At 46.8% G+C, this 142,747-nt stretch overlaps 7 protein-coding genes, 1 long non-coding RNA gene and 3 pseudogenes across 10 annotated transcripts in view; 3 read left to right on the plus strand and 8 right to left on the minus strand.

The window, feature by feature from the left end:
• Positions 1 to 14,963: 14,963 nt before the first annotated feature.
• LOC136469279 (cytochrome P450 89A9-like) lies at positions 14,964 to 15,870 on the minus strand (annotated as a pseudogene).
• Positions 15,871 to 33,724: 17,854 nt separating this feature from the next.
• LOC136469280 (cytochrome P450 89A2-like) lies at positions 33,725 to 35,603 on the minus strand (annotated as a pseudogene).
• Positions 35,604 to 37,562: 1,959 nt separating this feature from the next.
• LOC136469281 (lysine-specific demethylase JMJ29-like) lies at positions 37,563 to 46,498 on the plus strand (annotated as a pseudogene).
• LOC136472418 (probable methyltransferase At1g29790) lies at positions 46,228 to 48,485 on the minus strand. Its single transcript, XM_066470128.1, has 2 exons — positions 47,026 to 48,485; positions 46,228 to 46,326 (listed from the first exon to the last, which is right to left on the minus strand). The coding sequence occupies exon 1, from the start codon at positions 48,483 to 48,485 to the stop codon at positions 47,082 to 47,084; it is 1,404 nt and encodes a 467-aa protein (XP_066326225.1). The 3' UTR covers positions 46,228 to 46,326; positions 47,026 to 47,081.
• A 1,001-nt stretch (positions 48,486 to 49,486) lies between these two features.
• LOC136476588 (E3 ubiquitin-protein ligase CHIP-like) lies at positions 49,487 to 53,389 on the minus strand. Its single transcript, XM_066474484.1, has 8 exons — positions 53,112 to 53,389; positions 52,018 to 52,085; positions 51,855 to 51,918; positions 50,871 to 50,942; positions 50,316 to 50,449; positions 50,112 to 50,241; positions 49,926 to 50,036; positions 49,487 to 49,840 (listed from the first exon to the last, which is right to left on the minus strand). The coding sequence occupies exons 1-8, from the start codon at positions 53,232 to 53,234 to the stop codon at positions 49,715 to 49,717; spliced, it is 828 nt and encodes a 275-aa protein (XP_066330581.1). The 5' UTR covers positions 53,235 to 53,389; the 3' UTR covers positions 49,487 to 49,714.
• Positions 53,390 to 54,721: 1,332 nt separating this feature from the next.
• On the plus strand, positions 54,722 to 63,374 carry LOC136476587 (uncharacterized). 3 transcript variants are annotated; one of them, XR_010763655.1, is made up of 17 exons: positions 54,722 to 55,008; positions 55,419 to 55,552; positions 55,695 to 55,752; positions 55,845 to 56,333; positions 57,896 to 58,030; positions 58,122 to 58,247; positions 58,415 to 58,459; positions 58,735 to 58,824; positions 58,902 to 59,041; positions 59,116 to 59,239; positions 59,445 to 59,519; positions 60,045 to 60,446; positions 60,521 to 60,613; positions 61,770 to 61,920; positions 62,423 to 62,662; positions 62,982 to 63,025; positions 63,070 to 63,374. XR_010763655.1 is itself a non-coding variant. In XM_066474482.1 (16 exons), the coding sequence occupies exons 1-15, from the start codon at positions 54,769 to 54,771 to the stop codon at positions 62,647 to 62,649; spliced, it is 2,529 nt and encodes an 842-aa protein (XP_066330579.1). In that variant the 5' UTR covers positions 54,722 to 54,768; the 3' UTR covers positions 62,650 to 62,662; positions 62,982 to 63,374. The 3 variants fall into 3 exon arrangements, 2 of the variants coding, with proteins under 2 accessions (XP_066330579.1, XP_066330580.1); XM_066474482.1 differs by having other exon boundaries at positions 62,982 to 63,374; XM_066474483.1 differs by lacking the exon at positions 57,896 to 58,030 and having other exon boundaries at positions 62,982 to 63,374.
• A 380-nt stretch (positions 63,375 to 63,754) lies between these two features.
• On the minus strand, positions 63,755 to 66,655 carry LOC136472419 (fructokinase-2-like). Its single transcript, XM_066470129.1, has 4 exons — positions 66,326 to 66,655; positions 64,479 to 65,024; positions 64,233 to 64,349; positions 63,755 to 64,111 (listed from the first exon to the last, which is right to left on the minus strand). The coding sequence occupies exons 1-4, from the start codon at positions 66,530 to 66,532 to the stop codon at positions 63,980 to 63,982; spliced, it is 1,002 nt and encodes a 333-aa protein (XP_066326226.1). The 5' UTR covers positions 66,533 to 66,655; the 3' UTR covers positions 63,755 to 63,979.
• Positions 66,656 to 90,374: 23,719 nt separating this feature from the next.
• Positions 90,375 to 113,367, minus strand: LOC136469282 (putative disease resistance protein At1g50180). The gene is made up of 3 exons (XM_066467534.1): positions 112,983 to 113,367; positions 111,729 to 111,946; positions 90,375 to 92,499 (listed from the first exon to the last, which is right to left on the minus strand). The coding sequence occupies exons 1-3, from the start codon at positions 113,232 to 113,234 to the stop codon at positions 90,375 to 90,377; spliced, it is 2,595 nt and encodes an 864-aa protein (XP_066323631.1). The 5' UTR covers positions 113,235 to 113,367.
• LOC136472420 (uncharacterized) lies at positions 95,078 to 96,600 on the plus strand. The gene is made up of 2 exons (XR_010762339.1): positions 95,078 to 95,753; positions 96,298 to 96,600. It is a non-coding gene; the product is annotated as an uncharacterized lncRNA (long non-coding RNA).
• A 19,084-nt stretch (positions 113,368 to 132,451) lies between the features above and the next one.
• On the minus strand, positions 132,452 to 133,700 carry LOC136472421 (peroxidase 47-like). Its single transcript, XM_066470130.1, has one exon. The coding sequence runs from the start codon at positions 133,639 to 133,641 to the stop codon at positions 132,667 to 132,669; it is 975 nt and encodes a 324-aa protein (XP_066326227.1). The 5' UTR covers positions 133,642 to 133,700; the 3' UTR covers positions 132,452 to 132,666.
• A 5,786-nt stretch (positions 133,701 to 139,486) lies between these two features.
• Positions 139,487 to 142,747, minus strand: part of LOC136472422 (GDSL esterase/lipase At1g71691-like) — a 6,474-nt gene continuing 3,213 nt past the window's right edge. Inside the window, exons 2-3 of the mRNA XM_066470131.1 lie at positions 140,448 to 140,572; positions 139,487 to 140,365 (exon numbers count right to left, since the gene is read on the minus strand). Coding sequence (XP_066326228.1) covers positions 139,634 to 140,365; positions 140,448 to 140,572 — 857 coding nt within the window. The 3' untranslated portion in view covers positions 139,487 to 139,633. The remainder of the gene's footprint in view (positions 140,366 to 140,447; positions 140,573 to 142,747) is intronic.

Below are 142,747 nucleotides of genomic sequence, written 5' to 3' on the forward strand. Positions count from 1 at the left end.
CTCTTGAACATATGTGAATGAAGTTTGCTCCAAAAGATCTTAGGCATTCATAGGAGCTACCTAGAGCTAGTTTTAACAAGTGTGCACCACACCTAACTCACTAGACTCAACTAGGTCAAGATACCCCTTCATACCCCCCTTAATAGTACGGCCAAAGGAAAAACAAAGTTCTAAACTACTCTGAGTGTCACTCCAACTCCAATCGACACTTAGAACTAGTCATCCTTAACCTTGTCGTCTATCCTTTGAAAACCAAAATGATTTCCATCATAGGGGCATGACCAACTCGATTGCCCAATCGATCTCCATTACCATGACCTAACTTAATTGCCTCTGCAAAACACACGTTAGTCATAGTAATTTTGTATTGACATTAATTACCAAAATCCAACCATGGGCCTAGATACTTTCAATCTCTCCATTTTTGGTGATTGATGACAATACCACCTCGAGTATGTGAAAGAGTGAGGTTTTTGACGGGCTTGGTTCATATAAGCTTTTGTCAATAAGAACAAAAGTGTTAGTAAAGCTTATATGACCCAAGCCAACACAATGTACTCAAAGGATATGAATTAAGCAAGAGTACAAATAACAAAACTCATTTGCTTCGAAGTATAAACACGAAAGTAAGGGCAAATGAGCATAACACACGTGATATGACATTTAAATAATGCAAAGTAGAAAGCACACATGTCACAAAGTAGAAAGCACACATGTAATATATCACAATCACGTAGATAACACTATCACATAGATATAATAATATGCATAAAAGTAACACATGAATGCATAATAGTAATAGTGTATCACACAAATAAAACTCCAAATGTATGTAATAAGCTAATACAAGATAACTAGCTCCCCCTAAATCTCGCTCCCCCTAAGTCTACATACTCAAACCCTCTCCCCCATTGGCGTCAAACACCAAAACCTAAGGGTCGGTCAGCGGGGCTGCAGCGGATGAGTCGGGCGTTGAAGTACGTGGAGCAAGATGGAACTGGGTGCCATCATCATCTGACCCTGAGCTCTAAACTGACTGACCCTCTGAAGCAGGAAGTGTCACTGAAGCGGTCTGGGTCTGAGCTAGGGCTGGTGCTGCCTGTGAAGCTGCTAGTATGTCTGTCGTAGGATCTAACGAGGCGACAGACGAGGGGAGCCTCTGAGTAGTCACTGCGACTGGAGCTACTGTAGAAGGACCGGCGGTATGCATATGAGGAGGTGTAGGCATACCAGTCAGCTCGCTGAAAGATGCTCCAAGACTCCTGGAGACTGACGCGTTAGGTACAAATAGCGAGAAAGACTGCTCTGGTGTGAAGCCCATCTAAAGTGGCGTGAACTACGGGGCTACCACTGGTGAGGACAACCACTTGGACACCTGAACTATACTTGAAGCAAATGGAGCTAGGGGCTGTCCCTGACTCTGAAGCCTGCTAGACTGTACTGCTGGAGTCATCGAAGTGGTGGTAGGTGGAGCAAACTGGGGTGAAAGCTGTGGTTGTGGGGCCCCAAGTGCTGTGACGACATGCTACATAAATCCCATGAGCTGCTGCTGCATAAGTAACTGTTGGTGCTGAAGGTGCTGCTGCTGCCGCTGGAACTCGTCCTGACGAGCCTAAAACTATGCGAAGTTGGCAGCTGTCTCCTGAGCCTGTCGTGCCTGCTCCTGCTGCATCTGCTCAAGAATGGCAATCAATGCGGGGTCCGTCTATGGTGCAGGTGGTGCTAAGCTAGAACTATCGGCCTCTACATCATGTCTATGTGGAGGCATCTGAGGTATCGACTGATAGTCATCATCCGAGCTATCACTAGACTCGGTCATCCCCTGCTGTGCCTCAAGCTGCTCCTCCTCTGTAGCGGCTATGCCTCTGATGATCTCGTCCTGCTGAGCTACTGACTCTAGAACATCTAGACGACGGCTAGGCTGAGCAGGTGCCTGTGGAGTGTTGTGCCTGATCCTCTGTGCCATGTTGTATGCTGGAAACTCTGTGGTGGTAGCCCTGTACTCGGCAACTAACTTAGGAGTCCTGACCTACACACACTTGAGCATCAAGAATGTGACCCAATGTGCATAAGGAAGCTGTCGGCGACCCTTGAAGCTCTTAGCAATAGTATCCTCCATCTTTGATAGAAGGAGGTCCCAAATGTCGAACATGGTCTGCTGCATCAGGGCATTAAGGAGCCAGAGCTGTAAGCGAGTCAGACCCTCCCTATATCCCAACCTAGGAAGCAGTGTCCTCCTGATGATGGCCTCTAACACACGAGCTGTAGGAGTCAGATCACTAGGGTTCCTGCTCGACCCCTCACCAAAGGGCTCCTTGAAGCAATGTCTCACCAGATCTGTAGGGGGCACCAACCCTCCATGAGGACGCCTAGGAGGCTCCTGCTGTCCATAACATACCTCATGCAATTTTACAGGCTGCTCCTGTAACCTCAGTATCTCCCAGGTCCTAAAGCTCATCACCCTGTAATCTCTGCCGTTGAATGCAAAATGAATGAAGTTGTGATGCGGATCAACATAGAGTGAAGCATAAAACTGCTGGACCCAAGAAGGTACATATACTCTTATCTGGCCAATCAGATCTGCAAGCCCCGGCAAATATGACAAGTAGGGGTGGATGTGCTCTCCAGCTGCTGCCATAATAGACTCCAAATTGTAGACTCTCTAAGATCTGAACACTGTCCCACTGTTGAGATAGGCCTTATAGAAATCCTCCTGGAGTGGCGTGTAGAACCCCTCAGCTACTCTCTCATCCCTCCTCAGAGGAAACCATACATTGAACTCAACAAATATCAACTAGCGAACCTGTCTGGCTATAGCAGCCCTCAAGTCGAGGTGAACCACTGGAGGCGGACCCTGTGGTCTGGGCGGTGGGCGTGAACCCCTGCGCTGTGTAGCTGGCCTCGGTGGAACTATAGCACTAGTACGACCAGAGCGGCGTAGCTGGGGTGCCGGCTTGCTCTCCTTGGCCTGCTGGCCCTCCTGAGTCTCCTGAGCTAGCTGAGGCTCTGCTAGTGGGGGCTGCTGCTGTGCCTCTTGCTGGGACTCCCCCTGAGGTCGAGCCTCCTCAATAGCCAGTCGACGTCCTACCATCATGACAGTCCTAGGTGGACCACCATGATGATGCTTAGCCTCCTCAAGTGCTGCCCTCTATACTGGTGTGAGCTGTGGATCTGCTATGACAACACCACTGTGAGCGCCTCCTCTCTCGGCACGCTCTGCGGCCTCTGTAACAGCTGTTGCTCTCGCTGTCTCTGCGTCGGGGTACTTGTGCTTCTTGGATGTCACTTGCTTCGTTGCCTTGCCTTTCGATCCTGTAGGCTGGCGAGGTGGGGGCCTCTGATCGTCATCTCCTGGACCACCACCAACGTTCTTGGTGTGAGCCATCTGATCTGACAAGAGGATGAACTACCACTAATGAAGATCAACTGTCAAACTGACACTCCCAAGGCTTGGCCTCGATCCTTACTCGCGAGCTTGGCTCCAAGTTGACTGCCAACTGCCACAAGAACCACAACGGCACTGACTCACTGCACGATAGAATAGATGGATATATGAATAAATACAATATATCTAATAGACGCGAAAACCTAGGAAGCAAGCAATGTAGGTGTGAAATTGAGACAATTGGCAAGCTACCTAACGATCAGCGATCCGGAGAAAGAAAAGACGTTGCGTGGGGAACCTTGGAACCGACTAGGGTTAGGGTTACGAAGAACAGCGATGAATTGATGGCCCTAGATTATTTGAAATCAGTGCATTGTATTGCAATTTGATCTAAGCAAATCAAAATTGGAACAAGGATCTAGCCTTACCAAAGAGGAGGTAGGCCTAGGGCACTAGAATCGGCCTTGAGTGATGCTAGCCAACGACGGTGCTGGCACGGAGAGCCGCACGGTGGCTTGTGCGCACGGCGAGGCCCGATAGCGGGCTCCTCAGCGGCGGCATGGTGGTGAGCGAGGCAGGGGCAAGCACAGGCAGGGGAGACATGGTGGCATGCGTGGCTGGTGTGAGGAGCTTGGCACGGGGCTATGACGGCACGGTGGCTTGGGCGCGGGAGAGCCAGAGGTGACGGCTAGGGCGATTAGGGTAAAGAAAAAAATGAGATTGACCTTCGGTTAAATGAGGTCCCCAAGCGTAATAGATAAGGAAACGGAAAAGAGTCCTGAAGCCGCGCGGGATCCACTGACCGGATGCTTTGGTGGTAGCGATCGGACGCAGGTAGGGTCCAATTCCTCTAGAATCGAGACCGGACGCGTCTGGTGGTCCATGACCGGACGCAGGCAGGGTCCGGTCAGTACAGCCTGTTCTTCCTTCAATCGACCGGACGCTGAATCCCTTCCTGACCGGATGCACAAACGCAGCGTCCGGTCACTCCTTCATCAGCAGTTCACCTCCTGTGAACTGACCAGACGCTGGACAGCAGCGTCCGGTGCAGCGTCCGGTGCACCTTTTCCAGCAAATCTTCAAAGTTCCTCCACACTGCCTGTTCCCAATCAAGTCCCAACTTAAATAAGATCCAAATAAACACTAATTATGACTGATATGAGTGACCTCTCTCAAACCCTCATATTTTACAAGATATTTTGCCTTAGGCTATAATTCTTTTTAAGAAAATAGGCAACAAGAGGGCAAATGGAACAAAACGACAAAACAACATACATGCATATGCAATACTTGTAAGTAAATCTAGTTGCTTGTCAAGTTTGATCCAAGGTTAAGCTTCTTCACACGCTTTTCAGCGGTTATCTTAACCATGTTAGACAAGCCCTATATGCATTGCCAAACATTAAACATGTTGTATATTACAATGAATGCAAGGGACAACACAAGCTCAATTTTTAGTGAAGTTGCTAAAGTCAAGTACATTGAGCTCATTCCACAATCTACAAAATATAGCCTCATCTAGCGGTTTAGTGAAGATATCCGCTAATTGATCTTCGGTTCTTACACCTTCTAGTGATATATCATTTTTAGCAACATGATCTCTTAGAAAGTGATGGCGGATATCTATGTGCTTGGTGCGAGAGTGTTGAACCAGATTATTTGCAAGTTTTACCGCACTTTCATTATCGCACAAAAGAGGTACCTTTTCTAGAACTACACCATAGTCTAGCAAAGTTTGTTTTATGTATAATATTTGTGCACAACAAGCACCCGCGGCAATGTATTCCGCTTCGGTGGTGGACAAAGCCACACTATTTTGTTTCTTGGAGGACCAAGACACAAGTGATCTACCAAGCAAATGGCACCCTCCGGATGTGCTCTTTCTATCAACTTTGCATCCGGCGTAATCCAAATCAGAATAGCCAATTAATTCAAATAAAACTCCTTTGGGATACCAAAGGCCAATGCTTGGTGTGTGCTTAAGATACCTAAGAATTCTTTTTACAGTAATTAAATGTGTTTCCTTAGGACTAGCTTGAAATCTAGCACACATACACACACTAAACATGATGTCGGGCCTGGATGCGGTTAAATATAACAAGCTACCAATCATAGAACGATAGGGAGTTTGATCAATCGGGTTACCTCCCTCGTCTAGGTCGAGATGTCCATTTGTAGGCATTGGTGTCTTGATTGGCTTACATTCATCCATCTTGAATCTTTTGAGAAGATCTTTTGTGTATTTCTCTTGAGAGATGAAGATGCCTTCGTTTATTTGCTTGACTTGAAAACCAAGAAAGAATGTAAGCTCACCAATCATTGACATCTCGAACTCCTTCGACATCAATTCACCAAATTCTTTGCATGAGTCTTCATTTGATGATCCAAAGATGATATCATCAACATATACTTGACAAATAAAGATATGCCCATCAAGCTTCTTAGTGAATAGTGTGGTGTCGACCTTCGCAATAGTGAAGCCCTTCTCAATGAGGAAGTCCCGAAGGCGCTCATACCAAGCTCTTGGGGCTTGCTTAAGCCCATATAGTGCCTTGGACAACCTATAAACATGATTAGGATATCTAGGGTCTTCAAACCCGGGAGGTTGATCAACATAGACTAGTTCATTAAAAAAGCCATTTAAAAATGCACTTTTCACATCCATTTGATATAGTTTCATTTCATGATGTGATGCATATGCAAGAAGGATACAGATGGCTTTTAATCTTGCAACCAGTGCAAAGGTCTCTCCAAAATCCAAACCTTCAACTTGAGAGAACCCCTTTGCAACTAGTCTTGCCTTGTTCCTCACAACAACACCTTGATCATCTTGCTTGTTGTGGAACACCCACTTTGTTCTAATGACTCTTGCACCTTTTGGTCGCTCTTCAAGAGTCCAAACTTCATTATGAGTGAAGTTGTTCAACTCTTCATGCATGACATTGATCCAATCTAGATCTTTAAGAGCTTCTTCTACCTTGGTAGGCTCATAGCAAGAGACAAAAGAGTGATGAGCAATAAATGAAGTAAGTTTTTGAGATCGAGTCATTACACCCTTTGATGGACTCCCTATGATGAGATCTTGTGGATGATCTTGTAGGAGAGGTGTATTTCTTCTATTGACCACTTGAGGAGGAGGTTGTGGAGCATCAACATCTTATGCTTGTACCACCATTTGCTCATGGGAGATATGAGTATCTTCATTTTCTACTCTCCCATCTTTTTCACCATCTTGTGGTACACTTGATGAAGAAGGTTGGTTAATGACTTGTACATCATCTTCATCATCTTTTGGCTTGATGTCTCCCACCAGAATATTCTTCATAGCCTCCCTCAATGGTTCATCACCTACATCATCAAGATTCTCATGTGCTCCTTGGGAGCCGTTAGATTTATCAAATTCCACATCATATGTTTCTTCAACCAAGCCGGTGGCATGATTAAATACTCTATATGCTTTGGACTTTGATGAGTAACCAACAAGAAAACCAATATCACAATGTCTTTGGAACTTTCCTAGGTGTTGCCGCTTCTTGTAGATATAGCATTTGCAACCAAACACCCTAAAGAATGAGATGTCCGGCTTCTTTCCATTGAGCAACTCATAAGGTGTCTTGCCAAGGAACTTTTGAAGGAATAGGCGGTTGGATGCATAACATGCGGTGTTGATTGCTTCCGCCCATAGAGCTTCGGGAGTGTTATACTCATCTAGCATTGTCCTTGCAAGAGTGATCAAAGTCCGGTTCTTCCTCTCAACTACACCATTTTGTTGAGGAGTATAAGTTGCAGAGACTTCATGTTTGATTCCAACTTCATCACAATAGGCTTCAATATTTGTGTTGTCAAATTCTTTGCCATTGTCACTTCTAATCTTTTTGAGCTTCACTTCAAATTCATTTTGAGCTCTCTTGGCAAACTTCTTGAAACAAGATGCAACTTCGGATTTGTCATGAAGGAAGAACACCCATGTATATCTTGAATAGTCATCCGCAATCACAAGACAATAGAGATTCTCTCCCAAACTCTTGTATGTTGTTGGTCCAAATAAATCCATGTGTAGGAGTTCTAGCACTCTTATGGTTGACATAAAAGCTTTGGTTGGATGAGTGTTTGCAACTTGCTTGCCGGCTTGACATGCACTATAAAGCTTGTCCTTCTCAAACTTCACATCCTTCAATGCTCTCACCAAATCATTATTCATAAGCTTCTTGAGTGAGCTCATCCCAACATGAGCAAGTCTTCTATGCCATAGCCATCCAAGTGTTGTTTTGGTGAATAGACAAGTCTTTAAATTTGCATCTTTGGGGGTGAAGTCAACTAGATATAGGTTATTGTATCTAAATCCATTGAATATCACTTGATTGTCATCTACCTTGGATACAACAACCTCCTTCTCGGTGAACAAGCATTGGAAGCCAAGATCACATAATTGCCCAACAGATAGCAAGTTGAAGCTCAATGAAGCAACATAGAGCACATTGGAGATGGAATGATCATTTGATATTGCCACTTTGCCCAATCCTTTAACCTTGCCCTTTGAATTATCTCCAAATGTTATTTTCTCTTGTCCATCTACCTCTTTATCTAGTGAGGTGAACATACGAGGATCACCGATCATATATTGAGTGCAACCACTATCAATAACCCAATGACTTCCACCGGTCTTGTAGTTCACCTACACACATGAGATTCAAACTTTAGGAATCCAAACTTGTTGAGGGCCCTTCACCTTCTCAACAAGTGACTTAGCCACCCAAATCTTCTTAGGCCTACTCTTGTTGGGGGGTCCTAAGAACATGACTTTCATCTTTCCACTAGAATTTTTTCTAAGCATGTAGTGAGCATTGAAAGCAAAGGGTCTAGCATGCTTGGGCAAGGGTTGTGGTGGTGGAGTTTGAGCAAAGTGGCCTTCTTGTCCACACTCAAAACATCTCTTTGGCTTTGGCTTTGGCTTTGATTGTTGTTGTTGAATTTGAGCCTTCTTCTTCTCTATACTTGCCACATATCCAATGCCACTTCTATCCATCTTCATGACGGTGTTCATGAGTAGCTCACTTTGGAGATGCTTGCCTCTAGCAAATTTTCTCAATCCCACCTTGAGATGCTCTTTCTCCATCTTGAGCTTCTTGTTCTCTTCTTTGAGAACATCATTGTTCTTCTCTTCCTTGAGCTTCTTGTTTTCTTCTTTGAGCTTCTCATTCTCAAGGATCAACTCTTTGTCATGATCAAGAGTTTCTAGCACAATGGTGTTGTGGCTTTTTATCTCTTCAAGATCTTTCATGAGCTTCTCATTATCACTCTTGAGCTTAACATACTCATTATAGTCATTGCACTCAACCACTTGCTTGCCTTTGCTACTAGATCCATCCTCAATGCTTTCATCAATTAAGTCATCACATGAAGTAGCTATATCAATCTTGACAACATGGTTAGTAGCATTATGTGGCTCATTTGGTAATAATTCTTGAGCAATAACAAGAGTATCATAATTGATCTTTAGAGTTGTATATTCAGCTTTTAGCTTGTTGTGACTAGTGATGAGCTCATTGTGCACCCATTCAAGTTTATCATGTTTATCTTTAAGCTCTTTCTTAGAAGATTTGAGCTCCTTGAGTTTGGATGATATAGCATCATTAGTTTCTCTAATCTCATCATTAGCCTTTTCCAAAGTATCACACTTAGCTATGAGTGAATCATTTTTAGCATCAAGCTTTTCATTTGTAGCTCTACTCTTTCTAATGATCTTAGTGTATTTTCTTAGTATTTTAACAAGGTCATCATATGTAGGTGAATCATCATCATCGCTATTGCTATCATCATCACTAGCATGCTCATCATCACTACTATCATCACTCTTAGTTACCTTGCGTTCACCCTTGGCCATAAGGCATAGATGTGTAGAGGATGATGGCGATGGTGGCGGTGAAGATGCAAGATCAATAGCAAGGGCGGCCACCTTCTCATTGTCACTATCATCATCGGATGATCCACTTGACGAATCAATGTCCGTGAGCCAATCACCGACAATGTAGGCCTTTCCACCTTTCTTCTTCTTGTAGAAGTCCCTCTTTTTGCCATCTCTCTTCTTGTATGGCTTGTTCTTTTTCTTCTCATCTTCATCTTCATTGCTTGAGTCATCTTTCTTGCCCTTGTTCTTGTTCTTAAACTTATCTTTCTTGGGCTTTGTACATTGATGAGCTAGATGGCCAAGTTCGCTACAATTGTAGCAATCCATCTCGGAGATTGGCTTTCTTCTTGAGCTAGTGAAGAACTTCTTCTTGCCGTCAAACTTGATGCCACTCTTGTTTAGCTTCTTTAGCATCTTGGCGGTCTTCTTCACCATGAGAGCAAGACTTTCTTCATCATCTTCATCACTTGAGCTCTCATACTGAAGTCTTGCCTTGCCCTTATCTTGGCTAGCTTTGAATGCTAAGTCCTTCTCTTTCTTCTTTGTAGAGGATGAGCCATCTTGTGCGCGTAATGTGCATGTACATCTCATGAGCATTGATCTTTCCCAAGATTTGTGTCAGTGTAGCGATGGAAAGATCACCTTGATGTAGCACGGTCACAATGTGCCCATATTTGTCAATGGGGAGGACACTCAAGATCTTTCTCACAACATCGGATGGTGACATTTGAGTAAGTCCAAGCCCATTGACTTCCTCTACAAGAACATTTAAACGAGAATACATTTCATTAGCACTTTCTTTGGAAAGCATCTCAAAAGAATTTAGCTTTTTAATCATAAGATGATAGCGTTCCTCACGCTCACTCTTGGTTCCCTCATGGAGCGCACAAACGTCCGACCATAGTGCATGGGCGTCTTTGTGGTTCCTTACAAGTGCTCTCTACGGGCGTCTTTGGAGCACCTGCGCAAGGGTATAGCTCCCCCTTGATCCGCGCAAGGATCAAGTGCTCTCTACGGGTTGATTCTTTGACACTCCGTCACGGCGAATCATCCAAAGCCGCTCACAACTTGAGTTGGGTCACCCACAAGCTCTGTTGGGTGATCACCAAGCTCCCAACCACCACCAAGCCATCTAGGTGATGGCGATCACCAAGAGTAACAAGCACAAACTCTTACTTGACCATGCGAAGCCTAATGAGAAGATGGATGCACACTTTGCTACTCTTGATTTACTAATGAGGCTACTCTCTTGGATTCTCAAATCTCAATCACCTCACTAGGACCTTGCTCTTCTTAGCACTCACAAACATGTTTCTTAGCTATTGGAATGAGCAAAAGTAACTCCACACACAAGTGGAGCTTCTATTTATAAGGTAGCCTAAAAAACGAACCGTTATGAGCTTCTGCGGGGTGACCGAATGCTCCGGTCGTGTTGACCGGATGCTCCGGTCAATTCAACCCGTGAACCAGTGGAAATGTGTTGACTAGACGCTGGCAGGGTCTGGTCAGCACTGACCGGACGCGTCCGGTCGCATGAAACCCTCACTGGATGCTTACTGGATTCGACCGGACGCTGAACCCTCAGGGTCCGGTCAGTACTGACCGGACATGTCCGGTCACAGATTCCCTTCTCTAGAACCTTACTGGAGTCGACCGGACGCTGCCTCTTAGCGTCCGGTCACTTAACCGATCCAGCGTCCGGTCACACCGAACGCTGTCTGCTGATCAAATGAACTGACCAGACCCTACGGCCAGCGTCCGGTCACACCGGAGCCAGCGTCCGGTCAGCATTTGACCCTCCATTTACTTCCAACTCTTGAACATATGTGAATGAAGTTTGCTCCAAAAGATCTTAGGCATTCATAGGAGCTACCTAGAGCTAGTTTTAACAAGTGTGCACCACACCTAACTCACTAGACTCAACTAGGTCAAGCTACCCGTTCATACCCCCCTTAATAGTACGGCCAAAGGAAAAACAAAGTCCTAAACTACTCTGAGTGTCACTCCAACTCCAATCGACACTTAGAACTAGTCATCCTTAACCTTGTCGTCTATCCTTTGAAAACCAAAACGATTTCCATCGTAGGGGCATGACCAACTCAATTGCCCAATCGATCTCCATTACCATGGCCTAACTTAATTGCCTCTACAAAACACACGTTAGTCATAGTAATTTTGTATTGACATTAATCACCAAAATCCAACTAGGGGCCTAGATGCTTTCACACACCATTGTAAGACTTTGTCTAAATTCTCCAAACAATCATCAAAGGTTTTGGCATAGACAGTAAAGTCATCCATGAACACCTCCATGATTTTCTTGATCATGTTAGAGAAAATAGACATCATGCATTGTTGGAAAGAAGCTAGAGCATTGCACAACACGAACGACATTCGTCGGTATGCATAAGTTCCATATGGGCATGTGAAAGTAGTCTTACTTTGGTCATTCGGGTGGATTGGGATTTGATGATACCTTAAATACCCATCAAGGAAACAAAAGAAGGAATGATTTGCAAGACATTCTAGCATCTCATCGATGAATGGCAATGGGAAGTGGTCCTTCTTAGTGGCCTTGTTTAGCTTCCGGTAGTCAATGCATATCCACCACCTAGTGATAGTTCGTTGAGAAATGAGTTCATTCTTCTCATTCCTAACAATTGTCATTCCTCTCTTCTTTGGCACAACTTGGACAGGGCTAACCCACTCACTATTGAGGCACGGGATAAATAATCCCAGTGTGCAGGAGTTTAAGGACCTCTTTCTTAACAACTTCTCATATAGCATTGTTAAGTCTCTGCTGTGGCTCCCTTGAAGGTGTGCAATTGGGCTCGATAGGGATGCAATGAGTATAGAGAGTACATCTAATGCCCTTGAGGTCATGGAGTGAGTATCCTATAGCAGATCTATGTCTTTCAAGAATGTTGACAAGCTTTTGTGTTTCATCATCGGAGAGCTTGTCACTGATGATCACTGGGGTTTCCTGATTATTATGAAGAAAGACATATTTTAGGCCAAGAGGAAGAGGTTTTATCTTGATCAAAGGAGCTGATAACTCCTCATTTTTGTTGAGCTCAATGGGCTTTGCCAGCTCTTCCTCTTCTTGAACAAAGTGTTCATCATCGAGGGCAGGTTGAACCATCTCTTCAAGAGACGCTATTAAAACTTCCTTAATGGTGTCTTGTTCAGGTTTTGGTTCCACCATCGTGTTAATTGAACGAGCTAGAGGAATGGTAGTAGTGGAACTCCCAACCTTGAAGTTTAAATGACCTCGTAGTGGTTTTTCCTATAGAAGTTTCATGATTGGTCTGCTAATCAAGAGAGGAATCTCTGAGATGTCAAAGATATGAAGATCTAAACATATCCTAGAGTTATTAATTGTGATAGGAACAACCCTTAAGACCCCATGGCTTTCAAGAATGAATCCTACTAGGCTTTGTAGAAGTTTTGAGATGGGGTTAAGGATGTGTCGGGGTAAAGAGTATCGGCTAATGCCTTTGAAATGAAGTTTATCCCGATGGAAGGATTATAGTGGATTTTCATAGTGGCCCCCCTAACTTGGCACAAAAGAATGGTTGAAGGGGAGACGATTCAAGCTACCTCAGGAGATAACTCTCCTTCCCTTAGCCATTCATAACTTATGGCTAATGAGAGGCTTTTGATGTGTTCTATATGGACCGATTCTTTGTGCGGGTCAGATGAAGTGGTATGTGCCACAGGTCTCGCTTCAACAGGCAAATTCAAGGTATTTCCATAATCTTCAAAGAGATCTTCCTCGAATTCAAAGGGAAGCTCTAAAAGAGATATTTCATCATCCTCTATTTGGTTTTGTGTTCTCTTATCGGAAGGTTTTTCAGCAACCAAATCATGAGAAGAATCAATTGGAATTTCCAATTTAGTTGTGTGTTCCTCCTCTTTTGGCTTAGGGCTTAGCTCGACTTCTTCTTTGGGGAATTCATCATAAACGCTAGTGTAAGGGGTGTTTTAAGCATTTTATTAAGGATTGTTTTCCCCTCATTAACGGTTTTATGAGAGAACGATCCTCCTGAAGAGATCGAGAAAAAGGGCACTTTCTTTGCTAAGGCCATAATGGAAGTGTTGTAGAAGAACATGGTCAGACATAGACAAATCTAGGCCAGATGTAATTAAATTTGAAAATATTGCCCAAGCTGCTCCTAAAGTTTCCTTCTCCTTTTGTTGAAAAGTAAGAATTTCTAGACGAAGAGTGATAATCCAAGAAATTGGAAAGAAAGCAAGACAAAATTTGTCTCGACGTTTATCCCAATCTCCATTTAAACTTCTTACGGTATGAGCATACCATTGTTTTGTCCTCTCAGAAAGGGAGAACGGAAACAATTTCCACTTAAGGTCTCATGTGTCATGGAATATTTAGGAACGAACACAGTTTCTCAAATTCCCAAAGGTGAACATACGGATTTTCAGCTTCTTCTCCAGAGAAGGTTTGCTCCTGAACCATGGCTATGAAAGCAGGGCGAAGCTCATAGCCATCTATAAGTATATATGATGTGATGATGGTGGAGGCTCCAACAATTCGCCCTTTGGAGCGGAGAGTTTATAAATAGGAGTGGAATCCATGTGGTAAGATGAATATGGTGGTAAAAGAAAAAGAAAGATACATGGACGAACTTGGTTTGAAGCTAGCACATCTACCGTTCTCCAGCAACGGTGCCAGAAAGCTTATTGGTATTTATTAACGTAAACAGGATAAATCCACAAGCGCATGGATACCGCTATAGCTTTCACCTGGGAGTATTCTAAGGTATCGATTTTCATGGGGAACGCGAAGTGTACTAATTAAGGATCAAGGTCATCCAAGGATAAAGATATGTGTTTTTGTGGGGAGAGAGGAATTTCCTAAAGTTTCTCTAGTTGATCTAGGAATCAAAGTTACTATAAGTTTACTTACTTCGGGACACCAAAACACTAGCCTCAGACTGAGATGAGAAAGGGGCTAGGAAGTTTTGACTACGGTCCTACAAACACCAACCCGAACGTGGTGGACTACGTCGGCCGTCAGGGCTATCACCACCTAGGGCTACCATAACTATCCGTAGGGATGGGTGAAATTCCAGGTAATCGCAAGACTAAGCACCACGCCTAATCTATTGATTACTACTCTAGTTTTGCAAAGACTAGAGCACTTGATACAAACGGGAATCCAATAAATAACTTAAAGTAAATACTGAAATTAAGTAAACAGAGAACTTAAGAATAGTAATTGAAGAACCTGGAGATTACTCAAGGATGAATCCAATCTATAGAAGTACAAATTCGAGGAAGATTCGATAGATCCGGCTCCCCCTTAGCTCTCTCCTCTTCTCTCTCCCTATTTTCTATTTTACAACTAGATAGAAATCATCTAGAGGGACACTACTACAAAGGATATGAAATTATGAAGCTCTGAAGCGTAGGGTATATAGAGGTGTGTCTCATGGAGCGGGTCTGGGGTGCCTTATATAGGGGGAGCTAGAGTAGCGGCCAATGAATCGAGGTGGAGTAGAGGGTAAGGACTCTAGGTGGAGTAAGGGGCAAGGAATCATCACGCCATCGATCCACATTAACTCTTCCGATCACCATTGGATAAACCGACCTAAAACCATTTTAAAATCAACGGTGCAGTAGGTGGAGTAAGTTTTTGCACGATCCGCGTCAACTCTTCCGGATGGCCTGCTGTATGTCTGGGTGCTTGATTAGGTTCGCCATGATCCACTGCAGCGCCGCGGCTGTGGATTCAGTTACTTGACCAAGAAACTCCGAGCAGAGTCCCACGAGTTCACCGTCCTCGAGCCTCCGCTGCTGCCTTTGCTTGCCTCCGCTGTTGTGGTCGTCAGCTTCGAATTCTACCGGGACATGGAGGTCCTGGAGCGTGTGTACATAACTCGGCGTCTCGTCAGAGTCCCGGTGATGTCTGCGGCAGCCGTCGATGAGCGGGAGGTACAGCTCCTCCTGCTTCTGCCGTATCCCGGCCAGCTTGCTCCACCGCTTGCGGTAGATTAGCCTAGACACCGCCGGTAACGTTAACGGCCCGGCCGCGAACGTGCGCAGCGCAGGCAAGGATAGGATGAGCTTGGTCTGGACGTCGGCCATGGCTCGAACCACACCGGCGTCAACGCCGTAGCCGAAGCACATGGTGGAGGCGAGGAAAAATACCACGTCGCGGATGCTCTCCGCGGCGAGCGCCACGCCGTCGGTGAGCTGCTGCTCCCTGAGGTCCGCGACGAGGCCACGTAGCGGTGCAGGTGCGTCGGGTGGACGACTCCTGAGGTGAGGTTGTGGCGGAGGGTGCGCCACAGCTGGCCGCCGGAGGGTGCCGAAATGATGTTGTGGTAGCGGCGGCCGGTGATGATGGCGCTGGGTGACGCGGAAGGCATGCGGCTGCCCCGGAAGAGCAGGTGGTGCGCCGTAGCGAAGTCCTTGATGATAACTGGCTTACGTGCACGTGCTATGCCAGACTTGAGGCCTTGAGGGTGGACAGGCGTGCTTTGATCGGCGGCGTTGCACGCCGGACGATTAGGAGAACCAACGGGAGCAAAAACAACAGGAGGAGGACTTGCATGGTTGCTTGATGCATATATATGGCCTCAGCTGCATGCAGCTATGCTATGTAGTAGTATATAGTACTATACGTGCCTTCCACTTCGCGCTAGCTACCTTGTGTATGCCACTATATATATTTATAAACATAGATATCTATATCTGGTAGGCAGAGAGGATAGTAGTTTAATTTAGTTCAGTTGTCATTGTCGATGACGTCTGGAGGATATGATTTTGAGATACTAGCACCAAACTTTGCCTCAAGTGACTTGACATTATATTTCTTTTGATGCTTGGCTGCTTTTAGTGATTGTGTAGTGAAATTTTGGTGCAGTTTTGCTTCAACCTTCACCACTAGAGAACATGCATTCACTGTTGGCTCATTAACCGGCAATGATAATATATATGTTCATTCATGACTTCAACCGGTAGTGATAGCTAGGTTTTCATTGCCGGATAATATCACCAAACCTACAATTTTATTCAAGCATAGTTAAATCCATACGGATTCACAACTCAAACTTTCTCTCTGCCTCTCCCTTATCCTTTTCCTCTGTCCCTCCCTCCTCCCTCTCACACTCACACAATCTCTTCTCCTGTCTCTCCCTAGATCTCCTCCCCTATCTACGCTGTCCTCTCGGCCTCTGGCCTCTCCCCGGTGTGGGCGGGGGTGGGAGGCCCCGGTGTGGGCCGTGGTTGTGGCCGCAATAGGCGAGGCTGGGCGGCCCCAGCACAGGCGTAGTAGGGTGAGCCTGGTGCGGGCGTGGCTGGGGGCCGCCATGGGCGCAAGCAACGCATGGGCCAGGAACCAGGGGTTTCGGCAGAGAGGCACACAGGAACCAAGAGGTATCTTCCCACTTTCTTCTTCCGGTTCTTGCAAGTTTTTGCATGATGTCTTTGAACCGTAAATTGATTTATGCTTTGGATTCTTGTCGCACTTGTGTTGTGTTTTCTTTGTATTGTATGTAAATTGGGTTGTTCATTGATTGTTATATTTCATCAAGAAAAAAAACGTATAGGAAAAAGTTTCCTATACTCACGTTTACGATTCAAGCTACGGAAAATTTTTCTTGAAAAAAAATAGGGGCCATTAATTTCGAAAGACTCCATCTCCACAATTATATATAGATAAAAAACAGCCTAAAATATCATTGTATAGGGTACAAAAGCAACTTCAACGTACGGGGAAAATATTCATCAAGAAAAAAACGTACAGGAAAAGTTTCATATATATACAGGGAAAAAACGTACACAACTTCAACGTATGGAAAATTTCTTTAAAAAACGTACGGCCTTAATTTAATATGGATTTGGAAAATAAATATGTTCAAAAATACGTGCATGATGGGGGGTGGTTGAGAGAGGTGTACCATTAAGATGTTAAGATACAGTACGGTTTGGGAAAGTCCAATCGCCGTGGATAAAAAACAACATTACGATGCAGCCCATCTGCGACATGTGCTACAAATTTATGAGACATGCTCGGGGCAGAAAATTAATAAAGAGAAGTCCTCCATTGTTTTCAGCAAAAATACAAAGGCTCGCAATAGAAGGTATTTTATGCAAAATCTTGATCTCACGCAGGAATCTATGAATGCAAAATACCTGGTGTCGGGTTCATAAACCCGGGGTCCCTAATGGGCCCGCTTTCCAGGAAAAGCTCGGCCCAGCAGACATCATTACAGACGACGCGCAACTCCTGGGCCGGCCCAGATACCTAATGACAGGCCGGAAGAGTGATCCAGTCTCCGACCGGAAGGCCTCCGACTCCGACTGGCTTCTCCGGGCAGAAGGCCTGGCCAAGGAGGGGACAACGCTCGCTTCCGACTTCGACCCGCTTCTTCGACCGGAAGGCCTGGCCAAGGAGGGGACGACGCTCGCTTCCGACTCCGACCCGCTTCTCCGACCGGAAGTACAACGAACCTCTGCTTACAGCTCTTTCTCCGACCGGCGCGGTCGAAGCCGACTGGGAACGACCGAACGGGGATGCCCGCTCGGTAAGGACCCAAGAATCAGGCGGAGCAGATAAGGCAAGGCGCTCAAGTCAACCGCAATACCGAGGACCATACCCTGCACACCTGTCGGACAGTACTGTCAGGCCATGTCAGAATGGAGCTTTGCAACATTCCAGATATGTCAGAACACGAACAGTGTTATGGGCGTCGGTCCTACAGAATGGTAGGCGCTGACATTTGCCATACCAGAAGAACACGATGGAGCCTACCACATGCATCTGGGCATCAACAGTATTGTGGGCGCCGACAAACCGTCTTGTACCCGACGGCATGGGCAACAAGACTAGGTAGCACACACACTCTCTTTCTGACTTGTAAGGCCGTCCCCTTCATCTATAGAAGGGGATGCGCTCTCTCCTAAAAAAAGGGACTAACAACGAACGATCACTCCGACTCCCTCTCTGCTAGCTTTAGATATTCTGAGCACTCGAACAGCTTCACAGCTCTAGAACTCTAAAGCTACACAGAGCACACATTCCAATACTTAGCGCACGTAGGGGCTCCCGTCACTCTCGGCCCTTCAATCCAGAGTCCGACCGGACCTCTAACACCCCCATCTTACTCCCACTCATTTGTAACCCCACAGCAAACTTCGAGCACCTGGGCTCAGGAATAAAGTCACCGACCAACTCAAACTGGACGTAGGGCACGTTGCCTGAACCAGTATAAACCCTGTGTCATTGAGTGCTAGACCACATCCGATCACAACGTACAGCAAAATGACAAATATTTACTTGTTGGTCACTTTTTGCACCGACAGTCGGCGCCGTCCGTGGGGAAAACGTTGTACGTTCACACTTTTGGTCATTGGATGGCCCACCTTTCCACCATCTTTGGCATGGCGGGCTTAAGCGATACGATTCGCTTCGGCTCGCTGGAGTTTCCCACGCTCCCACCTGTTGGGATGATGGTACCTCCCATCTTCAAGCCATCCCAAACCTTCCTCTTTGGAAGCCTGGACTTCATCGCCGACTAGCTCGGTGTGCTTCGCCTTCGCGAGGAGGCACTTGTCCTAGCGCCCGTTGGAGGAGGAGCGCCCTCCGTCGGCTCCGGGCCACCTGGCGACCTCAACGACGAGACGCCTGTGCTTCGCTCCGAGCCCACGCTAGGCTCAAACCCCACTGTGAGTAATGTACATATTGTTCTTTACTCGCTATTTAATGTCTTTCGCCGACTCTCCGGGGCGACCCCGTTATCCCCACCACGACCGCCATGCAACCGGTTCCCCTCTAGCCTGGCGTCCCCCATGGACGCATATGCATAGGGGCTCCAAAGGATGCTGATGCCGCCCCTCTCACATCCGAATTCGTGGGGATGGTGGGCTACACTCCCGCCTCTTTCCATGACCTCATGGATGATGAGGTTGAAAGCAATGGCTCTAGCATCGGTGATGTCATGGCACCTAGCCACCCTCTATCCCAGGAGTGCGCTATGGCGGACGCTCCAGGACAGCCACCGGTGGTAGCAGAGTCCCTATAGACTCACACCACTCCGGACCCTCGTGCGGAGGCCCTCGCTCGTGTGTAGGAGCATGGCAAGGAGCTACGACAAAGATGGCAGATTCAGCCGCCACCTACGTCGGCGTGCTCGACGCAGCATGCTGTGCCCCATGCGCGTAACCCAGCGAGCGACGCCCGGGGTCGTGCCCACTAGGTCCAGCGCAACATCATGGACAGGGGGAACGATCCCCCACAGTTCGCTCGGGCTGCCTGGAACATCGCCGATGCGGTGATGCTTCTGCGCGGCCTTCTAGAGCTTGTCGACCCTAGGACCAGGTGATCCACTAGATCCTCCGAGCGCTGGTGGAAACCACTGCCATTCAACGGGTGAAGAGCTCTACGTCGCGACACCAACTCATGGCCTCTTTCCCCACTGGAGGCATGGGGGCACACTAGTCCAACCGCTCCATCCGCTCACCACTATAGTCGCCGGGCATGGAATAGGAGGATGCAGCTGCACCATGGTCAGACCCGGTGCCCACTCCACACCGACTGCTTGTACGTGAATGGCTTGGGCCAAACTGAGACACTCGCAGCAGCATCAACAATCGATGTCAGGCCCGGCGTGATGATGACATCTATCAAAGGGCGGTGAGAGCAAGCGGCATGGGCCCCGACCGGACCATTGAGGGCAGTGGGGAAACGCACCCCAGGCATGGTCGCCGACTAGACGACCGGAGTCCTAGCTTGGATGGCCTAGGACCATGGGCCTTTGGCCGTCGCATCCAGAGAGCATCGTTCCGACAGCGCTTCCGACCACCTACCAATATTGCCAAATACACTAGGGAAACGAATCCTGGTATATGGCTCAAAGACTTCTGGCTCACCTACCGAGCCAGAGGAGTGGATGATGACCATTTCATCATTCAATACCTCCCCATCTATGTGGGGAGCATGTTCGAGCATGGCTCGAATTCTTCCCGCCTGGCAGCATTTGCAACTAGGTGGATCTCAAGAGATCTTCATCAGGAATTTCTAGAGGATGTATGTCTATCCTAGGAATTCCTAGGACCTCAAGAGCTGCCAGCAGGAGCCCAACGAGTCCCTATGGGATTACATCCAAAGGTTCTCGAAGCGATGCAACTCCCTTCCTGATGTCATTGACGCGGACGTCATCAGTGCGTTCCTCTCTAGGACAACCTGTGAGTCCCTGATCCACAAGCTCGACTATCTGAAGCCCCAAACCACCCGCAACCTACTCAATGTTGCCACGAACCACGCCTCCAGCGAGGAGGCAGTCGGAGCGGTCATTAGTAGAGGCCGGGACAAGGGCAAGGCCAAGCGTGAGGACCAAGATGAGGGCCCCTCCACACAAAGGGGCAAAAAGAACAAGAAGGATCGATGCTGACCAGCCAACTCCGCTTTAGTCATTATGGCTGATCATGTGGGCAAGCAGCCCTAGCAGGGCCTGCCCGACCACTTCAACAAGCTCATGGAGAGCCCATGCACCAACCACACCTACCCCGTCAAGCACCTCTACAAGGACTGTGAACTCCTCAAGCGCTTTCTACGATAGGCCGACAGATCGAAAGAAGGAAAGGGCAAGGAAGCAACGGCCAAGAAAGGAGGTGTGGCGGGCAATGATGGGGACGGCTTTCCCGATCCCGAGGAATGCCTCATGATCTTTGGGGGATCTGATGCCATCTACTCCAAGTACCAGCACAAAGTGCGCTATAGAGAGGCATGCGTCACCAAAATGGTCGTCCCCTTCTTCCTTAGCTAGTTAGAATCTCCGATCACTTTTGATCAGAGGGTCCATCCTTCCCACGTCGCCAGACCAGGTCACTACCCGCTCATCATTGACCCCGTTGTCCGCAAGAAGCACCTCACCAAGGTGCTAATGAACGGAGACAGCGGCCTCAACATCCTCTACGTCGACACCCTCGACGCCATGCGCATCCCCCGGTCAGAGCTCCGCCCAGTGAGCTCTCCCTTCCACGGCGTGATCCTAGGAACATAGGCATACCCGCTCAGGTAGATCGACCTACCCATCACGTTTGGCGACTGAGCCAACTTCCGCTCAGAGATCCTCACCTTCGAGGTGGTGAACTTCCTAGGATCCTACCATGCCATCTTGGGACAGCCATGCTATGCCAAGTTCATGGCGATCCCCAACTACACCTACATCAAGTTGAAGATACCAGGACCGAACGACGTCATCACTGTGGGTAGCACCTTTTCGCATGCCTACACGTGCGACCACGAGCATTACGAGCTTGCCACTGCCATCATCAACTCAGCCGAGCTCCCTCGGCTTGGAGAGTCATCGACCCCAGCAGTCCTGGACTACAACAAGCCAACCTCCTTGACTGCCTTCCACCCACTCGAGGAAACTAAGGCGGTGGGGATCGACCCCATCGACCCAACCAAGATGGTGCGGATCAGGACCCAGCTCCTAGGCAAATAGGAATGTGAGCTCGCCAGCTTTCTATATGCCAATCGTGATGTCTTTGCATGGAAACCTTCTGACATGCCAGGCATACCATAGGAGGTCATCGAGCATGCATTATGCCTCATCCCGGGCTCAAAGCCCACCAAGCAACGCCTACGTCGCTTTGATGACAAGAGGCATAGGGCCATAGGCGATGAGGTCACCAAACTCTTGGCAGCCAGATTCATCAAGGAGGTATACCACTTCGACTAGCCAGCCAACCATGTTCTTGTTAAAAAGAATGAGAAATGGAGAATGTGCATTGATTATACTAGCCTCAACAAGGCATGTCTGAAGGATCATTTCCCTTTGCCACGCATAGACCAGATAGTCGACTCCACCTCAGGATGCGAAATCCTCTCCTTTCTAGATGCCTACTCAGGCTATCACCAGATCACAATGAAAGAGTCCGACCAGCTCGCAACCTCATTCATCACCCCATATGGTTCATACTATTATGTAACCATGCCTTTTGGTCTGAAGAACACTGGCGCCACCTATCAACGGTGCATGCAGCAATGCTTCACCGATCAAATCGACCCGCTCGACTAGCCTGATCAAGTTGAGCAGCCAACACCAATAATCACCATCAATGTTGATGACATAGTGGTCAAAACGGCTCAAGCTTGTGACCTAATCGTGAACTTGGCTGCAACGTTCACGAACCTCAAAAGGTTCAACATCAAATTGAATCTCGAAAAATGTGTTTTCAGGGTTCTAAAGGGGAAACTGCTTGGATACATTATGACTAAACACGGTATCGAGGCCAACCTCAAAAAAATCATGGCCATCTCCAACATGGGCCCTATACGCAACATCAAAGGCGTACAAATGCTCACCGACTATTTGGTCGCCCTAAGCTAGTTCATCTCCTGGCTAGGCGAGCGGGGGATGCCTCTCTATAAGCTTCTCAAAAAGACAGATGCATTTGTCTGGACTGAAGAAGCACAATAGGCTTTGGAGAGCCTAAAAGCATCACTGATGTTGGCCCCAATCCTCGTCGCTCCTGAATGGGGACAACCCCTCCTCCTCTAGGTCGTGGCAAGCAACCACGTGGTAAGCGCCGCCCTAGTCATCAAAAGGGAGGAGCCAAGACACCACCTTAAGGTCCAACGACCCACATACTTCGTTGGGGAGGTACTCACCAACACCAAGGTTCGGTACCCCCAGGTGCAGAAACTTCTATACGCCGTGCTGATGACGACCCGGAAGCTCCAACACTACTTCACCGACCACGAAGTCCTAGTCGTCACTTCATACCTGCTGGGAGACATCATCCACAACCGTGATGTCATGGGACAAATCTCCAAGTGGGCACTCATGCTAATGGGCCACAACATCAGGTATATCTCCTGCATCGCTATCAAGTCTCAGGCTCTCACAGACTTTGTCGCCGAATGGATGGAGGTCCAGCTCCCGACCACAGACGTCACCCATGAGTACTGGACGATATACTTCGATGTGTCCGTAATGGGGCCCGGCTCAGGGGCTGAAGTGGTTCTGATCTCCCTAGACAGGAGCAGGCTCCATTACGCGATTTGCCTCCACTTTTTGGCCTCAAACAACATCGTGGAATATGAGGCCCTCATCAACGGACTGCGCATCACCATTGAGCTCGGCGCTACATGGCTCTACGTCCACGGTGACTCGGAGTTGGTCATTGACCAAGTTATGAAGGAGTCCTCTTGCAAAAGCCCCCTTATGGCAGCATACTGCCAGGAGGTGCGCAAGCTCGAGGACAAATTTTAGGGGATCGAACTACATCATGTCCCCCAAAAGGACAATGATGCCATTGATTTTCTTGCAAAATTGGCTGTTAGGCGGATTTCGTCTCTAGATGGGGTCTTCATCAATGACCTTCATGAGCCATCCGCCTGCATCCTAGAAGGTTCGATCTAGACACACCCTGATGCCAACCTGGCGCTCAGGGGCTCTGACATTGGTGCCTCCATGACGACGTCGCCCGCCGACATTGCCGTGGTAGCACTTGATCAAACCGACTAGTGAGTGTCGCTACTCGTCTACCTCCTCGAGGAGGTTCTCTCACCCGAAAGGACTAAAGCGTGATGGATTGCTCGATGCACCAAGACATTCGTCACATTCAGTAATGAACTTTACAAGTGAAGTCTGTCAAGAATACTCATGAAGTGCATCCCTACCGACCAAGGGAAACAGCTCCTCCTCGAGGTCCATGCCAGATTCTGTGGACATCACATGGCCCCAAGGTTGCTGGTCGGAAAAACCTTTCAACAAGGTTTTTACTAGCCCACTGCGCTGTGAGAGGCAGAGGAGGTCGTTCGCAGGTGTGAGGCATGCCAGTTCTATGCTCGACAAACTCATTTGCTGGCACAGGAGCTCCAAACCATCCCCATCACCTGGCCATTCATGGTCTAGGTCCTCAATATGGTAGGACCACTCAAAAAAGGCCTAGGCGGCTTCACTCACCTACTCGTAGTGGTGGACAAATTCACCAAGTGAATAGAGGCAAAGCCCATCACCAACATTCGATCGGAAGAGGTGGTCAAGTTCTTCCTTGACATCATCTACCATTTTGGTGTTCCTAACTGTATCATCACTGACCATGGAACTAACTTCACCGGGAAGAAGTTCCTAGACTTCTGTGATGGATACAACATTAGGATCAACTAGGCCTTGGTCGGACATCCACGTACTAATGGTCAGGTCGAGCGGACCAATGGCATGGTCCTCCAAGGACTCAAGCCACGCATCTTTGACCGACTCAATAAATATGCCAGGTGATGGGTCGTAGAGGTCCCCGCAATCCTCTAGAGCCTGAGAACGACCCGAACCGATCCATAGGGTTCACACCCTTATTCCTAGCCTACGGAGCTGAAGCAGTGTTGCCCTCTGACCTCAATCATGGTGCCCCAAGAGTTAAGGCCTTCGACCGAGACTAAGCCATGGAGGCTAAGTAGGACGCGGTCGACCTGCTCAAGGAGGCCCACGAGATGACCGTCATCCACTTCACTCGCTACCAGCAAACTCTCTACTGGTACTACGAAAGAAAAATCAAAGGGAGGATCCTCGAGGTCGGTGATCTCATGCTGTAGAGAACCCAATCAACCAAGGAGAAACATAAACTCTCTCCACCATGGGAAGGACCCTATACGGTGACCGAGGTGATCTGACCAGGCGCCTACTGACTGAAGAATGACAACGACAATGTTCTCACCAACACTTGGAACATCGAACAGTTACGTCGTTTCTTCCCCTAAAAATTCAGTCTTATCGCTTTCTTTCATTCAACGTTTGCTCCTACAAGCACCCTAGCCCGAACACTCTCTTTTTTACTATCATATAGAAAATACTTTTTACCCGAACGAAAGGGTAGTCCATTCCTTTAATTACCCTACGTAACTTTGTTTTAAACTCCCGACCGATCACACCCCGCCACGACCTACGGTTACGAGCAGCTGTGCCTCACAGGCCACGCTAGGGTTCTTAAGGTTGTAGCCTATGGGTCAAATGGGTAGGTGCGAAAAAGAAAGGATAAAATAAAGCTATGCCAGGATAAAAACAAAGAACGGATGGGACATGATTTCCCTTATAAGTGATTCCATCACAAAAAGAAACTAATGTATTCTTGAATACAAACAATTGTTCACACGGGGGCTCCTCCATGAACTTATCCTTTACATTTGCTGACTGTTTCTGCCCTAAATTCTATTATGGCCGCCTGACGGCATCGGCTGACGGCGCAACCGATGAAGATAAGGGCTGCTCGCTCTACGATGGGGTGACATTCGGTTCGGTCAGAGGTAGGATGACGCTCGCTTTTGACCCAGCCTCCACTCCATCCGCAGGTTGGATGACATCTTCTTGACGCACGCCTTTAGCCATGCTCTCACGGCGAGCCTCCATCACCCACTGCTCGGAGACTTGCTCGGCAACCATCTATGCGCATGGCACCAAGCTCTCCCCGAGCGCATGGATGGCATCTGCGCTCCAACTGTTGGTGTACCCTCTGCAGATGGTGGCAAAGTCTAGGCCCGGGTGGTGCATCACCACTGAGGTCAGCACCCCCGACATCCCATAGAACATCACATCAGAGATGAGTGCCCGAACCTCGTTCGGGACCTTCGCCAGCTAGATGGCGGGCATGTTGGTGCTCGGCACCGACCCGAACACCTCTGAAACAATGACTTGGGCGATGTTGTGGATCTGGTCAAGCTCCCCCTCGAGAGCACATCGCTCTTCAAGGGACTTAGCTAGCATCTCCGCGCTCCAACCAATCGCCGCCTTGGTTGTCTCTAGCTCCCGCTCCAGAGATCCAATCCTTCCGCCTAGTTCTAGAAAAAGGACGACAAGCTCAGAAGCAAAGGAAAGGAAAAAACAAGGCATCAACTAAAGGCATAACAGGTATATACCGAGGTGGGTGTTCTTGAGGATGGAGAGTCCTTCCTTCTACCGAGTCACCTTCTCGAGTAGCCGAGCGTTCGACTCCTCCGCCCCAAGCACTTGCTCCTGGAGCGTGAGCACTTCTTGATCAACCTCAGACCGGGCCTTTCGCTCTGTCTCCAAGAGCATCCAAGGACTTCTGGAGCATCACCTCAGTCTCCGCCAGGTGGACCTTTGCCACATTGAGTCCCCGCTCGGCGACAATCACCCGTTCGACCGCGAGCAGTTCCGCCAGCCATGCTCCTGTCGCCTCGGCTGCCTGGTCTTGGGACTCACGGCAGGCGAACTCTAGCTAGCACTTGAGCTCATCAACCCATAGCGACATCATGGCTTCCTGCTCCATCCGACCGTGCTCCTCTCGGAGGAAACGGGACTTGCGGATCGACATCGCCTCTAACTCCTGTAAAGCGAGAAGCAAGCACGCTGACACAACCAGTGGAAGACCAAGGAGTTGAGGACAAACACTAAAAACATAGAAGGCTTACCTCAGTGACACATGGTAGGTCGACTGAGACCTCCTAATGGACGAGCTCAACCCGCTCCAAGGCCTCATTGAGCTTCGCCTTAGTTTGGGCGAGATCGGACCCCATCAACAGTCCGCTCTCCTCCAAGAAGTGCCAGAGTGCCACCTCCTCCCCGTTGCACAGGACGAATCAAGCCTTCCTCGGGTCGCTGGGGTAGGGCCACACCAGCTTGCAAGTCGCCCCTAATCTGCTGGAAGATCTAGCCGCCGTAACATCGTGTGACGACCGGACCACCACCAGCTCCTGCGATGGCGGGATGGCTGGCGGCTCCACCCTAGTGCTTGCCTCGCCAGAGCAGGGGATCTCCACTACCTCGACTATGTGGCCCGTCGATGGATGTTCTGCCTCTGGCCTGGCCACGTCACCTCTCGACACCTCTAGCTTCGACCAGGAGGGCGAGCCGTGCGTCCCTCCACCGGGTGAGCAAGGGAGCCCGGTCTCCCTCCTCTCTTCCATCATAGCTGGTGCGGGAGGGATCATGAGGGTCACCTCTGACCCAACCTCCGCTGTCGCCATGGGGATCGCTGCCATCACCACTACTACCGTTGCCCCTAGAAGGGAAGGTCGCCCCACCGCTAGCCTGCTTTCCCTGCTGCTCGTCGCAACTCGCTGCAAGCTGGGTCTCCACTCCTCCCACATGAGAGGTGGGGTGATGCTCAATCCCATCAATCCTTGGCCTCTATCAAAAAAGTATAGGTTAGTCGCGCTCAAAGAACTCAACTGTGAGATCAAAAGAAACATAGGTACATACCTAGACGAAAGGGGTAGGGCCCTGAAGCCCCAACCCGCTGGCAACGAGTCCACCGGACAAGGACTGCTCACGGGTCGCGACCCATGCCCCCTTACATCAACCGAGGGAGGAGCAGACCTAGCTGATTCTCGATTGGCCCACGAGTCGCAGCGATCGCCGGCTCATGGGGCACTCACCGAGGCAAATGACGGGGCATCTCCCCATTGTGGGTCGCACGCACGCACCGACCCCGAAGATGCGGGGGTGCGAGCACGCTCCTCCGACCGCCCGGTGTGCCCCACCATGCTCGGGGCAGCGGGGGGCAAAGCCAACGATGCCTTTGAAGGGCGCGGCGACAGCGCCTGCTTCACCTCTCACTCAACAGCGGTGTCCGAGCTCACGGCGCGCTTCCTTGATGTAGGAACATCATCGCACCTCTCTGCATCCCGCCCACCGCTGGCGGATACGGCCACAGGCGCACTACGCTCCACCAAGGTCACAATGATGCCCTGGTCTTCGTCATCCTCGGAGGTGCTCGCGTCACCACCCACCTCCATGGGCTCCTCCAACTTGAGCTCGGCCTCCATGTCGCTCTGGTTTTTGCTGGCCCATGCCCGCCGAGCGATCTCCTCCTTCTCATGCCTCCTCTGAGCCTTCTCAGCTCTCTTCTTCTTCTTGGTGTCCGTCGCCTCCTTCGGGGCAGCTTGCCGAGCTGCGCCCTCCGGCCCCTCGGAAGATGCGGCCGGGATTTGTAACCGGCGAGTCCCTATGAAATGGACGACTCAAAGTCAAAATACAGGAGAGCAAAAGGGGAAAAGACACAGAATAAGGAGAGGGGAGCGTACCAGAGTGGATAGCTTCACGGCGTGAAGGGGTCTGGGCTTTCCTTTGAGGGACTCTTGGGACCTCAGTTGCAGCACCCGGTCGAGTCGACTCCAGACCTCATCCTTCTCCAACTCCTCCGGTGACGCACGATCGGGATCTGTTGGGCCCAAGTAGTTCCACATCGGCCACCTCCACTCCACCAGTGGGGCGACTTGATGGTGGAAGAAGGTGTGGAACACCCATAGCCCATCGAGGCCATGCTGCACCAGCTTTTGGAGCTCCGCCTCAATGACCTCCAGCTTGTTCTGCTGACTGGAGGGCCCCCACGACTAGCTCTCCCGCCTCTTTTCGGTGAACAGCGGGAACGACATGGTCCTGAGTGGCTTCCCCTTTGACAAGGCTCGCCCGATGAAGATCCACCGAAAGAAGTCCACGTGCGGCTCCATCCTGAGGAAGGCCTCGCAGACAGTCACGAAACCAACAACGTGCAGCACCCCAGTCGGATTGAGGTGTTGCAACTCTAGGCCCCACTCATTGAGGAGCCCACGCAAGAACCAATGCACGAGGTATCCTAGCCCACACTCATGGAAGGCGAGGAAGGAGACAACCTCATTGGCCTGAGGTCATGGAATAGCCTCCCCCGACGCAGGAGCCCTCTAGTGCGCCACCTCCTTTGGTGGAAGCAGCCCCTTCTCGGTAAAGGCAGTCAGCATCGCCTTATCTATGTTGGATGGCCTCCGGTTCGACATTGTGCTCCGGATTTACGAATGGATTTGTGAGTTCTCCTCTCCCTCGCTTTACCCTCTTTCTCCTAGGAACCGTCGTGGCACACGAACACGCTTAGCGAGAAGAAAGAAGGAGGAGAGGCGGCAGTTGGAGAATAGGTGAAGGAATGGGACAAAAATTCTCTCCCTTCCCCTATTTAAGGAGGAGAGGCAACAGTTGGAGAAAGGCAAAAGGATTGGGGCAAAAAACCCTCTCCCTTCCCCTATTCAATACGGATAGGCATGCGGTGGGATGCGTCCTAATTGATGGGATGCGCCCTACCCAACGAAATGACGCCTGGTTAAACGGGACGTGGCCTAGGCATGGCCCACCACTACCGCACGCCAAGCGTAGGAAACAAGGCGCAACCGCACGCAAACAGCCCTCTGCCTTCCCAGGCAGGGCTTGGAAGGGCCCACCGATAGGATCTCCGTCGAGGAGAGACCAACGGGCTACCTAAGTTGATCAGACGGCTCAAGCGACTACCGAGAGACAGGTAAGGGGCAGTGGGATGCCCCATGCGGGCTACGCCAACTCCATCACGAACGACGAACACGGATCCCATTCGGACATATCCGATAAGAGCTCCTCAAACCCGTCACTTGAGTCATCAAGGTAATTTTACCAAACCTTCTTACTTTATTTTCTTATGCATAATCATTCATTCATCCATTCTCATACACGCCTTCACACATTCATTCATACAATCATTCATTCATCCCATACATCCAAAGCATCGCATATGCAATTAATGCATCACAACGCTTCGTGTTGCATCACGAAGCAGTAGTTGCCTCATTCAACATGAGCAACGACCGACCGGGGTTCGAAGGCCGGCCCGTGGAGGGCTCGAGGCCGCCTCGCGTCAAACAGAGCCAGGGGAGAAAACATAGATGAGCCCCAGCAGCCCTCGCCCGGTATGCTCAGAAGCAGATAGGGTCATCTCGACCTTCTCGTTCGATCCTAACCTCGAGCCATGCCCACAGAATCTCCATCGATGGGAGGCCAGCGGGCCACCTGAGTCGGTCTCTGGAACGACCCGGGCATCTGCCGAGAGGTGGGTTAAGGAGCAGTGGAATGCCACATGAGGGCTATGCCGACCCCGTTACGAACAACGGACCCGGATTCCGCTCGAACGTGCCTGTTAGTGAGCTCACCGAGCGTGTCACTCGAGCCATGATAATATATATGTTCATTCATGACTTCAACCGGTAGTGATAGCTAGGTTTTCATTGCCGGATAATGCCACCAAACCTACAATTTTATTCAAGCATTGTTCAATCCACGCGGACACACAACTCAAACTTTCTCTCGTGCCTCTCCCTTATCCTTTTCCTCTGTCCCTCCCACATCCTCCCTCTCACACTCACACAATCTCCTCTCTTGTCTCCCCCCAGATCTCCTCCCCTAGCTACGCTGTCCTCTCGGCCTCTGGCCTCACCCCGGTGTGGGCGCGGGTGGGAGGCCCCGGTGTGGGCCGTGGTTGTGGCCGCCATAGGCGAGGCTGGGTGGCCCCAGAACATGCGTAGTAGGGTGAGCCTGGTGCGGGCGCAGCTGGGGGCCGCCATGGGCGCGAGCAGCGCATGGGACAGGAGCCAGGGGTTTCGGACAGGAACCAGGGGTTTCAGCAGAGAGGCACACAGGAACCAAGAGTATCTTCCCACTTTCTTCTTCCTGTTCTTGCAAGTTTTTGCACGATGTCTTTGAACCGTAAATTGATTTATGCTTTGGATTCTTGTTGCACTTGTGTTGTGTTTTCTTTGTATTGTATGTAAATTGGCTTGTTCATCGATTGTTATATTTCATCAAGAAAAAAAACGTATAGGAAAAAGTTTCCTGTACTCACGTTTACAATTCAACCTACTGAAAAAGTTTCTTGAAAAAAATACGGGCCATTAATTTTGAAAGACTCCATCTCCACAATTATATATAGATAAAAAACAGCCTAAAATCTCATTGTATAGGGTACAAAAGCAACTTCAACGTACGGGGAAAATATTCATCAAGAAAAAAACGTACAGGAAAAAGTTTCCTATATATACAGGGAAAAAACGTACACAACTTCAACGTATGGAAAATTTCTTTAAAAAGCGTACGGCCTTAATTTAATATGGATTTGGAAAATAAATATGTTCAAAAATACTTGCACGATGGGGGGTGGTGGAGAGAGGTGTACCATTAAGATGTTAAGATACAGTACGGTTTGGGAAAGTCCAAGCGCCGTGGATTAAAAAACAACATTACGATGCAGCCCATCTGCGACATGTGCTACAAATTTATGAGACATGCTCGGGGCAGAAAATTAATAAAGAGAAGTCCTCCATTGTTTTCAGCAAAAATACGAAGGCTCGGAATAGAAGGAATTTTATGCAAAATCTTGATCTCACGCAGGAATCTATGAATGCAAAATACCTGGTGTCGGGTTCATAAACCCGGGGTCTCTAATGGGCCCGCTTTCCAGCAAAAGCTTGGCCCAGCAGACGGCATTACAGACGACGCGCAACTCCAGGCCGGCCCAGATACCTAACGATAGGTCGGAAGAGTGATCCGGTCTCCGACTTCGACCGGCTTCTGGTAATCCACTTCTAATTTAAGTAAGTAATATGTTTATATTGTTCTTCTGGTTTGTGAGTCTCTTTTGAGTGCTTTAATCTATTGGCCTTAGGTTAAAGTATTATTCGTAGTGTAAACGTGGTGCTTAGACTCGGATAACTCGTGGATGTACCCTACATTCCGGATCGGTGGCAGCTCGCGAGGGTGACTCTTATAGCCTCGTTGAATCCTCTGTAGTCCACCTCCGTTTGTAGGACTAGCAGGATTTAGTTATTATAGGAAGCATACTCTGTCTGTGTTTCCCTTAGTAATATCTCCAGTCGAAAAATAGAAGACATAGCTTATCGAGATTAGAACTAGAAGACCTTAGCGATCTCCTCTACACTCCCGACTTTCTTAAGTCTTATTGCTACTCCGGGTTAAGTTAGACCGCAGCTAACCTCACACATTTCCCTGTGGATACGATACTTGGAATACCTCCGGATGAAAGCTACAGCGGTATCCGTGTGCTTACGAATTTATCTGTGTACATTAAAATATACCAACAGTCTAGCAGCCATTGCTTCGGCTACCAGCGCCATAGTGCCTCTGTGCGTGGGTAAGGGATGGAGAAGCTGCTTAATTAGCAAGCAGAAGGGAGGGAGGATGAGCAAGAGCGTTTGCGGCGAATTTGGAAGAGGAAGGATGACTAGGGGAGCTAGAATATATAGGGCTCCTCTTCAGCTTCGGCTCTGACTCCTCCAAACGTTTTCGTGGATGAGCCATTTTTCAATAAAAAAGTAGAGGAGCCAGAGCCGTTTTGAAGAAGCCACAAATTGTGGCTTCTCCAAAACGGCTCTGGCTCCTCCAGAAGAGCCCCTCAAGAGGAGCCATGCCAAACACCCTCATAATGTGGGGAGCAGATAAAGAAGGGAAAAGATGAGTGGTTGGGTCCCACACACAATGAAATATATTTGGAACATAAGAGGAGGCTAGATAATAGATTGTTATATGATTTTTCTGACTTGTCTTGACTTAGTGTCGGAGGGAAGGGGAGCTGAGGGGGGCCCTGGCACCCCAACCTTCCCATACCTCCCATAATACACCCCCTAAGTTAGGTGTTTAATTATGTAATTAGCTAGTTGATGATACTATTTGTACTATATTTTTGTTCTTACTCCATATTAATCTCTAATATATATAAATAAAATCAGATCTTCTTAATATTTTCTCCATATCTTTAATTTTTATTATTACCTACCAAACATTAGTTTGTCCCCATAGCACACACTCTAATTAGCTAGTTAATTGAAAATCAGTGCTTTCCTTGTTTAATCCTTCTGAATTGATGTCCAATGGGATCTATATTATTTAGCATTAGTCTTCCTATTATGTTCCTTATCTCCTATGTTTCTGCCACTGTTCGTGTAAATGATCGTTTAGCCGGTCTAATCGACATGTAAACACTACATAGTGGTACAATGTTTCTGTTTAATCGTCTATTTAAACAACCAATTTACCTTTTGTTTCTGTTTAATCATCTATTTAGGCTAAACAACAAGTGACCAATTGTTTGACATTTAACGTTTAGGATCTAATGCTAATTAATTTTGCTCCTATTTAACTACTTGTTATTACCGTGATTCTTTTTCTGGCCAAAGAATTAGATTGATTGGGTGAAGGTTAGAGGCACGAAACTAATTAATTTCTCTTCATTTTTTAGTTTTGTTGCTTTCTTTTGTATTGCAATACAAATATTTATTTGGGTGTTATGTATACCTTTGCCGTGTATATATATAATTGGACACGCATTATTGTTACCTCGCTCCGTCCCCGGCTTGACTTATAGCCAAATCGATTAAACTTACTCGATCTTAGACTAAGCAAAGCAGATACAAGGCAACTGATGGTGGTTTAAATATAGAAAGCACATCCGTATGTAATGGAAACACAAATCTTTATTACAAATTCACTTATTTGGCTACAGATATGAGATATTCGAGGTAGTCCGTAGTCCTATAACCATCGAGATAGTAGAAATATCAAAGGTCCACATATGAACACGTGCAAAGAAGCATCACTATGATCATATATATCAATCGTCTGTGTTCCAAATGGGCCAGGACACGTGTCCAATTAATGACAAATCTTTTTGGCCTCCGGCCGGCGAGGCACAAGGTGAGCACGCAGTGGACGCGCCATGCGGTTGAGAAACATGATGCTGGTGTCCGTCTGGAATTGCACGGCATGCTCTCCCTCCATTTCCTCCCACACAAACTCCCTCACAAGGTTTGCCACGAAATAGCTGATGTGGAGCAGCGAGACGCTTATAGCAGGGCACATCCTCCTGCCGACCCCAAAAGGCATCATCTTCATCTCCGCGGCCATGGACAGCAGGTTCTTGGTAGTGCTCTCTCCACCTCCACATCCATGGAAACGTTCGGGCTTGAACTCATCAGGGTCATCCCACACTGCCTTGTCTCGTCCCAGTGCCTCTAATAAGAACATTATGTCGGTGCCCGTAGGAATACGTTGGCCATCATGAACCACTTGGTCTTCTTCCATCACCTTTTTTTTTCATATTCATGAGATTGGTTGGATAGTGTTATATAATTAATGAATTATTTGGTACTCCCTCAATCCTAAATTATAAGTCATTCCAAGAATCTTGGAGAGTCAAAGTATCTCAAGTTTGATCAAACTTATATGATAAGATAATAACATTTATGATATCAACTAAGTATCATTAGGTTCCTCGTTAATTATATTTTCATAGTATATCTATTTGATTTCATAATTTTTTTGTAATTCTTTCTATAATTTTGGTTAAAATTGAGATGCTTTGACTCTACGAGATTCTTGGAATGACTTATAATTTGGGATGGAGGGGGTACTTATTAGGGCTACTTGGCTTACCTGCCTAAATACCCACATGATTGTGGGATGCAGCCTCAGTGTCTCCAAGATGACAGCGTTGAGGTGGTCTAGCTTCCCAAGAACCTCCTCCTCGACCTCCTCGGCGTCGGCGTCCACAGCAGCGTTGATCTCCTTCCGGATGGCCTGCTGTATGTCTGGGTGCTTGATTAGGTTCGCCATGATCCACTGCAGCGCCGCGGCTGTGGATTCAGTTACTTGACCAAGAAACTCCGAGCAGAGTCCCACGACCACGAGTTCACACCGTCCTCGAGCCTCCACTTCTGCCTTTGCTTGCCTCCGCTGTTGTGGTCGTCTGCTTCGAATTCTACCGGGACATGGAGGTCCAGGAGCGTGTGTACATAACTCGGCGTCTCGTCAGAGTCCCGGCGATGTCTGCGGCAGCCGTCGATGAGCGGGAGGTACAGCTCCTCCTGCTTCTGCCGTATCCCGGCCAGCTTGATCCACCGCTTGCGGTAGATTAGCCTAGACACCGCCGGGAACGTTAACGGCCCGGCCGCGAACGCGTGCGCAGCGCAGGCAAGGATAGGATGAGCTTGGTCTGGACGTCGGCCATGGCTCGAACCACACCGGCGTCAACGCCGTAGCCGAAGCACATGGTAGAGGCGAGGCCAAATACCGCGTCGCTGATGCTCTCCGCGGCGAGCGCCACGCCGTCGGTGAGCTGCTGCTCCCTGAGGTCCGCGACGAGGCCGCGTAGCGCCTGGCGCCGCGCGGCCGCGTAGCGGTGTAGGTGCGTCGGGTGGACGACTCCTGAGGTGAGGTTGTGGCGGAGGGTGCGCCAGAGCTGGCCGCCGGAGGGTGCCGAAATGATGTTGTGGTAGCGGCGGCCGGTGATGATGGCGCTGGGTGACGCGGACGGCATGCGGCTGCCCCGGACGAGCAGGTGGTGCGCCGTGGCGAAGTCCTTGATGATAACTGGCTTACGTGCACGTGCTATGCCAGACTTGAGGGTGGACAGGCGTGCTTTGATCGGCGGCGTTGCACGCCGGACGATTAGGAGAACCAACGGGAGCAACAAGGAGGAGGACTTGCATGGTTGCTTGATGCATATATATGGCCTCAGCTGCATGCAGCTATGCTATGTAGATGTAGTAGTATAGTACTATACGTGCCTTCCACTTGGCGCTAGCTACCTTGTGTATGCCACTATATATATTTATAAACATAGATATCTATATCTGGTAGGCGGAGAGGATAGTAGTTTAATTTAGTTCAGTTGTCGTTGTCGATGACGGCTGGAGGATATGATTTTGAGATACTAGCACCAAACTTTGCCTCCTGTACAGTTGAAAGTGACTTGACATTATATTTCTTTTGATGCTTGGGTGCTTTTAGTGATTGTGTAGTGAAATTTTGGTTCAGTTTTGCTGCAACCTTCACCGCTAGAGAACATGCATTCACTGTTGGCTCATTAACCGGCAATGGTAATATATATGTTCATTCATGACTTCAACCGGTAGTAATAGCTACGTTTTCATTGCCGGATAATGCCACCAAATCTACAATTTTATTTAAGCATACTTAAATCCACGTGGACTCACAACTCAAACTTTCTCTCGTGCCTCTCTCTTATCCTTTCAGAAATGTTATACAACATACATATGTTTTAGCACAAAAAAAAACACATGGATTTTTTTATCCCTCTCTCTTTTCAACTGTCTTCTCGGCCTTGTGCTTGTCGCGGGATAGCATTCAAAGGAGCAGGTTGTCGACGTGACGGAGGCCATGCCGCTCACGCGTTCAGGTCCGACGGACGATGCGCGCTCCTCCCTGGTGCTTGCAGTTACCTCTACTGCTGACTGGAAACTTTTTTTTTTGTCCTTGCATAGAAAAAAATGTTTCTTGTGATTTGTGATTATCTGGAGGTAGAAGAAGGCTGGAGGTAAAAGGAGGCTGCAGGCTGTTGGATCTTAATTCTATGGTGTAAAAAAAATTCATGTGTTGAAACTGCATAAAACACATGGTTGTTGGGTAGACAGACTCAAGAAAAAACCTTTACCTTTTTAACGGTGGCAGGAAAATGGTAATAGAAAAATAGAAAATTGGTAATAAGAAAATGACAACATTTGGGATGGTTTTGTATATTAAAGTTTAGGCCCTTTTCTAATTTTGATTTTTTCCTAAAGATCCAAACACCCTCCAGGGACCTGACCTGAGAAAAGGCAAGCAGAGAAAGGAGATAGTGAGGTGCAATTATCCATGGGCAAAAGCTATGGTTGTAACGCTCTGTGCATGGAAATGGAAATGGAATAAAATAAAACCGATTACAGAAAGTAGGAAGCAAACATGTGTAAAGGTAATGAATGCCCTCTGTAATGGGGTAACGTTACATTTTAGAGAACCAAACAGCAAGGTAGTTCTTGTAGACTTGCAGGCACCTTTTCGTTAGTATGTTGTAACGCATTGCCACTCAGCCATCTCGTTGCAGCTTATAAATTTCACTTCCTTACAAGATCTAATTCGTTTAGCATTTTTTTTAGTTTCTTACCAAGGCAATGGGGTTTTGTGTGTGTTTGTTTGTAGTGGCTCTTATCCCTTTTCGTTCTTCTTAATATAATGATACATAGCTCTCCCGTGTTGGAGAAAAAATAATGTGGTTTAGCATCACAAACCTAGTGGACTTCTTATTTGGATTTTGCTAATCAATTTCCTGGATATAACATAAATGAAACATCAATAAGAAAAACAGTAGCTGGCATTAAATCCTGCATCATTAAATTTGGAAATTTTAGAACGTGCAGTGCTCATCTTTCCGCTTATTATTGGGGGGCCTGTAGGCCTTTAGGAGTAGTTACCATCCTGCAGCTTTTCTAGAAACTATTTATTATTTTATAATGTAATCCTAGGCAATGCTATCGCGAGAATTAGGCTACTAGCAATGGAAGTTTATACCTGCTCTCAATTTAAAGAAGAATGTTGCACACTAAGTTTCTTCCCCGGCAGGATGATGTTGTGACAGCAAGGGACAATGAATCAAGGGAATATGAGGTCATACATACGGCAAAGAAACAGAAGCAAAAATATGCTAACCGAGTGGATGAAGAACAGAAGGTCTCATCCTCTGAGGTTAAAAGTTGCAACGAAAAAGGTACTCATTTTCTTGTATAAGATGTTTATGGGATTTTTCTTTTTAAGTGTTGATGATTGTAAGTGAAGGGCGGGCCTGGTGCAAGCGGTAGAGTCTTATCGCATGTGACTGGAAGGTCCTGGGTTCGAGTCGCGGTCTTCTCGCATTGTACAGGCGAGGGTAAGGCTTGCCACTGACACCCTTTCCCAGACCCCGCACAGAGCGGGAGCTCTCTGCACTGGGTACGTCCTTTATGATTGTAAGTGTTGTTTGATTGTTTCAATTATCTAGGAATGCAAGAAGTTAACTGGGGAAAATGCCCTAATGTGCCACCAGTGCCAAAGGAATGATAGAGGGAGAGTGATCTGGTGTCAGTTATGCACAAATAAGCGCTTCTGTGTGCCATGCATGCAACGATGGTGTGTCAAGTTCTCTCAACCTTTGTTCTTACTAATGTGATTGCTCACCATCCAGCATTCCTTTTAATGGGCATTTATGTGTACAAACGATATACACCTTGTTTAGTCACCGACACTACGTAAAAAAGGTTTTATAGGGGCGGGTGAAGACCATTTCTGGGGGCGGTTTATCTAGCCGCCCCTACGTAAGGGTCTCTACAAATTATATATTTGTAGGGGCGGTTGGATATTGAGCCGCCCCTATAAATCAATTTCCAGAAATCACGAAAAAGAGTAAAAAAATAACAATTTTTTTTTAATTCAAGGAGGACCCCACCGTTGGTCGGCATTCGAACACACGACCTCTCCCTCGCGTGTCATCTCCTCTACCACTACACCTCACGTTCACTTGTGTCTACAATCCATTTTGGTTCCCCACATATTATACAAAACGGAGCATAAATTAATTGTTTGGGGCTCTAAACTAATTCAAATGAAAAAAGTTGTCAACTACAAAGTTTTATAACTTTTCGAGATCTACAACTTTCATTTTGGTAGTTTCTTCATCCGAGGTCACTTATAAAATTTGAATTTTAAATTTGAGAAATTTGAACGTAGTTTTCCATGACAAGATGATTTTCAAATGAGAAAGTTATCAACTACAAAGTTTCATAACTTTTCATGATCTACAACTTTTATTTTTACTGTTTGTCCATCCGAGGTCATTTAAAAAATTAAAATTTTAAATTTTTGGAAATTCAAACGTAGTTTTCCTTGACAAAATAATTTTAAATCAAAAAGTTGTCAACTACAAAGTTTCATAACTTTTCGAGATCTACAATTCATTTTGATTGTTTCTCTATCCAAAGTCATTTACAAAATTTGAATTTTAGTGCTTAATTTTTAATGGATTTGTCTGCTTCATACTCGAGTATTTTAGAAGCGCGTGACAACCAGTATGCATATATGGGTATAGGGGCTAGCTGATGTGACAGGGGTGCATGCTCTGTCTGTCTGATGCTCCTGCTGGTGTCAGAGTCAACCTTGCCTGGCTCCTTGAGCTACCTGCCCTCGCTGCACTGTCCAATCCTGCTCGACTCGTGTCGTGTCGTCACTACGGAGTACGTACGTCATTTCCTCCTCCAGTCCTGCACTGTGATTGCTGCAGGGTCCAGCAATGAGGATGATTCGGTGTCTACAACTGTAGTACTGAAACCGGTGTCATCATCATCAGCATTGTATTGAATCATTGCTTCTTTCCATGCCTTGAATCTCTACTTCCCGATTTTTAATAATGGGCGTGTATTTGTAGGGGCGGTCGGATATAAAGTCGTCCCTATAAATTGAGTTATTTATAGGGGCGGCTGATAACACTGCCCACCTCTATAAATCCATTTATAAGGGCGGCTTATTTGGCAACCATTTATAGGGACGGCTCAATATAGAGCCGCTCCTACAAAGAAAGAGAGGCACTGCCACAAATTATTTTTGTAGTAGTGTGAGTAACATTTCCGGCGAGCCGGTGTTAAGATCTCCGCTTGCACAAAAAGAAAAATTCCCCTCGATGTATCTCACACCCCCCACCCGTTCCCCAAAAATAGTGGCAAGGCGTCAGTCTGTGGTAAGGATATGGTCCTACCCGGGGTAGCGGTAGTGGTCACTAGCCAAGGTTACGGTTCAGCCCTATAGGGTGAGGCCAGGGTTTGGGGGTTTTCGCGGCTGGCTTCGTTGATGTTTCTTCTTAGTGCAAAGCCATGGGGTGATGGGGGCGGTCTTTCCCCCACCGGTTCAGGTCTTTTTTATTCTCTAGATGCATCCACTGATTTTTTTTTTGTGCTCAATTTAACTGCTACATAATTTTTTTTCTCTCGAATGGCACAGGAGAACTGCTACGTAATCTCCTTCCAATATTTTCATTTCATTGGCTATAAATGTGTTCTATGTTATTTAATCTTGTCTTGTGCAACCCTAATCTGTTTGCGGTAATACTAAGTAGGTATCCCAATTTGTCAGAAGAAGAATTTGCTGCAAAATGCCCATACTGTCGCAAGAACTGTAATTGCATGGCATGCCTACGAAAGCAAGGAGCTAAAGAGGTTTACACGTGGCATCCTGTCTCCTGTTTTGCCTTTTTTTTTTTAATTGAACACTCAAGAAAGCTGCGTATCATTAATATTAAGAAGATAATATCCTGTTTCGCCTTACATTTTTTTCCTTTCCTTTTTTTCCCCTAAATTGCCTGTCTAGACTTCCCTAATTACTATCCATTCCACACATGCCGCAGCCTCCAAAGATGAACATTTCTGAAGTAAATCGAATCCATTATGCTGGTCATGTTCTGCACTTGTTGCTTCCCTTGTTGAGAAAACTGCTACAGGAGCAGATGGAAGAGAAGGAATTAGAGGCTAAAGTAAAAGGTACCATGTTCTGTTGTTGCATGACACATTCTGGTAACTGAGTTGCTTTACATGCTAATTTGTTTTTATCTGCAGGTGTTTTGGTAAATGAAGTGAGGTTAGAACAAGCTAAATGCAATCTAGACGAGCGTGTCTACTGGTTCGGTCCTTCTACTTCCTCGTTTCCTTAAATGTTATTGCCGCAAGCATCTGATGTCTTATTATTCTTATTCTGTAGCAATAAGTGTAGAACTTCTATAGTTGATTTTCATAGAAGCTGCAAGTGCTGTCCTTACGATTTGTGCCTTGCATGCTGCTCTGAGATCCGCAAAGGTGAGATTCCCGGAGGAGAAGAGGTAGAGAGTGTGCGGATACTGCGGAATGAAGTTAGAGGCATGAATTATGTTTTATCAAAGGATTGTAACATAATGGGTTCCTCAAAGAGGCACACTAGGTCCCAAACCACCAAGCCTTGCAATGACATAGCTGCTAGTGAGGACCCAAATAACACTCGGCTACTGTGGAAAGCAAATAGTGATGGTAGCATACCTTGCCCACCAGAGGAGCTAGGAGGTTGCGGACGCTCAGTTTTGGACCTCAAACGCTTGTTCCCACAGAACATGCTTTCCGAGTTAGAAGAACGAGCAAACAGAATTGTTAGGAGTGAAATATTTGTAAAAGCAGTAGCCAAAAGAAATGATCAGTGCCCTTGCTATGATCATTCAGGAAAGGTTAGAAAACATGTTGTGAGAGAGGCTGCAAATAGGAAAGGACTGAGTGGTAACCACATCTACTGTCCAGTTGCCACTGGTATCAAGGAGGATGACTTGGTGCACTTTCAGATGCATTGGGAAAAGGGTGAACCAGTTATTGTTTCTGATGTTCTCCAGTCAACCTCTGGTCTCAGTTGGGAGCCGTTAGTTATGTGGCGGGCAATGCGAGATGTAAAGAAGAGCAGCAACATAAAAGATGATCACTTTGCTGTCAGGGTATTGGATTGCCTTGATTGGTGTCAGGTTTGGAGTTCTATTTCCCTGAATGTCTGAGTGCAGTTTAGTGGATTCTTTCTTATTCTATGAATTTGCGTCAGTTTCTGTTTGAAATTTTCCTTGGAGTGTGCTGTTACTTTTCCTATTTATTGTCATTATATGGGGTGGGATATGGACATGTTCATCTCCCTGCATTGTCGATGCTTATGATCTGTTGTGCATCTTTTTTTCCCACGTCGATTTTCATGGTGATGGTATAGTTCTGTAGAAGTTTTGTTTACCATGTCAAGAAATAGGACATGTTTTTCTCTCCTGGAGAAGATCTCTCAAAGATGAAGGTCGACTTCAAGCATATAGGATTTCTGAAAACAAGCGATCTGTTTTTCTCTCCTGGGTTGATTCTTGTGTTTAGTGGTTCTTTGTTTTTCTTCTTGTTCTAGCATTGCTAGGGCTTAGCTGAAGTGTTTTCCTGTTTGTTTGGCTCAGTCTTTGTTTTTTGTGTTTTAATAAAATCTAACAGTGGGGGCTTCCCCTGCTGTTTTCCTGGTTCAAAAAAAAAAAAGGGACATGCCTTACAAGTAGTAAAGGAGCTCGTTGATTGATCAGTGAATTTAACTGCAATTTTAGTATTCAAAGGATGGTGTTATTTGTATGCTGCAGATAAACTATGTGATCTATTGTTCACAGCGAATAGTAAAGTATTAACCACTTTGAATCACAATTTATTATTGCAGGTGGACATAAGTCTACACCAGTTTTGTTTGAGATATAAGCAAGGCAGAACACACTCCACGACACACTGGCCTGAGATGCTTAAGCTAAAGGATTGGCCACCATCTAATTTGTTTGATCAGAGATTGCCTCGCCACAGTGCCGAGTTTATCAGTGCGTTGCCGTTTCCTCAGTACACTGATCCTCGATATGGTCTGCTAAATCTTGCTGTCAAGCTTCCTCATGGTGTCCTGAAGCCAGATCTTGGGCCAAACATTTGCATAGCTTATGGATTTCCCCAAGAGTTAGGCAGAGGTGACTCTGTGACCAAGCTTCACTGTGACATGTCTGATGTGGTATGTTTTTTTTTTTTTTTAGATAATGGATAAACATCCGGCCTCTACATCCGTAGATGTACACAGCCCAAAATTACAGATAATGATAAAACCAAAAAGAAAGCCAAGGTCTTATAACATGACCAAGACGCTAACTTAAACAATAAAATTGTTTCCATCCGTTATTGGATATCTCTAGAGCAATAACTTCTAATTTCTTGCTTATTGTCGAGAGCGCGTCCTTAGCTTGCTCTTCACGCTGCAGCTGGGCCCAGAAGCGTAACCAGTACGCTCCCCTGAAAATGACCTGCATAATAGAGTTAGATTTTATTTTATTAAAAACAACATCATTACGGCATCTCCAAATAGCCCAACACATAGCAGCCACTCCCACCCAAATCAAATTTCTAATCCTTTTATTTTGATTAGACAGCCAGTTACCAAACATGTGGCTGATTGATCTAGGTTGAGTTAAACTAGTAGCAAAGAAGATAATCCTCCAAATCATTATGGCAATAGGGCAGTCCAGGAATAAGTGTTGAATAGTTTCATTCCCATTGCAACAAACGCAATTCTGACTCCCTTTCCAATTTTTCCTAGACAGGTTATCTTTGGTAAGAATGACACCTCTTTGTAGGAACCAGAGGAAAATTTTTATTTTTAGAGGAACTTTTATCTTCCAAATCTTCCTATGCCGAAAAGATGTATTTGTATCTATAAGGTTGAGATACATGGATCTGACTGAGAATGAACCTGAGCTGGTTAAACTCCATCTAAAATGATCAGATCCATTTATTAGTTCGACATGAGAAATACTTGCTACTAGACTAAGCCATTCTGTAAGTTTATTACCCACCAGAGCCCTCCTAAAAGAAATATTCAGAGGGCTAGTGCTCATTATCTTTGAGACTGTAGCGTGAGGATCTCTCACAATATTATATAAAGATGGATAACGAACTTTCAGAGGCCTAGCACCTACCCATACATCATCCCAAAATCTAGCCGTGGTTCCATCCTTAATATCGAAAGAACCTTTTTGCCAGCACCTCATCCTTGATATGCATGAGGCCTCTCCAAAAATGTGAATCATTTGGCTTTGCCGTGACCTGGGATAAACTTTTTGAATTTAGGTATTTATTCTGTAATAGCGTTTGCCATATGCCTTCTGTGTTCATGAGATTCACTAGCCATTTTGCTAGTAGGCATTTATTTTGCAGTTGTAAATTCAGAATACCTAGTCCACCTTGATCCTTGGGACGACAAATGATATCCCATTTGGCAAGGCGGTATTTATGTTTCTCTGAGGATCCTTGCCAGAAGAACCTCGACCTAAAATGATCGAGTTTTTTGATAACTCCTTTTGGGATCTCAAAGAAAGACATCATAAACATGGGTAGGCTGCTTAATACAGAATTAAGCAGTACTAGACGTCCCCCATAGGATAAGTATTTCGCTTTCCAGCATGAGAGCTTTTGTTCGAATCGCTCTTCAACTTTTCTCCATTCAGAATTAAGGAGTTGCCGGTGGTGCATAGGGATGCCTAGATATCTGAAGGGGTATTCCCCTGCTTTACAGCCAAAGAGATCAGTGTAGAAGGATTCCATTTCTTTGGCTGCCCCAAAGCAAAAAATCTCACTCTTGTGGAAATTAATTTTGAGCCCAGATAATTGTTCAAAGGCGCATAGTAAAAGTTTGAGATTTTTCGCTTGTTCTTGATCGTGGTCTAGAAACATGATGGTGTCATCTGCATATTGTAGGATTGATAAACCATCATCAATCAGGTGGGGGATAATTCCACTTATCTGCCCATCCGCTTTTGCTCTATTAATAAGAATAGCTAGCATATCAGCGACGATGTTAAATAAGATAGGTGACATAGGATCACCCTGCCGGAGTCCCCTTCTGGTTTGGAAGTATGGGCCAATGTCATCATTAACTTTAATCCCCACACTTCCTCCAGAGACCATATTCTGAACCCACCTACACCATTTAGGTGAGAAACCTTTCATACGCAAAGTCTGTTGTAAGAACGACCACTTGACCTTGTCATATGCTTTTTCAAAGTCAATTTTGAAAATGACTCCGTTTCTTTTCTTAGAGTGTAATTCATGGATGGTTTCGTGGAGAATTACCACACCTTCCATAATATTCCTACCTGGCATAAAGGCCGACTGTGTTGGTTTCACCACTGTTTTGGCAACCGTATTCAGTCTATTTGTGCCCACTTTTGTGAATATCTTGAAACTCACATTGAGGACGCAAATTGGTCGATATTGCTGAATTTTTGTGGCATTTTGAATCTTTGGAATTAGAGTAATGACTCCAAAATTCAAACTGTAGAGATCGAGTGTCTCCAAATGTAGGTCTGCAAAGAGACAAAGAAGGTCCTCCTTGATAATTTCCCAAAAAACCTGATAGAATTCCGCAGGAAAACCATCTGGTCCTGGAGCTTTATTATGTTCCATCTGGAAGATTGCATCCCTCACCTCAGATTCGGTGATGTGGTATGTGTTGTGTTGTTAATGGTATTTCTTTTTTTTCAGTTTATAGCATTTGCGGATGTCTTGTACCTTCAAAGTAGATTAGAACTTATGCAAAGCTATGTCTTTATTACTAGATAACCTGCATCTTGCTTTCTTTATGTCTCATTGCTTTTGTTTCTCGAACACGCTTTATATTGCTTTCTCTGATCTGATCCTCAAGCTGTATGTGTATACACTAACAATTGATAGTTCTATATTTCTTATTTAGCAGTTGATTGGGTTTCATTAGTTTGTCATGGCAGTAATTGTGAGACTTGTCTGTTTTACCAGGTAAATATTTTGACACACACAGAAGAAGTGTCCTACGAGGAACATGAGCTTTGTGAGATCGAGAAGACCAGAAAGAAAATGAAAGAACAAGATCTTCGGGAACTTTACGGTGTTTTAGAAGCAGGCACTGAACATAACCTATCACAATCTTCTACTGAATCCAGTAATATAGCTTTTGATGAAACATCAAATCCCTTGTGTAATCCTCTGATGCATAAGAGAACTGGTGGTGCTTTATGGGATATTTTCCGAAGAGAGGATTCTGATAAATTACAAGATTATCTTAGGAAACATGCCTCAGAGTTTCGGCATATCTACTGTAATCCTGTGAAGCAGGTATGTTTCCCCGTGCACTTTTTTAGAAATGTATTTCTGATATTTTTCCTATTGTGACCAACCATTATGTTAATGAAGCAGGTGTTTCACCCAGTTCATGATCAGGCTTTCTACTTAACTGACGAGCATAAGAGAAAGCTCAAGGAAGAATATGGTTAGTGAACTTGTTTGTGTGACGTATTCAGACCTCACAAATGCAGTGTCTGTCTGGTGCTATTATGCATTTTCCCCTATGTGGTGGCATGCTCCTTTCAGGTGTTGAACCTTGGACGTTCGAGCAGAAGCTTGGTGAAGCTGTTTTTTGTTCCTGCTGGATGTCCTCACCAAGTCAGGAATTTGAAGGTGTGACATACTGACACAGCGTAGACTGCTATAATGTTTATTTTTAATACAAGTTGAAACCATTTCCATTGTGCAGTCTTGCATGCAGGTTGCAATGGGCTTTGTTTCCCCTGAAAATGTTGGCGAGTGTATTAAAGTATTAAACTGACTGGAGAGTTTAGATGGCTTCCATCTTATCATCCGGCAAAAATGGATAAACTGGAGGTTGGCATGGCATATTATGAATCAACTGGTTTCTGCATATTATGCTTTACTATTTGATTTGATGACTAACCAGGAGGCAAATGGTGTCTTCAGATTAAGAAGATTGCCCTTTATGCTCTGAAGGAAGTGAGAGGTTTCTTGGATCCTTCTTGCTCTGAAGGGTAAGCAATAGTAGGCCAGCTTTAAATGTTCAATCTTGAAGGTCAAGAACTGTATGAAAACAGAGAAATTTCGGGGGATTTTGGTCAGTGGTCACTGATAGTTGCATGATTGATTGATCAGGTCAACGAGTGGGGCATAGCGATCATTCTGTCATGGATAGATTGATCGAGATCAAGTATCAAACGAAAAGAATGAAGAAGAAAAGGCTTGAATCTACCTGGATCAACAATTACTAGTTAGTAGGAGATCACTACTCTTGTTTCCTAATATAAGTGGAATCCTAGATATGCATGTAGCTATCAGGTCAGAGGTGGTCTGTTGTGGGTGCCTAAACTGTAAACACTACTACTGATTTGCTTGTTAGTCGACTTAGAGCAGATTCGCACGCAAGAAGCTGAAGAAGATGGGTAGTCAGCTTAGAGACTTGCTTGTCAGTCGGCCTAGAGATATTAATGTTTGGTTATGCAAGTCGAGCAATTGTAATTGGTTGTTTAGAGATAAGATAGCTATAGTTGCATTGCATGAGAGAGAAGCTAATGTAATCGTTCCTATAAATATCGACACATCTGTATCAACTATCAAGGCAAGCTAGCAAGAATTTTACTTAAGGCTTTGTCTGGCTGCACTTGGGTCCCAATGTACCTCGCTAAATAGAATTGACCGACTTTCTCGCCGGTTTAACCTTTTGGGTTGAACTGAATGCATACATAAATACACACACTAATCAAGTAACTCAATGAGAAGCACCGTAACACAGAAAGTTGCGAGTTGTGTGGTTCTCGGATACGTCCAGTGCAGGTTCTTCACCTCCTGGGCTTCTGGAGCAGTGCGGAGATGTACCACTCGTCCATGTGGATGCCCCTGTCGAGCTTCCTGCCGGCGTGCCACCGCAGCTTCTTGAACCCGATCCGGTCGAACATGGGCAGGTACGTGGCGTCCAGCTGCGTGCCGAGGCAGAAGAAGTGGTCCAGCCAGAGCACGCCGCCGGGGCGCAGCACCCGGTAGACGTCGAAGAGCGCCGACTCGAGCATGGCGTCGGGGATCCAGCTGCTGAGCACGTGCATGGAGTGCACCACGTCCAGCGTGCCGTCGAAGAAGGGCAGCCGGCTGGCCACGCTGAGGTGCATGGGCACCAGCCCGCGCGACGCGATGAAGCTGTTGAACGGCCCGTCGAAGTTCATGGACGTGGTCACCACCGTGACGCCGCGCTCCCGCATCCGCGCCGCGAACGTCCCGGACCCGCCGCCGATGTCTAGCCCGATGCGCACGCTACCCTTGGGAAGCAACCCCAGCACGCCGTCGATGGTGTAGTCGAGCGAGTTCCGCTCGTCGTCCGCCTTCTCGCCGGGGCGGCGCACCCAGCGGCCTTTCTCCCGGCCGCGGAGGTCGAAGCAGTCCTTGCAGTCGTAGCTGCCCTTGGCCTTGCCGCGGTTCACGAGGCAGCCGTAGCTCTTGCACGTGTACGCGTCCCACACGATGCTGGTGTCCGGCGGGATCGCCCACAGGCTCGCCGGCAGCGGCGTGGGCTCCACGTACCCTGCCGGGGTGGGCGGTCGGCATCGCCGCCGCGGCAGCGGTTCGCACCCTTTAAGCATCAGCCGCTGCGTGGACACCTCGTCGGAGGGGCACTCCCCTCCCACCGTGTAGTTCATGTACCGCTCCAGCTCGTCCCGGTACCGGTGGCACGCCTGCCCCAGCGCCGGGAACATCACCGCGTCGCCACCCCCGCCCCCGCCGGCGCCTCCGATCATCAGCCGCGGGTGCGGGAGCCTGTGCGGGCCGACCGCCAGCTTCAGCTCGCCGCCGAGGTCCTGGTCCCGGTCCCGCTGCCACAGCCCGCCCGCCGCCGCCTCCCGCTGCTCCTCCCGGGCCGCCTCCAGGTCGCGCTTGGCGGCCTTGCCGCCGAGGATGGTCTCCATGACCTTGTTGGCCGTGGTGAGGCGCTCCGACAGGTCCACCACCTCCGCGTGGCTGGCGGCGAGCGCCAGCCCGGTCACGTTGAGCTCGCGGAGCAGCTTCGCCGAGCCCCAGGCGTGGACTACGGCCGGGTAGTGCCGCCCGACGTGCGCGTGGAGCGCCGCGCCGGCCCCGGAGAAAATGAGGATGGAGGCCGCGTTGGTGAGGACCAGGAGCAGGAGCATGGTCCTCGACTTCCTGATCTGCTGCTCCCTGGGCTTCTTGTCATTGTCGTAGTCCATGCTCCCCATGGTGCAGCAGCAAAGCCGCTCCAGTTCTTGCACGTACGCCCGCAGTGACATTTTGCCATGGTGGTGGTTTATAGGGGCGTGGTTTTGGTTAGTGCGTACTACTCCATAGGAGGTGAGGGTGAGGTGACGATCAGGGAAGGAGCAACTGAGCTGAGCTGTAGCTTCAGAAGTGAACAAAGTAGAGATGTGGCCTCAACTTGTCAGATTTCTTATCTGGAGTTGGAGGATTTCAGCGGCTGCTGACTGGCTGAGAGCTTGCATCGGTCCATGGTCATGTCACCCTACCAGCCTGCACTGCAGTACTATTCACTTGCAACATGCAGTGGTAGTCAACGCATACACCTTGCCGTTTTGGCACTCCCTCGCTGAACACGGCCATCCACGAAGGAGACGCGAGGCTTTGCATGATGCCATGCCACGATGGCGATGGCTTTACGTATACAGGCAGTCAGCTGCTGCGTTGACAGGAAGACACACCCCTACGAGCCAGCTGCTGTTGTTTTCCCGGCTCAATTTAGCACTTCTCTTCACAACAACAACAAAAAAAAGCCCAGCAGATTCAGAACTGAGGATGAAACCAGGAATCAGGATCATGCATTTGTTATCAAACTCGTGTAACATAATCTCGCCAAGTTCCCAGTTGCTGGCTTCTTTGATATTGACACTTCTGTGCAAAGCCACAGCAACTGCAGCATGTCCCTGTTGCAGCCACCTGTGGTGGCAGCTATGATATTGACGAAAGGAAAATAAGCTCGTGTAGTCGTTTTTGCTTGCGAATGGGATTGCTTGGCAACCTCAACTAGAGGAGGCACCTTTTAGTAAATGACTCATAAACTTCACCAATCACGGTTCATATAATAAAAAGCATGGCATGATTGTGATGGAATCAGCTCGAATAACCATTTCCCCTCCCTCTTGGTTCTTACTAGTGGGCAAGCCGTTCTTCATCTGATAAATCCTATAGAATTCTGTTGATTGCCTAAAAAAACAACAGTCAGGAATTCAGACACTCAACTTCACTTCCTTTGGTGTACTGTTTACAATTAATATCATAATAGCAAAGCATCTCATATGTACAGGCAGACCAACAACTGGAGAAGGTGAATCTGTACACAGCCATCCCAGATTAAAATCCACCCACAACAGTAAACAAAAATTCCCACCGGCAAATCTGACAGTAGCCAAAACCTGTATCGCTAATCTTACCTCCAACCCCGTATGTAAAGCAATCACCTAATCTTGTAAGCCCAGCCATGCTCGCTCAAAAATGCATGTACAGCTTCCTTGATGGCAAGATTCGGAACCAGCTGGTGAGGTTCAAGTGGCTCACGGGTCACGGGGTCAAACTTCCCCACCTATATAAATTATTACAAAGTTCATAAATTTGATATGTAAAACACAAGGGCTTTGCAAGAAACTGTCAGTGCTTGTGTCGGTTACCGTTTGAAGGTGGTCAAGAAGTACAGCCCTCTCATAAGTAACCCCACTTGGGGTGATCACTGGGTCTCTGAATATATCAAGTGTAATTTTGCAACAGAGATGGTCAGGAACCTGCAAATAAGATAGGCTGAGTGGCTAGACCAGACAAAACGGCCAGAGTAAATATTGTGTGACGCAGTGTAGTACTTCTGCTGGAGTATCAGCTTTTGCAGCCTTCTTGAAAACTTCGTCGAGCTCATTTAGCTGTTCTACTGGTACACCTGCAGCTGGGTTATCAAGGCTGTTGTAACACCTTATGGCTTCTTTACATGCTACTCTGGAAAACACGGAACAAATACATTAGGGTACTACAGTATAACCCTGTCCAGAAAAGATAAATTCGTCACGCACTTTAGCTTTTGCAGTTGAGAAGTTCGCTCTCTTGATAAGCTCTCCCATTCGATGTATTTTGCTTTGGAAAGTTCTTGCCATATCTCTTCAACCATGTAGCTTGCAGGATGTGCACCCCTTCCAAGCTCCAAGGACTAGTTTTGAAAAGTTTGGTTCATCATTAAAAATGTAATGAAGAGAAATTGAATTCTAAATTTCTAACTCAAACAACATAATTTGTCCAAAGAGAGAACTGCACTAAAGGTGGTGGCACTAGAAATTATAGTTTCCCTGCTTTTTTCATGTGCTGTCTAATTGTCAGTTCAACTATTCGTAATTCAGACTCAGGTCAGAACTCAGAACTGTTGTCCTTACCAGTTGGAAAAATACAAGAACAGTGCATCTGGATGATAATATTTTGTCAAAAGTGGTGTTCTATGCTCTTTTACCAATCCTGTGCCGAGACAGCTAACATTGTATGTGACAAGATGTAGCAGGAGCAAAGACCAGCTTGAGGCCTTTATTTATACATAAAAGTTCGATGCTAGGACCAAAGAAATAAGATCGTCAGCCCACCTTCTCCAGTGATTTTATTCCTTCTGACAATCTTTGGCTGTTGACAAGAGCTAGCCCGAGCATGTAATGCGCCTGCCAACAAAATAAGCAAGTTATCATCTTAAGACGAGATTAGGAGTATTAACATTGTTGGATAGGATAAATGTGATGTTTTCCTCATCCAGGAAAGAAAAAAGAACTATGCTGAAATGCACTGCCACCTCAATTTCAACAGTGAATCAAGTCCAATTCAAAATGATTAAAGCCAGAGAGTCCAGATGGATTGAAGTTTGCAAACAAGTAAAAAACAGATTCTATGGTGTTTGGTTTTATTTGGGTTATATGTTCCTTCCCTTGACACCATAATATCACATCCCAAGATGTACTTATAAACATACATTACACGCTCCCTTGAAGAAGTCAAAGAATCTTGGAATAAACCCTGTACATGTATGAAGCATATATCTTACTAAATACGTCACCAGGCCATCACTAGACGTTGTGAAATTAAGGTCAGTTTCATATTGTGCTAAGTCGTACAATCAAGTTAGCATACAGAATCATAACAGTTCCAAAAAATAGTTTTGTTTTGGCTCTAAAATAGATATTCTTAGTTATCACTTGCATTGTGGTGTGCCCACGAGTGAATGTGAATAGATCATAAAAAATGCAATACAAACGGAAAATTCATGGATCAAATGTCTACAAGTTTTTACTTCACCTACTTCTTGAAAAGAAGTTGGTTCCCACAAATACCAAATGAAGCATAACTCAGCTGGCATGTGGATATGCGCAAGAGGTGTGATACTGGTATACTAACTATATTACATGTTTGATCAATGAAAAATTTTGATCAAAATGAAATTCCTTTCCTTATGAGAAAACAAGGTATATAGAATGCACAGAGGGCTTTCTCGATAATTTGGTATATGCTCATAGTCAGATGGGTACAAAAATGCATACATGAATTAATTTAATGAAAGACAAGTCAAGGCACCCACTCACCTTAACAGACTGGCTGTCAAGCTGGATAGCCATTCTGCAATCTTCCTCAACTTTAGCCCACTCACTGGCCATTTAGAGAGGAACATAATACGATGCAAACACTCAGATTGTGCACCAAATTATCAATAATACGAAACAATATAAAGGGCTAGCAATTTTATACTTCCGCTTCCTATAGCAAAGTGCTCGGTTGGTCCAGTAAACTGCAACATTTGGGCAGAGAGTTATGGCCTGTCAACCAAAATAGGCACTGAAGTTAGCAAGGGATGTGCAAGATATACAGGGTTTCAACTACAGATGACATCTGTTTTACTAACATTTAGTGTTCATTGATTCAACTATGTATGTGCATTTACTACAACTGACATCAGTTTCTTGGAAATGCCAGACAAAAGCGGCTACCCAGGTAACTAGAGCAAGAGGTAGGCTATAACCTTAGCTGAGTGGCTAAAACCAACTCATCTGATGTCACGTTCCTTAATCTAGAATCAATTTTGCAATAAGTCCGTGGTTTGCAAGGATAGGAATGTTATAAGCCTATGATGTTTGTACACCCTGGCAAAAGATTGGAAAAATCTCTATCAACGCTCCATTCAATTTTGTACCTCTCCCAGCAACCCCCTCTTAATCCATTTCCCTGCCTAACATTAAATGTCTAGCAAACTACAAAGGACAGCACATTAGCATTGCCTAGTCCCACAATAGCTTACAAGTTAAAATTCTCTGCAACCTGCATTGTTGCACAGCAACTCTCAATTAGATAGCAAGTATTTCTGTATTAACTTTTAAGCAAACAAACTACTCCATATAGCAGGAAGCAATATTTAAAATCAGTAATCGAACCACCTAACCACTGCCCACAAATAAGCCTACATCAACAGCCAACAGGTAACCGTCTTCAATCCAAGTATTTTTCTTTAACACAAGAGGCAAAACATATCACGTGAACCATTCTGAACAGCTGTGCCAACACCACCAACCAATTCACCAGGCCATGGTTACTACGCAGTAGCATTCAGGAAGCAATCTCGGATAATTCAGCATAGATTCAGAGAATCTATCAGCGGGACGCACCAGACGCGCTGCCGCGCTCAGCAAAATGCTGCGCACCACACTTGTAACCCACTCCACAGCGCACCGATTGAACAGGGGAACAGAAAGGACGCCTATATAACTGGTATTTGGAACGGCAAGCGCGCCACACGCGAATCAGGCGGAGAATCCGGCCGCCGGGAGTGGGGAGTCAGTCAGGCTTACCCCGGTGTAGGCGTCGATGGCGGCGCTGAGGCGTTCCTTCCTGAAGAAGGCGTTGCCCTCTTGCTTGAGCAGGTCCGCCTGCCGCTGCGACTCGGCCCCGCCGTCCGGCGCCGCCGGCGCCATATCCGGCGGCCCGGCTCGGCTCGCCTCGCCTCGTGCTCCGGGGAGGATGGGAAGGGGTGCGTGCGCGGGGAGGAGGCGGCGGGATTTGCTCGTGTGAAACCGTGGCGTGAGCCTGGAGTCTTCCCTTCCGGTGGGCGCGGTGGAATGCAAGAGAAGGGAAGAACAATTGGGAGGGTTCCCCCGGGACGCGGGGATTTGGGGATTTTACATTGAGGTCCCTGGATTTGACTATCAGGAGCTTGGTTGCAAATACGGATAGATATATGAGTATATCAGTAACGGTTGAAGGTCTCCATCGCAAAGCAGATAAATGTATAGTATAAACATCAACTACTCGTTTATAAAAAACTTCTCAAATTCCAAACGTCTAGTCTATCTAGAATCTAGAACATATGAATTTCCACACGGAACTCACGTAGAGAGTGAATGAGTAGAGGATGCCACAAACAAAGCCATGATGTGACAAAAAAGTCAATAATGTTATTGTTGTTTATTAGATGATTGAAATCTTATCACTCTTTGGTCATGTTCGCTTCTCTTATAATCCGTATTTTTAAGCTTATTTTTTTAGCTGGAACCGTGTTTTTCTCTCACAACAAATCAACGGAAACAATGTTTCGACTCGTTTTTTCAGCGAAACGGACAGGGCCTTTGATATGTTCAACGGTTGCAACCAAGTATGTATTGGAAATACAAAAAAAAGGCTTTTTGAAATAGTCATCCATTGCACAGTATTTTACCAAGTTGCCCCAACCAGGGTTTCTTTTGATTACACTAGCTCTTATTCATGTTTATTTTCGCGGACAACTATCATCTCACAACACAGACATTAAAACAAACTTTTCAATGATATGGGTATGATTTACATGAGCAATTCTAAGAGTGAAGCCTGAACTTGTATCATAGGTCCCCCAACTTTAAAAATCGACCAAAATCACCTAATAACCATTCTAAAACGATTTTATTTTGGATAACGTGGCATGTGAACCCCACACATTATCAATTTTTACCTATTTTATTTTTATTAAATATCTGAGCCCCTTAATGATGATCTAAGAAAAACAATAAGAAAGCTTTATATTTCAATACGTTTTTTTCACATGCTTTTGGCTAACATGGTTTGTGGACCCTATAAATTATGTTGTTTTAGCTATGTCATCGATTATTGAATATTTGAGCTCTTAAATAATCTGAAATGAAAACAAGAAACAATAAGAAAACTTTATATATCATTGAGTACCGTGAGATCATTCATAAAAAAAAATTGAAGCAAGAAGTCACTGACCTATTTTTGTCAAATGGACAAGCAGCCTGTTCGGCTGGGCTTATACGATCGTGGATTAGAAACTAAAACAGTACTTTTCTCTCGCACCAAACCAGTCAGCAGTAAATAATCTACCATCGTTCACGACGAAACGAAAGGTTCTTTCGAGAAAGAAATCAATTTGTGAACTGCCCTTGTCCGGAAATTCTAGAATTGGGGAAAACGAATCGACCTGTCGAGCACATTGGCACACGGGCACGGACGAGAGACATGGCGACGGAAGAGGAGCTGCCGGAGGCGGCCGAGGCGGCCCCCGCGCCCGAGCCAGCAGGTGGAGGAGGCGGGGACGACGCGGAGATGCCCGATGCCGCCGCGCCCTCGGGCTCCGACTCGGACTCGTCGGACTCCGACTCCGACGACGAGGGAGCCGCCGCCGTCGACGAGCTCCGCATCCAGACCCTAGAGCAATCCCTCAGGGAGCAGCCACTCGACTACGAGACCCACGTGCAGGTATCCTTCGCCCTCCCTCCCGCGCTCTCCTCTCCGGCTGCCATGGCGCGCTAGGGTTTTGAGTGGGTTTAGCCACTAGTGTTGGTTTGGGCATTTGCTGGCAGCTTCACTAGGGTTGGAATTATTGCGTGCTCTTATGCATTGGGTCCTAGTATTTCTTAGTCTAGTTGGGGCCATTTGGATGCTGATTTTGGTCCGTGGCGTGAGCTCCATTTGAGAATTAGTGTGGAATCTTATCACTGGATTATCTGCCTAGTCATGGGTAACTGGAATGCTTCCCGATGTTAGTAGCTGTTAGTTGCTGCCTTGCATGGAGATGGAGTGGTCACTGCTGATTGAGATTTGAGAAGCTTCCCGTACCGTTAGCTTGCTGCTTGCTGTTGGTGAGTGTTTTGCATTTGTTGTTGCAGTATATCCAGTGCTTGAGGAAGTCAGGCAACATTGAGAAGCTGCGCATGGCAAGGGAGGAGATGAACAAGTACTTTCCTCTAACCCCTAAGATGTGGCAGGAGTGGGCTAAGGATGAGATCTCATTGAGCTCGAGGTTTGTGATTGTTTTCTACATTTACGCCTTGATGAAGTACCCAAATCGTGTGCAGTCTGTGCATAAAATACTGCTCTTCAATCTTGTGGGAAAATAAGTTTCATTCTGTTTTTCTTTTTCTGTCTTGTTTGTGTTGTCGCAGTGAGGAATCTTTTGGTGATATTGAAAAGCTCTACGAGCGTGGGGTGCAAGAATACCTGGTATGTTGGATCGTTATTGTGATATTGTAGTTAAACCATTGAGCATGTGGGCTGTGGAGTGCTAACTTATTGTGGTGGTTCTGACATTGCAGTCCATCAAGTTATGGCGGGATTACCTTGACTATGTTGAAGAGCATGATCAGTCGGTATCTCAATGTACACCATCTGGCCTCTCCAAAATGAGAAATTTGTTTGAAAGTGCTATTACCGCAGGGGGGCTGCATGTTACCGAGGGTAGCAAACTATGGGCAGCTTATAGAGAATATGAGATGGCCATTTTGATCACCATCGCTGATGCCAATGATGAGGAGAGGGAAAAGCAAGTTCAGCGTATACGCACACTATTCCACCGCCAGTTATCTGTTCCTTTGACTGATATGGAATCTACACTTTCTGAGTATAAGAGCTGGGAGGCTGAACAAGGGAATGCAAACGATCCTGGTGCAGATTTTGATGGTGTCCCCTCAAATGTCGCATCTGCTTACAAAAAGGCCAATGATATGTACAATGAAAGGAAGCAATACGAGGATCAACTAAGCAATGCAGGCACATCTGAAGCTGACAAACTGCAGGAATTTGTGGTATGCTGAACATAATTAATGATCTGTCATTGCTTAACTTAAACCTTGTTTACAGTTCACCTTCTACTATTTACTTCATAGTTGAGATGCTAACCTATTAGTGTGTCATTTCGTTGCATATTTTTTAAATCAGGTCTGTCTGAGACTCTGAGCAGTTCTCTTGTCTCAAATCTGTGGTGAAAGTTACATCTGTGCCGAAAAACTTGTTTTCTTTGAATTTCCTTTTTTTTTTGGCTTGTTTCACTTTGTAGATTTACAATTTCATTTGATGATCTTGCTGGAAAAACATTTTATTCTTCAGTTCTTCCATTTGAGATTTATAGTTTCTTTATTCCAGTTGTTTATGCTTTGATCTGTGGCCCTGCTTGATAAATATTTTTGAGGAAAATTTTATTTGGAACCAGAAGGAATCAGTTTGCCCCTTGTATTGTGAATAACACTATGTGAGTTGTTAGGTACTTAGGTTCCTTGTGTTCTTTCCCGATTTTCTTCTGCTTAATATAATGATACGCAGCTCTTGTCTGGGTTAAAAAAAAGAGTTGTTAGTTTCCTTGCCACCTTACAATCTTCCCAAGCTTAAGTTTCATATGGTGGTTACTTTTTTTTCAAGTGCTATTTCACCAAATTCATTGCCATTTACTTCCCGATTATTGTTATTAGTAACACAACAACAACAACAACAACAACAAAGCCTTTAAGTCCCAAACAAGTTGGGGTAGGCTAGAGTTGAAACCCAACAGAAGCAATCAAGGTTCAGGCACGTGAATAGCTGTCTTTCAAGCACTCCTATCTAAGGCTAAGTCTTTGGGTATATTCCATCCTTTCAAGTCTCCTTTTATTGCCTCTACCCAAGTCAACTTCGGTCTTCCTCTGCCTCTCTTCACGTTACTATCCTGACTTAGGATTCCACTACGCACCGGTGCATCTGGAGGTCTCCGTTGCACATGTCCAAACCATCTCAACCGGTGTTGGACAAGCTTTTCTTCAATTGGTGCTACCCCTAATCTCTCACGTATATCATCGTTCCGAACTCGATCCCTTCTTGTATGACCGCAAATCCAACGCAACATACGCATTTCCGCGACACTTAGCTGTTGAATATGTCGTATTTTCGTAGGCCAACATTCTGCACCATACAACATAGCAGGTCTAATCGTCGTCCTATAAAACTTGCCTTTTAGCTTCTGTGGTACCCTTTTGTCACATAGGACACCAGACGCTTGCCGCCACTTCATCCACCCTGCTTTGATTCTATGGCTAACATCTTCATCAATATCCCCGTCCCTCTGTAGCATTGATCCTAAATATCGAAAGGTATCCTTCCTAGGCACTACTTGACCTTCCAAACTAACATCTTCCTCCTCCTGAGTAGTAGTGCCGAAGTCACATCTCATATACTCAGTTTTAGTTCTACTAAGTCTAAAACCTTTGGACTCCAAGGTCTCCCGCCATAACTCCAGTTTCTGATTCACTCCTGTCCGGCTTTCATCAACTAGCACTGCATCGTCCGCGAAAAGATTGTTATTAGTAAACTCAATGTTTTTTTTGTGTGGGTGGAACAGAAATACATCAAATTTGAGGAGTCTTCTGGTGACCCTGCTCGTGTTCTAGTCCTGTATGAGCGAGCTGTTTCAGAGCTTCCTGTTTCAAGTGATATATGGATGGGATATACAAGTTACCTGGATAGAACCCTGAAGGTCCTTTTAAAAATTTCTTTGGCAATAGATGTAGATTCAGTCATCATGATATTTTTCTCTTTATAGTATCAAGAGATGCTCTTTTGTGCAGGTGCCTTCTGTACTCAGAAGTGTTTATTACAGAGCCACAAGAAATTGTACATGGGTTGGTGAGCTATGGGTCCATTATTTGTTGTCTTTGGAGCGTATTCATGCTTCTGAAGAAGAGCTGCAGCATGTAAGTTCTATATAACTACATTGTGTATCGTGAATGTCTAATGTGTTCACTGCATTTCTTTTGTTATATGTACTCTTTTTGTAGTTTTAGAAGATTGTTATTTGTCTTCATCTGTTTCTTTTATTTATAATTGGGAGCTAAGTGTACATGCTTGTATGTGCTTTTAGGTATTTGAACGGGCAATACAATGTTCCTTTTCAACCATACAAGAGGTGAGCAAGAATGTGCATGGTTTATTTTTGTTCTAGTCTTCTAGAGTGTTGTGGGTGTTTGTATGTGTGAGTGTTGGGGATTTCTTCCTTGTGTTTCAGACCTTTCTTCTTATAATGAAATGATATGCTGCTCTCCTGCATGTTCTAGAAAAGCTTTCTACGTAAAAGCAGACAACTCATCAAGAATTTGTTCTCTCCAACGTCTGTTGCTTGTTAACTGTTCTGGTGGGAAGTGGTTCTCATTTATCTTTATTGGGATGTCTGAACAATTGCAGTATCTCAATATTTATCTTACTCGAGTTCATGGTTTAAGACGGAGGATTTCTGATGGGTTGGATTTTCAACTGATTAGGCAGACATTAACGGTACATTATTTCTATCACCTCATCATTTACATATTTTCTTAATTCTTACTATAATTAATAATGTGATTTAATATCAGGATGCTGCAGAATTCCTCTCATCTCAACTGGATACCAAGGAGTTACTGCGCTTATATGCTTATTGGGCAAAACTAGAGCGTAGTCTTGGCAAAGATCTTTCTGCAGCTCGTGGAGTTTGGGAAAACGCAATCATGAAAAGGTTTATTTTTTCCTCTGCAAATTATTCTTTTGTTCTTTTACCTGACATCCTTAAATCAGCTATTATTCTTCCAGTGGGTCTGTTTTTGAAGTTTGGGAGCAGTACATTTCAATGGAGATAGAAATGGGCCATGTACATGAGGCGAGATCCATTTATAAGCGTTGTTATAGCAAAAGATTTGCTGGTTCTGGATCAGAGGTAATCTATTCTCAAACAAATATGAGAATATGTATGGTTACTTTGACGCTACCTGAGTTCCTGTGTTATGTAGCTACTGATGTACTCCTGCTGCTTCCTATTCACCAGACTCTTAAATAGTAGCTTAAGTATTGATGTTTCAACATGATAATTCTCATTAATACTGATGATTTATTTTCGAATGCTGTGATCTGAAACTTGCTAGGAGATATGTCACTCATGGATAAGATTTGAAGAGGAGAATGGCACCTTGGATGATTATGACCTTGCTGTAAAGAAGGTATTCTTCTGTTTCGCTTGTTCACTTGGCTTTTCTGGTTGCAAACTGGATTTTTTTCATGCAAACATAAAGTTAAACTGGCTTGGTGTGCCCTGCATGGTCCTTCAGCATGTGAGTGATTGTTTCTTCAGTTTGTCATCTACACATGAATCACTTATTTTGGTGCATTTGATAAAAAGGAGCAATACTTAAGATCTGGCGTACCAATTATTGATTAATAACCATGGGAACATAATTTTCTGAAGATTCCTGGTTCCTTCTGCATAAAGTTTGATTAGTCATTGAAAGCTTTGACATCATTCAGATTTTCATGTGATTAAATCCTATGTGCAATCATCAGCTGTTGGCCCCTTGGGTTTGTTATTGAATCTTTGCAGGGATTAAAGTTCTAGCCATGATAAGTTGATATCTATTCAACTGTTTAATGTGTTTCTAACTGAACTGTGTACATTTGATGATAGCATGGGTTATCAACTTATCATGTCAACTATAGTCCGCCGCCTTATTATCCTTCTATTTGACCAGGTTACGCCTCGGCTAAAGGAGCTTATGACGTTTAAGTCTCAAGAGGAGGCTAAAGTTGAGGCTTACCCTAACCCCAATGATAATTCTAATGCAAATGATTCCTCTCAAAAAAGAAAACCAAGTAAGATGGCCAATAAACAGCAGCCCCTTGCTAAGAAAAGAAAAGAGAATCCACCAAAAAGCACCATGCCATCAAATGACCAAGGATCAAATCTACAAAGTGGGCACAGTGGTGCTGTTACTGCTGTAGAAGTTGGAGAGGCCAGCAGGGAGAAGGTCGTGGCATCTATGGAGATGAAAGTGGATGGTGACAGCCAAATAGGGAAATCAAGTTCAAATGAACCAAAGCCATCCTTCTATAATGACAAGTGTACAGTTTTTGTGTCAAATATTGACTTGAAGGTATGTTATTTTCTGTTTCTTAGATGCACTTAGCTCCTAAAATTTATTAAACTAACTCACCCCTCTCTCTACAGGCAAATGAGGATGATCTCAGACGATTCTTCTCTGACATTGGTGGTGCCATGGCAATAAGATTGCTGAGGGACAGATTCACCAAAAAATCAAGGGTATATGTTACACTTAATTCTACTTTTTTTTCTTTTTGCCTCTAGTATCCCATAGTGTAATATGCTTTGCTTGTTTGTTGAAACCGGTACAGTGCATCTCTGCAGGCTGCAGTATAAAATAAGGCCCTAGTCGATTATTCTTGCTCCAGGATTAGTTCACTGGATGCTCTGGTAGTTTGTATTTCTTATGCTGACACTACAATATTAGGTTGAAGAGCGCATGGCGTATCAAAGTACAGATTTGAATGTATCTTACCCCTCCTAGTCTGCCTGAAAAACGCAGCTTTCATCCTTCTCCAGCTTTTGTGATTCTCCGCAGCTCCAACTTCCAGCCTGCCCAGTGACCTACATTACCAGCTGAGCTGAGGACCGACCCAAGCAGCACCCCTAGTCTGCCGATGATGGGTAAAGACATGGGGCTGTTGCTTGCTGAGAAACCCACTAGATGCTCTTTTAATTCCTAGGTCAAAATTGCAAAGTCAGGTTGCCAATAAGTGTTCTTGGAAATTGACTCTAGTGGACTTTTATGTTTCACCATTTTGTTACTGTATTTCCCAAATGTGCAAGACTATTTTATTCAAATAGCGAAAGGGCCTCTAGCTGAGTTGGTTAGGTGGCTCTAGTAGCACTCCTTAGGTCCTCGGTTTGACACCCCATGGGATCAATTTTCAGGTTGGGGTTAAAAAATTCCCCTTGTCTGTCCCACGCCAAAGCATAGGTCTAAGGTCCGGCCCCGGTCGTGGTGGTTCTCACATGGGCTATGGTACTGCTGGGTATGGGTGGGGCAGGGTTTGGGTGTTTTCTAGACCTGCGTGAGAATGTCTTAGCAAAATGCTCGGGGTGTGTATGGGTGGGGCAGAGTTTGGGGGTTTTCTCAACATGCGTGAGAATGTCTTCTTAGCAAAATGGTCAGGGGCTGTCTTACCCCGCTGGTTGAGTTTTTTTTTCTTCAAATGGTCCTTGTGAAGTTGTGATCAGCGCATTTTAAAGTGCCCTGTCGTTGGTTGGTGCTACCACTATTACCATCTTGCTTTCTGTTTATGTTCATGGGTATTGCTTTTAAGTGCAGAAAATCTGAGTTGTCGTGTTTTAAGGGTGTTAGTAAAGAATTTGAATTACACTTTTGTTGATTTGTCTTCCCTTATCATTTTTACAGGGGTTGGCCTATGTGGACTTTTCAGACAACAAGCATCTTGAGGCAGCTATTAAGAAAAACAAGCAGAAGTTGCTTGGAAAGAAAGTGAGTATCGCGCGATCAGATCCAAGCAAGGGTAAGAAAAGCCGCGAAGCAGGTCAAGCTAGCCAGGGTACGTTGTTTGCCAGTGGAAGACATTCAGTCTGGCATTTTTTATATTTTCAAAATTGCATGAATGGATCAACCTAAAGCAAACAATTACTTTGTAGAACAAAAAGGATTAAGAACTTTAGAACTGCTATATTGTCCCTGGAGCGTGAAGATTGGTGCCAGCTCATTAACAGATGGAACACCTGACCTTTTACTCTTTTGCACTAAAAGTAGTAGGTAAAATATGGATGGAAACCACCAGCTAGGCTCCATAAGCTATATGCGGAAGTTTTGAAAATAAATCTCAAAAATACTAGTTAGCCACAGAAATTTGAAGATTGAATAAACTGCGCATATGGTTTTCTTTAGAAGAATGGTGTATCTTCTGTACATGTGCATCAGACTAGAAATATAGACCTGCACCACTTCTGCATGTACTATATTGTCACTGATGGTCTGGGCTACATGTACATAGCTTCAGATTCTCTACTTATCTGAATCTTGTAACATATTCCTTTGTCCAGATAATTTACCTCAGAGTAGTGGTGATGATGCAAAAGCAACAGGATCCAGTGGACCAGACAATGAAGTACCCAAGGGTGATGCAAAAACCACGGGGAAGAATACCCTTTTTGCACCACGAGCTGTGGTTAAACCTCTTGGATGGACCAACAAGGATGAGAAGAAACCAGATGGCGCAGGGGAGTTGAAATCAAATGAGGAGTTCCGAAATCTGTTGCTTAAGAAGTGATATCAATAGGCAGGTTAGTTTGGTATCTTACAATGCAACTGTTGCCTCGTGCTTGTCAAATAATTATCACTCACCATTTCACGTTACACTCTGGTGATTAAATTGCTCGTTTGACTTTTCCCCGAGTTATTTTTCACATTCACACATCACGGTTAATATGCTTGGGTACTTTGCCTACTTTAGGCCATAAATGGATATATAACAGGAGGTCCTGCCATTCTGTTTTCTTTTTCTCAGCTGTAAACTTCAAGAATCTGATACATGCGTAACCATACTTTGGCTATTGTATATCGCATATATTTCTTGGACTCAGCTACTCGCATTGTGTGCAGCCGTGCAGGTGCGTGGATCTCCATGCCTCATCCAGCTTGATCTGCCCAGACTTCTGGTGGCTTCATGCCTATGTTAGAATGATGGACCTGTAGTAGCAATTTGAACTAGGGATCTACATTGTTCGGTCTTAACCCGATGGAAGAAATGAATATTTCTTTTCGCCCGGAGTCTAAATCCACCTTTGCGGTGTGGTGAATGTGACGTTGCGTCCGCGCAGAAAAACCCTGCCCATGTAAAAAGACAACATCGACCTTACAATATGTACTGAGTTTTTCAATCCTATCCTCCGCAGTGCTGGTGAAACATCACAGCATCTCAAAAATGTGTAATCTACTCTACGTGGATTGATTGGAGATGCTGAAATTTCGATTGTACGTTGGACCTTGCAACTGCATTTAGTACCTGATATCTGATAGGCTAACATCTTTTTCAGTGCGGCAGCCCAACAACACCTTGGCTACACGTTTTAAATAGTGATGGTTTAACTCTAAAACCATATGGTCGCTGAAGAGGGGATTTTGAACTTTTTGAGCGATCAGGGACTTAAAAACAGAAACTTGGTAGTGGGCTATAGAGATTTTTACGGGTTTTCAGGGGAAAAAACTAAATCTCTAGAGAGATTTCAGCGGGTTTTCAGAAAAACTGAAACCATGTCTACTGAGATTTTTGTGGTTTTGCATTAAAACCAAACCATCTTTGCAGCCAAGTCGAAGTGGCGAACAATATCTGCACATTGGAATCATACGGTCGATCAACAGAAGCCATTACACAATTGTACGTTTTTTTCATCTAAGACGTTCCTTGAAAACTCTGAAAGTTGCATCGAAGGCATCAGATTACAGCAGCATTCCTCACACGACACCATGGAAATTTGAAGCTAAAAAAAATATCCACCACGCATGCCAACATTTTTATTAATGCCCCGGGCGAAAAAAAATTGAGGACGTCGACGTCGAGGGGCGACGTGATGGAGCAGAGTGGCGGCGTGCGTGAGCGTCTAGTTGGCCTTGGCGATGAGCTCCTGGGCGGTGGCAACCGTGGGCAGCGCCGGGATGGCGCCCTTCTTGGTGGTGCAAATGGCGCCGCAGGCGTTGGAGAACTTGAGCGCCTCGCGGAGCTTCTCCTCGTTCTGAATAAAAACAGTACGTGATTGATCAGCAGCACGTTCTTGAAGACATTTGTGATTGGTGAAAGCAGCAGATATATAATTAAGATGGAGATGGAGATCGATGTGTGTGTGTGTGTCTTACGTGGAAGATGGAGTCGTCCTTGGCGACGTTGACTAGCAGGGATCCAACAAAGGCGTCACCGGCGCCGGTGGTGTCGATGGTGTCCACCTTGAAGCCGGGCACGCTGCCCTTGAAGTCCTGAAAGCATTGGTACATTGGTGGACAATGTCAGTCAGCATTCCTTGGTTGTTCATTCATCCTCCAAAGAACAATCATCATCAGAAAGAAAAACAATATATATAAAAAAAAGAATCCAACAAAACAAACCTTTGTGAAGTATCTGCACCCCTTATCTCCATCGGTAACAATGAGGAGCTTAAGCCCCTCAAACCAAAGCGACAGCACGTTCTTCTCATCATTCGCATCCCCCTTGGTAAGGAACGCGACCTCATCATCACTGACCTTAATAAAATCCGCCTCCTTCCAGATACTGAGTATCCCCTCCCTGGCGGCGTCGGGGGACGGCCAGAGCGGGAGGCGGACGTTGGGGTCGTAGGAGCAGAGGATGCCGGCGGCCTTGGCGGCGCGCATGGCGGCCAGGTGCGCCGACCGGACGGGGTCGGCGATGAGCGAGATGGAGCCGTAGTGGAAGATCTTGGCGCGCCGGATCAGGTCCAGGTTCAGCTCCGCCTCCGTCAGCAGCATGTCCGCGCTCGGGTTCCGGTAGAACATGAACTCACGCTCCCCGTTGTGTTTCAGGGTCACGAAGGCGAGGGCCGTGCGGGCGTGCTGGTCGAAGAGGCAGCCCTCGGCGTTCACGTTGTTTTGCTTCAGGATGTTCACCAGCATGTGCCCGAACTCGTCGTCGCCGAACTGCAGGTCAGCAGTAAGCCATTAGTTTTGCAGCATGATTAATAGCAGCAAACAAACAATGCAGTTGAATCGAATCAAAGAAGAAAAAAAAACACACTGTGCAGATTATGAATTGAGTGTGTTTTCAATTTATATAATCAGGGATGAAGTAACAAGTTTTGGCTTCGTCCAAGTTAGTATATCAGGGCAGGTGGGACAATTACATCACGTACATTGCTTAGTGATTCAGTTTAATAACCGAGCAAACAGAAGGTAAAAACAACGTTTTTTAAATCTATAATGTAATGTAATTTAACTGATTAATTAACTCTCTCGTTGGGCTGTTGGTTGGAGGATCCGATTCGGAAGACGACCCCAACTGCCAAGCGGGTGTCAGATCCGAGTCAGCCGGGCACTGAACGGAACGGCGCGCAGTGACACATCGTAATCCCAGAGGTCAGAGGTCAATATAATAACGTTAATAATGGACCGTGCGTGTGCAGTACTAGCAAAGACACGACACCAGTGGCAGGCAGGCAGAGCGCAGCAGAGAGTGTGTGTACGTATGCGTATGCGTATGCGTACGCGTACGCGTACGCACCCACGCGTGACCCCAAAGGCCAACGACAACAACGACGAGCTGGCCTACCACGTGCTGGGTCCCATCCCATGTGTATAAAGAAACAACAAAAAAATCATAGATTGCCTTTTTCAGATTAATTTTTTCCTCTATAAAGAAACAAAATACCTTTTACAACTATTAGCATTGTGATTGAGAATAAATATAAAAAAATAATGGTTTTTTTCCGGATCATCAAACAAAACGTAAGATCGAGTAAAAGTTAGCCGGCTTCGGCTGCTGCCGTCGGCGATTAGAAAATGGTGCAAGGCCGCAAGGGGGGTGAGGTCACGCGGCGACAAGAACAAACGAGTCCTTTGTCTAGTTGCAACAAACAGCTAGCTGCAACGATTTTGCCGCCCAAGAAATACAGTACGCATCGGCCTCGGTCAACTTTAGAAACTGAAAAATACCAACAAAAATCATGGCATGCGCGAACTAAATACTGCAACGCAGCAGGTGAACGCCCGGACTTTGCCGGCGGTCAGGAGGATCCGCGGGCCGCGGGACGATCATCAGATCTGGGTCGAGATCACACACTACACCACCAGATCCGCCCGCCCGCCGGCCGCCGCGGCATCTAAGCTGGAGGCTGGCCGGACCGGATCTAGAAGACGCGAGGATCGAAGTACGTACTACGACTAGGAAGAAGCAATGGACGGACGGGGCGGGGCTGGATGGGGGTGCCGCCGTAGGAACGTACCTTGCCGAGGAAGGCGGAGGAGCCGCCGAGCATGGCGATGGCGCAGGCGACGTTGGCGGGGGCGCCACCGGGGGCCTTGACGAAGCCGCCCGACTCGGACAGCGACAGCCCGGCCACGTCGGGGACGAAGTCGATCAGCATCTCTCCGAACGACACCACCAGGTTGTTGGCCGCCGGCGCAGCTCCGCCATCTCCTAGGGGCGCCATTGCTTGGCTTGGCTTGCTGCGGGGTGGACGCGACTACGCGAAAGAGATCGTTCTTCTGCTGCTGCACTGCTGCACGCGAGGAGAAGGCGATTGTGATGTGTTGCGGTGGAGGACGGAGAGAGGGAGGTGCTCGGGTTTTATAACGGAGTTCGTCGACGGGGATCAGATTAGGATTACCGTCTTTATCCGATAGTAATATCACCTCCTCCGCCTGTAAAAAAATACTAATAATTATCCTACTCGGAGTAGAAAATAGATAAATTCAGATATCGATTTCTTTTTCTGCACGCTGGACCCCGTCTGTTGGTGTCAGTACTGCGTGCGGTGGCGCGGGGCCCACCGGTCGGTAGGCGCGGATTTCGGGCGCCCCACAATCTTATCCTATTCCTGATTTCCTAATTTCCTATCTTCTCCTCAAAACGCGCGCGGTGAATTTTATCTGGATTTTTATCCGATCCAATCCATCATCGCCTATATTCAGGCACGGAGCCAGCGGTGAGGTTAGGGGGCTCCAGCCTCCCTTATCGCTCACGAGCAAGCGAAGCCCCATAGAGCTGCCGTCTAAAATTTCAGCTGTAGATATACAGGTAGGAGGGGCTGAGATTTGTTGAATCTCTTTTTTTACTAATTGTCATTGTTTAGTCTCTCCTAAATTTTTTTCTAGCTTGGTCCTGCCTATATTTATCCCCCCCTTTTAACCTCTTCTTCACGCACGCGTTTTTTTTTTCTTTTTTCCCTTCCCTATATATAATAATAACTCAATAACTTGTAAAACGAGCCACAAACGGAACGGAACGGATCCGAGTAGCGTGTGCTTCTGGTTTCGTAACTTTGGAACGTACTCCTCGGATCCATGGTGGAGCGGGAGATGGTAGATCCATGCTCACTCATGCATGCAAAGTTCCAAACTGTTGGGGGACTTGTTGTACCGTAGTATGTGCACGTACAACTATTGTTTACCTTTTCTTACTTTCTTTTTTGGGCGTTATTAGGCGTGCATGCTTATTCTTCGCTCTCGCTGTCTATTCATCCATTCACTTGTATCTCTCTCTCCCCCTTGTTCTCTCTACTGGCACCCACAACGCTCAGCTCCGGTGCCGTTCTCGTCGCCTTCGACCACAGCCTGTTCGGGAGGCCGTATCGTATCGTGGATTATTTACTGCTGGCTGGTTTGGTGTGAGAGAAAAACACTGTTTCCAGCTGGAAATTTACGATCGTTTACGAGCAAGTGAACAGGCTGACAACCATCTTTTAACCCAGATCTTCTCTTTCAGATCTAGCATGAGTGCCTCCGCCTTCTTCATTGGAAAGAACATTTATCCCTTTTCTGCTGCGCATTTCTCCTCCCTGAAAATCGAATCAAGCGGAGTCTGGATTCCTAGGCCTGAATTTACCATAAAATTGGACAAAAAAAAACAACTACAAAGATCACAAGAAACCCAGCTCAAAGTGGCCTCCACCATCTCCTTGGATACAGCAGTGCGTCGCCGCCTCTGTCGCGGCCCCCGCGTAAACTACATAGATTTCTTAGTAATATTTTTATAATATATATATATATATATAGTTCACATGTTATTAAACTACATAGATTTTTGAAAATTAATTACTAAATCTAGTAATATTTGATTTAGGATAAATCGAAAAAGACATGGAGATCTGAGCTGACCTGGCGCTGCAGGGCGTCTTTGTTTGGGTTTGCAGCAAGCAAAGTGCACGTTCATGATCTGCCTGGGACCGCGAGTAAAGCCAGCAGCCAGAGGTGGTTTGGACAAAACCATCATTGACCAATGCAATACCGTCGGCGCCTCCTGCGGTTAGTTTGTTGCTCTCGATCACTTGTACTATACTTCTTTTATTTAATTTAATTAATTTCGATTCGACCAAAACAGATCAGATCTGGCAAAACGAATGAGGCGGGCCGGGTCATGAGCTGCATGCATGCCGAGAGCTGCGCTGCTCACCACCAAGAAAAAACGTGGAGGAGATAAGGACATTTTTGTTTACTAGCAAACTTTTATATCTAAACTTATATGTCTGGGAACTGCACTCCGTATCATTGTTGTACGTTGGTTGTTCTAACTTGTATAAATACGAGTTGCACGTGTGGAACACGGAAGGCACAACGACAAGTAAACAGATACGGTTGGAAGAATCCCTTCGATCTTTAATACTCACTCCATTCCAATTGTAACTTTCTAAATATGTAGCTTTTGCTACACACATAGATATGCATTATGTCTAAATACTTGGTAAAAGCTATACAGAATGACTTATAATTTGGAACGGATGAAGTATTAGATACAGATAACACAAGCTGACAATTTTGTTTCTTTGACAAAGTTGTTTTGGAACATTGTTGTATAAACTTGGGGAATCATAATTAAGTCAGGTCATCAAGCATGCTTTACTTCTTCTTTTTAACTAATATAAAAACATGATTTACTACCTACACAAGTTCACACACATACATGTAAAACATACATAGGTAATAGGTTGATATAACAGAAAGACTTATAGTGTGGGACTTGCAAAAAAGTATAATATCGTCAGCAATTTCTGACGGCCAAAAACAATATAGAAACCATTACCAGTTTATCATCATATTTGTGGTTTAAAACCTAGGAAATTAAACATTAAAATTTCTGACTTCGCCCATTTCTAGAAGAACACATTAAAATTTAAAACCTAGGAAATTAAACAAGCACCAATAAAGAAATAAACGATAATTGACCTGTTCGTTTGGCTGATAAGCCATGACTAAAAGTATTGTTGGCTGATTTGTTGTGAGAGAAAAATATTGTTCGTTGACTGAAAAAGTACGGCTTATAAGCCAAGCGAACAGGGCGAATATGTTCCATGTCTGCTTTCATCATCCCTAATACTACGACTTCTTGATTCTCTGGAACCGGGTTCCGTTCCAAGTGGCTGTCATCAGCAAAACGCACCAGGACGTACAGTTTTGAGATGGTGCCTGTCAATTCGTAATTCCATCCATTTCCATTCCATCACGAGGCGAGGCACAAACTTCTTGATACGATATATCACAATCCGTCCACGAATGAAAGCCGAAAAGTTGGGATCTGTCGTGTGGATGTTTAATTTTGAGAGTTTTTGTATTCTAGAAAAAAAGTCGTCCTCTATATATATATCTCCCTTAATTATGTTGTAGACTGATTTACCTACTTAATATTAGAAAATCAGTTGTTTTGCCTTCACAAACTATTGAAACCGGTCGCTTTCTCCTTGGGTGATTTTTAAGGCGGTTTAAACCGGCCGTGACACCAACGTCAAATGTCCGACGTGGCGCTATAATGTAGAGCATGGTCTTAAACAAAATTTAAAACACTTCTTGGATTTTAAGATGATTTCAGACAATAATCTTGTACCACCAACCAGTACAAATAAATTTTTACTTTTGTGATTTGTTATTTGTCTTTGTGTAATAACATATGAATTTTTTTGTCCTTGTCTGTCTATAGAAATAATTGGAAATTGTTAATTGTCTTTGTGCCAACACAAAATAGATTTTGTCGGATTTGTAGTTTTGCCTAACGGAAATTTTATTCTCGGTATAAAAAATTGTAGAGTACGCCTACTAAAATTACAATTAACGAAATCTGTAATTTTAGTATAAAATATATGTAATAATCGTTGCCCGAAAGGAAACTAAGATTCAGGCACATGAATTTTAGCAAGTCCCAATTTAAAACTGATTTCATATCTTTGTAAACTAAATTAATTTACCTAGCGTACGTACAAAATGGTGCTCATGAACGTACCCGATCACGGTCATCGTGCACAAGTGATACAAAATGGTGCTCATGAACGTACAAAGAGGGATTACAACATCAACCCCACGATCAGCAGTTCCAACCGCCTGTTTCTCGGCCGGTGCCTACACATGACCCCGGCCGTTGATATTGCCGGCCTCTAGAGCTTTGAATCCTGCCCGCTTGGTGAACCCCCGGCTACCGTGACTCCATCATCATCTCATCTCATCTTGGTGTGGCTTGGCAACATGAACAGGTAAGTGCTGCTCACGAAATCCTTAGCTAGCATTAATTCAGTTCATGGCAAAAACCAATTGAATTGCTAAGGACCATATTTTAGTCTATTTAAAAAAGATCGGCAATATCTTTCAACTGGTGTAAGCCCCTTGTTTGTAATAATAATAGAGTAGTTCAGTGGCCTGCACGAGTTGTGCATAAATAGAAATATGAAAAATATGATGTGGGTACTCAAAATCACCCGGACCAACCTAACACACAATATGAACATGAAAAAAAAAACTCAAATTGGCCATGAGAGCACTGAATTACAAACTCGTAGTATCATTATCTGATGCTACTTAATTACGTACGTACGTACTAGGCCGCATGCAGGCAGGCGTGCATGTTCATTTTTTAGATTGATTGATCGTGCAGTTTATATAATTAATAATTATTATTATTGTATATATACCCGCCCGACCCGGATTAGACTAGGGCACCGTAGCTCTATAATCTAACTATACAATGCTACTTCGATCGTAAAAAAAACAACGGCCGGATCATACGGAATGATTGGGAAGGGAAACCAAACCAAAACAGAACGTAATGTGTTGGGACAAGCGTCGCGAACAGGGTTGAGAGGTGGAGGCTCATTGGTGAAGGCCGGCGGGAGAAGGCTCCCGACGGGGGCCAGCGGGAGAAGGCTTCCGGAGAAGGCCGATGGGAGAAGGCTCCTGGTGGAGGCCGACAGGAGAAGGCTCCCGGAGAAGGCCGGCGGGAGAAGGCTCCCGGCGAAGGCCCGGCTGGAGAAGACGGTCGGAGGAGGCCGGCGGGAGAAGGCTCCCGGCGAAGGCCCAACCGGGGAAGGCTCCCGGCGTAGGCTGGCGGGAGAAGGCTCCCAGCGAAGGTCTTCAGACGAAGGCCCGGCCAGGGAAGGTCTCCCGATGGAGGTCTGGGGCGAAGGCCCGGAACGAAGGTCTCGGACGAAGGCATGATGATTGTTTTGTATAAAGGGCTCTGCGGAGAAGGTTCCATGACGGAGGCTCCACAGCGAAGGCTCTACAAAGATGGTCTAGAGCGGAGGTTCCACGAGAAGGTCTGCCGACGAAGGCTCCAACACGCGAGGGGGAAAGTGAGGCGGCGGCTAGGGTTTGCGAAAAAATAGTAAGAGAGGAGAGCCCCCCTTGTCCTCATGATCTTGGCATTATATAGGCAAGCGGAAATTTATAAGCGACCCCTCGGTGGGGGTGGGTTTTACATGCCACTCCAATGGTGCTAGTTGGGCCTCTTCTAGGGGACTTGGCCCATATAAATATGGCATGTCCCAACAGTAGCCCCTCATCTACTAGGTTATGGCCGGCACTACATGACCTAGTAGACGCACATACTAGAAGAGGCATGGAGGTCTTCATCTTCATGGCCTTCGCAGCACGGGGGTCTTCATCTTCAAGCCTTCTCGGCGTAGAGGTCTTCATCTTCAAGCCTACTCAACGCGAAGGTCTTCATCTCCGAGCCTTCTCATCGTGGAGGTCTTCATCTTCAAGGCCTTCTCGGCGTGGAGGTCTTCATCTCTGAGCCTTCTCATCGTGGAGGTCTTCATCTTCAAGGCCTTCTCAGCACGAGGGTCTTCATCCCTGAGCCTTCTCGACGTGGAGGCCTTCTCACGAGCGTTGGGCAAAAAGACGAGCACTGACAAAGGCCAGGCGGAGAAGGTCTACCGACAAAGGCCGGGTCGGAGAAGGTCTCCCGACGAAGGCCCAGCTAGAGAAGGTCCGCTGATGAAGATGTTGTAGAACTTGGTGGCAAAGGAGTTGATGTGGCCCTTCGAACTTGGTGATGAAGGCAAGTCGTTGCAGCGTTGATGCCGAACGTGTCGACGAAGGCTCTCGAGCTATTGTAGTGGGTGAAGATGATGGCAAAGCCCCTCTTGCCGAAGTGGTTGACGAAGGTGTGTCATCAAAGCTTGTTGAAGATGTTGGCGAAGCCCCACCTACCGAAGAGTTGATAGAGGTATGTCGTTGTGGTTCGCCAAAGATGTTTACGAAGGCCCTCCTATAAAAGGTGTTTAGCGCAGGTGATGCTGGTGTAGACACCGAATGTGTCGGTAAAGCCTCCTCATGCCGACGTGTTGGCAGAGGCGAGTCATCATTGTTTTGCCGAAGACCCTCCTGCAAAGTTGTTTGACGAAGGCCCTCCTGAAAGAAGTTGTTTTGGCGGAGGCGATGTTGGTGAAGTCACCGAAGATGGTAGCGAAGCCCCTTATGCGAAGGTCTTGGAGAAGGCAATGCCAATGTAGACGCCGACCCACATGCCGAAGGCTAGAGAAATCGCGTGAAAATGCACCTGAGTTGATCTCCTGTATTTTTAGGGACTTAGGTTGTGTATTATAGCTTCGTCGAATATCGACTTGGTTGCAAATGTTTCGACACTCAGAATGACACTGGCTTTCTACTTGCTGCAAAAGATGGTTAGTCATTTTATATGATACGTGAGGGTAGCACGAAAGCCTTAGCTTCGTGACCTGGTGCCTGTGTAAGTTCAGGACTTCTTCCAGGATTTTTATGCATAGAGTCCTCGTGCCTGTGTATTTTTAGGACTTCTTCTAGGTGGCCCGGGCCATGCGGTCAATGCACTTATACAATGTATGTATGTATGTATGCGATGATGAGAATGAATGCATTTGCGTGAAAATATTAGAAGGGGTAAACGTATCGTGCGCCCTGCAAAAATGATGGTTGAGCTTGAGCAAAAGTTATGCTCTGCGTACGAAGAATGGTGGTCTCGAATGAGGAACATAGTTTCGGATGGCTAGTGAAGGCTGCCATTTAAGAACCTGCATGGGTATACATATGACTTGTAGTATTGAATGTAAAAAGTATTAGCTCCCTGCCAACGTTAGCTCAAATAACATTTATAAGACCTAAGAAAGAAAAATTAAACAATACAACCTACAAAAAAGAGGAGAAGTGTTTGCGTTATAGGGTTTGAAAGGTTGGGTGGATGTTGAAAGTCGATATCTGATGGAGGCCGCTGACTAGAAGGCTGTTGAGAGACGAATGCTGCTAAACGACAAAGGCTGCCAACTGATGAAGACTGCTGAACAACAAAGACTGCTGAATAATGAAGGCTGCTGAATGACGAAGGCTGCTGACAAACGAAGGCTGCTAGCTGACGAAGGCCAATGACTGACGAAGGCTGCTGATAGATGAAGGCTGCTAGCTGACGAAGGCTGCTGACAGACGAAGGCTACTAGCTGATGAAGGCCAATGACTGATGAAGGCTGCTGGCTAACGAAGGCCAATGACTGACGAAGGATGTTGACTGAGGACACCCAATGATAGATGACGGCCACTAATCTGATGAATGTTGATGACCGACGAAGGCTGCTGACTAATGATACCCGGTGATAGATGAAGGTCATTGACTGGTGAAGGCAACTGATTGACGAAGGTTGTTGGCCAGAGAAGGCTGATAACTAACCAAGGCTGTTGAGAACCAATGATAGATGAAGGTCACTGACAAATCATGAAAGTCAATGACTAACGAAGGCCAATAAATGACGAAGGCTGTTGAGAACCAATGATAGGTGAAGGTCACCAACAAATGATGAAAGCCAATAACTGGCAAAGGCTGCTGGAAACCAACGATAGGTGAAAGGCCACTGACAAGTGATGAAAGCCAATAACTAACGAAGGCTAATAACTGGCGAAGGCTGCTGGAAACCAATGATAGGTGAAAGGCCACTGACAAGTGATGAAAGCCAATAACTGATGAAGGCCAATAACTGACGAACGCTGCTGAGAGCCGAAGGCTGAATTTCATGGGGGCTACTATCTAGTGTAAACTATGTATCTTGGGATTGTAAAAAGCATGCATACAAAGAAGAAAATGTACTCTATGAGCGGGTTAGCTTAGAAGGATAAGAGTTACTTACAGTGGTGGTGACCTGCATGTTAGTAACAAAAATAGATTCAACAAAGGTTAAAAAAGTGTTTTAAGTTAGCCGGGTTAGGGCCAAGCATGTATAGCCACTCAGGCAATGCTTTTAGTGTGGCGAATGTCGCCCCAACTTTCTTGGTCACTTATGGTGACAAGTTATATACGAAGGTTAATTTTTAAAATTTGTTTTGAGAGACAAAGGTTGGATCAAAATTGTAACGAAGTAAATCACAAGAGTGGAAATCATTAGTCATGATGAGCTGGTGAGAATTTATAAACTGGTGTGAGAAATACGTACTCATGTTAGTTTGGTTCCTGCAAGATTATATATATATATATATATATATATATATATATATATATATATATATATATTTATATATATATATATATATATATATATATATTTGACACATATGAAAATGATTAGTGATACGTATAAAAGTAGTATAAAGCCAAAGGTTTCGGTATTTTGAAACGGGGGATAACTAGCAGGACCTTCGCGTACAAACAGAAACCAAGGTCCGTGAAGGCCTGGACCTTTGCAGAGGAATTAAAATTGAGGTCAGGGTGACCAAACCTGGGCGCCCGCAAAGGACGCGGTGATCTCAAAATTGAGAGAAGGTGCTGGTGGGTTCACAGCTCGGTTCAAAGTAGTTAATAATAACAGACTTGCACACATTGATGTAAGCAGCTACATGGTCTCTTGGTTAGCATGTAAGGAAAACTAGCAGGAATCGCGCGGGAACAGTGAACGCCGGAAGGAGGGAAAAAAAGGAAAAAATTTAAGAAAAGGAAATTAAAAAATGGTACTGTTCCTTAGCGGGTCGGGTACTGTTCATCGTGCTCCGCTACTGTTCATCTAAAGGAAAATGAGCCTGCGTGCGCTCCGGATGAACAGTATCGCGAATGGGACACCCCTCAACACCAGCACCTTTGCGCATGCATCTCTACTGGACCGAGAGCATCCAATACACGGCGCAGCTTGCCAATAGCTTTGGAGTAATACTAGGAGGACCTGGCCTTCGCGTACGAATTGTTGTCAAAAATGACGACCCGCATATGATTAACACACAAGCACTTGCAAGATCTTTGGTTAGCATGTGGAGGTTCCCTTGCCGAGGTGTGGAATTCGAAACCCAATTGTTGTGACGAATGTTTGGGATTTTTAGCCGAAGGCTTGGCTGTTTTTATTTATTTATTATTTATAAAAAGGATGACCGAAGGCTTGCTGGAAACCTCAGTACTTATCTTTTCTTTTTTGTTAAACAAAAAAAAATGACGGAAGGCCTTAGGAGCTTTGGCGATTAACTGATTTTTTTTAATAAAACAGAAACAGTCGAAGGCTTCAGGGGCCTTTGGTGGTGATGATGATTTTTTTTTTGTATGTGAAGTTTTAATCTAAGGTATTATCTTAGACAACTTTTCGTGAAGGTGTAACGAAGTCTTACCTTCATTCGGAGGTACCTTAGCTCTGCTGACGAAGGCAACCGACGTAGGCTGCCTTTGCTAGCGAAGGTTGCCGACGAAGGCTGTTGCTCAGGAAAAAAAAAAAAACTGAATTCACGGCTTCAGAGACGAAGGCTGATAGAACTGATTGAAGACTGATGCTCCCATTTTTTGGCTTTACAGACGAAGGCTGTTGTTCTAAGAAAAAACTGATTTCCCGACTGCACTGACAAAGGTTGTTGTTATGACAAAAACTCGAATTTTTTGGGCTTCTTAGACAAAGGCTGTAAAGCTGATCGAAGGCTGATGTTCCAAGAGAAAACTCAATTTCCATCTTTACTAATGACCTGCACAAGAAAAGCGCGCGCAAGCGCTAACTTGGCCTGCTGGTTAGTCTCCGGAAAGAAAATCCCAATTATCTTTTGTTTGGAGAAGGCTGTGAAAACAAATGACGAAGGGGTTTGTTTTTTATATTTTTTCTTTAAACAAGAACAGAAGGATTGAGGGCCTCGGTAATTTTTTAAAGAGGGGCCAGAGGCTCGAGAGCCTCTGTGACTTTTTGTTTTATATATAAACAAGTGCCGAAGGCTCTAACATTTTGTATTTTATTTTTATTTATTTATTAATATTATTATTTGTATTATTATTTTTTATATATTTTTGAAATAGGCTGGAAAGGTTTTATATGAAGTTATCACCTCCGCTATCTACTAAGGTTTAAGGAGATCATACCTGTGCCTCGACCCCTCGATCGAGGATCTTACCTTTTCTCGGAGTTCTCATAGGTTAAAGCCTTCACTCTCTAAACATTTATCCGTGCCGAGCACGCTGGACGCCAATGTTGGGACAAGCGTCCCAAACAAGGTTGAGAGGTGGAGGCTCCATGGTGAAGGCCAGCGGGAGAAGGCTCCCTGCGGAGGCCGACGGAGAAGGCTCCCGGCGAAGACCCGGCGCGAAGACCCGGCGGGAGAAGGCTCTCAGAGGAGGCCGGTAGGAGAAGGCTCCCGGCGAAGGCTCGGTCAGAGAAGGCTCCCTGCAGAGGCTGCCGGGAGAAGGCTCCCGGCGAAGGCCCGGCCGAGAAGGCTCCCGGCGGAGGCTGACGGGAGAAGGCTCCCGGTGAAGGTCTTCGAACAAAGGCCCGGCAGGGGAAGGTCTCTCGACGGAGGTCCAAGGCGAAGGCCCGGAATGAAGGTCTCGGACGAAGACCAGATGATTGTTTTGTATAAGGGCTCTGCGGAGAAGGCTCCGCAGAGAAGGCTCCACAAAGATGGTCTAGTGCGGAGGTTCCACGAGAAGGTCCACCGACGAAGCCTCCAACATGCGAGGGGGGATAGTGAGGCGGCGGCTAGGGTTTGCGAAAAAATAGTGAGAGAGGAGAGCCCCCTTGCCCTCATGATCTTGGCATTATATATGCAAGCGAAAATTTACAAGCGACCCCTCGGTGGGGGTGGGTTTTACATGCCACTCCAATGGCGCTAGTTGGGCCTCTTCTAGGGGACTTGGCCCATATGAATATGGTATGTCCCAACATAATAAAACCCCCATCTGCTATGTGTGGCCTGTGCACGGTGCTCTGTAAAAGAGAAAAGAAGCTAGCACCGGCAAACGAACGCAAACAAGCAAGCGCTTTTCCGCTCCTCTCCTCTCCCTCCCAAAACCCTCTTCGATCTGTTCTTACATCAAGTCCAAGTCCAAGCCAAGCCATTTCCTCCCTCCCTCACTTTTTCCTCCTCTTCGATCCGACACCATGGCCCTTCTTCCTCCTCTTGGCACCAGTACCCTTCCTTCGATTCCGTCGCTAGCTGCTTGCCGTGGCAGCGAGGTACTACCCCAGCTCGATGAGCGAGGAGACCCGGCTAGCCACTCCCTCCGTTCAATCGTCGCCATTTAGCACGGGCGCAGATCAAACCAACGACCACATGATGATGTCGACGGGTGACACAGATGAGGACTGAAGCGCGCGACCGCACAGACCGGCAGAAACCCAAGCAGCCCAGAGCGTTCCTCGGCTGGCCACATACGCCACCTTCTTCCTCTATGGCAAGTCGGCAACTTTCATTGTGAACAATGACTTCACCGTGTACCTGGGCCACCATGCACTTCCACCAGCCCCGGCCACCCACGCCACTCCGACACGCCGATCAACTGACTGCCTACCTCGCTCCTTAGCTACCTACCGTCTTCATGCCTGACGGTGAGCACGCCATGACGCCGTGCCCTTCCCCCTCTTCCCCGCCTGCTACTACTCATTAACAAAGTTTTCTTAGTAACAGAGTTTTGGTAGAATGGAGGTACTCATCCGATGAAGGACTATTCATTACATGTCAGAGGAAAGGCAATGTTGGAAAATGGGGTGTCCCTAAGACCCACTAGACTAACAACCTACACCTAAGACACACCAACTCACCCTAGGTCTTTTAATTTTGAGTTACACAAGAGCACACATCTTTAAGTGGCTATCCTAGCACCAATCACCCTTCTCACATCTACCATGCTCTTGGATGGTATGGCATGAAGGAGGGGTGCCTCTATTTATATGCTACAGGGGCTCATAGTAGGATGACACATGTGTCCCCCCCCTTCTAGATAGTTCTATGATATAAATATCTATGTTCTACATTATTCTAATTTTCCATGGTGATAATAGCTAGTAGTTTCATGCCAAATATATAGCATCAAGAGATGTGTAGAAGCTTCTAGAAGTTTGCAATGTAGTATTCAACTCTCCCCTCAATGCAAACTTCCTTCTATTGCAGTCCTACAGACCATGTCGAGCGCCTCTCGAATTTTTTCAAACTTGGCTTTGCTGAGTCTAATTCTTTCGTGAGTATATTGATAATTTTCTCATCTTTCTTGTTGGGAACCATTTCAATCTCTCCCTCAAGAACCTTTTCTCTTATGTAGTGGTAGTGAACTTCTATATGCTTGATCCTTGCATGAAAGATAGGATTTTCTGCTAGACGTATAGAAGATAAGTTGTCACAGAAAATTCTTACTTGCTAACCTGTCAGTTGGTGAAGGTCTTCCATTAATTGCTTGAGCCAAGTACTCTCTTGTGCTACAATTGTTGCTGACCAATACTATGCTTCAGTACTAGATATAGTACCACAATAGGTTGCCTCTTGCTGCACCATGATATGGTCCCTGATCCAAGACTAAAGAAGTATCATGTGGTCGACCGTCGTGTGCCACAGTCTCTAGCATAATCGGCATCACGATATCCATTTACCTGATAGTCCCTTGTCTTTTTATATAGGATACCAAAGTTGATGGTGCCCTTGACATACCTTAGTATCTGCTTGACTGCATCAAGGTGAGGCTTCTTTGGATTGCTCATGTATCGACTGACGACTCCAACTGAGTGAGCTATATCAGGCCGGGTCAATGTGAGATATATAAGACTCCCAATAAGCTATCGATGCATAGTGGCATCCTCCAAGTCTTTTTTCTTAATTTATCCTCTTGTATCCCCACATTTGGATCCATAGGTGTGGAGATAGGTTTGCAGTAAAGTAGCCCATACCTCTGTATAAGATCCTTGGCATATTTCTGTTTTCCAAGAACCATCCCTTCCTTTGTACGCTCCACTTCCAATCCAAGGAAGTGCTTCACCTCTCCAAGCTCTTCGGACGGAGACATATTCTCTTGCCCTCTGTATCTCTTCAGAGTAGTCTACCATGATGATCAAGTCATCAACATAGACTAGGACTACTGCATTGAGAGAATGGGGCCTAACCTAAACCGTGCATTATATTGCACAATGGCTCCACCATTTACTTTGTCACATTTATTTTGGGTTGGGTAGCTTATACAGCTGGCTATACAAGTATATTTCACTACTACAGAACTGACCTTCACCGTCAGCTCATCACTGTCGGTTTCTTACGAACCAGCAGTGATAGTGCCTGTTGGCTCATCACTACCGGTTCACGGCTTGAACCGGTAGTGATAGGACCAATTGGCAGTGATATTAGAGTCATCACTACCGGTTCATATTACTGCCGGTTTGGGACATGACCCGACAGTGATAGACTGCATGAAAAATTTCATAACTTTCTCATATGATGTCCAATAAAGACGAACTTTGTACTAAAGTTGTAGTACTTGACGAGATCTACAACTTTGTAGTTCACAAGCTTTTCATTTGAAGTCGTTTTGATGTCAAAATATTTGATTCACATGATTATATAGAGTTAATACCAAAGGAATCAATATTGTAGTCACAAGTGAGTGAGTAGTGGTAGTGAATGATCTCATATGGAGAAACAACCAAAATAAAAGTTGTAGATCACGAAAAGTTATGCAATTTTGTAGTTTACAACTTTTTTAGCTGAAGTCATTTTGATGCCATAATATTTGATTCACAATATTGTATAGAGTTAATGCTAAAGGAATCCATATGTTGTATACTCATAAAGTCAGTGTGCAGTGGTAGGGAATGATCCCAGATGGAGAAACGATCAAAACAAAAATGGTAGATCTCAAAAACTTATACAACTTTGTAGTTGACATCATTTTCATTTGAAATCATCTATCTAACGGAAGTTAGTTTGATTTCTCACATTTGGAATTCGTATTTTTCAAACGACCTCGGATGGAGAAAAGATCGAAACAAAAGTTGTAGAACTTAAAAAATTATGCAACTTTATAGTAAACAACCTTTTCATTTGAAATCATTTATCCAAGAAAAATTACGTGTGAACTTTTTCATATTTGTAATTCAAATTCTTCAAATGACCTTGGATTGAGAATTGACTAAAATCAAAATTGTAGATCTGGAAAGTTATAGAACTCTTGTGGTTGATTTTTCATTTGAATCCATTTACGGTTCCAAATACTCATTTTAAAACCAAATGAACAAAAAATGGGGAGGACGAATATCCTAATTGAACAGAAGTGTCTTATGGATGGAGTAATTAGGGGACGAACGCGCGAAGCCTTGAGGTCGTGGGTTTGAGTGCTGGCGGCCGCGAAGCACGAGGAGTAACTTGTGATTGCCCGTGAGGTCTCCCCTAGTATTATTTTTTTGCTATTTTTTCAGACTTTTTTTGGTTTTCTGGAAAACTCATCATTGTCCCCTCATCACTGTCGCTTTCCCAGTGCCGGTTTAAAAAACCGGTAGTGATAGAGTTTTGTGCTGTTATGTGCTAGTGTTTTGTGCACAGGCTGTACGTACGTAGAACCAGCAGGCATGCATGCGGTTTCTGTATGCCGCCAAGCTAGCGACCATGGCATGCAGTACCCGTGTACCACCAGTACGGTTTCTGTATGCTGCATTGCATCGAGATCTGGGTTGTGCTGAGCTGGCACCGCGTGGCGTTTGGCGCCGGCCGTTGTTTGAGTTTGCAAGCAAAGTGCACGCTGCTGCTGCTGTCAGTTGGCCACACCCACACTTGACAAAATATCTGTTTATACAAATCAGATCAGATCTAGCAAAACGCAGGATATTATACAAACATGATCCATGGACCAACGTAACCGGACCTGCAGGCTGCAGACGATGCAGCAATCCATCTGCCGGTCCAGCTCCATGCCTCCATTCAGGTGCGCACTGATTACAATAAAATTTTATCAAAGAAAAACGTGGAGATAATTAGAGACATTTCCCCCTTTCTTACGGGAAAGAACAAAGATGATGAGCGAATAATGCTGCACTAAAACAAAATGAAATTAATTAACATATCATCGTGAGGACTAAGGAGGAGTGACGTTTGAATTCAGTGGGAAGGAGGAGATGGATTATTCATATTCATATTCCATCTCAAATTCTCCACGACAAGATTCATCATTCATATTCGATTCCATGCCCACGAGAAGTGGAATCCATATTGTGTGGAATCTCTGGAGCCAGCAGTCAGGTTGAATTCCATTTCGAATGGGCGTCAGCATCGTGCAGCAGGACAGTTCCAAGCATTCCAATTCCATTTAGTTCAATTCCGTCACGACTCACGAGGCATTCCGTGCGCGCGAGCGCAATCGCCTCGCCCGAGACTTCTGAATCACGTGGAGTAACGGGGTTTCGCCGCTCGGAAGGCCCAGCCCATTTTGCCGCTTCTTTTCACCAACGGCCCGACAGCTGGTTTTGCATTTAGACGGCCAGCTGAAAGGTCTCAGTCTCACACTTCCCCCGCCTTCCTTCCATGCAAACTTTAGTTTAAGCGTTTATTAGGTGTTAATAACTTTTTTTGCCCACGACCCGCTGGTTGGGTGTCTTCCTTGGTAATTGCTTTGGCCCAGGGAGGAGAATCCACCTGACCGAGCCGAAAGCACACATGGACATGGTGCCTTTTAAGCTGAGTATATGGATGCTAGCAAACTACTAGTTGATATCACTTCTTTAAGATGTGATTACTTTATTATGCATCGTCTGTTTTTAATTCTATTTACACTGTTGTATTTTCTGCACTGAGACGTACACCATCATGTATATGTTTCGGAATTGTTTTTGTGTACTGGCAACTTATATTATACTGTAATAGCTATACTTATGTATAAGTGCCTAGCAATTTATGTGTAAACTACCAACAAACTACATGCGTAAATTGCTACGAAGGATAATTTTTACTGGTTTATCAACTAAGGCACTTACATAATTTGCCACACTATATTCCTAAAAGTGATCAACGCACTATAGGTTGTTGCAGGTACTCCATAGTTTCTTCGAAAGGGATCCTATATATATCATGCCCTTGTATTTAAGAGTCGATAGAGGTTATCAATATGTGTCCTGTGGACTTTTAAATTAAGGTTTGCAGTATCCATATTGATTAGGGACCGTATCGTCCATACTAATTAGGGTTGTAGCACACATACCTTCTCCCTCTCGTGCCGCTCACGACTAGCCCTGGCATTCGGTTAACCGAAATGGATCGGTTCGGTTCCTTGGTTCTTTATAAAATTCGGTTAGCATAAAACTGAGAACCGATCGGTTAGCTAGGAAACTTGGAACCGAGGAAATTTGGTCTCGATTAGTTCGGTTCGGTTAGAACCGAACTAACCGAGCCATACATTACATCAGCGAAACAGAAGGGAAGAAAAGGGGAAAATGAAAAAAAACGGCGGCAGTCGCCCCTTCGTCCAGATCCGGCCGCCCGAGTCCTTGCTGGCAGCAGAGGCAGAGGATTCCAGGTAGGCGCGACGGTGGAGGGCTTGCGCGCGCAGGGGGTGAGCGGCGGCAGCTCGGCGCCTCGGCCTCCAGTCCAGGCCGCACGGGCCACGGCCCCGCGCCTCGGCCTCAAGGCAGTGAGTGGCAGCAGCTCTGCGCCTCGGCCTCTAGGCAGCGAGCGGCAGCGGCTCCGTGCCTCGGCCTCCAGGGCAGCGGGCGCGCACCGGACTCGGCCTCGACCTCCAGAGTAGACACCGGCGACAGGGGAGGACCCGGGACAGGGGAGGAGGCGGCATGGGACTGGGGACAGGGAAAGGTCGGGTGGGCGCCTGGGTGGTGGGGATGGGAACTGGGGGGCTGTGTTATATACCTAGGGTTGGAATTCAGGCTGGGCCTCTTTTGCTATTGGGCCAATATGTACAGATTCGGTTCTTCGGTTTTGTTCGGTTAACCGAGGTCTAGAACCGAATTACCCGACATTATTTCGGTTCCTGAGAACTGAGAACCGAACTAGGAACCGAAATTTTCGGTTTCAGTTAATTTGGTTTAGGTTCCGGTTATTTTGGTTCGGTTCTCGGTTATTTTTTGCCCAGGGTTACTCACGACAAGCATGAGAACATAATAATTAAATGGACAAGACACAATATAGGTGAAATTTCTCTTTATTTCACCTAATTGATATCTTACATTACTGTGTATATATACTTCGAACCAAGTCTGAAGTTTGAAAAGAGCCCACAAGCAACCGGATAAGGATTAGAACTTCTAATCCTCGTTCCTTCTGGACTCTCCTTCTAGAGACTAGGACCAAGTCGACTGTTTTAGCACTAATGCTCACGCTTGGGCATCCCTCCGTCCGGACCCGAAAAAAAAATCAAACTCCCCCACGCCCTGTCGGACCCAAAAAAAAATCAAATCTCCCCACGCCGCACTTGTCTCCCAACTCCGCGCTCGTCCGTCGTGTGGCTATCTGCTTGCCCCGCTCCGCTATGTTGCCTCCGCCACCCCCCGCGGCGCGTCCATCCCATGGCACGCCCCACTCTGGCGCGCCGCCGCTGCCATCCCCTGCGGCGCCCCATCCCCCGCGACGCCTCCGTCCCTAGCCGTGCCAATGTAGTGCTCGTCCTTCCTCCACGCCCAGGCCAGGCTGCCAGAAGAGGGGGGGCGTCGCTAGTCAGGCCTAGTCCAGGCGCAGGCGCAGCTGGCCGCTGCCAGGCCTCACCACCATCCTTGGCCGCCGGGTGGCCGGAACCAGCCGTTTCCCTGCTCTGCGCTGTGTCGTGTGGAAGAAGGGTGAAAAACGCATGTTGCAAGCCTTATATTTCAAGCATTTCGGATGTTTCATAGGTACGTTGTAAATGTTTCATATGGATGTTGTAAAAGTGGATTGGGCTGTTGTATATGTTGCAATGGTTGTATACGCATGGTATAAGCTTCTGTTCCCAATATTTCATCGGTTTTTTCATACGTATGTTGTAAGTATTTTTATGGGGCAATTATGTATTTGGCACCGGAAAAAATCAGTCTTCTTTATTTAGCACTAAAAATTTTGAACTTTCTTATTTGGCATCGAGTTAAAAATTTCTTCTGTAAATAGCACTACTGTCTATTTAGTGCATTCATCCGTCAGTTGACTGCGTTGACATGTCATGTTTCTTTCAGAAGTACCAAAATACCCCTCTATACTCGCTCGTGGCTATACCTGACGGCCATCCCGAACGCCTATGGCTATACAAAACAAAGCAAAGCTGACGGCCCTGATGTCATCCCGAACATCATCGCGAGCAAAGCAAAGCAATGACCGTTTTCCATGCCCTGATGTCTGTAGTCCGTACATGCAAGGAATAAGAAAACGGGGGCTTCTCCGTCATCCCGAACGCCTTGCCGAACCTGACGGCCAGGTGGCCGAGGCCTCCGAGCCCCACGAACGCCCAGGTGCTTGCCGGGGGCGTTGAGGTACTGCACCAGCGGGCTGAACTCGGTGACGCACGCGCACAGCAGCGGGCTGCGCAGCTGAAAGCTCTAGTTTGGTTTTGGTTAATTGATGAAACCCTAAGTGCTAACCTAGTTTATCAAAGTGATTATGAGATAGGTAGCACTACTCCAAGTGATGAAGCAATGACGAAGATCATGACAATGGTGATAGCATGGTGATGATCAAATGCTTGAACTTGAAAAAGAAGAAAGAGAAAAACAAAAGACTCAAGGCAAAGGTATAAAATGTAGGAGCCATTTTGTTTTAGTGATCAAGACACTTAGTGAGTGTGATCACATTTAGGATAGATAGCCGTACTATTAAGAGGAGTAAAACTCGTATCGGAATACGGTTATCAAAGTGCCACTAGATGCTCTAACTCATTGCATATGTATTTAGGATCTAGTGGAGTGCTAACACCCTTAAAAATATTTGTGAAAAAAGGCTAACACATGTGCACAAGGTGTTTGCAGGGTTGAGATGGATTCGGCGCTTTTGGAAAAATGAAGTGTCTATTTTCTATTGCGCCAGATGCAAAATTCTTGGTGGTTGGCACACTTGAGCAAGGGTGAAGAAGTTAGAGTTGAAATGGAGTTGGTCGAAATAATGCTGGCGTCGGTCTACTGACCGGACGCTGGGTCACTTAGCGACCGGACGCTGAAAGGCTGCGTCCGGTCGAGCTGGTAGAGAGGTCGCCAGTTTCGGTGTTGCACCGGACGCTGGACCTGAGATGCACCGGACGCTGGTTTCTGTGTCCGGTCAAACTGACGGGTCTGCACAGTGGCTAAGGGTTGAGCACCGGACGCTGGCTGCGTCCGGTCAAGGTGGACCGGACGCGTCCGGTCGAAAAAACATGCCTCGGGGAGCTTACTGGAAACGACCGGACGCTGGGGCTTCAGCGTCCGGTCAGTTTTACCGGAGCGTCCGGTCAGCTTCGTAGCCGTTGAAATCTGACGAACAGCGTTTGAAGCCGGTGACGCGTGGCGTCCATCGGGCGACCGGACGCTGAGGGCCAACGTCCGGTCAGTATGACCGGAGCGTCCGGTCAGAGCGCGTTTTGCCCAGTGAAGGGGTATAACGGCTCTATTTGATGGGTGCTCTATTTATAGCCCCATGGCCGGCTCAAGGGACAAGTCTTGCACATTTTTATTGTCATAACAACCTTGTGAGCTTAAGCAAAGCCCTCCCACTCATCTCCATCATTGATCCATCATCATTGTGAGATTGGGAGAGAATCCAAGTGTATTGCTTGAGTGATTGCATCTAGTGGCACTTGGTATTCTTGTTGCGCTGCGGATTTCGCTTGTTTCTCTTAGTGGTTGCCACCACCTAGACGGTTGGAGCAGCGGTGGAGGATCGGCACGAGTTGGTGATTGTTCGTGGCCATCTCTGGTGATTGTAAGGGGAGTTGTACCTTCCCCGGCGGAGTGCCGAAAGGTAACTCTAGTAAATTGCTCGTGTCATTGAGTTACCTCACTTGTGGGTCGGTTCTTGCGGTGTCCTATCGTGTGGACGAGGTTTGTGAAACACATCTTAGCCGCTGAACCACCAAGTGTTGGTCGACACAACGGGGACTAGCGTGTTGGCAAGCACGTGAACCTCGGGAGAAAAATCGGTTGTCTCTTGTCATTTGCATTCTCCCGGTGATTGGCTTGATCTTCATCTTGTGATTGGTTCATCCCCTACACAGCGGTATAATCACCCTACTTACTTGTTTACCTTCTTGCAAACTAGTTGATACAAGCTCTTTAGTGTAGTTAGAATTGAGAGCTTGCTTTATTATTTACATTCATCTAGTTGAGCTCTTTGGAGTAGCAAGTTTGTGTGCCTAAGTAATCATTGCAACTAGAATTGTTGGATAGGTGGCTTGCAACCCTTGTAGAGCTAGAGCAAGTTTGCATTACGCCATTTGTCATACTAATCAAATTGCTCTAGTTAATTTATAGATTTTTAAATAGGCTATTCACCCCCCCTCTAGCCATATTAGGACCTTTCAGCAGCCCCGGCGGGCGGTAGGCTGGATGGGACCCGCACCACGTAGTGCTCACGGACGACGAGGATGTCGGAGAAGCCCCCTGGGTTGTGGCGCTGCCATCGTCCAAGCCCACGCCGTTGGAGGTTGGCACGAGCTGCGGGCAGTAGCTCTCGTACCCCTTGCTGCAGCTGTCGCAGCTGCGGCACGAGTCAACGAAGCAGCTGCGGCGACGCGGGGGACGCGACGGGGCAAGCTCCGCGATGGCCGTTCATGCGCGGCGTGCGTCTCGACGAGGAGGAGGACGTCGTCGAGCAGCTTCTCTGTCCAGAGATGACGCGATGGCGCGGGAGCTCGATGCGACGCCAGGCGTGGGACGAGCGGCGGCTGTGCTGCGCAAAACGCAGCCACTCCTGCGCGCAGCAGTAGCAGCACGTGGGTGAGCTGAGCTCACGGCCTGGGCGGCGTGCGGAGGACGCGGGCGGCGTGCTGCTGCTGCTCGCCCGCATCACTGTACTGCATGACGTCGGAGCTCCTAGACCGACGTGCTGCTACTTGCCCGTATGGCCATGTGGCCGCCACCGCGGCGCCTCGCCAGCTCGCTTGCTCCACGCCATCCGCGTGCTCCATGCGCCGCCCAGTTCGCCCGCTTCGCGCCGGCCGCGCGCGCCACCCAGGCCGCGAGCTCTGTGCGCTGCCATTGGCGAGCAGCAGCAGCACGTCGGGAGAGCTCTGCGAAGACCGCGTGCTCCGCGCACCGCGCGCCCAGGCCGCGAGCTCCCCGGCTGCGTGCTCCGCGCGCCGCCAAGGCTACGAGCTCGGCGCGTTGCACGGGCCGCGTGCTCCGCCGGCCACGTGCGTTGACGCCGGCCGAGCCATGCACGGTGTGCTATGCTCTTGAGCCATGATGTTACGATGATGGCATATACTCTCTTTTCTTTCAGAAAACTAAAAGATAAATACCTTGAAAAAATAAGTTACGTATTTCAAAGAGCAGCCATCATGAACCATGCATCCTTATCTGTGGCCGAGATGAAAGGAAGAGTGAGGGGCATAATCTGCACCTGCTATTACCAATTTGAAATTTATTAATTATTTATTTGCAGTCTTCAATTATCAAAAATCCACATTTTAGTTCGAAGTATATTTATGATATTTATGATTTTCTTATTTGACAACCTATCTATTTATTTTTTTCCCTATTTAGCACCATGGACTTTTGCTACGGTCAAGGGTATTTATGTCATTTTGCTAGCCACTTGACACCGTGAATGGTCTAAATAGACGGCAGTGCCATTTACGAAAGAAAATTTCAACTTGATGCTAGGTAAGGAAGTTCAAATTTTCTAGTGACAAATATGAAAGACCGATTTATTTTAGTGCCAAATACATAATTCTCTCTATTTTTATTTGGATATTCCATATGTTTCACACATATATTGCAAGTGTTTTTATCTGAATATTGCATATATTTTGCAATGATTTCTCAAGTGTTTTTAGGTATTTTTGCATGTGTTTTAGATACATGTTTTAATTATTTCATCTGTCTTTGTACGCATATTGCGAATGTTTCATCTAGATGTTTTAAAAGTAGATCAGGTGTTGTACTGCCACAACCACCTGATGAAGCTGCTGGGGCACGGTGCATGCATGTCGGAAGCACATAGAGCATCGCGCGGCTGCAGGCGTAGGAAGCGGAGAGGAAGCGTGGAGAGCGGCATGGGCGGTCCCCGCTTGGCATGGGCGTGCAGCAGCCGCGTGCGTGCGGACGTCCGGCGCTAGTACTGCCCTTTTAGAGCACTTCTATCTATCCTCTCTTAAACGGCAGTGGTCCTGGCTTTACCTTACAAAAAAGAAATAAAGCACTACGAGTCCATTTACAGTGTGTTGTGACTTGTGAGTAGGAGACATCCGGAACAACCTCCCCTGCATGCTGGCAAATTCGCATATACATGATGATGTGCCATCTACACGCGTTCTACCTTCGTAGACTGAAATCCGTAGACATGTGTGCTGTCCTTCTCGGAGACATTCAGGGGTTGTTTTTGTAATCACGGACGTATTTCTAAATCAAAATTCTAACCACACAGACACAGACAGGAGTGGAATTCGATTTAGTTTCACCAGTTTCTCTGGTTCAGAATTAAATTCCTCGTCGAAACGTTCCGACTTGTGCGTGATCACCCGGAGACGGCTGTCGTCGCCGGGAACCACCTCCACGCCGGTGAATACGCCGATCGGATTGTCGAACGTGTGCTCCCGTTTCATAATAAGGAAGAACCTTGCGACGCAGAGCCTTCCGGAGCCCAGGCTCGCGACGGCATGACCACCGAATAGGAACAAGTCGTCCCGCATCTCAAGATCAACCCCGATGTCATACAACGCCGGCGGTTGGCAGCTGGCGTCGTCACCGGCACCGGCGGTGGAGAGGTCCAGGTCCAGGGCGTACAGCCCGCTGCGGGACAGGCTGGTGCGAGACATGCCAAACCAGAGGCCGAGCTCGGGGACGTGCTCGGCTTTGCCCGAGAATGGCAGCACCCAGTCGCCGTACTTGCTCCACTCGCTTTTCAGCGTGTCGAAGGAGTAGGTCGTCGTGGCGGTGGACACGCAGATGGTGGTGCCGCCGCCGACCATCGCGTAGGGTCGGTGTCCGGGCTCGTAGTTGGGCCTGCGGAGGAATGGCGGCGGCGGGAGCGGACTCCACTTCCACCCGCCGCGGTCGCCGTGGTAAGCGAGCACCTCGAAGGAGCACTTGTCCTTTTTGCGGCCGCGGAGCATGTCCAGGATACTGAAGAACTCGCGCCAAGATCCCAAGCGTTCGCGTTATTGGGCCGCGGGTGGGCTTGATCTCCAGGGGTTAGAGCAGCTGCGCTGCTGAGACAAGCCCCCGGCATCGCCGGTGTATAAATGAGGAGAGATCGCCCGAGTCGAGGGGCATGTAATGAACCTGAACCTGAACTACGAAATCAAATCCGTCCTTCCTATCCCACTTGCTTTGCTTACTCCTTCCTTCCCCATGTCAGTCTCTCATCTCGATCCCCAATTCTGTTACGCTAACAAGAGGCTGTGTGCGCGGATGTCGCCCTCGTCGTGGAAAAGAAACCACACTTGAACAAGTAGTGGAAAATTAATAACATGACAGACGCTGATGAATGCTAATGCACCCTTTTATTAAAAATATATATGCGAATGCGAGCGTACAAATGGTTCACGGTTACAACAACACACGGTAGTATAATATAATATGGATAAATCATAAACAGATAGAGATACATATCAAATAAATTCATGAAAACACGATAAAATATATTATTTTTTCACAAACGGAAGAAATATGGATCTGATGCAGATATAAAAACCACGAAACCGAAACATACGTGTTGCACCTTTAATTCCTTCACCCATGGCGCTGCTTAGTCTTCGACTAGTATCACTTGGACTTCTTGTGTATTGATAGGAATCTCATGTAAGCCAGCTTTATGTTTAGGAATAATCTTATCGAATTCCTCCCGGATGTGCTGGGGCATCTCATTTGTATTTCTTCTTGGATTGAAATAAACGAGGTTTGGTCGGACCTTGCTACCATCCCACCCGTCCTCAGGCCATTCCACATTGCCATCCAGCTCTACCGTCTGAAGGAATCGAAGGCTCGGTGCTGTGAAGACGCTTGAAGGAATCACGTCACCTTGCAGACTCAAGTCAGCAAGGAGATGCATCTTCGTGAGAGCACTCTTCAGTGCCGGCCCATGTTTTTCATGTGCGATTCCATGCAGCTTCAGTGTCCGGAGATTGGGCATCCTGTGCAGTGCACATTTCTGTCCCTTCCATTCTCCTCCTTGGGCAGGCTTTACGCCAGATAGAGTCTGCAGCTCGCCCAGTTCCTCCTCGATGGTTTCTGGAAGGGTGAGCTTCTCTGCAAGCACATGCCGGAGTGTCCTTATCTTCCAGAAGCCTGGGTCAATCATCTCCACTTGAGTTTTCTGTATGTTCAGTGTCTGCAGGTTGAGCAGCCTCTTAATGCTGGACGGGAGCTCCTTGAGGTCCTTGCACTCAACACCTAAGTAACGCAAGTGGATCATTTCACCGATCTTATTTGGCAGCTTCTCAATCATTAGTCCATGTACTAGGATTACGCGAAGGAACTTGGACCCACACAGAAACTTGAGATCATGCCCATGCTTCTTGCTGTTCGTGTCTTGGCTGTCGTTGCTCTGATGTTGTTGCTCCTTGTCAACCCAGCATATGAAAGAACGCAACTTAGGAAACTTGTTGGTGAATGGGATATATCTGCCGCCCAAACTCATGAAAGAGAGGCGGCGCACCGACGGTGGAACAAAGACATGATGCATGTCGTGAACCTCCATGAAGCCAGCCTCATGAGCCTCTGACTGCAGGAACCCATGGAGCCTTGGGTGAACCCTGACCTTCTTAATACCACCAGCGGCATTCGTCTTATGAATCTGAACAAGGCACCGCAAGACCAGCTCCTTGAGGTAGTTATGACCCAGCTCCTCCATAGTCTTGCCCTTCTGTGGCTTGATGAATCCCTCGGCTATCCACGCCAGCACGGTTTCATTGGCAGGACAGACGGTATTCTTTGGGACAGCAGCAATGTAGAGGAAGCATGACTTGAGGTCGTTGGGAAGGTCTTCAAAGCTTGCCCAGAAGACCCTCTCAATCGCTGTTGTTCTTGCGGACACAAGGTTAGCATGACTTGTGGATTGTACAACTTCTTCAGTTATCTGCTTGTTGCCTTCACCGTCGCCGCCTTGTACTAGTAGTGCTTCTTCCATCCTTGGTCCAGGCCTGAGCTGTTGTAGCACTGCTTCCCACTGTCCGGGCCTCTCCTTGAATCGGAGTAGTCCAGCCAGAACCACAATAGCCAGAGGGTAACCCCCAGTTATATCATACACAATTTTGACCATGTTGTTGGTCATCATCATGCTGTCTTCCTTTGATCCATCATTACATACTATTTCTCTCCTGAAGGCCCTCGAACGGAACAACTGTCCGCTTCCTTTTTCATCCAAACGGCTCAACATGTGGATCCCGTTGAAACCCTCTTGGTTGTTCATGGAATTAGCATGCCATGCAACTTCTTCGTACTCAGTGTCCAATACGAGCAGCACCCGGCTTCCATTATTGTCATCAGGCAGGCTTGCCCTCACGCAGCTGAGCATGGTTTTGGAGGGTATGTCACAGAGCACCACCAGATACCTCTTCCCTGCCAGGAGGCGTCGGACCCGTTCACTGATGTCATTAATGCCTTCTTCCTTTGGCTGCACATTGAGTTTTTCTAGTCCCATTTTGTAGATCCTTTCGAGGACAAAATCCACGGTGGAATCCGCTGGCACCACGACCCAAAAGGCAGCGTCGAACATAGAATCCACTTCTTGGAAGATCATCTCTACAAGGGTCCTCTTCCCGACACCACTCTCCCCAAGTATGGAGATGAACATTTGCCTCTGGTGATCTTCACGAAGCAGCAATTGCCGTAGTTTCATCGCATCGCCATCAAAACCCACAGCATCATCTGGCCTGTTAATTTATTATTAGTATTTGTTAGTGAAATCTATTAGTATTTGTTAGTACATAAATACACACGTATATAAACACACACACATATATCTTTACAACCAGTGCTCTAAATAACTATTCCACGCACCCAAGGAACGAACATCTATCCACTTGCGCTACGGTAAAATACCTCCCACGAGCGAACTGATTGGGTTTCTTGTGGTGGAACCTACCCACCCGGGTTAAGTCCTCGATTTGGCACGAGTGCTCATATTTTTCTAGATTTATTTCAGGATTTAACGGTGATATGCTTTTAGTGGTAGTCAACGTCCCCACTAACAGTGAGGCGCTTGTGGTGATTTATTCGGAGATGCTCATAGGAGTAGGGTTTTATATGTACATGTGTTCATAGGGGTGAGTGTACGTGCGTGTTGTGAGCGGAATACCTCCCACAAATGCAAAATCACGATGACTAAAGAGTGCTTCCGAACTTATCCGCTATCCGCAGGACCACAATCGCAGTAGTACAATATGATAATCCTATAAAACTCAGACTTCACGGGAGTATAAAAACTAACCTTCAGAATTCGTCGTATCGTATATAATAAATTAAATAAACCCAAACCATGTTTCTCCCATTATTTCCCCATTTTCTCTCCGCGCGCCATTGGTGGTGTAGCATCATCCTTGTCACCATGACGCTACGACCGTGGATCTGTCCAACTATGGGAGAGGTGGCGTTCCCTACTTCCCTTCCCTCCACATTGCAGTAGATCCCCTCCTTTGCTCATTATTTTACCTTTATAAGGGAAAATTTGAACTCCCATCATAATTTTGCTAAATTGGAGATATGTCATCCTGTCCCATATGTTATTGACTCGTGTGAGCCCCACATGTTAGTGAGATACCAATAACATATCTCCAACTCTACAAAATTATAAAGGCACTGTTCAAACCTACGACAGCGTGCACTACGCTCCTCTCTCACCGGCGGCATGGTCATGCGCTTTGTGTAGATTAGTTTTTTTTTCTCTCGAATATGTAGGGTCGATTAATTAGTTGTATATTTTGGTAAATATTCTTGGTTGCTGTGAGCCTGTGATCCAAACGAATGTGTGATCTACACGATGATCAGATCACAACCTAAATGTTGATGAATTTGTATTCGCAAAAGCATGTGATGAATCTATGTGTACAAATATTAACGAATTTCCTTTTATCCTAGACTTCCTTTTGTGATTATATTTACTATTGGAAAGTAAATAATACTACTTGATTCTTTTTGTGCTTAAAATGAAACTGAGTCATGATGGAGAAAATCATGATTTCGAACCAAATTACTTTCTCAATCCAATTTTTTTTTTACTCCTTATGGTCACAAAGTGGATTGTACTATCAAAAAAAGAGGGGGTTTACGATAATGTTTATACTAATTTACGATAAAGTGAATATATATTTATGCTACGTTTGTTACTATAACTCATGATGATATTTACCATAATATTATACTAAATCACTTAGTAGGAGTTATAGTAGTCTTATAAATTAGTACAATTGTTATAGTGATATTATAAGTTATTCTATGACCGGCTATGGAGTATACCATATAGTGGACAAATTTAGTACATGCAACTGATCAAAACTGATTATCTTTACTATCTATATTCGTTTCCTCACAAGATAACTATATATACTTTATAATATCTATCTGGTTGTGATAAACTTATCAATTATCTGATATGAATTTTCATTTTAGCATTGCACCTCCGTGAGTTTTTAATATATATTTAGTTGAAACCGTAACTAAAATTTTACAAGCTCTTGTTATATCCCTTTTTATCATAAATAGATATTTTTGCTTTACATTTCAATTTTATTACTTATCAAATTTTTAAACCACATATTAAGTTCAAAATCTTATGTTTATTGTATCTTTTATTCAAATTTTTTCTTTTATATTTTATTAAAAATATACTAGGACCTAGACTCCATTCTTAGTTACTATAATGGCATAAATGGTCATTTCAACCTGCATCACGCCATTCAAGATGTTAAATTTCCTCTATGTGTAGTAGTATTGTTTTATAAAAAATGAGTGCTTACAACTAAACTACCAATATTGACATGTAAAAATATTTTGGCCAAAATGTTTGAACTTATCTAAAATTAAAAAAATACAATATCTTAGAGTTTTATAATTTAAATAGATTTTTCTTGGTCACTGACATGTGTTTGTTAAGAGAACACTTTTTCATAATCGATAAACTATATATATATATATATATATATATATATATATATATATATATATATATATATATATATTTGCTATGGAACACCCTAGGCGCTAAACAATATTTAGGGCGTCGGCGGAGCTCCGCCCAACTCCGACCAGCAAAGAAAAATCCACAACCATAAAACTACACACTCGCAGCCTGTTCGGTTGGTTGGTTCGTTTCCTTACTGGTTCATGAAGAAATACTACTAGCTGATTTATGTGATAAAAAAACGAACGTGTTGTCCGTCTGTTTTCACCGTGTATATAAGAAAAAAAAACCCGAACCCAAATCTAATTTTGTTTTATTTTACTCGTACCTTTCTCACTCCTCTCTCTCTCTCTCTCGTCTCCTCAAATCTGGATCTCACGGAGGCAGTCGACCGCGGCTCTCTTCCCGAGCGGCGGTAGCCCCGGCCCCGGCTCCTCCACCGAGCGGCGGCGGCCGCGGCCCCGGCCTGTTCCCCCGCGGTGGTAGCACCCTCCGGCCACGCCCTCCCCGATCGGCGGCGTGCGGCCACCCCCTCCGCGACCGGCAGCGCCTCCTCTTCACTCGGCAGCGGCGCCCTCAGTGGCCCCTTGGTGGATCCGGTCGCGACGTCCGCTGCCCTCCCGACCACGACAGCGGTCCCCTGGCCGGATTCAGCTACGACGACGGCGCCCTCGCACCTCCCGGCTGCGACATCTTCGGCTCTACATCGGCGGCGCCCCTTTCTCGGCGGATCCGGCCGCGACATCGACTCTCACTACCACCGACGGCGTCGCGGCCCCTTCCCCTCGTCGTCCGGTGGCCGTGCGACTCGCACCACGTTGATGCTCCCCCGCCGGCGGTTTGCGCTGCGCCCGCGTGGACATCCTGGCGGCGCCACTCCCGCGTGGAGGGGCCTGGAAGCAGCGGTGACGGCGTCCTCTCCCCCACTTGTGGCGGCGCCGGCGAGCCCCTCCAAAGCGGATCTGACCGCGTCGCCCCTCCCGTCACTGGGGTAGCAGATGGAGTGTTGTGAGTAGAATTTATTCTAATCCAATCCGTTTTGATGCACAGCAGATCGATAGTCTACTACATCGCTGGATGCATCCTCATCTAGTTGGTCATCCTCTCAAGTCTCACCTGCCTTGCATGCAGAAACTGCAGTGAGCGACATTTAGTCCAGGTTCCTGAGCACAAATCAGAGGCATCCGACCATTCTAGATTAGTTTAATAGCATGGTCATAAATTTGCATCCATGGTTTCTTTTGGCCTGATCTGAGATGAAATCCTAGTTACTTTTTTGGAGCTAATTTCCTTCCAATTGATTTGCACACCAGCATGTAAGCTGTGCACTCCAACATCTAGTAGCAGAAATATTTATCGTTTCTTAGTGCCAATTCTCAATATTTTCTTCTGACTCTGCAACTGCTAATTTCTTTGATTGTACAAATTAAACCATGTGTGTGGGAATGTACTCATTTAGATTAGCAATTTAAAATATGACTATGACTACTACTATACTATGGCTACAACCACCATGTATTGTCTTATCTAACCAAACCGTCTATGGTTGCAGGTTGAAGTAGAAGTATCTAGCATCATTTAACTAGGACTACCATCACGACTATGACTACTACCACTGCTACCACGATCATGTGAGGCACGCAATCCCTACAAGCAGACTCGAACAATAGACATTATGTAGCGCTGGAAAGTAGAAGAAGCAGGCTGGAAGGTAGCATCTTCTTATGCTTCTCAAAGTCACCTCTTGTTGGGATCGTTGTTTTTCTATTTGCTATTGAAGATCCTTGCAAGGATGCTTGTGAGACGATTTAATAACTGATGTGTTGGTAATCTCGTTCATCGTGTTCTCTCTTTAGTCATCGTTTTATATGCCTAGCTTTTAATTTTAGATTGTTTTCTTGTTCTCAAGCGTAGAATTATTTTGTCCATCTAGAATCGTGCTAGGGCATCAAGCTAGTGATCTTTGTTGATTAATCTATTATAGATTTTGCTTAATCATGAATTTATGGTTCGATATATTCTCATCATCCATCTTACGAAGCGTGCTTGTTATTTTATTATCTCAAGTTTTAGACCCCTGATTGACGCGATTTCAGTTGCGCTCGTTCCATGATATTATCTAGTTTATTCTCACAAAATTTGAGATCAATAAGATTAACGATTTTTTTCAAGATCAGTTTTATTAGAGAGATGTTAAAATGAGGTGCAATTAGGTCTTGTGTTTAGGGGGAAGCTAGTGACCTAATTTTTATAAAATAGAATAGATCTAATCGTTGTTAGTGGTGACGGTGACCAGAGCCTGCCAGATTGAAGGCCAATGCTTCTTATTATTGTGAGAATTTGTAATATTTATCTTTTTTCTAAGCCCTTCTCATGATGCCGAGCCGGCCTCGAGCGAGACCGAGGATCGGTGGCCTCGCCCGAGACTTTACGCGCGAGGCCTCGAGCGAGACGGAGAATCGTTAGGCCGTCCGAGGCCTCTCATGCGAGGCCCCGAGCGAGGCGGAGAATCGGTGGCTCGTCCGAGGCTGTACGCGCATAATCTCGGGCGAGACGGAGAATCGGTGTCTCGTCCGAGGCTGTACGCACAGGGCCTTGGGCGAGACGGAGAATCGGTTCCCCGGCCGAGGCCTTTCGCGCGAGGCCTCGATCGGGACGGAAAATCGGTAGGCCGTCCGAGGCCTCTCGCGCGAGGCCTCTAGTGAGGCGGAGAGTAGGTGGCCTCGGACGTGGCTAGGGTTTAGCCAATAGTTGTCCCTTGGCTTTGATTTTGACAGGGTCTAAGCGGTTTTTTCGGTTTTCGCTTAGGGGGCCCCGTTTTATGGCACCCGACAGTAGCCCCCGAGCCTCAGGGAGAGCGCGAGTGCTCTTCCTAAGGTTTTGATGAGACTTGGCTCGTGGCAGCTCCTGGCAGGATGGTGTTTCGTGCTCGAGGCCTCGGTGGGTGCGCGCGAGCGCACCCACCGGGTGTATCCCCCGAGGCCCTGGAGGAGGGGATTTTATTCCTCTAGGGGCTTTTCTCACGTCGTGCGTGGGGTTTTATTGCGTTTGCCGAGCCCATGAGTGCGAGTTCGGGTCGCTGAGCCTCGGTAAGTTTGCAGGGAGAGCCCCCTAGCCTCTACGCGGAGCAAGAGGGCCGTCAAAGGTTCCCCTGGCTTTTTCTACGACTCTCACGCATCCTTTTCGTTCGGAAGGAGGGGTGGAGGGTGCCATGCTACCCTCGGTGGGCGCGAGCAGTGACACCCTCGGTGAGCTGTTATCGGGTAAGTCTGAGTGGAGGCCCGTGCCCCGTTCGCTAGGGGTCGGCTAGCGGTCCAGAGACGCACTCCAAGAATATTAGAGGGTTTCTCTAGTGGGTGTCGGGGCTGTTCGCTGGGCCCCGGTGGCTCGATGCCTCCCTACGGTGGGATCCCATTCGGAGACCTCCCTGCCGGTCTCAGACACGACTTAGGATGCCCCGAGCGATCGTTTGCCCGGGCCTTAGCCATGCGCGGGCTCGCCCATTGTCGTCCCTGACTCTGTTGCCCTAGGGTGGCTGTCGAAACCCTCGGGGGCCCAGCCTTCGAACCCCTGGACCGTAACGGGCTTGATGCCCTTTCATCGCGTTTTTTCGAGTCTTCAAGTGCGAGCTTGGGTCGTTTGTCTTCGTCTTGGGTGCAGGGGGAGCCCCCGAGCCTCCACACGGAGCGAGAGGGCGGTCAGGGGTCCCCCTGGCTTTTTTGTTCGACCCTTACACATCCTTTTCGTTCGGACGGAGGGGTTGTTTGTCGAGCCCCCTCGAGTGCGAGCCTGGGTCGCTGGGTCTCGACAAAGTTGCAGGAAGAGCCCCCGGGCCTCTGCATGGAGCGAGAGGGCGTTCAGGAGTTCTCCTGGCTTTTTGTACGCTCCTTGCGTGTGAGGGTTTGTTTACCGAGCCCCCCTTGGGTGCGAGCCTGGGTCGCGGGTCTCGGCATATCTGCAGGAAGAGCCCCCCTAGCCTCTACACGGAGCGAGAGGGCCGTCGGGAGTTCCCCTGGCTTTTTGTTTGACCCTCGCGTGTCCTTTTCGTTCGGACGGAGGGGTTGTTTTGCCGAGTCCCCTCGAGTGCGAGCCTGGGTTGCTGGGTCTCGGCAAGGTTGCAGGAAGAGCCCCTTAGCCTCTGCACGGAGCGAGAGGGCCGTCAGGGGTTCCCCTGGCTTTTTGTACGACCCTTGCGCTTCCTTTTCGTTCGGAAGGAGGGGTGGAATATGCTAGGCTACCCTCGATGGGCGCGAGCGGTGGCACTTTCGTTGAGCTGTTATTGGGTAAGTCCGAGTGGAGGCCCGTGCCTCGTTCGCTAGGGGTCGACTAGTGGTCTAAAGACGCACTCCAAGAGTACCAGAGGGTTTCTCTAGTGGGTGCCGGGGCCATTCGCTGGCCCCTGGTGGCTCGGTGCCTCTCTATGGTGGGATCCCATTTGGAGACCTCCCTACCGATCTCGGACATGACTTAGAGTGTCCCAAGCGTTTCGCTTGCTTGGGTCTCGGCCCTGTATGGGCTCGTCCGTAGTCGTCTCTGACTCTGTTGCCCTAGGGCGGCTGTCGAAACCCTCGGGGGCCCAGCCTTCGAACCCCTGGACCGTAGCGGGCTCGACGCCCAGTTCCTTTGTCTGAAAGGAATGGGGTGGGGGATATTCCCTCGCCCCATCGGCTCGACAACAGCAGGCACGCCTTTTGAGGCGATTTTCTCGGGGAGGCGGAACGGTGCCTGCCGCTACAGCGGTTGGACGCGACGTTGTGTCAACGGATGGAACATAACTGTTCACGCGATTAATGAGGGAAAGGTGGATACGTGGGTGGTAAAATCGGATCTGGATTAACTATGCCGGATCTGGGGGAAACTTTCCCGATTTCGTCGCCCGCCCGTTTCACCTTCTTCCTGCATAAATACGCAATGAGCCCTGCCCCTCCCCTCCTTACCTTGCTTGCATTTGCCCTTGCCTCCCTTGAGCTGTTGCTAGAACAGAGAGCGTCGGGGAGAAGGATAGAGAGGCGAGGTAGAGAGAGCGAGAGAGGCTCACCGTCGTAGTCGTATTCTTCGTCGCACCCATGGCCGGCGCCGTTGTAGTTGAGGCGGATTCTTAGGGTCAGTCCGATGTCACCGTGGAGACGCTTCAGTCGCTCGTCGACGGCGGACTTCTTCGCCCGGTTACCGACCCCAACAGGCCGGAGTGGATCACTCCGTCGGGCGAGCCGAAGCCTAGGCCACGCGACGGCTACGTCATGAGCTTCGTGTCCTTTCACGAGCGCGGCCTCGACTTACCGGCGGATAGATTCATGCGGGCGCTCTCGCACTACTACGGCGTGGAGCTCCACAACTTTAACCCCAACTCCATCGCGTAGGCGGCCATCTTCGTCGCTGTCTGCGAGGGGTACCTGGGGATTGCTCCCCACTGGGAGTTGTGGCTCCACCTCTTTCGGGTGGGGCATTCCACCAAGCCGACAGGCACGGTGGGCGCGAGGAGGGCGGTGAGGGCCGGTGGCTGCACTCTCCAAGTGCGCCAGGATCGGCAACACCTTTACATCCCGGCCCAGCTCACCTCGACCAATCGTCGTTGGTACACCAGCTGGTTCTACCTCCGCAACGACGACGGCGGGCTTTCCCCTTACACTGGGCGGATCGTAGAGAGCTGTCCGGAGAAGTGGAGGTATGGCGTCCTAAAGGAGGATCAGCCCAAGCTGCAGCCGCTCCTGGAGGGACTGGAGAGGCTGCGCGGCCATGGCCTTACGGCGGCTGTGGTCGTGGCGGCCTTCCACCGTCGGAGGGTGCTGCCGCTGATGGCTCGGCGGCGGCGCCTATTCGAGATGAGACCGGATGAGCCGATCGAAGGCATCCGGATGTCCACGTCCGCCCTCCCCGACGAGGAGATTCTACGTCGGGTGAGGGAGACGGTGGATGGGAAGCTGAGGAGCGGTGGTCTGGCCCCTATCGCGATGCGCCCATCGTGGGGGTACCTTTCTTTGGTAAGTCACACGCTGCTGTGGCCCCCGAGGCCTCTCCGTTCCCCACCGTTTTCCTGTTTCCTTACCCGTGGTCGCCGTTCCTATAGGGGATGAGGGACGTGCGAGCCTCCCCGCCGCCCGTTCCTGAGGACGTGAGGCGACGGGCGGTTAACCGGGCGCACGCCGAGGCGCAGAAGAAGCGGAAGGACGCCAAGGTGGCGAAGCGCACGAGGAAGATCCTCGCGCGCGAGGAACTGGAGAAGCGCCGTCGGTGGCAGAGGCAGGACGGTCTCCCGGTGGAGGCGTCTCCGTCGTCGTCGCTGTCGGAGGGTTCTTCGGGCGGAGGTGACGAGAGCGAGGTGGGGCGAGGTCCCCTGGACCATCTCCCCGACGTTGGAGAGACAGCGCCCGGGGTGTCGACGAGCAGCCCGGCGCTCCCAGGAGGAGCTGAGAACGCCCCAGGGCTAGGAATCGCTCGCCCTAGGGCCGAGGCCGACACGCCCGAGGCGCGGGCGTTAGGGAAGTGAGCCGTCAGCCCGGTGGGCTCGACGGCTGAGGCGGAGCAGGCGGCGGTGGGGGCGACGCAAGTGCCCCCACAGGGGGTTGAGGGGGCGCCGGGTTCTGTCGAGGACCGGCCGGCGCCGACGGATATGAAGGCCGTGCCTCTGCCGCCGCACCGCCTTCGCAGAGGAGGGTCGTCGTGCCGAAGCGGTTGCAGCCCCACTCGAGGTAATCGTGTTTTCGGCAGAGTTGCAGCGTTTTCCGTTCGTACTTCGGTCGTATGCTGACCCCGTGAGTATTTTGTCTTCAGCCGGAAGCGACCTACGGAGGTGCCCACCTTGGCGCCCCTTAAGGCGCTCAAGGTGAGCCCCGGCTCCATCGCCCACTGGGTGGCGGAGGCGCAGGCCGCCATGAAACGTGGCGCGGCGTCGGCGAGGGCTGACCCGAAGGAGCTGGTCGCCCAAGGAGGGGCTGCCGAGGCGACCCCGACACAAACGGGGGAGGGAGCACCTCCACCCCGCGAGGCCGAGGCTCGTGAGTTAGATGGGGCTGAGGCGCCCTCAGTTGCTGAGGCCACCAAGGTGGAGGCCCCCCGGGCCTTCGAGGCCGAGGTCGCAGCGGCGGGGGCCGGAGCCCCCGGGACCATCGAGGCCACGATGGCGGAGGCTAGAGCCCCCGGGACCACCAAGGCCACGATGGCGGAGGCCGGAGCCCTCGGGACCACCGAGGCCACGATGGTAGAGGCCGGAGCCCCTGGGACCACCGAGGCCGACGTGATCGCGGCGAAGCCGTCGGCCCAGGAAGCAGAGATGAAGGCAGCGGAGGCCTCGGTGGCGCCCCTGGTCCATAGCCTGCCACTGTTGCGGGAGAGCGCCCGGGAGGCGGAGGTCCATCCAATCTCCTCCGACGATACTTCCCGGGTGCAGGTGGTGGTCGACGCCGAGGTGGCCGGCACCGTGGAACAGCCGGCTCCGACCCCGGGCGAGGGAAGCTCGGCCCTCGTGCGGGTACGACCCGAGCCCCGCGGGTGGGATCACCCGCGTGTCCTGTGGCAGAGCCGAAACGACCCTGAGGGGGAGCCTCTGTTCGCCCTCGAGGACGCGGCCGAGGGCGGGCGCTGGGACACCTTCGAGCAATACCGCCAGCTGGCGGAGCGGTCACTGCGGACGACGCTGTCCGTGGTGGCCGACGATCTGCCCGGGGTCGCCTAGGTTCGCGCCTTCTTTTCTCATGTGGTGTCATCTTTTTTCGAGTTTTCTTGTAGTGAATGACCTCTGTTCTGCTTACCTAGGAGCTCGAGACCCGGTCTCTTGGGAAGTCAGTCTTTCTCCGGCGGGAGAGGGACGTCTGGGACCAGCTCCAGCGGCAGAAGGACCTGCTCGCTCGTGCCAACGAGCTTCTGTCGGCACGGAGCACGGAGGTGGAGGACCTCCGCTTACGCGGCGTCGATATGAAGGCTGCTGCGGCGGCGGCTCAGGAGCAGGTCGCCCCTTGGCGGCGCAGGTCAAGGAGTTGGAGGAGCTGACCCGCGTGGCCAGTGATCGGGACGCCTGTAGGTCCCAGGCTGGAGAAGCCACGACCTCTGTCAAGGCCCTTGCCGGACAGCTAGGGGCGGAGCAGGGTGCGCACCAGCTGACGAAAGGTGCCCTGGACGAGGCCCTCAAGGTGGCTGAGGCTTCTCGGACCGAGGCTGTGGTCTGGAGGGGGAAGGCCGAGGGTGAGTCTTATTCCCCTTGTTTTATTTGTTTTTCTTGTGCTCGGTCCCTAACTCCTTGGTGTGATGCAAAGCTGGACGAAGAGGCTTCTAGGGCGGCCGAGGCTTCCCGGGTCGAGGTCCAGCGCCTGAAGGAGAAGGCCAAGGCTTCTCGGGTTGAGGCCCAGCGCTGGAAGGAGAAAGCCGAGGCCTCTCGGGTCGAGGCCCGATGCTGGGAGGAGAAGGCCGAGGGTGAGTCCCGTAGGCTTCCGCCCCTATTTGGCTTGTTTTCCTTTGCGCTCAACCCCATTCCTTTTCTTTTGGCGCAGAGTTGGAGAAGGAGATCACTCGGGCAGACGAGGCCTCTGTCGTAGTGCAGGCGGTGCTCGAGACCAAGATCGGGAAGCACGACGCGCTGAAGAGTGCCGCTCGTACTGCCTGCGAGGCCCTGGAGGTCGAGGGGGTCCAGTCAGGCAGCTCCCTCGAGAGCCGCCTGATTGCGTTGAGCGGCCAAGTGCGTGAACGACTCCGAGGGGCGCTGCACACGGGCGTTAAGCGTGCCCTGGTCGTCATCGCCTCTCACTACATCGGCGTCGACCTTTAGGCCATCAGCGATGGCTATGTCCTTCCCGATGATGACGGGGAGGTCGACGAGGAGGTCGCGAAGCTGATGGAGGCGGCGGAGGGCCCTGGCACGGCGCTGGCCAAGCTGTTCGAAGAGGAGGTGGTCCCTCCCACGCCATCTGCCAATACTGGAGACCCTGAGCCTTGACCTGGGCCCAAGAGGCCATGTAAATAGATTAGGGATTATGTTCCCCTATCATAACACTGGTGGCCGTCGAGGCCTTTTTAAAGTAATCGTGCTTCTTAATCGTTTTTTATTGTGTTTCCGAGCCTCTACCCTCTGTCCCGTCTCTGAATAAATCTCTTGCAAAAAACTTCCTCGGAACCTAAGCTGCCCCTCAGGCAAAAGGTGGTGAGGGAGTGCCGTAGCCCAGAGGCGTAGGCCGTCTCGCGACTCAGCCGGCCTTTTGGCTTTGAGACAGCCTTTTAGTCCTTAGGTTTTTCACAGTCGATTTGTCAGAGCACACTAGAGAGTTTGGTGTAGGAATTTTTCGAAAAACGATTAAAAAATGGTGCGTGGGACTTGGGGGGGAGTCCCCCCCTTCTAGCCCCCGAGGGAGGCTCGGTTTTGCAGAGGCAGAGCCGTGTCCTGTTCGAGCCCCGCAATGGGCACCTCTGCAGAGGCAGGGCTGAGCCTCCCTTATGGTGTTATCGTGATGCCGAGGCCTGTGATGGCCTCGGCGGGTTTCTCGAAAATTTAGAACAACTAAAGAACGTTTCTTAATTGTATTTCGAGAAAACAACGTATACAACGCTTGGAATTTTAAGGGTAAAAGCGACGTAGCTGTTCTATGTTCCAAGCGTTGGTGAGGATTTCGCCCTTCTCGTTGGCTAGCTTGTAGGTCCCGGGCTTCAGTACTTGGGCGACGATGTATGGTCCTTCTCATGGCGGTGTCAGCTTGTGGCGGCCCTTGTTGCTCTGCCTCAGCCTCAGCACCAAGTCTCCTACTTTCAGGTCTCGGCTTCGAATGCGCCGGGCTTGATAGCGTCGTAGGGCTTGCTGGTACTTGGCTGAATGTAGCAGCGCAACGTCTCGGGCTTCCTCCAGTTGGTCGAGGGCGTCTTCGTGGGCGGTGCGGTTGGTCTGCTCGTTGTAAGCTTGTAGCCTCGGGGAACCGTATTCCAAGTCAGTGGGAGGACGGCCTCGGCTCCATAGACCAGGAAGAACGGTGTGAACCTCGTGGCTCGGCTCGGAGTGTTCCTCAGGCTCTAGATGACTGACGGGAGTTCGGCAAGCCATTTCTTGCCAAATTTCTTCAACCGGTTGTATATTCTCGGCTTGAGGCCTTGTAGGATCATGCCGTTGGCACGTTCCACTTGGCCATTCGTCCTAGGGTGTCCTACGGTCGACTAGGCCACACGGATGTGGTGGTCGTCGCAGAACGTCAGGAACTTGCGACCGGTGAATTGCGTCCTGTTGTGAGTGATGATGGTGTTCGGAACCCCGAACCTGTGGATGATGTCAGTAAAGAATAGCACCGCTTGCTCGGACTTGATTTGATTGATCGGACGAGCCTCGATCCACTTGGAGAACTTATCTATCGCCACCAACAGATGGGTGTAGCGCCCGGGGGCCTTCTGCAGGGCCCAACCATATCCAACCCCCACACGGCGAATGACCATGTAATGGTGATGGTTTAGAGGGCTTGGGCCAGGAGGTGCGTTTGCCGCGCGTAGTACTGGCATCCCTCGTAGGAGCGTACTAGTTTGGTGGCGTCAGCAACCGCCGTCGGCCAGTAGAACCCTTGACGGAAGGCATTTCCGACGCGCGTCCGAGGCGCCGCATGGTGCCCACAGGCTCCTGCGTGCAAGTCCCAAAGTAGGGCTTGACCTGCCTCGGTGGTGATGCACCGTTGGAGGACGCCAGATGGGCTTCGCCTGTACAACTCGCCGTCGCTGAGGACATAAGCTTTGGCTCGCTGCGCGAGCTGTTTGGCTTTGGTCCTGTCTGCAGGGAGCTCTCCTCGAACGAGGCAATCAAGGAACGGGACCCGCCAGTCCGTGCTAGGATGGCATGGTACTTTCCCTTGAATCCAACCACCTCAAAGGTGAGGACTTCCTTGCGGTAGTTGGAGGGAGTGCCGAAGCAGACGGGCAGGTCGATGCGCCCGTGGGGTCACGTTCGCTTCCCCGGCACGATGCCGTGGAAAGGTGCGGTGTCACCTCAAAGCTATGACTGGTTGAGCTCAAGGAGCTCCAGAGTGTTGGCGTAGAGGATGTTGAGGCCACTGCCTCCGTCCATCAATACCTTGGTGAGCCGGGTGTTGCCGATGATGGGGTCGACAACGAGCGGGTACTACCCGGGGTTTGGGACATGATCGGGGTGGTCATCCCGATCAAAGGTGATCGCCTCCTGAGACTAGCTGAGGTACCGGGGAGCGGCCACCTTCACCGAGAAGACCTCCCGTCGTGCCCTCTTTCGTTGGCGCACCGTGAGGCACGCTGAGGGTTCGCCAAAAATCATGAAGGCGTTGTGTACCTCGGGGAACCCGTCGTCCTTGTCGCCGTCCCTGTCGCCGGCGCCCCTCTTCTTGGCATCGTCGTCGGGGAGTCCGAGCTTGGCGTAGTAACGCCGGAGCATGGTGCACTCCTCGAGGGCGTGCTTCACCGGGCCCTGGTGGTATGGGCAGGGCTTCTTCAGCATGTCGTCGAAGAGCCCGGGGCTTCTGGGGCCTCGGGGATTCTTGCGATCTGTGGTCGCAACCAGACCGGCCTCGAGGACCTCCTGCTTCCCCTGGCGACCCTTTTTCTTTTTCTTGGGGAGGTGGGGAGCCGAGGCCTCGGGGGCCTCGTCCCTCCGCTTCCCCTTGGCATCGTTGTCGGGGAAGATGGTGCCGATAGCCTCTTCACCCGAGGCGAAGTTGGTGGCGACGTCGAGGAGCGCGGCAGCCAAGGTCGATATGTTACGGCCCAACTCCCGGACCAGGTCTCGGCATGTGGTGCCGGAGAGGAAGGCCTGGACGATTTCCGAGTCACCGACGCTTGGCAACTTGGTGCACTGCTTGGAGAAGCGCCGGATGAAGTCTCGAAGAGACTCGCCCGGCTTCTGGCGGCAACTTTTAAGGTCCCAGGAGTTCCTGGGGCGCACGTATGTGCCCTGGAAATTCCCGACGAAGACCTTGACCAAGTCGCGCCAGTCGTGGATCTACAAGGGAGGGAGGTGTTCGAGCCAGGCTCACGTCGAGTCTGACAGGAACAACGGGAGGTTGCGGATGATGAGCAGGTCATCATCCGCGCCGCCTAGCTGACAAGCCAGGCGGTAATCGGCCAGCCAAAGTTCCGGATTGGTCTCGCTGCTGTAGTTCATGAGATTGGCTGGTTGTCGAAACCACGCCGGGAAATGAACGCTGCGGATGGCTCTGCTGAAGACTCGAGGGCCAGGTGGCTCAGGTGAAGGACTGCGGTCCTCCCCACTGTCGTAGCGGCCACCTCGGTGTGGGCGGTATCCTCGAGTGGCCCCCTCGTTGTCGTGGCGCCGTCGCCTGCTGACCACCTCGTGGTCGCCTTGCGCCTCGCGTCGACCGCCGAGGCGGTCGTGCCCCGATGGGGCCCTGTTGGTGGTTGGTGCCCGAGCAGGCTCAGGGTGAACCGAGGCTCCTCTATCCCGCCGAAGCGATGCCGTGGGAAGCTCCGAGACGCCTCCGCGCCGTCGGGAGGCGGAACTCTTGGCTTGCTGCACCGCGGCGGTCTCGAGATCCCGGAGCTCGTTGCGGACCCGTCGCCCCTCCGTGGTAGAGGGCTCGAGCATCGTTCGGACTAGCATCGCCGCAGCTACGACATTCTGGCTAGCGCGATTAAAGATTGGGGATTGCTCACCTCCTTCGTCGTCGTTGATGCGGTGGTGGACATCGCGGGCCCTCCACCGGGCTGCTCCGACCTCACTGCGACCCCGCTGCTCTTGCTCGAGAGTGTCTCGGAGCTGCTGCAGAAGGAGTCGGTCTTGTTCGACCTTGGCCTAGAGCTCACGGAGCTGCTCCAGGTTCAGGCGTTGAAGCTGTCTGGGGGCAAGGTTCTCGTTCCGCGCCGCCTGTGGGACAACGCGTGGAGGTGTGGCGTCGGCTGCCCCCTGGTGAAACGGGGGACGGTTGACGGCCCCTTCGTCCTCATCGCCTGTGCTCGGCATCCCGAGTCCGACGTGAAAGCACTCGCGAGTGGGGTCATAGGTGCCCTCATCGTCAGAGTCGAAGTAGCCAAAACAGTAGTCACTTGCAGCCAGGAAGCGGCGCATGGCTTCAGGGTCGCGGAGTCCAGAGAAGTCCACTCCGGTCCATGCCTCGTCCTCCTTCGAGGAATCGGTGTGGGTGTGGGTCGAAGTCGTGGTGTCGAAGTCGAGGGCGAAGCGCTGGTGGCGTCCTGAGGGCTCCGCGTGAGCGGAAGCGTAGGCGGCGGCAGCATTTCGCAACCCAATGGGGTACGGGGATGGTGCCATCGCCAGGCTTTGCTCCGCCGAAGCCGACTCCTTAGGAGGTGGTGGGGCAGAGCTTGATGACGGGGCGTCGTCGCACGCCACCGGTGTCTTTCCCCTGTCCAGGCTCTGGCTAGACAGGTCCCCAACCAGGGACCTTGTGCCAACAGCTGGGCGTGGGATACCGGTGGAGCGCGGTGCGTCGCCCTGAGCTTGCGTGGTGCCGAGGTGGTCTCGCCCGTGCCGTGCCTGGCGAGCATGATGAGAGCGGCGGCCAGTGCGCCGCCTGTGCCTAGGCTGCTGGGGCGTGACGTCGTCGACGGTCAGTGGGACTCTGGGTGAGAGGAGTACCATATCGTACTCATGTCCTAGAGACATGAACTCTAGGCTCCCGAACTAGATTATCGTGCCGAGACGCAATGGTCGCACGGGGTCTGCCATCCGGAACTTGTCGGGATGACGAGGATGACACGCAGTAGAACCCCTACCTGGCGCGCCAACTGTCGGTGTTTTGGACCGACGAGCCCTCAACCAACTAGTAAATTTGTACTGCGTGCCCCTAATCCCGAATGGTGATGCAAAGAGACACAAGGTTTATACTGGTTCAGGCAATGGGTGCCCTACGTCCAGTCTGAGAGATCGATCGTATTCCTTGCATCGAGGTGCTCATAGTAGGGGGTTACAAGCAAGACGAGAGAGGGAACTAGTCCCAGGTCTCTACGTGGAACGATGTAAATTGCTTGAGATGTTGATCTCAGACAGCGAGGAAGGATGAATTACAGAGCGCTATGCGTGAGTTCGTGGACTTGTGAGCTCGTGTGTCTGTGTCCCCTCTAAGCGGCCCCGGTCCCTCCCTTCTATAGTTGAAGGGGGGATAAGGGTGATACATGGGGTCGTGCAAACAGAGGCGACATGTCCGAGCCATGTAGCTTGTCACTATGGCGGCATGGTCGACGGAGCGGTCTTTGTCCTTGATGCACTGGAGCGACACACTGGTCACGCCTGATCCTGCGCGATGTGGGGGCTCCAGTGATGGCTTGGCGCAGGGCATGGCGGACGGCGTGCTGGTCGCTGTGTGTTGGCCGCGTGAGGAGCCGAGGCTCAGCCGGTGCCGAGGCCGAGCCACCGTAGGGGCTTGGCGGACGCGAATCCCGAGGTTGCCGAGACCCTGATGTGGGTTGCCGAGGCTTGGAGGGAGCAGTTGGTCCTGTACACTGATTCCGAGGCTATAGTGACCCGGACCTGACCTCCCACGCCGCGTTGTTCCTAGATCGGGGATTAGGTAGCACAGTGCAGCGCGGGCGTCGGTCGTGGGCACAGTGCCGAGCACAGCGGCCGGTAACCCCTACTCTGTCCTGTCCCGGACGACACGATGTTGATGCGACTTCCCGTCTCGTCGGCCGCTCTGATGTGTCGAGCCGTCGTCCGGCTGATGTTGCGGGAATGGTTGGCCGCATTAATTGGATGCGACGCTCTATTGGGGGAATCGGTCGAGGCGGAGGCAACGGGGCTGTTGCTGAGCCGGCCTCGAGCGAGACGGAGGATCGGTGGCCTCGCCCGAGACTTTACGCGCGAGGCCTCGAGCGAGACGGAGAATCGTCAGGCCGTCCGAGGCCTCTCGTGCGAGGCCCCGAGCGAGGCGGAGAATCGGTGGCTCGTCTGAGGCTGTACGCGCATAATCTCGGGCGAGACAGAGAATCGGTGTCTTGTCCGAGGCTGTACGCATAGGGCCTCGGGCGAGACGGAGAATCGGTTCCCCGGCCAAGGCCTTTCGCGCAAGGCCTCGATCGGGATGGAAAATCGGTAGGCCGTCCGAGGCCTCTCGCGCGAGGCCTCTAGCGAGGCGGAGAGTAGGTGGCCTCGGATGTGGCCAGGGTTTAACCAATAGTTGTCTCTTGGCTTTGATTTTGATAGGGTCTAGGCGGTTTTTTCGGTTTTCGCTTAGGGGACCCCGTTTTATGGCACCCGACAAATCTGTTTTGAACCCAGTTGGAACCAGACCATCAACAACCAGTTTCAATTAGACCCAGTTTGAACCAGTAAGAACCCACTTGGAACCAATTAAAATGTAATTTGAACCAATTAGAACCCAGTTCGAACCAGACCTAGCTCGAATATGTCAGAACCTAGTTTGAACCGGTCACAACTCTTTGAATTAGTTAGAACCCAGCTCCAACCAGGCCCAGTTTGAACCATTTAGAACCCAATTTTAACTAGTCAGAACCCAGTTGAAACCAGAGCATTAGCAACCAGTTTTAACCATACCCACTTTTCTCAGGCAGAACACCATAGTTGGAATTAGACCTAGTAGCAGCTGGTTTCAACCAAACCCAGTTTGAACCAGTCACAACCTAGTTTGAACCTGTTAGGACCTAGTTGGAACCAAACCCAGTAGTGACTAGTTCCAACCAGATCCAGTTTCATCCAGTGGTGGATCCAGGTACAAGCTATGGGGCCACCTAGCCCCGTAGGTTTTGAATCCTGAATCCACCACTGGTTTACCCAGTCAGAACCTAGATAGAATCTGACATAGTAGTAAATCAGGTAAACTTGACCCGACCCATTTTGAACCACTTAGACCTTAGTTTAAACTAGACCTAACAACAACTTATTCCAACTAGACCTAGTTTCAATCAGTCTGAACCAAGTTATAACCAAACCCAGTAGCAAACCAAATCTATCCAGAACCAGTCCAAACCTAGTTAGAACCGAACCTAGCAGCAAAGAGTTTCAACCAAACCTAGTTTGAACTAGTCAAAACCCAATTTAAACCAGACACAACAACATGTAGTGCCAACCAAACCCATTTTCATCCGGTCAGAACCGAATCAGAACCCAGTCCGACTAGACCTATCAGTAAACCAGTTCCAACCATAGTTATTAGGATTGGACTGGAGATTGAACCGGTCAACCTCTAGATTCACGGTTTGATTGGTTCAAACCATTGAACCACCGATTTATCTGGTTTAAATGTAACTAAATATATCTCTCAAACACAAGTGATAGACAACAGGGGTGCGGGTTCAAGTCCCACGCAACGCGCTCCTGTTTGGTTTTCTCCTTTATTTTCTCCCCCGCACCCATGTGGGTTGCATGCCCGAACTTTTATCTGGACCGGACCGGTTAAGGCTCCGGTTCAGGTTTTTTCCGGCGGACTGTCGAGGTCAATCCGTGTGGGCATGCTTGCTCGATCGGGTGGTCTAGTCATGTTCTCTACAGAAAGTGTGGCCAGGTGTAGAATATATAAATAAACAAAAAGAAGAAGTAAGAGGCAACTCATATAACGAGTGTCCTATGATGACACGCATAATGCAAGTTATGCTGCTTAGACACAAATATTTTAAAAGAGAAAATGTTGTCATGTCAATCATTAAGTATAGTGCAAGTAGGTTCAGCGTGACATTGCTAGCACATATTAAACAACCGGTGCAATCTTAAGCATCTTATTCATCTTCTAAGCATCAATACGTCATGCGTGTATTATATTAAAGGTAAGACATTGTTTGGATGTAGTCGGATTTACATTGTTTGGATGTAGTCGGATTCGCATCAATCCATATGTAATTGTGGTGGATTGAAGTGGAACTTGAATTAAATTACACCCCAATCCACTCCAACAGATGTGGATTGTGATGAATCCGACAAGTCCAAACAAGACCTAAGGTGGAAAACGATTTTTTTGGCTAATCATCACCCCCTCTAATTAGCGCATTGTACATGCTGTTAGAAAGAAAAAAAAACATCAATGATAACTGAAAATATAATTAAAGGGCTGGCTGGTCAAGGAGTGAGTCGCGTACCATGCTGAAGTGGCTGTAGTGGAAGACGTCACTGGCGCTAATGGTGTATGCCCGATGTTGTACTCCTTTTGGTTTTCTGAGATTTTTGCAAGCCTCGTATTGATACTTTTGATCCGGGCAGACAACGCATGTCGGCTGAGAATTTGGGTGCAGAAACCAGTCAAATATTTGCGCCACACTTTCTTCCAGCATCGATAACCCTGGCTTTTCAGGTCAACCTGCAGTTATTCAAGTAGAAAAACCTTGCACAAAGTTACTAACATCACTATATAATATAATAACACACGCAGTCACTATAACAACACACAGCTCCGTCGGCCCATCATGTATTGCTACACAATTTAAAATATTGCCGGTTCACAAGGCAAAAGCCTGTCATTATCGGACTTTAAAACCAACCGAAAGTGTAGCAGATAATTGTCACTGCCAATTGTTTAACAAAACCAGACAGTAACACATCCAATACTGATTTCCTCTCAGACCTAGAATTTCTTTTTAACATGATTAACTCTCTCTCACGTTCACGTATGCGCCCTTTTCCTTCCCCTCCTGGCTTTATTTCCTCTCCTCCTCCCTAGATCCTGGTCTGCTCCTCCCTCTAAGCCTTCTCTCCTCTCTCATCCTCTCCTCATCACACCCCAGCGTAGGTGTGGCATGGGACCCTAGCGTATGCTAGACGTGAGTGGCGCGGGTGTTTTTTCTCTCTCTCATTTTTCTTTGAAAAATGGGCATCACTGTCGCCGTGTGTGCAGTCGGCAGTGAACGCCAGGGCTATCACTGCTGAATACCACCACTAGCGCAAAATCCCTCCATGAATGCAGGTTTGCGGGAGTAGTACAATGCCATTAGGGCGTTCCCAATGGTTCTTAAATATTATAGCTAATTGGCTATATCAAGGAGAGAAATCAAATAGATAGCGACTCCTAAATAGCTAGTTTAGCATGATCTTCCAAAACAACTCTCTCACACATCATATAAATCTCCACTACAGTCTTCTTTTTTATTACTAAACCTCATCTAGCTAGCTATTTGTAAGTTGTCATTGAAGAAGTCCTTATAAATCTAACAATTGACTCACAGACACCCACTTGTCCTCGATTCTGACATGTAAGCTGGCGAAATTGCATTTAATTTACTGGCTTGCGAATTTTATATAATAAAGTTAGTGTAGAATTTAAATTCGCATATGTAGACTAACTTTGGTTGAGCGTACACACAATAACACAAGCAAGCCAGGGGCAACAATGAGCTAACCTGATAAATGAATTCATCGAGCGTGTCCTCGGCTTTGAACGCGACGTCGCGCGTCTGGCGCACCCACACGCGAGTCAGCTGGTCGGTGCCGGCACGGCGCTTCCGGTCGGCGTCGCGGATGAAGGCCTGCAGCCACTCCAGACGATCACGGAGCAGCGTCATGTTGTCGCCCACCTCCAGCAGGATCTTGGCCTCGCTCACCGCCAGCTCGCCGAACTTGGACAGCACCGCCGCGATCGCCGTCTCCGCCATGATTATGTGTATTTATTTGTCCTTTAGTTTTACTTGTATATATAGTTTCTGTGTGGATTGAATACTGGATGAATGACGAACGAAAGTACGTCTCTCTTTGCTAAGCAGCCAAGTGCTCGCCCTAGCTAGCACAACGCCGCCTCGATCAGATGGGTGTGTGTGGATGCGCGCGCATGATGGCTGCAAGCTTGCAGCAGCTATATTATTTATAGATGGATAGATCCTTTCCGGCCAACCCCAGCAGCTTACAAGAAGCAACGAATAACACACATGCCTTTTCTTTTTATCTGGAGATTCGCAAGCTGGATGGATTGCCGGCATTTTGGGCCAATTTAGCAGAGAGCAACAATCCATCTTTATTCTTTTATTTGTTCTTCTGCAACGACGACCCCCAAGCAAAGAATGAACCAGACCAGACGCATGTCTTCATGGAATCACCCAAAGGATGCATGGGTCCCCAGCGCACAAAGTCCGAAACAGAAGCCATTGGGTGGCTGCTTGGCTTTTCAAAGACTGGTCTAACACTTGCACCAAGGTTAGACAAAAATCCTCTGGACTGCTCACTCTAATTCACGGAGGCTTTTTTAGAGTTAAATAATCTCAAGTTTAACTAAATATATAAAGAAAAAAGTTAAAATACTAATAGTTATAACACGTAATATGTATCAATAGATGAATCATAAAAATATAACTTTTTAATAATAAACTAACTTATTTGAGATAAAAACTATTGATAACATTTTTTGCAAATCTAGTCAAATTTAAGAAAAATTTAGCTTAGTTTAAACTTAGGATGACATTCTTTCTATTATGGAGGGAGTATATATCAACTCCAATTCAGCAAAACATGGTGTGGTTAGACAGTCCTGGCCTCCTGCCTCCTGTATAAAATAGGAGGGTGGCGCCGTCGCCTTCCGCCTTTCCCCACACTTCTTCTGTATTGAGAGAAAGGGAAAGAGCAAGCAGGAGGACCTGGCGAAGATAGATGGCCAGCTTGGCGGCAAAGAAGATGGCCGGCCTAGCGAAGGTGATGACCGCACTACCCATCGAGGCGACTTGGTTGATGGGTGCCCACTACTACATAAAACTTTATAGAGGCGGGCGTTTTAGATTTTTGGAGGCGGGCAAAGCAGCCGCCTCTAATCAAAGGTCACGGTTAATGCGCAGACCATGGTTGCCCACCTCGGTTAATCAATACCAAAAAACAAAAAAAAAAGAAAATCCAGTGGACAGGCCCGCTGAGCCGATCCATAGGCCCGCCGAGACCATCCATGGGTGGCGGCCGCCGCTTGTCTAATCTGCAGCTCCGCTCGTCGGATCCGTTGCTCCGCTTGCCGGACCCGCCGCTCCGTTCGCCGGATTCGGGCTCCGTCGGAGAAGATTGGGCCCCGCGTGTGGCACCAGAGAAGGAGAAGACCGGGCCACGGCGGAGGAGGAGATCCACGCCGCCCGCTCTAGAGGAGGAGAACCATGCCGCCAGCACCCCGCGTCGGATCCGCCATTGCCACCACCGTTGCCGGATCCCGCTGCCACCGCCGTTGCCGGACCTCGCCCCGGATCCACTGTTGCCAGGCACCATGGCCGCCGCCGCCGGGAGCGCGCGGCCTCCACCACCGGCGCTCGCAGCCCTTGCCTGGGTGATCGGCACCCGCCACCGGGCCCTCCGCCGGGGGTGCACGACCACCATGGCCAGGCCGGAGGCACGCGACCCTCGCCTGGGTGAGCGGTTGCTTCCTCAGATGCGCCACCGGGAGAGTGTGGAGGGAGGGTCTAATGGAGAGAGAGAGTGGAGGGAGGGAGAGAGCGAGGGAGGGATGGCACATCTGCTGAGGGAGACCGAGAGGGAGGGAGAGGCCGCCGTATCTGAGAGGTGGAGAGGCAGAGAGACTGGATAAGTGAAACCAAAACCCTAACTGGCAGTATATATATGAGGAGCGTGATATCGGGCTGAGATATGTGCTGTCTGGGCCACTATTTTTGGAGGCGGGCCTTATGGTGTGCCCGCCTTCAAAAATTGATTTAAGGAGACGGATATCTTAAGACGACCGCCTCGTTAAATAAAAAATGCCCACCTCCGATAACTGTAGGCATTAACCGAGGTGGTTGGATTTTGTGACCACCTCCGTTAATAAAAGGGCACCGTCTTGCAAAATTATTTGTGTAGTAGTAGCCTTGGAGTCCATCCTTGAAGTGCCCGTGGGCAGCCGCACAGTCGAGGTGCGATCGCTGGTGGTTCAACACGCGGTGGACCTAGCGGAGATGCTCCATTTTAAGACTTTGTGCCATCGCTAGGAGATTCAGGACTTCTGCAAGCTAAAGGTCTTCGCATCTGCGGATGTCGTGCTTGTCATTCTCGACGACACACTGCTGCCAATCCTTGCCAAGCACCCCACCTCTCTCCCCACCCTCGACCTCTTGGAGCGCGACGACTAATAGACTCTGCACCCTCTCCGTCACCGTGGGAGGTACATTCGAGGAAGAGGTTGACTTCATGTACTAGGATCTCATTCACCACGTCAAGGAAGGTCGCGCCAAGTCCTCCCGTCAATGAGTTAGTCGCCCGCTCCAACTCCCTTCGTGCTCGCATCACCACCCTCCGTGATCAGGTTGTTGGGGTCAGCGATGATAACATCCTGAGTGATGGCAACGGTGAGGATAGCGATGATGGAGACGATGGGTTCATTGATGCGGATGATTGATCCAGATCCAGTCGACTAGACAAGTAACGAGTTTAAGTTTATACAATATAGTATAGCATAGTAGTAATCTGAGTGGATTACTAAAGGGAAACATAAATATTGGTCCGAGTAGTACAATCCTTAATGTCATATATCTTAGCCTATAGAATTACTATTGAGAGAAATGACTGGATCATGTAATCTGCATTTTGTAGTTTTGAATGGAATCAATACATGCTCTGCTACCTTGTGGTGTACTTAGAACTTTCAAAATTAGTTATGTTTTCAAGAGAAAACATGGTATTGTCTATGGAGAGTACTACTGGGAGTGGTTTGGAGAACGTTGAGTTGGAACACTCTACTCAAGGAAGAAGATCAACAAATGTTGAACAAGATCATAAACAAGTTGAAGAAGAAGGTGGTGAGATGAAAAGAATGGGATGTATGCAACAGTCATATTTGGGAGCTTCACTAGCCATAGTCAATACATAAATGGTAGAATTGGGATTGTGGTGGGCTAAAGTTCCTCTCCAACTCCCCCAATTATAGGGGAGGTGGTAGGGGAGGTTTTAGATCCTTCCCTTGGTATAGCTCTTATTTACAAAAGAGTCCCTAGAAGTTATAAATGGGTTCTAAACATTGTGCGCCTCTAAAAGATCACGCCTCCCAAATTCAATAGGCTCTGGTACGCTGTGGGGGTCCGACGCGTCAATTTAACTAAACTGGGTGTCACCTGCTTGACCGACGCACTTGAGCCTAATCCAACACCTGGGATCCTTAGGAGAGTGCCATCCGCACTTCCTCTTCTAGGTTCTTTAGCAGAAGTACATCTCACGAGCCAATCATCAAGCATTTCACATAACACAATCATCACATAATATGAAGAATTAACAAGTTACAACATTGAGCATGACATACAAGTGAAAGACATACTTATCAAGAAAAGAGACATTTCATCTATGAACCCATCTTCTAGCTAAGTTTACTCTCAGTCTCTTTTCTACTAACATTAGGGTAACTACATCTCATTTGGGGATGCCCGTCCTGAAATCTGCTACACTTCAACTTCATTGAGCTTGGCTCAATGGTCATCAAGTCTGAAGTACTTGCAAAATAACTTACCGGTAGCAACGTGATTACATTGCGTACTCAGAGGGCTTATTCCAACATATATATTTGGTGGATGCAGGGATTAATAGACATTTGTAACTTTGCATAAAAAGCATGGTGTTTATTAGAGAATGATATGCTGGTGATTCATATTTCAATTCTTGACAAGTATGGTTATATTGATAGGTAACTTTGACAACATTATTAAGTGATCAACATTATGAAGTTATCTCATTTCCATGTTCAACCACTCTCACTACGCTGAGTCTAGAAGAGAGAACAACCGAACAATTCCATCAGAAGATTTTAGGCTTTTGAAAAGATCAATAGAGGTGTACAACTGTACCCACATAGACACCAAGGGCGAACCACTATACCCTTGCCCGGATAAGGGTTGCCTCAAGGTTCTGACCTTTCCTCAATGTGGCTGTCAGATCGATGAACGGTTTGATTGGGTACCGGTGTAATGCCATTGCATCTACACTACATCACCCCTTGCTCTGAACCCACGTGATAAGCAAGTCACCACTATGTACTTTGCTACGTCCCCATAAGCTACATGTGGTCTGTACGGGTGGTTACTCGAATTTTAATATCACATGAATGGTCATTAGCTACGTTACTTGAGATCCAACACTCATAGTGACCTTACCCCTCATTGAGTAGACATCAATTGATCATCAATTAATTATCTAAAGTTGAGGTTGGTCCTTAGTCTCATTGAGCGAATTGAATTAAGTTGACACCCTTGCGAGTTTTAAGTAGTTACTTATCCCGGTGTAGCTCCTACACGTGCAAGAGAGAGTGCCTGCTCACACTCAACTTCTAACGACGCTAGCCAACTAAGCAATTAAGCGATCCAAGCCCATTGGTTAAGTAAAGGCTATGATTAACTTAAGTGAGTTGGTCTAATTTAGTGAAGTGATTTTAAGTAATTCACCATTTTAAATGAAATGCAAATTCATATTGAATAACAATAAGTATCCAAAGTAGGTAGTAGTCGTGCCTGCCTACCATGAAGTCCCAATGACCAAGGGTGATCATGACTATCCATACGCCTTCCTCACCTTATCTTTGAGGGCGAATCCGCCCTCTTCGTAGATTTAGTTTTTATGTTCTTGTTTCATCTATGTTTTGGCTTCCTAGCTATGTCATCGACAAGGTGGTGGTGACAATAACATGTTGGAATAGATGTCTTGAGCCTCTCTCTCTAACTCGACGATGTCTAATATGGTGCCAGCAAAGGGCCAATGAGAGTATGTTGTGTCAGATACGTTGGCTCTGTCAAGATCTTTGCACTTGGTGCATTTATCAGGACAAGCAGTTGGTTTGCTTTTGGTGCACACTAATTTTGATCTTATTTTCCTATGCTCTAGGACAAGTTTTAATTTCTCTAAACACTCTGGTGTTGAAGGATTGTAAGGCTGACACTCTATTCTAGTGTTTTTTATAGGGACAATCCACTACTACATAATCGATTTTATGGGGCGGCTCGTAACCCTTTGTAGGGGCGGTTTGGCCAGCCGCCCCTACCGAACTATCTCTACAAATCATGCATTTGTAGGGGCGGTTCCCAGGCCGTCCCTACAAATCGATTTGTAGGGGCGGCTCGTATTACCAGCCGCCCCTACAAATCAATTTGTAGGGGTGGCTGTAGTACCAGCCGCCCCTACAAATACCTGTTTGTAGGGGCAGTTCAATCTAGAACCGCCCCTACAGTACGTTTTCCCACTAAAAATTTTCAAATTTACAATCCAAAATCGAGTTGTCGAATGTCCCGCGACCAACGTTCTGAACCGCGTTCGCGTTGCCGAACGCCTCGTGACCAACGTTCTGAACCGCGTTCGCGTTGCCGAACACTCCACGACCATCGTTCGCGTTGCCAAATGCCCCACGACCAACGTTCCGAACCGCGTTCGCGTTGCTGAACGCCCGCGACCGTGACTACAAGCACAAGAGTATTATATAAACTACAATTACAAGTCCAAATCACAAGAATATATACAATCCATCATTAATATACAAATTCCATACACATTGTTATCAATGTCCTAGAGCTAGCCTTTCAGTCTCACGAAGGTGTTGGTACTGAGGATTTGTATCTAACTCAGACTCTCGGTCATGGTAGGCGCCTTTGACGTGTACAATCTGGTCCAATATAAAGTTGCAAAGGTCGCCGATGAGCTCTAAGAGTGGGTCATCCTTGTATGGGTCTCTTTTTATTCCTTTCTCTTCTCTCCACCACAAGAGAACAAGTTTCAGTTTAGTATTTCATACCATGTATGAAGTTTTTATACTACGGGTAAAGAGGTTCAAACATACCCTTAAGGGGTGTCTCCTATAGGCACCGGTGTTACTCATTATAGGACATATATAGTATCCACAATTTACACTCCCAAGCTTCTGCTTGGGGCACTGTGTGTTTTGCATATGAAAATGTTAAGTAATGCTTTTGACAGCCATGTAATGGAGTACTGAAGAAGTAAGTTACACTTACCGCACATAGTGTTTTTATAGCCATCTTTTCCTTCCTTGTAGGATCATGCCTTCCGTGATGATTAGTGACATAGAACCTAAATGCCCTGCTTGAATTATTTTAGTAAATACAACTTGTTAGAATCCAAAAGTGAACATTACAAGTACGTATACAAACATATAAGCTAATGAGGATTGTCGATATGTATACGTCTTGAGAATCGATATGAAGTCTTTGTATGTCACCGGGTCCTTATCTATTGAATCAAAGACCCATGCCATGCTCCTCCCGACATCGATGGCTATACAAATCCAGTGGTTGCTGCATGGATTTAATCATAGAACTAGATAAGCTCTTTTGCATCGAATAAAATATATCGAACAAAGCTTTAAGTATAGAGTTGAACTTACTCGAAGTTGTATGGTAGCCATATAGTAGAGTGTTGTTGGAGATTTTTAAAGCCAGGGCAATGTATGCCGCAACCTTAAGGGACTCTTCCCTTAGTTTTGCCGTACGGATGCGCTCTTTCTCCCGAAGAGTCTTTATAGCAGCTAGCTCTTTGGCATCCAGTGTCCACTATTTAGCATATTTAAAATTTGTTTAGGCTAAAGCTTGAGGGTCTAGATACCCGTCTTTCACACTTGGCATTTGTTTGACAATGTGCACTTGCATTCTACAAATCACGGCATGGGTTAGTTACAATAAAATTCAAAGATTACATTCATATCATATTGCGAGGACAGGGACTTACAGGCACCACGTGAGAATTAGATTCATCTCCATTTCTCCCAGGTGAAAGCATGTGTGCATGTCATTGAAGTCAAAGACAATTTTCCCGGTTAGGCTTCCAAATGTACCGGTGGGGAAGCATGCTTGTATGAGATCTATGCTTGTTGGGAGAACACGCAAGTACCAATCATGGAGCCTTCTCATTCCAAGTGGTAGGCGCTGGATGTCCCGGTTTGGTAGAAAGGGCTTGCCTCTTTCAGATGTTTTTGGGCAATCCTTTGACCATTTGATGGCATCAACATTTGGATACTGCTTTGAAATTTAGTGGAGTTTGCTAGTGATGGCCTCCTCAGAACCCCGTGATGGGACTTTTTTAACTTGGTTCTCAGGCTTGAACTGGTCATGGAAATACCACTTGGACACAGACGAGACATCTTTCATCGAAACATAAACTAGCCTTATGGTGATTGGATGCTTCTTTCAAAGTTCCCATTCAGGCACATCCTCATCTTCTTGTGCATCGCCTTCTTCAGGAGGCACTCATTGTTCATGTATCGGCTGTACTTGTTGAGAAGACTATGGCATCTCATCAGGCACATGCTCGCTAGGAGGTGGGGAAGAATGTGGCATCTTAGGAATGTGGTGGTCATGAGATGATGAAAATATCTCCCCGACCTCAACAACTCGCTCCAAATTTGGGAGAGGGGGAGGTGGCGAAGAAGCAGTCAATATAATGTCCCATTTGTGCTAGAGGATGAACTGCCCCATAACGTCTCCGAGTAACACCAGCCCCTCGGGAGTTGCATAGTCTATCCTCCACTGCATGAACTCGGGCTTCACTGTATGCACCTCGACCCTAGTGTAGTCCAGCGGTATCTTATTATTATGGTGTAAGCCACCGGGAGGATGTGCCACCTCCATCATAGTGTTCTGCCGGCCGTTGAGAAACATCAAGGTGCAACTAGTTGGTTCCCATATGCGATTGATGGGGGTTGTGGCTGCAGTGGAACCTTGGCTACTAGGAACTTTCGGAGGGCTGCCAACTAATGCCAGTTCTTCCGGTGGCATCACTAAAATCCATGGCTCCGTAGACAGTCCTTGCTCCTCCAGTGCCTTCGCAACTAGAGCCTTCACTTGGAGCTCAAGACTAGTCTCCCTGTCTCTGCCATATTTCTTGTACATGTGCCTATCCTCTTTGAATCCTTGCTTCTAGGTCATCCTTTTCCCTAGCCCCTGGTACGACCTGTGTGCTCCTTGTTTCCCAAGCCAAGGCTAAGCTCGTCCCTCTCTCTGGAAGGATTGAATGAGCCCTTCTCCTTGTCTTCAGCATATTTCAGTATCCTTGATACTGCCTCTTGGGTCTCCGGCTTATCAAACTTAAGATTACCGCCAGATGATTCTATACACCTCGCATATATCTAATTCCTTGAGCATACCTTTAAATTCATCACATCGATATTCCCAGCAGCTGCGGCCTCTTCATCCATCTTCCTAAACTGCTCTTCCTTAGCATAGTAGCCATCATGGCCTAGATGATGGTGGTGTTTGTTCCTCTTTGCTAGCTCAGTGTTACGGGCACTGAGCTCTAATGCCTCCGGTAAAGTCTTCTGAGCCACGAGCTCCTCCCATTAACTAGGAGTTATTTTGCCAAACTCGTTGAAGGGAGTTAACCCCTTTTGGATATACTTCGTGTTGAGCTTCGACCTCCAATGTCGGAATGACTCTCCCATTATCCTGAAAGCATTTTTTACCAGTTCATGCTTACCCTCTGGAAATATAAAATTGAGCTTTAGCTGCCTATCCCGTAGTTCATTCTTTTTGTTCTCTGGTACCTCTTTCTAGTTAGGGATTGCTGGGTTCAATTTATCTCTTACTAGGGCCCCAATCGCATTATGGAATCGTCCTCTTAATTCTTTCGGCTCAAGGATCTTCCCTGCTGGCCCGACCTCCGTTATCACATAGCATGCCTTATCTGGATATAGATTTCCTTTTCTATCCCCTTGTTTCCTCTTAGGCTTGGTAGTCATGGTTGTGTCTTGAGGTTGTGGAGCAGAGGCATCGTGATCCGTCTCTGTGGTTGTTGCCTCTGCTCTTCTTTCCTCTACTCCGTCTTGTCTAGCGAGATGTCACGGACGTCGACGTTGTCTTTTTTGACTTTTAGGAGAGACCTGTATATATGATAGGTCAAAGTGTTAGTAGAGGTAACACAACCAAAGCTTTAGCAAAATTTACAAGCTAAGGCTTTTTCCCTACCTCCTCGTTTGGGTCAAAATTCTTGTCCAAATCTTCCTCTGTTGGCCTCCTTCTGGCTTCACATGGGAAAGGATCCTCGGGACTTTCATATCCCTCTTCTGAATCATCATCATCCTCTTCTTCTTTGCCTTCAGCAGTCTCTCCTGCTCCCCCTTCCTCCTCGTCACACTGCTCCTGAGTAAGCATCACTTCTAGATCCTTTTCTATCTCATTATCGAACTATTCTTGAGTAAGCTGGTCCTCTAGTGCTTGCTCCTCATAGGTTGGCTGCTCATCATGCTCGGGGTATTGGGCTGCACTGTCTAGTGTCTGCGACATTATTTCACGCTTTGTTCTAATAGATGCAAGAAAGTGTGCTTTAGGTACGCGAGAAGGTATAAGAAATAAAACAGGTCTATAAAACAACAATATATCAAAAACGCATAGTAGCAGTAGTAGAGGCCTCAGAAACATGTCAATCATCATTTGATCATGAACTTGGAGCATCAAGGCATCATAACAGAGAAGATAGGAGAAGGTAATGTAGGGGCGGCTGCTAATGATGCCAAGTTCCTCACAAGTTCTTGATCATCAGCTCATATTCCATATAATGTATGGACTTGGACAATTTTATCATCGGCAAAATAAAGGAGAGGAGAGGAGAGGGGAGATTTGGCAAAAAAAGCAACAACTGCTTAACAAACATAGAGAGGAAAAGGTGTAAAAAAAGCAGCAGCTGCTTCCAAAACATAGAGGATAGGAAAGGTGACAAAAATAGAGGAGAGGGGAGATTTGGCAAAAAAAAGCAGGTGCTGCTTCCCAAAAAGGCAACAGCTACCATACTGACTTTGCTCGATCACAATGGACATCATATGCTTAATATCTTCCGAACCTGATAGGCAGATCAGACAATCAGAAGTAGTAGATAGCAATAGTAGGGAAGTAGTAGAATTAGTTGACAGAAGTACAAGTAGTTGATAGAATACAGAAGTAGAAGTAGTAAACAGTAGTAGTAGGGAAGTAGTAGAAGTAGCAAAAAAAAGCAACAGCTGCTTAGGAGAGGAGAGGAGTAGATTAGAGTAGAGGAGAGTAGGAGTAGAAGAGGAGTACAGAGAAGACAACAAGTACAGAGAAGATTAGTAGCCAATAGCCACATAACAAGAGAGATGCATTGGCATTGTCTTATGCACATTTAGTTAGCAAACACAATAAACAGTAGAAAAATAGTTGAAAATTTGTGAACAACAATAGTGTATTTTTAATTTTTACTAAAACTTGAGGATCATCATAATACTGACAAATGACAATGTAAGAAGAATATATATCACTGCAGAGCCATGTGCATATATCAGAACTTTTGTTAGGCAAATTACTGGCATACAACAGAAAAAGAAGCTCACAAAGTCACAAGTGGCACACAACGTGCATTCAGCATGGTGAATGGTGAACATGCAGTGGAATTAAGTGGTACTGGCAGCAACATGCAGAAATGGGCATTGACATCAATGTGTGTAGTCAGACATGAGGCACAGATGAACTCACACTAGTTATGAGTCAAGTCAAAGCATGCAATAGATTAATTTACCAAACCTACCCACCCCACAGCCCACAGCTAATTTATCGTTCCTGCTAGGCCACAACTTATAATTTTATTGTGTCTTATTATTTATTCTTAAAATACTAAAATGTATCCATGCATTCGGTTCTTTTGGTTGTATATATAAATAAATAAGCCCTAAATAGAGCTAAGATATTTTCTTATGATTAAAGAAAGATGAGATAATCAACACTTTCATGATTATTAGAAGACACAACAAGCTTGACAGGAGGAAGTAGTGACGTACATTTTTTCAACTATTATAGGTATGTAATCTATAATCTATTTTAAGCAAGCTAGACTCGTCTATTTAATTTTATGATGTTGTACTTTTTAACTTAATCATATTACAATTCAAAATTCATATACTTATATATCGTTATGTTACAATCATAGCAGTTAATTTTTTTTAAAGCAATGGATAGCCCTAGCTACAAATCCTGACTACACCACTGACCTAATGTAGGCTAAAATCAATGCAAACAGTGAATCCCACCCCTATATGTTCATGAGCTTAGCCCAACAACCTAGAAAAGAAGAAAAACAAGAGCAACAGATATATTATTGCAAGTTCCCTAAAAGTAAAATAGAGTGGCTAAACAAACTAGAAACAAGGGCAACAAACAGTTTATTTCATATTGGCGCCCACTCGAGTAAGGGCAACAAACGGTTTGAGCAAGCCATGATTCCAAATGACAGGGTGAATACTTGAATAGTGACTCTAGAAAAAGCAGATCTAAACAACACACGCATGTAACTAGAAATCTGCAATGGCACAGTGGCTAGTGGCTAATACCACCTCTAACTAAGAAAATTGTAATGAAAATAGTAGCTAATGCCACCTCTAACTAAGAAATATGTAATGGCACAGTAGCAGACAACAACAAATATTCCATGCTCGAAAAGAAACAAGCATCAGGAATCATAATTGATAAAATAACATTATATATGCATGATAGTCATATAGCATTTCATAAAATTGAAAAAATAACATTATGTATGCATGATAGTCATGTTGCTTCAGTACATCTCATACAGACCAAGATAACAGAACTAGCTATGTATATCATGACTAGCTATGATATCTCAAGAAGTGCAGACCTGTAGTATTCTGCACAGCAAGATGTTTATAGAATAATATGTGGCCATAGATGCCCAGCACAACGCCTGTGACTTAATTAAGCTAAAATCTAAATAAACTGGACTAGAAACGTCGAAGCAAATTAGCTAGCATAACTGTAAGACCCGATGCAGAATCCATATGCTAATTTAACAAGTACCACTACTACAAAGTATATGTTGTAGAACCAGTAGACTTAGATATCCTTGGTAATGAATCATAGATTCAATCCACAACAACAACAACCTAGCGCTCATGTAACAAAACAAATCGACAAATGAATTTATATTTGCAAGTCTTCAAAACAAAGCCAAAAGCCAATACACATATAGAGACTGAGATGGATTGGTACTAACCTGGACTCCATGGGGCCGACAGCTACTGTAATGAGCTGCTGGAGCAGAGGTAGCTGGCCTGAGGAAGATGGGAAGAGCAGATCGGTGGCTTCAGGACAATGAGCGGACAGACAGCACAGGCGAAGGCCGAAGCGCGTTCGCACCCCGCGGTAGCGGCACACTGCGACAGGGGGCGCCAGGCCGGACGCTAGAGAAGCCGAGACAGGCGGCCACTGGCCGAGCGTCGGATCGCCCGCGAGGAAGGGGAAACACCGGCGACTGCCGCAGCATAGGACGTCCAGCGCGCGAGGACAAAACCAACACCCCAGCGGCTCTGACCTGGCTGGATCCACCAACATCTTCAGCGGGGAGGCGCGACGCGTAGATGGGGCGCCGCCGGCTGGGTCCGAAACCCTAGGACGGGGAGGAGCAGGCGCACGGGTGCGGGGAGGGGGTGTGCGGGTGTGGAGATGGGGCGCGTGGGTGCGGGGAAGGGGCATGGGCCGACGTCGGGATAGGTCCGGGAGGTGGCGTCGGCGGGGCAGCCTGACGGCGTCGGAGGGACAGCCTGACGGCGTCGGAGGAAGAAGAGAGCATCCAACAGACAACACCCGTGCGCCTTGAATTTATAGTCGGGACGATTTGTAGGGGCGGTTCCTAATCCAACCGCCCCTACAAATATTGTTTATTTTTTAAATTATTAGTTTTGTATTTTTTATATCATAAAAACACAAAGTAATATGAAAACAATTATGTATATGCACAAATATAATATTATGTATTATTCTATATATGAAGAAATATATATATAAACAATTGTAGTTAAAACAATATAGAAAACAAAAAAAACAAAAATTAAAAATTTGAATTTTAAAACTTTGACTATAATTTTATAACATTAAATGAAATAAAATGAAAATGTTGTAAACATAAAAGTTGTATAACTCATCAACATGTACAACTTTTATTTTGGTCATTTTGTCATGTGACTTTGTTTGAACGATTCAAATTTTGAAATTCAAACAATTTCAACTTGAAACAATATTTTGAAAGAGTAAATAATTTCAGATGAAAAACTCATGAATACCAAAGTTGTAGAACTCATTAATATGTACAACTTTATTTTGATCATATTTTCATTTGACCAAATTTGAACAGTTGAAATTTTGAATTTCAATAAATGGCAACTTCAAACAAGATTTTGAAACCTTAAATGATTTCAACTATAAAAGTCGTGAACATAAAAGTTGTTAAACTCATCACTATCTACAACTTTTACTTTGGTCACTTCTTCATGTGACAAATTATTAGTAAACATTGTTCATAAATTCACATATGACTCATAGTTTCCTAAACTATACGAGAAACATGTTGATTTATGAACAATATTTAATATCACTTTGTCAGATGAAGAAAAGATCAAAATAAAAGTTGTAGATCTTGATGAGTTATACAACTTTGGTATTCATCACTTTTTCAGCTGAAATCATTTAATAGTTGAAAATCTCGTTCGAACTTATGTGATTTCTCTTTTTAATCTGTGGCAAAAACTTGTAACTAGTTTTTCTCCCTCATACTAACTCCAAATGTGATGGTTTTATCCCTAAAATTTTAATCTCTTTTTAATCTATGGATGTTCAAATAGAGTCATCTGGATGTAGCAAAGGGCAGTCTCACACACATGCATAAATGTAGTCTCACACACATACAAAAATATGTAGTCTTACACACGTACATAAATATATTGTCTCACACACATGCATAAATGAAGTCTTACAAACACACACTTGCACAAACACTCTACATTCAATAACTAGCTAGCCCGCTGTAACGACTTTCCCCTTGACATATTTTCGTTCCCATGGCAATATGTCTTTGGGGAGGTTCTTTTCCATAACACTGATCTTCTTAGGAAAGTCTATGAATAACGGCATCTCATCGTAGTTATTATAAGCTTCAACATCGTCCACGCCATCAACTCCAATAATGTGCTGTTTTCTGAAGGCAACCATGTGCTTTGTCTTCTTCTTCGAGGGGAGGTTACTTTGTGGGTCAGACATATAGAAAACTTGTGCGACACGTGAAGCGAGCACCCAAGGGTCATCTTGGTAGCCTAGATTCTCGAGGTCTAGGACTCTCAATCTAATCTCGTTCAGTTGGTGTTGTTTGATCCAGCGGCTTCGAAACAGGGTCACTGTTATATCCTTTCCATAATCAAGTTCCTATATTTCTTCAATAATGCCAAAGTATTGGATCTTTCGCCCCAATCCATTGAGAGCCTCTATTCGAACGCCATTGTTTTGGTTCACATATTTACTATCCTTTGCGTGGGTATAGTACGTATACCCATTGATGTCATAAGCATTCCAAGATGTCACTTGTCTCGATGGCCCCTCCGCCAACCTACTGATGGTAATAGAGTCTATGGTTTCTCCAGGCAGTATGTTTTGGTCCTTCAACCATTTAGTTAGTCGTTGCTTGTGTTGTTTCATGACTCAATCATCCGAACGGCCATTTCTCTCTGCCATAATGATAGCCAAGTGTTCATCAATGTACAGTTGCATCAGTTGTGTACTCTGCAAGACACTGTAATACGCCCAACTCACATCTTTGTAATCATGGTCGATGAACACTTTTTTATCACTGGTGCCCTTCCCAGCCAGCCTACCCTTGTGATGAGAATCGGGTTTACCAATCCCTTTCTATACTTTTAGGTACTCTTGACAGCACTCGACGACTTCTTTAGTACTATAACCCTCTATCATGGAGCCCTCTGGGTATGCTCGATTATGCACATATCGACTTAGAACCGACATGAACCGCTCGTAGGACCACATTTCATGCAAGTAGCAAGGGCCCATTGCCTGTATCTGATGAACCATATGAATCATGAGATGTGGCATTATATCAAAAAAAAGCAGGAGGTAAACACATCTCTAGTTGGTTTTGTGTCTCCACCACAAATTCATGCAGGTCACTCAGCTCTTGCTTGCCAATCGTCTTCTGTGAGATCTTCGAAAAGAAGTAGCACATGCGGGTGCTGGCTATTTTTAAGAACTCTAGCTTTATAGCCCTGATTACAATAGGTAGAAACACTATCAGCATCACATGGCAATCGTGAGCCTTGTAGTGTGTTATTGACAAGTCCTTCATCGACACTAGCTTCTTCACATTTGCTAAAAACCTAGTCGGGACTTTGATCCTCCTCAGGAAAGTGCATATAGCTCTCTTCTTGTCTGGTGTTAGGTTGAAGCACGCCACGGGCAGAGTGTATTTTCCATTAGCCTTAGGTACCGGGTGAAGCTGTGGCATCACGTTTAGCTACACCGTGTCTTTCCGTGCTTTCAGACCATCCTTTGACTCGCCTGTGTCCATCAAGGTATCAATGAGACTCTCAAAGACATTCTTCTGCACGTGCATAGCATCAATGGCATGGGAGACCTCCAAGTCTACCCAATAAGGCAGATACTGAAAGAAGAACGATTGTTTCTTGAAAGATACGCCTTCGACAAGAGGTGTGCTTCTATCTCTGTTCATCCCATCCAGATTCTTCTTTCCATAGATGACACGTATGTTTTTCACCATTCTATACACGTGTTCTCCGTTATGACGTCTCTCCGGAGGGGGTTCAATCTCTGGGGCATTGTCATAATATCTAAAGAATAATTTGCTACGGTACTGTGACTTGTCTTTAAGAAGCATTGGTTCCTTAGGTAAACTATCTTCTTGGATACATCCAGGTACACCCATGTAGTACCATCTAAGCAAACCAAGCATCCTGTCTTTCCTTTGATCTGTCCAGACAAAGCAAACAATGCGGGGTAATCATTGGTAGTAACAAATATTATTGCTCTACATATGAAGTCCTCTTTTCGGAACGCATCGTACATTTGCTCCCCATGCCTCCATAGCCTCTCCATTTCTTGCATCAAAGGCTTGAGGAACACGTCTATATCAATGCCTAGTTGTTTAGGGCCAGAAATAAGAATAGTGAGGAGAAGGTACTTTCTCTTCTGACACAACCATGTTGGGATGTTGTATATGGTCAAGATCACTGGCGATGTGCTATGGTCGCTCATCCTCTCATTGAAGGGATTCATTCCATCGGTGCTCAAGCCAAACCGTATATTCCTTGGGTCATCACTGAATTCTTTGTGTTTCTCATCAAACCTTTGCCACTGACTACAATCAGTCGGGTGTGCAATCTTATCATCATCCACCTTGCGCTCATCATCCCATCATGTCATGAGTGCGGCTTCTTTAGGGTTTAGGAAGATACGTCTCAAGCGATCGGTCACTGGCAGGTACCACATTACCAAGGCAAGAATTCTTCTCTGCTTTACATCGTTGCCTAATGGAGTATCCTCTGGGGGCTAAGATTCTTGTACCACCTTTTTTGTACCCTTCTTATTCCTCTTTTTCCCGGTGGAGGCTTCGTCCTCACCGCAAAGGTCATTGTTCTTGTACCATCTGGCCCCACATCGGGGACATTTTTCTAGTGACTTGAATGTTTCGCCATGAAAAAGTATACATTGGTTGGGGCATACATGGATTTTTTCAACCCCCATTGTCAATGGACTTATGACCTTCTTCGCTTGGTATGTGTTGGCGGGAACTGAGTTTGGTTGTGGCAGCACCCATGACAGGAGATGCAATAGATCATTGAAACTGTAGTCTGACCAGCCGTACTTAGCCTTCAGGATGAGCAGCTCAAACACAAAATGTAGCAATGTCCAATGTGTCGGACAACCCTTTTCAACACCATACACAGTCTCCTTCGATGCTTTTGTCACCCTTTCCAAAATTTCTAGACCTTTCGGGCTATTTAGTAAAATCTCTGGTCCAAGGGCTCGAATCATGTCCTCTAAATCATCTTCATCCCCGACACGTGCTCCACCATCATTATTGGCACCACCTTCATCGTTACCATCCCAACCACCAGCATCACCACCTTGTTCATTGCTAAACTCGAAATCCATTCGTGCATCAAGCTCTGCTAAATATTGGGACATGGATTCTATGGTTTCGTCATCGTATTCCTCCTCATCCTCGTCGTTAACAATAACCGTTTCACCATGATGAATCCACACTGTAGTCCTCAACAAATCCTCGCATAATCAAATGTGATCTGATGATAGTCACATATGTCCATGCCATACGGTTCTTGCAATCTTTACTGGGGCAAATAATTGTATCCTTATTCTCTTTTAATGTCATTGCATGCTTCTTTGCGGCTTCAATAAATTTATCCACCTCTTCATGGAAACCTGCCTTAAACCTTAACGAACCATACATCCAAGAGTTTCTGTACTCCATCTTTTATAACAACAACAAAACAAACATTAAGGGACTACTTATTCAGATATATATAAAAATGAATCAAATTAATAATTACTTGAGAATAATTGTATATACTTCAGATATATATGAATATAAATCTAATATAATTACATGAAACATACAAACACACCATGGTAGAGAAAAATTTATTAATGGCCCATTTATCCATAAATAATTAAAATACATATTTATTGATTACAATAAACAATTTCAAAGACAACAATTAGCAACAATTATACTTTACCCAATATCTTTCATACAAACCCTAGTCCAATTTCATCAAACATAAATTTACAAAAACAAAATTAATAAAAAAACTAAACCCTAGATCTAGATCCACATGCACATGAAACATCCATAAAACTAACTAATTGTTCACTAAAATCAAGAAACATGGACCAAATAAGGGTATGATCTTGTTCCCCTCCCTAATTTACCCTAGTACATTTAAAACTTTGGTCTAATTTGCTTCATAAGTAGCTCAAGCACCATAGAAGAGAGAGAAAAACAAAACTCTAATTACTCACTAACCAACCATTAAAACTTCAAAAAAAAGTGTGGAATACCATTTTCTTACCTTCTACAACCTCTCCACCAAAGGATTTGAGACCAAAACTTCCCCCCCTTAGTAGAGCAATTTTTGGGAGGTGCCCAAGGCCTTCCCACCTTTCTTTCACAGGTTAGAGTGAGTGACCCGAGGTGAAAGAAGGTGCTGCTGTTGTTTTATATGTGGGTCATTTGTAGGGGCGGCTGGTGATTTAGCCGCTTCTACAAATCGGAGCTATTTATACGGAAGCATTTGTAGGAGCGGCTCAATCACCAGCTGCCCCTACAAATACCAACTCCGGGGGCGGCTGGTGAGTGAGCCGCCCCTACAAATCAGACCCATTTGTAGGGGCGGCTCGTATCACCCGCCGCCCCTGCTGTTCCATTTGTAGGGGCGGCTGGTGTCGGAGCACCCGAGCACAGCACTGTAGGGGCGGCTCCATCACCAGCCGCCCCTACAAAAAATTCGACCCGTTGCTAAAAATCATTTTTACGTAGTGCTCCATTCTGGTGTTGAAGGAATTTAAGCCTGCATTTATTCCTATGGAATTTCTCTAGCCAATGTTCTTTCGGAGGATATACTAGATTTCGCTCCTAGATTTCGCTCCCTTTCTCTTGCTGCCTTTTCAGTATAGTTTTCAAGCTCCAGCACAGGCGGTGGGCGATCGAAGAAAGAATATGGATAAATTTTTCTTTGAGGTACTATCATTTCTTACAGGTAGTTTTGTGTCAAATTGTTCTTTTTTTTACCGGGAAGATCTTAAATATCTTACCAAAGATTTTTTGTAATAAGCCATACTAAATGGATGGCACATTTCATCTAAAATATAGCCATAATTGATTAATCAAGAGTTCTTATATATTTTTTTGGCAAGATGTAATCAAGAAGTTATACAATTGAAAGATTAAATAATAGGTCATTTTTAAAATAATTGTTCGATCTTATACATAAGGCCTCATTTTGAATTTTGCACCGGGCCACCAAAATGCTAGGGACAGCCATGCTATCCAATGATAAGAACAGGCTTTTTTCACACAAGCAGGGACTCCAGATTCTACTTACTTCAATTATTTGTTACAGTACACAGTATAGTGTATCCTTGCATTATTATTTGCTTCAAGAGCTTCATTCTTAGTTCCTATCTTGGTATGCATGGGCACTCGTATATCATACACCAGTGCCATGCATCATGCTTGTTTTACTTTTACAAGCCACACATACTTTGCTGACACAGCAGCCACACGTATACCAGTAGTTGCTTGCATTGCCTAGGAATTGATGACCCTGCACGTGTGCCTGATCTCACCCTGGTTGCCTGCCTTGAGGTCGAGCTGCCCCATCTTGAGCATCCCCTGCTGGAACGCGTAGAAGAAGTAGGCCTGGTTCATGGCGAACATGTTGACGATGCCCTTGGTCTCCGGCGACTCGAACAGCGTCTGGTCGGAGCTGAGCAGCCCCCGCCGCATCTGCAGCTCCCGGTAGTAGACGGTGTCGAACCTGGTGCTGGTCCGGTCGAACGGCGCGGTGCCGGCGTCCCCGTTGGAGGTGCAGGTGGCGCTGAGCGACGACCCCAGCGTGGCGTCCAGCGTGTCCGTCTCGGTGAGCCGGGCCTTGAAGTTGGCGCAGTGCGCGATGCCCAGCGTGTGGCCGCCGGAGAGCGCCACCAGGTCCTGCACCGTGAACCCGTGCGAGCCGAAGAGATTGATGAGCGACGTCGTGTTGAAGAAGGGCGGCGGGAGCGCCGTGAAGGTGTCGGAGTCCAGCGATCGCGTCCCGTCGCGCCGCCCCAGGGGCACACCGTAGTAGGGGCCCCACGCCAGGAGCACGGCGTCCCGCGCCGCCAGCGTCAGGATGTCAGCGCAGGAGACGACGCCGGGGCACTGCGACTCCAGCACCTCCTTGATGCGGTCGATCACCTCGAAGCCACGCAGGCTCTTGTTCGCCGGCGCGTCTTTCTCCGCCGTGTTGCCGTCCGTCGAGTCGATCAGCACCGACGCGTCGCAGCCCTGCACGAAGCAGTCGTGGAAGTGCAGCCTCAGGAGGCTGCCGGCGAGGGTGGGGTCCTTCGTGAGAGCGTCGTAGACGACGCTGCGCACCATCATCTCCGCGAACGGGCAGCTCATGCTGTAGTAGTCCATGCTGAGAGCCGCGACGCCGCCGGGGCCAGCCAGCAGACCGGCGGCCACCTGCACGAGGACGAGGAGCCGGACAAGGTTCTTGGCCGCACTCATCTTCGCCATCATTGAGCACCTCGATCGAGTGACAAGAGAGGCCGGCCGGAGGAAGGAGAAGAAGACGAGTGAGTGAGTGAGCACTTGCTGTGTGGAGAGTACGTGCACCGGGAGCAGCTATTTATAATGCGCCAACCAATGCAATCAGTGCATGCATCAGGAGTTCAATCAGGACTACTATTGCTTTAACTAATATTATTGTCATATATAGAGTATATTCTTGAATCGAATACGCAACGTGGTTTTCTATACATATATGTAATCATTCTACAATATCACGTACTGGTGGTGTCTCTAGCTAGTGCTATAGTGAGTGCAGTACATGGATGAAACCCAAAACATGCATGGCCACTAGGAGATCCATCATCCATTCGAGCTCTGCTCGACCCATGATTTTCCACCGGGGGTTTTTCCCAGTTTAACAGGGTCTCTCTCGCGTGGAGCTGCAAAGGGATTACGACGTGCCCGTCGTCTACGGAGCCTTGGATGGTTTCGATGATCTCTTCAAGGACGCGATCTTAGAATCTAGGTGTAGTTGTAGGATCTGTTTGTGTACTTGATGTGTGCGTGGGTGTGAGTGTGTGTGGTGTTGGTGTGTGTATCTGGTCATGAACAGATACTACAGTTGTACCTAGATAAGAGAGACGCAAAAAAAAAAAATCATCCATATGTTGCCAAGAATGGCCTACTACTTGGCTACTTCTTCTTCCTGTAGTCAAAAAGAACTGCACACCACTCACCCAACAGTGCCCTATGGCGTCATGCAACTCAAGCATAACAATTCTGAAGAATAGTCTCCACACTGCCACTGCTAGCCGATCTGCTACTGCTAGGCAGAGAGCCAGAGACACAGGACACGACGAACAACTGCAACATGTATGCGTATCAGTCTCGGATGAACAGTGATCGAGTTGCATGCATGCATATGCATGCTTGGCCAACTGGGCAATACAAAATTGAGGCCACTTTCTGCAGAAACATATATGGTGCGTGGTAACGCATGATTGGGTTATTGTTGCCGGTTCATTCCATCTGCGGCCGTCGCCACCGAATTTTTTTTTTTTTGTTTTTCAGCCCTTTTTTTTTTTGAAAGATTTTTACAAATACGACCCTGGTATCCTTTCAAAAAATAGACCTTGACCTCGACGCCGTGACAATTGACGCCGAGCTTACATGTCTCGACGCCAATTGCTTTGGCGCCGAGGTCCATGGTCATTTTTTACGTATCGTTGACGTGGCTGTTTGCGTGGCGCGGACGTGGCATGAGCTCGGCGTCATGGATCTTAGCATGAGCTCGGCGCCAATTACTATGGCGCCGAGCTATGGAAATTGATAAATTTTAATTTTTACCTTGACTTGGATATTGAGAAATGTGGCTAACTCTAGATTTTTTACAGTGACTTGTTGTTTGATCATTTAAAACAGTCTAGAAATACTTAAGATAAAAAATGATCTAGGGTTTATGTTCATGAACTAGACTAAAAATGCTTCTAAGTGTTGGATCAATAGTTAACTCCTTTTTTCATGATATTGTTTTGACCAGGGTAAAACTATAGTTTCTTTTTCTAGATATGAAGTTTGACCTTTAATAGAAGTTGTAGTTTGAGTTGAGTACAACAAAATTTGCTTTTGGATTTAGCCACGGTAAAAATTTGTAACATGGCCGAATTGTGACGCTGTTTTGGCCCCTCTAAATCTTTCTAATTCCCTTATCGCCTGTAGTGAATTGACATGTTTGCGACATTTTATCTTTCAAATTTGTATAGCAACTCAATTTGATACCGTACATCGAGTTTGAATACTCTCTGAGGACATGACAACAAAGCAAGTCTCGTCAAGTTTGGACTTAGCCACGGTAAAAAAATCAAACTTAGCCACGGTCATAAATTCTAGATTTAGCCATATTTCCACGTGTTTACAGGTCATGACGTGCTTACAGGTGAGGTGTGTTGCGTCCGTGCTTGCATGCCTACACATGCACGTACAGTTCATTGTATTCACCGATGCATCTCCGGTTAGCAATGCAATAGACGCATAGAGCCGAGCCCTGCATCGTCCCGCCATACTGCAGGAGCCGAGCTCTGTACCGTGTCTCCCGAACGTGCTGTAGTTTCATTTGGTCAGGCACATTTTTTATCTTAAGTATTTCTAGATTGTTTTAAGTGATTAAACAGCAAGTCACTGCAAAAACTCTAGTGTTAGCCACATTTCTCAATATCCAACCTGGACAACATCCATGAGTTCTTTTCTGCCATCTCGTGTCTCAACCATCTAGAGTCCTTGTCAGTGCGACTCCATAAGAACATGGATGGTCTGTTTCCTTCTCTAGATGACACAATTGCTCGGCCGCCAAAGACCCTTAGTTATTGCTTTAAGCTGCACGGGCATATACGCATACTACCATCATGCGGTTGGATCAAGGAGTTTGTCAACGTCCAAGACTTGGACCTTGAGGTAACCTTACAGGAACAACATGACATGCAGGTCATCCTGGATCATTTAGTACATCGTACCAATGAGCCCATGAAACGTCTCTGTATCAAGCCAGTTCAAGATGATGCGCTCCGTATAGGCATTAATGATGAGCGGAAGTTCGTTGGGTTACGACTTGAGGTCCTTGAAATTGTTTGCACCACAAACTTAGAGGTAACTATTGGAAATATACAAATTTAGAAGATAAAATGTCGCAAACATGTCAATTCACTACTGGCGATAAGGGAATTAGAAAGATTTAGAGGAGCCAAAACAACGTCACAATTCAGCCATGTTAAAGACTGATTTAGGTTTAGGTCATAAAGCAAAGTTTGTTGTATTCAACTCAAACTATAACTTCTATTAAAGGTCAAACTTCATATTTAGAAAAGATACTATAGTTTTACCCTGGTCAAAACAACATCATGAAAAAGGAGTTAACTATTGATCCAACACATAGAAGCATTTTTAGGCTAGTTCATGAACATAAACCCTAGATCATTTTTTATTTTAAGTATTTCTAGACTGTTTTAAGTGATCAAACAACAAGTCACTGTAAAAAATCTAGAGTTAGCCACATTTCTCAATATCCAAGTCATGGTAAAAATTAAAATTTATCAATTTCCATAGCTCGACGCCAAGATCCACGACGCCGAGCTCATGCCACGTCCGCACCACGCAAGCAGCTACGTCAAGTACACGAAGAAAATGACCATGGACCTCGACGCCAAAGCAATTGGCGCCGAGACGTGTAAGCTCGGCGCCAATTGTCACGGCGCCGAGGTCAGGGTCTATTTTTTGAAAGGATACTGTCAGAGGCGTATCTATGAAAATCTTTAAAAAAAAAGACTGAAAAACAAAAAAATTCGGCCATCGGTAGCGTGAATGGGTCACTCTCCATTTGGTAGCTAACATGCCAGCCGCCATGACCATGACAGTTCACTAACAAGCTACAAGAATGCATGTGAGAGTGAGATAGTGAAAGAGAAATCCTCTTCAGATATATCTCTATATACTCTGGTGCAGTGCTGGTGCGTGAATGGAAAGATGGTGCAGCAGCAACAAGCTAGCCGCCCTGCCAATGGCGGCATGCATGCACTAAGTGTCTGAGTGTGAGTGTGAGATCGAGAGCACCAGAGCTTGGGAGTTGACATTGCCTTGCTGTTCACCGCAAGCACTGCACACACGCGTGCTGGAAGTCCGGCCGTGAACCTGCGCCTGCGTCACCTACCATTTGCTCCATTTGTATATACGTTTCTACGAGAGAAGCTGAGATATCTTTCGCAAAAAAAAAAAAGAGAGGCTGAGATATATAGCGAGGATGCACGAGCGAGCCAGAGGCCGGGGATCGAGCTGCTGCAGTGGAGCAAGATAAGTGGAAGGGACGTCAATTTCAGTCCACCAGCTCTCTTCTCTGCATGGTGGTTTAGTCACTAGCTAGGATAGATGATGGATAGATCATATATTATTAGCACTAGCTAGCTAGTGATCCAGGTGCATGATGGATTGTACATACTGACAATAAAAATCTGCAACTTGTTGTGAGTTATCCTCAGTTAGGTTGTCGATTGATTAGTTTGACTCTCTGTGTACAACCATTGTAGCTAGATATCTTACTGCACTTGTGCAGAAATGGTGCTTCTTGTTGACTTGCACAGATTTTATTTTCTATTCTTTGCAGAAATACTCAATCCTTTATTTTTTAGAAAAGGACATGCATGTCACTCTAGTAATTTAACACAGATGATTAGCCATATCTCTAGATAGTTATATATTATAGTGATTCCGTTTCGTTTGGTTCACTAACTTAACTTAATGAGAAATAATGGTGCAACATTCCCTAGTTGACCATTTGTTAATTAACCGCACGCCCCATGCACGCATGCGGCCAATGGGTGCCCAGAGTGAGTGGGCTAGCTAGCTTATGGTTCCACTAGCTATCCCAAGCCATAAGGTATAATGAAATATATTCTGTGACACAAATTTTGAATCCTACATTGACATGTTTTTTTACAGAGATATAATAAATTGCTTGTGATGATGAAAATTCTTCTTGTTATTGAAATAACCAAAATATGTTCCAACCCCAAGCACCCTCACCTTGTAACACAACAGCTACTACATTCACTAAAAAAATCTTGACATCCTAACATACAAATTTTGTCAAAAAAAAACTTTTGGAGAAAGTGACGCCCACATGAGCCAGGGCATGCGCCAAAATTAAGCTCGGTAATAACAAAAGCATGTGCATGCATCCACTGGTTTGGGGTGTTTAATTTGGATCCCCTCACTAAAAAATGGTTCCTGGTTTTAGATGCCAAATAGGCGGTTAAACTTCAAATGATCATAATAGACTAATACTCCCTTCTCTGTCCTCAAATATAAGTTTTGAAATATTGAAAATTTGTTCCAAATTATAAGGTATTATGGGTGAATTATGTACTCCAAAACACCAATCGCATGCATGCATACCTACCATTAGTGTGTACGACCATGTTCAAAATATGTTAGTCCACTTTAGCTATTGAGGCTCCAAACAGAAGGCCTAAAATGTTTTCTAAAGTTTAGATCACCTCACAAAAACTTTAAACCGCAAAGTGCGCTAAAGTGGTCTAAAGTTTTAGTACTCAACTTTAACAACTAAACTTTAGATGAGAGAATCAAAACAGGCTCTTAAGCACAAAATCTCTCTACAGTCAAGAGAGAGTTACATACATCATTTGTCTTACCTCATAATTTGTCCTAAAATTCCTGTGATACCTTGTATGTCAGGATGGAGGGAGAGTAATAGCTAGGGGCTACTAATTGGTGGTTAGAACCCATTCAAAAAAGAAGTTTATGATTAGCCTAGCTATTTTTTGATGGCAAACTAATTTTTAGCCCGATGATCCAAACGTGACATATGCATCACTTAATTGACGATGATTCCCCAAATGGCTTCAAAAAGGTAACAACTAATCAATAGGGACAACCAATATCATTTCATATCTCCAATCTCTGGTACCATGTATAATACGAAAAATAAACACAGAAAACTTATACGCAGTACAAAGCATATATGGATTGAAGTAACAAATAATTAACCACTACATGGTTTGTGGTTGGAGGTTTGTAGCACAAAAGCTGATACAATTCACCTAACAAACATGGCTTCTCTCTTTGTCAGCTGTTGGTGTTGGCTCTAGTGATGGCCGGCTCATGCATGGTGCGCATGTAAGCTCTGTATGTGTGCATGCATGGTCCAGCATCCGCGTACGATTTTAAATCTGGATCACTAGTCCATGATTTGGATTAGTTTATTACATACGTACATGCATGATTGAAACAAACAAACTCAACACACTAGAGCGAAGGAATCATAGATCTACAGGACGTACAGTTCATCTTCATCACACCATGCGTTTATTAGCAGGATTTTATTCCTACATTGGGTAATATCACAAATTTAGTTTGTTCTATATATAATAAGGACTAAGGACTTAAGGAGCAGACCACGAAGTTATACTACTACGTCAGCTCCGATCATCCCTTCTCAGAGGCCGGCGAGCTGCCGGACGTTGACGGGGGAGACGACGTCCGCGCCACCATGGAACGCCAGCCTGGCAATGATGACGTTGACGGCCGCCGTGGGGTGGTAGGCATCCCAGAACACATAGCGCTCCCTGTCGTCGCACGGCGGCATGAAGGGCAAGCAAGTGACCTGCCCACGGTTCCTGCCGATGCCGCAGCAGCCGCGGTCGACGACGCTGAACCCGAACGCAGCCGGGTCGCCGAGGATGGCCCTGAAAATCCGGAAGTTGTCGAGGTACGTGAGCCGGGCACCAGGGAGACCACCACCAGCAGCGCCGCCGCCGGCGTTGAGGCCGTCGAGCAATGCCCGCACGTTGGCGTTGAAGGGCAGCACGAGGTCGTCCACCTCCTGCGAGCACCGCCCCGCGACGCTCTGCGCCAGCACGCTCGGGATGCACCCCATCGACCCCACGCCGGCCACCACGAACCTCCGGCCGCCGGCGTTGTACAGTCTGGTGAGCTGCGCGGCGAGCTGCCGGGCCAGGAGGTCGGCGAACTGCTGCGGGCTGTACCGGCGCCGCGTGTCGTAGTTGGGCATCAGGTAGTTGTTGAGGTAGTCGTTGCTGCCCATCCCCACGAACAGGATGGAACGTGACACCAAGTCCGTTGCCGCTGATGCGCCCACTGCGCTGGTGATCTGTGCCACTGTTGACTCGAAGTTCTGGATCTGCTGGTTGAATGGGATCCTTCCAACCTGCATTATTGCAATTTGTGAAGTTGTGTTGTTTGGTCATTTGTTGGTTATGAACACATGCATGGCTGCCATGGTTGCTTACAAAGTTGCCGCCACTGTCGTCGAGGATCCCGGCGGCGGCAGAGGCGTAGTTGGTGCCCTGCAGGACTTGCTGCACGGATGAGGCTTCCGAGTAGGGTGGCACTAGGGGTAGCCCAAGCAGCTCAGCTGCAAAATTAAACATAGAACACAATGACACTTTATTGAGCAATAGTGCAGTCATAAAAAGAAATAGTGCAATGATCTTAAACAACACTGAGATTGTGAACGTGAACCAACTATTCGATTTGCTTGTCAGATTAATTGAAGTCAACATGGTTCGGCAGGAACTTGTGTCCTAGCTTAGTTAGATTACTAATATTATAGGTGATAAATCAACTCCTTGTCATTTTATTTAACTGAAGTCCATTTGACCCCTTGAACTTGTTGCTAGTCTAACCCTATCAACTCAAAACCACAAACGCTTACATCATTCAACTTTCAAAACCAGACAAACTAAACCCACAAAGCTAAAAGTGGTTTTAACGGTGTGTTGAGTCACTAATTAAAAAACAAATCTGATAAACACTATATAAGGTTTCTAAACCATGAAAGTATCTTAAAAAAATCCTAGATATATTAGGACAATAGATACTAAAAAAATATTTGGAGCCTGTTAAGTTATCTCTTGAAGATTCCAGAAATTGGATTAAGCTTTAGAAAAATAGAAAATGTAAAAAAAAAAGGAATAATCTCAAAACTTTCTAATTAATGTGTAAACACATTTTGAAAACTTTCCACAACAAAATCATTAGATGCAACCAACATGAATGCAACAGAGAGTAATGCTGGTAGCATTCATGCTAGTTGCATCTCATATTTTTGTTGTGAAAAGTTTGCAAAACGTGTTTATACTTAAGTAGAATGTTTCAAGATATTTCTAGATTCTCTCTAGATATTTCTTCATTTTCTAGAGCTCAATTCTATTTCTTGAAGCTTCGATAGATAATTTCATGAGCTCAATTCTATTGTCCCTTTTTTGAAAGTTGGGGATGTAAGGTTTATGGTTTTTGAGTTGAGGGTGGTTTTCCAGTGACAAGTTTGGAGGTAGGTCAAATGGATTTCACCTTTTATTTTCATCATGCTAATTTAAAATTAAGTCACCGGATATTAAATTGCTTTAGGTTTGAAATAATTCTATGTCCAAATAAACTTTTTTATGTAATTGTTCAAAATCATTTGCCAATTTTTAAATTAAACATTGGCTTGTATTTTTCAAAATACTTTGTTCACTTTTATTTATTATATATTAACCCATAGGATAACCCTTCACTTCTATAAGAAAGAGAACAACTTCAAAGTAAACCATGGCTACCTTGAAAAAATTACTCATATGCATATATGGGTTTTCAAAATTGAAAAGTGTGTTCTCAAGATAATGGAATTCTATATATAGTTTACTTCAAATGTGTAAAACAGATTTTGGTTACAGAATCTCCATAGAAAAAGCGAGAGGTAAAAATGTTATTAAGCAAATTTCCTGAAGTTCAGCCTTGGTCATGTCACAACATCAAGCGCCACACTTTCATCTAGAAACCACTCTAAATTCAACGCAAGGTCGGGAACTGATATCTGAGAGTAGAAAATGAAATATGTGTGTGTTTTGGTAGTTGAGGGTAAAAATGATTTCTGTGCAGAAAAGTAAGCACATTTTTCTGCAACAAAAAAATTAGATGCAACCAGCATGAATGCAATATAGAGTAATGTTGGTTGCATTCATGCTAGTTGCATCTCATGTTTTTGTTGTGAAAAGTTTTGAAAATGTGTTTATACTTCAATCAGAATGTTTCAAGACCATTCTAGATTTTTCTAGATATTTCTTCATTTTCTAGAGCTCAATTCAATTTTTGGAAGCTTTCATAGATAATTTCATGAGCTCTATATATTGTTTGGGTGTTTCTTGTAATATACCTCTAGGATTTTTCTTGGGTTTTTTTTGCAAGATTGAAGATCTTTTTTGTGGTTTAAAACCTTATCTAGTGTTTATAAAGGGTCTATTTTTTAATTAGAAAGAACAACATGACTCAAAATTACTTTAAACTAGTTTAGGGGGTCATTTGTCCCTTTTTTTAAGTTGAGGGATGTAAGATTTATGGTTTTTGAGTTGAGGGTGGGCCAGATGGACTTCATCACATTTTATGTTAATCATGCTAATTTTAAATTAATTCAGTGCATATTAAATTGATTTAGGTTTAAAATAATTCTGTGTGCACATAAACTTTTTCTGTAATTGTTCAAAGTCATTTGCTAATTTTTAAATTAAACATTGGCCTGTAATTTTCAAAATACTTTGTCTTTTATTTA

Source organism: Miscanthus floridulus, chromosome 8 (genome assembly GCF_019320115.1).
Source record: "Miscanthus floridulus cultivar M001 chromosome 8, ASM1932011v1, whole genome shotgun sequence".
In the NCBI taxonomy this organism is placed as follows: domain Eukaryota; kingdom Viridiplantae; phylum Streptophyta; class Magnoliopsida; order Poales; family Poaceae; genus Miscanthus; species Miscanthus floridulus.

Excerpts from the sequence above, each read along its gene's own strand:
- LOC136476588 (XM_066474484.1), bottom strand. The coding sequence starts at position 53,234 with ATGGCGCCGGCGGCGCCGGACGGCGGGGCCGAGTCGCAGCGGCAGGCG. Across the intron at positions 50,943-51,854 it reads TTGACAGCCAGTCTGTTAAG|GCGCATTACATGCTCGGGCT; the intron begins GTGAGTGGGTGC and ends TTTTGTTGGCAG. Across the intron at positions 49,841-49,925 it reads TTCTTGACCACCTTCAAACG|GTGGGGAAGTTTGACCCCGT; the intron begins GTAACCGACACA and ends TAATTTATATAG.
- LOC136472419 (XM_066470129.1), bottom strand. The coding sequence starts at position 66,532 with ATGGCGCCCCTAGGAGATGGCGGAGCTGCGCCGGCGGCCAACAACCTG. Across the intron at positions 65,025-66,325 it reads CCTCCGCCTTCCTCGGCAAG|TTCGGCGACGACGAGTTCGG; the intron begins GTACGTTCCTAC and ends GCTGACCTGCAG. Across the intron at positions 64,350-64,478 it reads GGTGCAGATACTTCACAAAG|GACTTCAAGGGCAGCGTGCC; the intron begins GTTTGTTTTGTT and ends CAATGCTTTCAG.
- LOC136476587 (XM_066474482.1), top strand. The coding sequence starts at position 54,769 with ATGGCGACGGAAGAGGAGCTGCCGGAGGCGGCCGAGGCGGCCCCCGCG. Across the intron at positions 58,031-58,121 it reads ACCTGGATAGAACCCTGAAG|GTGCCTTCTGTACTCAGAAG; the intron begins GTCCTTTTAAAA and ends TCTTTTGTGCAG. Across the intron at positions 59,240-59,444 it reads TTGCTGGTTCTGGATCAGAG|GAGATATGTCACTCATGGAT; the intron begins GTAATCTATTCT and ends GAAACTTGCTAG.
- LOC136472418 (XM_066470128.1), bottom strand. The coding sequence starts at position 48,485 with ATGGGGAGCATGGACTACGACAATGACAAGAAGCCCAGGGAGCAGCAG.
- LOC136472421 (XM_066470130.1), bottom strand. The coding sequence starts at position 133,641 with ATGATGGCGAAGATGAGTGCGGCCAAGAACCTTGTCCGGCTCCTCGTC.
- LOC136469282 (XM_066467534.1), bottom strand. The coding sequence starts at position 113,234 with ATGGCGGAGACGGCGATCGCGGCGGTGCTGTCCAAGTTCGGCGAGCTG. Across the intron at positions 111,947-112,982 it reads TCGATGAATTCATTTATCAG|GTTGACCTGAAAAGCCAGGG; the intron begins GTTAGCTCATTG and ends GAATAACTGCAG. Across the intron at positions 92,500-111,728 it reads ACTACAGCCACTTCAGCATG|GCCAGATGATGCTGTGGGTT; the intron begins GTACGCGACTCA and ends ATAAATTAACAG.